Source organism: Dermochelys coriacea, chromosome 3 (genome assembly GCF_009764565.3).
Source record: "Dermochelys coriacea isolate rDerCor1 chromosome 3, rDerCor1.pri.v4, whole genome shotgun sequence".
NCBI classification, from domain to species: Eukaryota; Metazoa; Chordata; order Testudines; family Dermochelyidae; genus Dermochelys; species Dermochelys coriacea.
In genome coordinates, this window is record NC_050070.1 from 153,261,929 (window position 1) to 153,406,107 (window position 144,179).

The 144,179-nt window shown below is 44.4% G+C and overlaps 1 protein-coding gene across 1 annotated transcript; it reads right to left on the reverse strand.

Annotated features, from left to right (window-relative positions):
• Window positions 1-7,911: 7,911 nt before the first annotated feature.
• KCNK5 (potassium two pore domain channel subfamily K member 5) lies at window positions 7,912-67,957 on the reverse strand. Its single transcript, XM_038397499.2, has 5 exons — window positions 67,093-67,957; window positions 15,424-15,535; window positions 13,956-14,122; window positions 12,727-12,895; window positions 7,912-11,552 (listed from the first exon to the last, which is right to left on the reverse strand). The coding sequence occupies exons 1-5, from the start codon at window positions 67,669-67,671 to the stop codon at window positions 10,732-10,734; spliced, it is 1,848 nt and encodes a 615-aa protein (XP_038253427.1). The 5' UTR covers window positions 67,672-67,957; the 3' UTR covers window positions 7,912-10,731.
• Window positions 67,958-144,179: the final 76,222 nt, after the last annotated feature.

A 144,179-nucleotide genomic window follows, 5' to 3' on the forward strand; every position in this document is an offset into this window, starting at 1 on the left:
GCAACATTGAACACCCACGGCTGTAGGATGGGTCTCCGCAGGTCCCAGGTGCTCTCCTTCCTTCGGGAGGGGAGGTACTCTGTGGTTTTCCTGCAGGAGAACCATACGGATCTGACCGCCGAAGACAGCTGGCGGCTGGACTGGGGGGACAGGGTCTACTTTAGCCACCTCACAGTTCGTACGGCTGGAGTGGCGACCCTGTTCTCCCCCGACCTACGGCCCGAGGTGCTGGGGGTCGCCGAGGCTGTGCCGGGCCGCCTGCTGCACCTCCGGGTCCGCATGGAGGGGCTCGTAGTCAACCTCATCAACATCTACGCCCCAGCAGCGAGCCCGGAGCGGCTGCAATTCTATCAGCAGGCATCCGCCTTCCTCGGCACCTTGGATCCTCATGAGTGCCTGGTCCTGGGAGGGGACTTTAACATCACCCTTGAGGAGCGGGACCGCTTGGGGATCGAGCAGAGCCCGGCCGCCGTCGCCGTCCTCCAGGAGATAGTCAAACACCACTCCCTGGTGGACGTCTGGCGTGACCACCACCCGGATGACACTTCCATGTTCACCTTTGTCCAGGTGGAGGCCCATCGGTCACGCCACTCCCGGTTGGACCGCATTTATTTATCACGCTTTCATTTTTCACGAGCCCACTCCTCCAGCATCCGGCCGGCCCCATTTTCTGACCATCATATAGCCACCGTGACAGCCTCCCTCTATGCGGAGAGACCGGGGCCGGCCTATTGGCATTTTAACAACAGCTTGCTGGAGGATGCGGGCTTCATGGCGTCCTTCCGGGAGTTCTGGCTGGCCTGGCGAAGGCAGCGGCATGCCTCTCCCTTGGCGCGACGGTGGTAGGACCTAGGGAAGGTGCGTGCCCGGCTCTTCTGCCGTGACTACACCCGGGGCGCCAGCCGACGGAGGGATGCGGCGATAGAGCTGTTGGAACGGGAGGTCTTAGAGCTTGAGAGGCCTCTGGCCACCAGCCCCGAAGATCCGCCCCTCTGTGGAGCGTGCCGGGAGAAGCGGGAGGAGCTCCGGACCCTCGAGGACCATCGGGCCCAGGGTGCCTTTGTTCGATCCCGCATCCGTCTCCTTCGGGAGATGGATCGTGGCTCCCGCTTCTTCTATGCCCTGGAGAAAAAGAGGGGGGGCTAAAAAACATGTCATCTGCCTACTGGCAGAAGATGGCACCCCCCTCACGGATCCGGTGGAGATGTGCGGGAGGGTGAGAGCCTTCTACGCAAGCTTTTTCTCCCCGGATCCAACCAATCCTAATGCTTGCAGAGTGCTGTGGGAGGAGCTCCCGACAGTCAGTGCGGGCGACCGAGACCGGCTAGAGCTGCCTCTCACTCTGGCCGAGTTCTTGGAAGCCCTCCGTCGCATGCCCACCAATAAATCTCCGGGCATGGACGGGCTGACTGTGGAGTTCTACCGCGTGTTCTGGGATGTCCTGGGCCCAGACCTAGTCACAGTCTGGGCCGAGTCTTTGCAGAGCGGGGTCCTCCCTCTTTCGTGCAGGTGAGCCGTGCTCGCCTTATTGCCGAAGAAGGGGGACCTCCGCGATTTACAAAATTGGCGTCCCGTCTCGCTCCTCAGCACGGACTACAAAGTCGTGGCAAAAGCCATCTCGCTGCGGCTAGGGTCCGTGCTGGCGGACGTGGTCCACCCAGACCAGACCTACACCGTCCCGGGCCGCAGCATCTTCGAAAACCTATATCTGGTCCGGGACCTATTGGAACTTGGGTGTAGGGATGGTCTGTTGTTCGCCCTCCTGTCCTTAGATCAGGAGAAGGCGTTCGACAGGGTGGATCACGGGTATCTCCTGAGCACTCTGCAAGCGTTTGGCTTCGGACCCCAGTTTAAGGGTTTTCTCCAGGTGCTGTACGCCTCCGCAGAGTGTTTGGTCAGGCTCAACTGGACCCTGACTGAACCGGTCAGCTTCGGGCGAGGAGTACGGCAGGGGTGCCCCCTCTCGGGCCAGCTGTACGCTCTGACAATCGAGCCCTTCCTCTGTCTCCTCCGAAGGAGGTTGACAGGGTTGGTGCTGCGGCTGGACCTGTCGGCGTACGTTGATGACGTGCTCCTCGTGGTCCAGGACCTGGGCGACTTGGCGCGGGTGGAGGCTTGCCAGGCCATCTATTCGGCAGGGAGATGGTCTCTTTCTGAACTCTTTCTGCTCCCATTCTTCCTTTTGGGATTATCTTTTACCCCTTTTATCTGGAATTGTTAATTTCTATTGGCACTGAGCCCAGTTTTTGTATACATTTATAGCTGAAGTTTGTATTAGGCACAATACTATACCCTGAAGACAGGATTTGTTTTTTGTCTAGTTTTTGTCTAGTGAAACAAGGATATCCCAATCCTGGTGCTGATTATATGATGGAACTTTTAATATCTGCTCCATCCCGCCCGCTTTGGTGGATTTCTACTCCTCCCTCCCCAATGGTGGCCAAAGAAGCTTCTTTCAGTTTGAGTTTCTTGAGAGTTGAAGGCAAGGGTGGGAGGAATGAATGCCTAATTGAGCAATGTTACAAAGGCAAACTCTGTTCTGCTGGGAGTGTGCCTGCCCATGCGTCAGCAGAAACGGTGCCAGATGCCATGGGCAGGCTGGCGTCTGCCAACATGGAAACTAAACAACATTCCCCCAAATACTTTAAATATCACAGGCTGTGCAAAGTCTACAGGTAATAATTGAATCTAGACACCACAGAGTAAACAGCCAAAAGGACTCTAGGGAAAAGGAGGGGCTGAAAGCCTAATATCAATATCAAGGGATGTACACTAGGAAGGGGTAGTGCAGACCTCCCAGGAGTCCCAGGTTTCATGGGACGGTCCTGCTTTGACCCACAAAATTCCCCATCTCGGTTGAAGTGGTTCTTGTCCCTGGGGATTGGCTAAGCTCAGCTGCCCTTTGCGGCCAGGCCAAATCTGTATGTGCTGTGTTCCCATATATCGCGTCGCAATGCCTTGAACAGGGAGCTAAGCCCAGCCAGTCCTGCAGGATTAAAGCTGCTGTAGTGTGGGGTGATTTGCTTTGCAACTCTCCTCCCCCCAACCCCCTGCCAGGCCTCCCAGCCCCAGATGGCAGGATCCCTGCTGCCTTACCAACTTGAAATGTTGAGAGTAATGATAGGGTCTATAGACTCTTCCTCCCTTCCTGCCTATATTCATGGCTGTCAGGGGTAAGACAGCTCTACAAGTTACACATCACAGGAGCAAGTGTGTCGGGGGATGCTCCCCTCATTTACAGTGTCACCAACTCTCAGAATACCTTTGCAAGTCATGAGATTTCAGCCAGAGCTGAATGGAGCCAGTCCAGTGAGGACACCAGAAGCTCCAGCCCTGTGGAACACTACAGCACTGGTCAGGAAGATGGGGGAACCCCTCTGACTGGCTGGCTTCTCCACAGCCCCTGCCTCCCCCTCCTCCGCTCTCAGGAGCCAACACCATTCTTACAGAGGCCAAGAGGGGAGAGGACTGGGACACTGTGGGAGGGAGGGGGAGTTAGGGACCTGCAGCAGGGGTGGAGGGCAGTGTCGCTCCCTGCCCAGGACGCAGTGAGAGCTGTCAGTTAGAGCCACCCAAGGGCTGGAAGCTGGGCAGGATCCAGCAGCTGTGGTTGCAGAGAAATGGACTTGATGCTGATGCAGGACAGGGACCAATTGGGAAGCGGACCAATGGGGGCTCGCTCTTAGGTGCAGCCTCTGCTCTGCAAAAACACTGAACGTTTCATGTTATTAGAAAAATTCCCCTGGATAGAGGCTCAAAAAAGAGGCTATATCCTGGAAAACCCAGATGTATAGTAACCCTAAGAGGGAACAGAAAGAGCCATCCTCCCTGTCCTGTGAGTAACGGGGACAGCGCCTCTCCCCTCCCTCCCTGCAACACCCACCCTGAGAAGCGGCAGAGGGGTCCTCGCTGCAGCCCCCCTGCCCCTCCCCTGACCTGGGAAAGGTGGGGGGGGGGTTAAGCAACCCTGGAGCTGCAGGAGGAGAGAGGAGGCGGAGAAGTGGGGAAACGGGCAGGATTGATTTGGGGGTGAGAGCTTCTTCCCTGGGAAATCAACATCACCTTGCCTCAATACCTCTGGGGGAGCTGGCAACACGGATTGACACAGACTGGGGATGGGCCGCTGGAGTTCAGAAACTAAAAAGACAGACCCAAAGCCATTTTTTTTTTAAAAGTCTCATGATTTAAGATCTGGCTCATGATTTTTGAATGGCTGGGGTAGGCAATACCACATCCTCTTTTCTTTCATTGTGCCCCCTCCTCTAGCCTGCCCTCAGCCAGACACGCTGCAGCAGGCACCTCCTCTTCCTCCCAGCCAAGCAGGAGCAGGAGACAGGAAAAGGAGGCAGCCTGGACACCTGTTCCTCATCACAAACCCAAGAACCCCAACTACTCTCCCAGGTGCCTAGCAGCTTGTGATGGGAGGTCCTGGGGAGCGGAGGGAGCCTGGAGTCAGTACTGGGCTCCTCACCTTGGGCCACCGCTACGCCACCACCTCCTCCCAGCTGTTCCCTCCTGGCTGCCGCAGGAGCTGAGGCACAAAGCGCTGATGGGTATCTGCACAATGTCCCCACGTGGCCAGGAGGCACAGCCACAAGTCTGGTGCCTGCCCAAAGCTCAGCTGGATGGATGTGTGCCAGAGAACCCAGCTGAAATGCAGGCAGTTATGAGAAGGCTGTCCAAGATGTGAGTTTGACAGGCCATACAGGATACCTGCCAGCCCTGTGTATTATGGGCAGAGTTAAATTTTCCTCCCGTCTCCCTCTTTTCATCACATATGTAACCAAAATAAAACCACATTCCTCAGTAGTTACACAGAGTCCAGGCATGGTATGTAGGATCGGCTCCCTCATTCACACACTGACTCAGAGTGTAATTCTACCCATTTGCAAGAGAGAGGGGCAAAGTCTAATAAATATTGCACTTGCCTGGTAACCTTTCATTCAAGGGGTTTTATAGCACTATGTATCATCCATGTTTTACAGGAATGTAAACACTGAGGCAAAGAGGTGAAGTGACTTGTTCAAAGATATATGATGAGTAGGCAGCAATCAAATAGAAACGAGACCCATGGCCCCGCTCTAGCCACTCGACACCACTACTTCATAGCAGCAGGGATGCCACCACATAAAAACTGGCAGGAGCACATCCCCAAACTTTCAGGCTCAAGGCTGTTAGGGCCTTCTGGGGAGATCACTCAAAGGAAATCACCGGGTGTTACAGGCAGTTGTGTCTGAGATCCCAAAAAGTAAAACTTATCCCCATGAGTCAGCACTGTCCCAGTCTGGCATTTCCCACCATCAACTGCTAGGTGTTAAATAGCTGGAGTGTGCCATTGGGTATGGTACATATCATACACATACCTATTAGGCCATGTTCAGACTTGGGTGCCTAAAGTTAGGCATGTGCAGTAAGTGGCCTGATTTGTCTCAAGTGTTGGTCACCCCATCTCCCACTGATTTCTATGGGAGCTGCTGGTGCTCAGTAAATTAAACTGCTGGAGACAGAAGTGCTGGTAGGTCTTCTAGCCCATTCAATGGCCACTGGAGGATTGTTCCTACAGTTTTAATACATTTTTTTGTCATCTACCTCCCATTCAGACATTGTGGAGTGAAGGATTTGGAGAGCGGTTGTGGGTACACAAGTATATCCATATGACCTTTTGGCTAGTCTTCCAAATGCTGACCTCTGTTCCAACATGCCTGTCCTTTTGACAGACTTTGCTCCCTCAAAGTACAGTGTGTTAACTTACAACTTGCTGTATCAGGGCTGTAGCTTTTTGGAACAAGACCAGTCTTGTCTGTGAATTGCAATACAAATGTCTGGTATCATAGAAATAAGACTCAGTTCCTTGATACCTCTCCATTTCCCTCAATTATGACTGGAGAAAACAACTTGTACAATTCACGTTTTATTGCAAAATATTAAAATAAATTACATTTGACGCAAAGTTATCCAATATTTACATACATTGTGATTCCAGTGACCATCACCAAACAAAGAAAGAACAAACAGATTTAATTTGTTCATGTGACGGAGTGACAGAAATGAGATCACCAGGACTGTATAGACTTTAAAAATGAGGGGCTCTTTTTCTTATATATAAGTTAAATGCATCACAATTAGTAGACTGAAGCCTAGAAAGCAAGAAGAGTATAGAAAAGATAGAGCTCTCAGGCTCCTATTAAGGTCAACAGGCTTCTGCATTACTTTTTTGTTCCTATTTTACTGAGAACGTAGATATATTTTTTATTTGTACCACTCAAATCAAATATAGAAAAAAAATCATATCTTATGCAGGATGACAAGGTGTTTGTCAGTAAGCACTGGTTTTGGTTTTATGGCATCCATTAAGTTTTGTGGCGTCCATTGGCAGCAATGGATTCACATAAACCCCCAGCACTGAAAGAACACGGCTCTTATTGTCTATTACTCAGCAGTTTCGTACCAATGCATCAGATTTGTTAGTCTGCGTGCAACAAAACACACACCCCACTGAAGCCCACTTAGTCACCCTCAAACCAGCCTAATTAGCGTGAGACAGAGGGGAGAGCTAAGTGGAAGATGAGGCCGCTTTGTCTTTTTAATTTGGATGTAGGAACAAAATTTTAAACATAACTAAGACCTGGCTGCAACTGCCAATGCCTTTGACAGCATTAGATCATCTTGGCAAATGGAAATCAGGCATGAAAGGGGAAACCATGCTCAGATTTAATGGCCCAGAGGTGGCTGGAAATAGGTTAGCAGCCATTAGTCAACTGGAAGGATGTCCTCCCCTCCCTACGTCTATATCTACCATAAATTTGTTTTTTTTATTAAAGTTAGCCGCTGACCACATAATCCCACCTATAAAACTGAAATTACTGAAGAACAAAACCGCAACCTCAGTTCACAAACCCCAGTGAAATTCTAAATGGTGGCAAACAGTAAAGTTATGTTTCCTTGAACTACTTCACATTATACAAAATTTTCCCAAGCAGCATCTGGGAATTGAAACTAGCTATAGGCACTTTTATGTTGAAGAACTAAAACACACACTTTTGGTTCGCTATATGAGAATCAAAGGGCAAGAAGATGATGTTAGTTAAGGCCCCAGGATGTTGCTTTTCTTAAAATGTGGAAGACAGGTGGACAAAAGAGGGCTGGCTGGCTTAGAACTCAAGCAATTTTGAGATGGCACCAGATCTGAAAAATACTTGGGGGTGGAGGAAAATCACCTCTTTGCTTTTGTGCTGGCCCTCTGCAATGTACCAATTAAATCCCAATTAGTCTTCAGATGCAAAGCAGGATTTAATTGGTGCATAGCCCTTGTGCTGGCCCACTGCATAGAGGCAAATTTTGCCCAGTAGTGTTACAGTAAGGCACATGGGCGGGTTGTCTTGAGTGAGGTGTGTTTATGTCTCCAAAAAAGAATTCTGCACTTAGTTCCATGGAAAATTAATCAGCACCTGAAAATCCATAGTGTTTATAATGTTAGCTTTTATATTCTATGTCAGGAAAGTCCAAATGAGGGCCACGTCAGCAGCTTGGCAGAAGGCAGAGAGCTGCACCTAACTTGATAATATGGAACAGATCACATCCCTCCACACCTTTAAAGATATAGCTGCAGTTTGATATGGAGATTGTGCAACATTCCATCTCAGTCAGAGCAGCCAAGAGAAGTGTCTGGGTCATGTAATTTCTGTACTAAAGAGAAGCCACATTCTAAAGCTCCATGGACCACACTTCAGCTGCTCCTCTTCTCTACTTAACACGGAATACTGAGATGGACTTGGTTCCTCCATCTTTTTCAGTGTGCCCTTCTCCCCAACCCTAACCCTGCAGTTAACTGTCACTAAAACTTTGCTCTTTGTGTCAACAATGGAAGACAAGCTGGAGAACAAGAAGAGTTTTTTTGGAGTGGTGTTTTTTTTTTTCTTTTAAGCGATATGCATTTCTTTAATGAGAATATTAGACCTGCCACAGTAAAAACCATACCTCTATAAATGGAGCCCTGCCTCCCATTTCTTACGGTTGAAAAAAAACAACAACAAACAATAACAACAACACAGTGGCATCAAGATACAGTTATCACCCAAAACCTTCTACACAAGGAGGCATACCTGAGGGGCTTGGAGTCATGATGAAAGGCTGTAAAAAGAAAACCTATTAGAACTCATCAAAACCTTCCTAGTACAGACACTCAATCATTCCAGACTGTTGCAAATCTGATCATCTAGTCATCAAGACTCCAAAAAGCAGTAAAAGTATGAAATTACACCTTGAGTTAGTTTCTCTCTTCAGCTATATTATAAAGGTGGAATAACTGCTGAAACCAATTAAGTTAATTTCACATTTTTGACAACATTTTTAACAGAATAGGATCTTGCCCTTGTTACAATTAGGTTGCACACCTTCATGAACATAATACAATTATCCAAAGAGCAATCAATACAGATGTTCCTTGTTTTACAGTAGGTGGCTTCAGAACTTGTCAACATGATATCTAACTGGAGTGCTGGGTTCCCACAGTTTCTCCTCCTAATGTGGAAGGAGACTCCCATGATTCAAGCAGCGGTGAATATTTACAGTTATTAGTAAATTTAATCATTCAAGATTAGTATTACAAAATTCCATACAAACCTTCTCACCGAGTTCTAGAGGCAGCAATATTTACCTCTCTCCTTCCCAAATCCATATATTTCAGTTTTAACTGTTCTCTGAACTTTCAAAATTTCTAGGGCATCTTGGAATGATTTAGATACTATAAAACAAAAACAAAAGCTTGCAATTTTAAGTCCAACGGTCTTGACAATTCTCTGTTCTAAAAATACTTTGGATACTGGGACACTGTCCTTTCCCCTCCCCCAGCATACCCTCCTCTGCAGTGTCCCAGTATCCAGAGTAGCAGAATCTCTTGCCAACATGTAATCAACAGCCTCATTTGAAAGAGTTTTACATGGTGTATGTGTGGATCTCTTTTTTAAGAAAAGGAAAAAAACATATTACTGTTTTCTTTTTTACTCAAAACATCTGGGGTTAACATTTTTAAAAAATAGCCCACATACCTCACAACCAACCGAAAGCTCTAATTCAGAGGCAAGAAGTAAAAATTTCAGATGTTTCCAAGTGACTTAGGAGCCTGAGTCACTTTTGAAAAAGGGACTAAGGGCTTGTCTACACAGAATTAGCATGCAGCAAGCTAGGGTATAAATCTACAGTGCACTCGCTTGGTGCACACTAATTGGTCAAGTGGACCCTGCTACAACACACTAGAAGTTCCACAATATGCTTTCATATGGGAATATGTCAAAGCACACTAAAGAGATTTTAGTGCATGGTAAAGGGTCCATATGGCCAGTTAGCATACAGCAAACTAGTACACTGCCGATTCACATTCTCATCTGTTACGCACTAATCCTCTGAGTAGACAATCCCTAAGTCACTGGCACTTCTGAAAATTTTACCCAAGGTCTACCATTACACAACCTTCTTGGAAGAGGGGTAGAACAACCACTGAATACCCAAGTGGGTCATGCTTTTAAAAATACCATAGTCAAAATGTGACTGTTTTTAAAACCATCTCAACTTCAAGTCTAATCTGAAGTACCAAGTTGGGAAGGTACAGCAAGAGTTTCTGAAACAGAGATAGTGATCATACTGTACAGGTTTCTGTAGCAGTTCTTCAGGTCCCTTTGACAGACATTGCAACATTCAGACAGGATTTGCTACTCAAAAGGTGACTTTACTCAAAAGGACAGTTTAACTAAAACTTTATCTGTACAGACAAAGTGTATTCAAGTATTTTCTCTAGAATACAGACAGTGGAAGGACACTTTCCATGTAAAAAGTCTGTCATATCCTTTGTGCTCCTCTTTACTTTGATCAAGGTGGCTTCCCTCCCACCTCCTTTTTGCACAGTTCTTGGCTGCTGGACACAGTGAACTTTAGCCACAAGTGCTTTTCATGTCCCTAAGGAAGATTTCATTCCAGGCAGGTTCTTGTTTTCTAAGCAGGCTCTCTTTAAGCCAGTTCCTTCAGTGTTTTTTAGTTTAATATTTTTGTTCATAAATTCACTGTTCACCATTTACTAATAGCACTGGCATATCCCAGACAAACACCATGGTAGCTTTGAAGCTTCTTTACTCACCTCTGCCAATGCACCTCAACTCTGACCTTAAGTACATCCTGTTATTCCAGTCCCAAGCTTCTCTTGGAGAGAGACTACCGGTTACCCACATCTAATGGTAGTAAGTTGGTGATGTGTGGCTAGGATAAGACCCCAAACTTATTTTCACTTGTGAGCTACGCAGAACTTGAATCCAGCTTTCCAGAGGTGAGAGGCTAGTGCAGTAATCTAACTTGTTCTATATGCCTAAACCAGTTTGTCTGCAACTGTATAGTTTTACACCCAAATGAATTCTCCCATGAAAAGTACAATAAAAAAAAATAGGTCCAGTGTAACAACTTTAGTCATTTCCTCCCACTTTCTTCAAGAACTACAGAGTCCCACGAGGAAGCAAGATGCCTCAAGCTTTAAATTGTCATCTTGCAACTGTTCTAACATAGACAAGCAAACCTGATTGGACTCCAAAAAACAAACAACTGTTGATAACGTTAAGACATAGGAGGTTTTTGGTTTGGGTGTTAGAGACAGGAGGTGCTAGTAATGAATCTGCCTTCCTCCTGCATAAATTTTGAATGACAGTATTAACCACCTTTAAAAAAAACATTGCCAAAATGCATGCTGCTTCACGTTGTAGCCGTTACATTGTTTACTGTGTTGTACACATTCATCAGTTGTTCATAAGGCACAGAAATCTCTGACTCTTTACTGGCAAAGGTAGATTCATCAGCGGATGGGAACTTCACCAGTTTTTTAGGAGTCTCAGGATCCTCTTCAAGATTGTCATCCATGGAGGACTTTGAAGTTTCCTCATCATCTGAAAGATCTTCCTCATTGTCTTCTTCCTCATTTGCAAAATTTATATTGGCACTCTCAAAGATTAAGGGTCGGTAATCCCTGGAGTCCCAAGCTTCCCCTTCTTCCTCACTGATCCGGTCCAGCTGGTTTACAAATATGGTGCCCTCAAAGGGGCTGTCTCCAGTGCATTTGTCATTTAGGTGCCTCATGATGTGACAGTTTTTGAGTCCTAGGGAAACCTTGTCATAATCGAATGATTTGCTCTTTGTGTATGTCACCAGGGCATCTTTGTGGGCATTCTGGATATTTGGTTTAGCATTTTCTGCTTTAATCATTTTGTCATTGCTTGTCTTCAGAGCCTTCTTCCCAATCTGCTTGATGAGATCATTGTAGGTCTCTTCCTTCTTGGAAAGGAAGCTGAAGATGTTCACATCCTTGGAGTTGCCCATCTGAAGGGCTTTTTTAGAGGGAGAGTGATTTTCAAAGGACTCTTTCCTTTTTTTCCTCCGTTTCTTGATTGCTTTGTGGACTTCCACAAACATGCTGACCTTCCAATTGACAAAGAGTGAAAGCCAAGCTAGGCCCAGGTAGATCCAGAACTCCACAAAATATCTGTAAAGGGCATGGTAGTTCACGTCTGGGTTTACACCTATAAAGAATTCAAAACAAGAAAGGTTATATAACAAGAGTATACAAACTTTAAGGAAGTTTTAGACTGGATATAACTTGAAATCCAATGAAGAATCTTCAAGAGTTTTCAGACCACCATTTTCACACCTGCCTTCCAAGAGCAAAGCTGAAACAGAAAACGTGTGGAGGTTTGCATTTAAACTCTCCTAGAATGAGCTACTGCATATGAATGATCTTTCTTTAAAAATTGGTTAGGGAGAAAGGACAATCTAGTTATCAAGCAGAAGTCAGTAATCAAGATTCTGGATTCTGTTTCAAACTCTCCTGGATGGTTTTGGACAAGCTATGCCCAAATTTTCAGGAGTGCCATCTAATTTAGGGCACTGAACTCTAGATATCTTGGGCTCAATATTCAGAGGTGCTGGTCACCCAGAGCTCCCACTGACTTTAGTTAAGTTATGAGTGCTTGGCACTTCTAGAGAACCAATACAAACTCACCAAAGGTGAGTCAGCCTAGATGGCTGAAGTTGGGCACCCAAGATTAAAGGTCACCCCTCAAAGATTAGGCCTCAACACCTCTGTGCCTAATTTTGTGCCTAATTTTCTCTCAGTTGAGAAAAAGGGACAATGCTTGCCCCAGTGATGCTATGAGGCTTGTTTCTAAAAGGTTTTGATTTCTCTAAAAGAGAGAGAGAGAGAGAGAGAGTCACCTATAAGTTAAGGGCTCCATGGTTTCCCAGCTCTTTGGCCTAACCCAAGACTTTTTCACTGATGGGGTTAGATCACAAGCTCTCTGGGTCACTCCCCACATGATGAGACACTAGCAAAATCCTGTAGTTGCTAGGACCAGTGGAAGTATGGGCAGGAATGGAGCAGTCTCTCCCACTCCACAATGCCAAGACAACTCTCTTTACCCCCCACGCCATCTGCTTCCCCCAACCTCTGCGGAGCACTGAGCTCAGGGTCTAGGAAGTGCCATTTTGAGAAGTTGCAGGGCCAGCTCCAGAGTCTCGTGTAGTAGTGCTGATCTTTTATAAATGCTTCAGTAATGCAAAATCCTCCAGATGCACTCAGACCTCAGGAAGTTGAACACCCCCTCCCTCCCCCTCACCTCCCCGAGACCATTGACATTTACACTGAAGACAGACACACCTCAGGCAATATACAAATAATAAAATAGGGAATTAACTGACCAGCAACAAAGTCTCCAAATCCTATGGTGGTGATTGTGATGAATGAGAAATAGAGACCTTCAATGTAGTCCCAGCCTTCAGTCACCATAAAGACAAAGGGAGGAATGACCAGATGGACTAAGACTCCCCAGACAATGAAAATTGCTGTGCATGTAATTTGTGCCATTCGCTGTGAAGGATGAAGAAAAAAAATAATAATTCAGACACACAAGTCAAGTTTTCTTCCACCCCAGTATATTTTACAGTGTCCATCAATGTTAGCCTGAATACTGCAGTCCATGAGCATATCACCAACCCTGCACAGGGGCTGCTGGAGCAAAAGATAAGGAGTGCTCTGGTAGTAAGGCAGGGGGTTGCAAAAGGCCAGTGGAGGTAGGGGCACAGTTGACAGAAGAGGAGCAAGTGATCAGTGAAGGAGCACTATGGGGTTGACAGGAGATAGCACTGGAGGATTCAAGAGAAAAAGGAGAGCCAGGGCATGTTATATGAATTAAACATGCAATATTCTGAATTCCTAGGCTTCAGTTCTATCAAAGGGTTTTGGGAACTACTCAAGTTGCACTAAGGTGTAGGTGACACCACTAACACCTTTGAGAGAACAACAGCCCTGTAATCCATATCAGCCTGTTAAATCTCTATAGGCACAACTTGGCCCCCACAGCACTTAAGCTCTGGGCTGGAGAGATGGGATGTTGTGACTGCAGTAACCGTAAGAGTGATCACCATACATACTGAAATTCATGGCAGGCGTGGAGAGAATTTTAGCACTTTCCTTCCCATTCTCCACCAACTCCTGCACAAAACCCATTTACCTGCCTGCATACATACATTTATTTCACCCTCAATAGTTTACTGTACCTGCTTGGTTTTACTGCATTAACACTCAGTTATATACACCAATTATACACATTTTTGTAACATTGTTTTGTAAATGTCTCCATATTGACTACAATATTATCAAATGTTCATATTACCATATAACCCAGAGGCCCAATCAGGGCCCCATTGTGCTACATGCTGTACAAACTCTAGTGGTCACGGATCCTGCTTCAGAGAGCTTATAAAAAGGGCTGAGTTCTTTTCTCCATTCAATCCATGTAATCCCATTGGAGAATATGGTCCTTAATAGCCAAGTACACTACCCAGATTAGCAGATAGCTGAAGAACTAGAAGTTCAAGTCACACACCAACCACACCCTGTAGGAGGAGAAAGATGCAGAAATCCATACCAGGCTTACTCCTCGCTTTGTTAGGAACTGGCCCAGCCTCTTGGCACGTCCACCGAAGAACTTCCCCAAAGCACTGATCCATGTCAAGCAGAGAGGAACTCCAAAGAGCCCATAAAATATGCAGAAGACACGTCCAGTGGGTGTCTTAGGAGCAACATTTCCATAGCCTGAAAGAGATAAAAGACCATTTACACAGATGCCAATTCAAGGCAGTTCAGCATATACATAGGGAGTTGTTCCCTGACATATGCTGTACGAGAAGCCTCAGGTAAGACGCCCCAGGTAAGACATGTCTTTTATGAGATCCATTATGAACATCTAAGCCTTGCCCTGGTATTTCTGCAGATAAAGGAAGCCTGGTAGCGAAGAGGTGGAGGAAAGGTTGTGATAGAACACATTGCATGGGTCAGGGCTTTGGCCCTCTGATGGCAACAGAGTTTAGCAGATATTCTGAGCACAGCCCCAGTAAGGACAACTAGTCCCATTTCTAACCCTCTGCCAGAATTTTCTTAACTTCTAGTAAAAAGTTCAAGAAAGCAAAAACTGGTTTAAAGAACAATGAAGTAAGGCTTTTTTCAAAAGGTTTTTAATAATAGTAACAAGCAGAACATGGTGCTGTATTTGGTTTCACAGTAAGGTTTCCATCTCCACTGGTCAATTTGTATTTGCAGACTCTGTGTGGTCCTTGTCAGAACAAACAACAAACAGTGCCCCTGATGTTTTCCTGCATCTTGCAGAGCTCTCTGGACATATCAGCAAAGACCTTCTGCAAAAGCAAAGGCAGATTTTTGCAAGAGGGCAGCAGCTTATTTTGCAAGTTTTGCAGCACAGTCTGTCTGCATATCTGAGATGAGGAATATGCCTTACGGTGCAATAGGGTTCCACATGAGCAAATCAGCAGTGAGATTAAGGAGAGTGCATCAATTCTGCCCCAGCTTTCTCCAAGAAATACAAGAGACACACAGGAAGGCCTTCAGATCTCTCTCTTTCTCTAATGGCAATGCATTTATCAACAGCTTGTTTGGGAACGTGTGGGACTGTACAGGATAGGAGAGTTTCACAAAAAATCTCATGCATGTGTGGATGTGCCAAGCTCCAAGAATATTCCTTTAAGTTAAAGGCAACAATCTATGCTAAATTTATATCTCACAGATTTGCAAGTAAAAAACTTGATTGGAACTAAGAAGACATTAATCCCACCTTGTCAGCACACAGGATTGTATCTACTCAGCAAGGGAAACATTTCTATTATGTAGTTCAAGGATTTGACTGCTGTGGACACAGAAACTGAAAAACTGTCATCACCTCACCAAATGTGCCTAAAAGATAAATTTTCTAAGGTTTTTATTGATTTGTATACACTTCCTATAAGCCTTTATCTTCCTTTCAGTGGACAGCCAGTTTGACAAGAGATGATACCAGTCCACTGGACTTAAAGGCCAGGAGACTTTACATGCTAAATACCCACCGATTGTTGTGATTACTGTAGCAGCAAAGATGACAGCATTAGGCCAATTCCAGTTGTTGAAGGTTTTGTTCCCAGTGATTGCAACCCCTTGCCCAGCAGCATCTGACACCACCTACAAGAAAACAATTTATAGATCAAATCATCTGGATGTAATGCCCAACATGAAGCTTAAAGTAGAAAGTTATACTCATCAAGTCTTCCCCTTAGTTCAACCTTGAAAAATGGTAATGAAATTTTACTGGACACCAGGCACAAAGTTTACTCTCCCATCCTTGCTAAGACTGGGGGGAAGGGGGAGAGAAGGAGATACAACCAACCATATGAATGGCCATAGTGGGTCAGACCAATGGTCCATCTAGCCTAGTATCTCGTCTTCCGACAGTGGCCAATGCTAGGTGTTTCAGAGGGAATAAACAGAACACGTAATCACCAAGTGATCCATCCCGTCGCCCAATCCCATCTTCTGGAAAATAGAGGCTAGGACACCTCAGAGCATGGTTTTGCATCCCTGCCCATCCTGGCTAATAGCCATTGATAGATCTATCCTCCGTGAACTTATCTAGTTCTTTTTTGAGCCCTGTTATAATCTAGGCTTTCACAACATCCTCTGGCAAAGAGTTTCACAGGTTGACTGTGTTTTGTGTGAAGAAATACTTCCTTTTGTTTAAGTCTGATGCCTATTAATTTCATTGGGTGACCCCTAGTTCTTCTGTTATGCGGAGTAAATAACACTGCCTTATTCACTTTCTCTACACCCGTCATGTTTTTTTTAAGACCTCGATCCTATCCCCCCTTAGTTGTCTCTTTTCCAAACTGAAGAGTCCCAGTCTTATTAATCTTTCCTCAGATGGAAGCTGTTCTTTACCCCTAATCATTTTTGTTGCCCTTTTCTATACCGTCTCCAATTCCAATACATCTTTTTTGAGAAGGGACGATCAGAACTGCACAAAGTATTCAAGGTGTGGGCGTACCATGGATTTATATGGAGGGAATATAATACTTTCTGTATCATCATCTATCCCTTTCCTAATTCCCAACATTCTGTTCGCTTTTTTGACTGCCGCTGCACATTGAGTGGATGTTTTCAGAGAACTATTTACAATGACTCCAAGATCTTTCTTGAGTGGTAACAGTTAATTTAGACCCCATCATTTTATATGTATAGTTGGGATTATGTTTTCCAATGTGCATTACTTTGCACTGGGAGACACCACTATTTCTCTCTCCCCATTTTGAAAACTGACCATTTATTCCAACCTTTTGTTTCCTGTCTTTTATCCAGTTACTGATCCATGAGAGGACCTTCTCTCTTATCCCATGACAGCTTACTTTGCTTAAGAGTTTTTGGTGAGAGATCTTGCCAAATGCTTTCTGAAAATCTAAGTACACTATATCCACTTGATTATCCTTGTGCACATGCTTGTTGACCCCTCAACAAATTCTAGTAGATTGGTGAGGCATGATTTCCCTTTACAAAAACCATGTTGACTTGAAAAAGTTTTCAACTTTTTCAACCAACAAACTATGTTCATCTATGTATCTGATAAGTCTGTTCTTTACTATAGTTTCAACCAATTTGCCTGGTAATGAAGTTAGGTGTACTGGACTGTAATTACTGGGATCGCCTCTGGAGCCTTTTTTAATAATTGGCATCACATTAGCTATCCTCCAGTCATCTGGTACAAAATCCGTTTTAAATGACAGGTTACATACCACAGTTAGTAGTTCTGCATTTTCACATTTGAGTTCCTTCAGAACTCGTGGTGAATACCACCTGGTCCTGGTGATTTATTACTGTTAAATTTATCAATTTATTCCAAAATCTCCTCTAATGACACCTCAATCTGGGACAGTTCCTCAGATTTCCTCAATCTATTAATGAAAATGTTCTTGCCTATTAAAACTTTTCTCCCCACAAGAAGAGTTTTGCAAAACTGCAGCAGTGTTTAAACAAGTTTACTTGAGAATAAGCTATGGCTAGAGTTACATGATTCCTCACAGCCCATGTGCTAACTCCCACATTATATTGGTGAAGTCATAGTCAGCTGGTGTCTAGCACAGCTACTGAATATGGTTTAGTGGGGACATATTCTGCAAAACAGTCAATCAAATTTTAAAATTTTCAAACATTGTTACAAGACCTACAATAGCTTGGACATGAACAGGGCCTAATGGAATCCTTTGGCCAAGCTACACAAATGCAAACACAAAAAAGCACAGGCAAGTGAACTAGCACTTGTCCCTGGCAAAGGCTGACGAGCCAGCACAAAACTGGGCTCCTTTTGGTTTGTTTTCCTTTGCTTAACTTTTTCAAGTTATTTCGTGCTATCCGGCCTCTAGTTTCTTGAATCAGCCCTGCTTCTCATTCAGCTTTCTTTCTCATAACATGTCTTTGTATTAACTGAGCTCATTTGAATGCTAATTTTTTTTTTAAACAACATTTTGCGGTGGGAAGGGTCAATATTTTTGCTTTTCAGAGCTAGCAAATCAAAATCCTAGCAAATCATCAGCTCAGGCCTAGAGGGCACTGAAGACTCATGAAGAATCCTCACATTTGTGGGAATGATCTTTGGAGGTATTTTAGCCTAGACCAGCGTTTCCCAAACTGAATCACAGGGAGGTTGCACTAGAAACACCACCTAAGCCTAGTGGCCACAGATAATGTGTATAGAGGTTTACAAGGTTTTAAATAAAATAAATAAATAAATAATGATGCATCTGACCACAGTTGTGATATATACTTGAACCTTCCTCACTAGAAATGGTTGGTTACCCAGTTCACTCTTCTGCCCTGTCTATACTAGCAAGCTTACAGGAGCATAGCTGTACCAGTGTAGCTGCGCTGCCATAAGATCACTTGTGTAGCCACTCTATGCCGATGGGAGAGAGCTCTCCTGTCGACACAGTGCTCTCCACACCGGCACTTCTGTTGGTGCAACTTATGTCACTCAGGGGTGTGTTTTTTCACACTCCCTGAGCAACATAAATTATACCGACAAAAGTGGTAGTGTGGATATGGCCTTAGGATAGGTCTTCACTAGACTTTTGATTGCAATTAATTCGAGGTAGTTAACACATTTGTAAAAGCTGGCATGCGTACTCCCCACACATTTGATTCTGGCTATAAATGTTTGTTCTTTATCTTTTAATTGCCAATCAATTATCTCAGTTAATTCAAAAGTCTAGTGAAGACAAGCCCTTAATAGAAATCCATAACTGATTAGTTAGTCCTTAGTCTGCAATTCAAAATGCAATTTAGGACTTCTCTGGTTGCACTCCGGGCACTTTTAAATGTAGGCTAGTCTAATCTAAGCATAGAGAAATGATCTCTTCTAGGGTCAGAGACAATACATTGTATGCTGTGTGTTCTTCTTACAGTGGCCAACACCATGCAGGTCGGTAGGTAGGGGTGGGGGTGTGTATGTGTGTGTGTCACTCGTGGGGATCAGATACTGTACTTAGCACAGAGACCCAAACCCAATTAATAAACAAGCAGAACTAATTAAATGAATATAATAAAACCCAGGTTATTTAATTTTGAGCCCTAATATACAACTACCCTTCCTGCAACAACATTGTCCTCAACGTGCATTTATTGGGTATGTGGTGGAGAAACACAATTTAAAAAAAAATTAAAATGCCTTTCACTATTGGAGCCCATTTAGAGATAAAAAGACCCAGGGAGCTTTGGAGTCTGGATGAAGGAATAGGACTACAGATCTCTCTACTGGGGAAGTCTGACAAGCGTGCAAGATTGTGTACAATATTTGTTGTAGGCTAAAGGCTATAGCTAGAGGCGCAGGTAGAAAACAGGGCTGGCCTTCTTATCAGTTGATAGAAACCACAAAGATGGGTGCTGTTGTGGGCAGATTTGTTGAAGCCACAAGTGCCCCTAGAAGGGGCAGGTGTTCTAGACACAGCAAGATTGACTGAAGAATGCTTCCATTAACCTAGTTACTGAGGCTGGAGTTCAACAAGTGTGCTTTCTCTGTGTAGACAAAACCTTGGTGAAATCCCAAAGTGAGGAAACTCTTGGAACGGATGAACAATTGCTTACACAACCCTCTGATCTCTCTTTTTTTGGGGGCGGGGTGGGAGGGAGGAAATGAATGGAGCCATTCCAAAATGGACTTCATCAACTTTTGCTAGGGACTGCAGACGGCTTCAAAACCTCACAAATCAGTGGTGTCCAAGGCAGCTGATACGGGGAACTCTGCATGGATGCCTGAACATCATCCATCACCTGGAGAAGGAGATTTATATTAAAACTGCTCTAGATGTTGGTCTAATACCATTCACTCTCCAATTACATCCCATTCTCCAAAACATACTTGATTAGTTTAATTCCTCACAAGACAACTGACCTCAAAATACAAACTAAATCCTACACGTGGAAATTTCAGTCTTCATTGACATTGGGCCATTATATCATACCACATTAGTGCACCCCCAACTTGATCTAAGGAGCTCTGTTTACCAGTGTGTGAAAGCAGTTAAGAGCACTATCTGCAAGTGGCAGTGTTTTTAGTCATGTGAGGGAGACACAGCTCAAGAGGAAGAAGGCAGCTAGAATGGAAGAGAAGCCCACACCTGGCTTAGTGCCCTTCACAATGATTCAATTAATGTCCTAAGACAGACACAGGGCCAACAATCTTCTCAATGCTGTGTAAACACTTCAAAATTTAGATTAATAGACTTCCCCCCTGCCAAAGCTACAATTCCCTCTTGTCCACAACGACATGAAATTATCTATGAGCTGCAGTCTTGCCTGACGGTTTCCGCTTTCGTTCTTGTCTTAGTACCTTTTGGCTGTAATAAGCCTGTGTGTGGATGTGAGGCCACAAGGCACATTCAACATATACAACCCAGCTATAGGAGCAGAAGATAAAACATGCCTTTCTTCCCTCCCCCACTTCATATAGAAGTAACATCCCTTAAACAGCACAATGTGAAAGTTTCTTGGTAGGGACCAAAACTATTACTATTGATAGGGATCAAAACTATTACTTGGTTACGGTTCCTCTGTAGAAAAAACGTGCAGCCTTGAATCACAGGCCATATGTTTGATCATACCAGCATGAAATAAAAACACAAGAGACAAAAAATAAGTTAATTTTGGTGCAGAGAGAAATATATGTAGCAGTCTTATAAGCAGAGTGCAACTTCTTGACCTTTTTGAAACAATTATGTCTTTTTGACATCAGCAGATAATTCAAGCTGACAGTAATAGCATTAAACAGCAAATACACTTTTTGTGCAGAAGTTTGTTAGGCTGCTAAAATCTTTTTGAATTCAAATAGATTGTGTCAAAGACATCGCCAACTTTGCCATTCCCCACTCAAGTATATAATTTCCTAGACTCTTGGAGTTATTACTGAACATAAACAGGGATTCTAGAAATGGAATCCAAGAAAGGGAAGAAACTAATACATCTTTCAAGGATATCAACTGGAATACAAACTAGAAGGCAAAAGATCATTCCAACGTAATCAAGGTGACAAAGTTCTCTCTCTTTCCAAGGTACTTCCCCAAGATAAAATAATACTCCAATGCAACCTCAGGTTTCCTTCAGTGACATCTTAACTATTAATGACCAACTTGACTGAGGATTTACCTCAAAGGTCAAAGTGCCAGTCCAATAACTTTCTTCCCTCTGCCCAAGGCTGCATATACACGAGGTTATCCATGCTAATGTGCCACTTAGATTGTCCATCAAAATAAGGATATGATTGCAAACAAGAACAAAAACATACATATTTTTAAAAAGACAAATTAGTTTTCAGGAAGATAAAAGGGTGAGAAAAAAAGAAAAAAAAAGGATAGATGGATCTCTCTCCTGACCTCTTCCTTTTCTGCTAGTATGGAAAGGAGGGGGAAAGAAAACTCAAGAGAACAAAACAAGAATGTTTGGAAAGGCTCAGCCTTCTTACACAACCAAACCATACACACATATACTTTGGCTGTGTCTACACCAGCATTTTCCCTTCACATTTACTGCTACTGCAATATCAGCACAGCTCCAGTGCTAGCAAAGATGAGAGCATCACCGAAGGCAAGCCACCTACATTTCAACTTTCAGGCTGCCAGATTATGCTCAGAGCAGGTCTTTAAGGCGGGTCTATCTTAACTATTGCCAGATCTGCTCTTAGTGCAGTGGTCAGAAATTTGAATAAAAATGGTATTGTAGAGAAGACCTCTGGGTCAGTGAAAAGGGGACAAAGGAGAGCATGCACCCAGCCCTCTGAGAAAAGAGCAAGAGAATGGTGGGGGCTTGGATGAAGAATACAACCGTAGAATGACAAGCAAACTTGGCCACAGAAACACCCCCTCTATGCTATTAATTAAAAGCACCCAACCATGTTAAATTACAACTATTAAACAGTTGGGCCCTGCCTGTGTGAATAGGAGTGAGCCATACTATAGCCAGATATACAAAAGGCATGCCGCTTTAGCCCCAGTTTTTAAACTTTAAAAAAACAGACTTTTACATTTTGTCTATGCAAATAAACCTGTACAAGGTCCGTGGCTTTTTTTTTTTCCTTCTTTTTAAACAAACCAAACATGTAACATAGTTATGGTCACATCCACAGCAATAAGATGCATCTTTGTTAAACAAATGTAGTCAATTTTGCAACACAGTGGGCCTGTACAACCACAGAATACCATTCAGGAGTAAATGGACACTTTATTTTATGAAAGTCTGATTGCACATACATTAGGGAAAAAAATCCACAATACATCTCTCCTCACAAGGGAGAAAAAAAATTGACATTGGTTTCACACAGAGTCTCCTTGTTTAAACACCTGCAGTGATTTTCTGGCTCGTCTCCCATCCAGGTAAGTTCTTTAATTGGCATGTTATGGCTGTAACTAGCATAGTATTATCTGAAGATAAGTCAGTGCATTCAAAATTTTAATCTGCCCAGATAAGGCAGAAGAATGAGATGTACATTATGATGTACAGGAGATTTCCTGAGCATTAGCTAGGTGGGAGAGCTGAACATGGTAGGTAACTACAGGGATGCTACAAGCCAGAATAGTTCACCCTGCCCAACAGGCACTTTATTTCTGCCGATAAAGGACAGCAAGAAACCACTTGGCCCAAAGACTAGGTCCCCCTTTAGATTAGCTGCATTTCATCTCTTCCCATAAACCCCATCAAGTCATTATCCAAGTCTTGCTGGGCAGATGTGATCACACAAGCCAGTGGCAGTTGCATAGAGAATCTCTGCACATCCTTTCCTACATTTACCCATTAGATTCAGTGGCTCTTAACTTGCAATTTGTTTTATGTTGCGCTCATTGTACAAAACAGTTCTCCAAGTTTCCCAGTTTCTCACTTTCATGGCATTTTAAAACCCCGCAGTGTGAACAATGATCTTGTCCTAATATGAAATAATTCTCTTTAGTCAGAGAGGGTCAGACTAACCGAATCCTTTAAGCCTAGAATCAGCGCAGTCAGCTTTCATTATACTCTCACCATGGCAGCACCATATTTATTCTATATGCAACAGTGGTCAGTACTGAATCCTGCATTTGAGAGCATACTCTACTGGTTAAACCAGTAGTTGATGTTCCCTGTCAGTAGCCCTTTGCTCTGTCCTCTGCTCTGACCCCAACTCTGAATAACCATAGATACGTTAGGCTTTGTCGATACCGGAACTTAGTCGGCAAAACTTTCGTTGTTCAGGGGTGTTAAAACACACACACACACACACACACACACACACACACACACACACACACACACACACACACGAATGAGAAAAGTTTTACCGATGAAAAGCGCCGGTGTGAACAGTGCTTTGTTGGCAGGAGCGCTCTCCTGCCAACAAAGCTGCTGCTGCTCGTTGGGGGTGGAAGTTTTTTTGTTGGCAGAAGACCTCTCTAGTAGCTACACTGTGTGCCTTTTAGCGGCATGGCTGTAGAAACACAGTTGTGTCGCCAAAAGGTACATAATATAGACAAAGCCTTACTTCACTTCTCAGTATCTCACATATTCCTCATCTGTAAAATGAGGACAACTCACAGAGGTGTTCCAAGAGGTTACAGGTTTTCAAAGTGCTTTAGAGACCCTCTAGTAAAATACGCTAGATAAATGCAAAGCATAAGGTAAATGGAAAAAAAGAAAAAAGGAGTACGTGTGGCACCTTAGGGACTAACAAATTTATTTGAGCATAAGCTTTCGTGAGCTCACGAAAGTTTATGCTCAAATAAATTTGTTAGTCTCTAAGGTGCCACAAGTACTCCTTTTTCTTTTTTTGCGAATACAGACTAACACGGCTGCTACTCTGAAACCTGGTAAATGGAAACTAACTGATAATGTGTACAGTAACAGTATTGCTTCTTGGGATTGCATTCTATTCCTCAGCTGAATTAGACTGTTTACCTCACAAACACTCTGAAACATATGCTAAGCAGGCATCTAAAGATATGTTTATGCAATCCTCAAATCCTTTTCCTGATCAACTACCTTCTACATAATACATACTTAGTATTTGGCTCCTTTACAGCAGACTCAGTTAATATTTACTGGCCCACGTCACCAAAAAGCTCTGAATTCCCATAACCTGCTCATGGTTTCTTTTCATTACTTGCTGTACCTCAGATTTTAACTGAGATCTCATTTTTCATGCCGACATCCAGAGACTTGAACGTAAATTTAAAAATAGAAAAAACACTATGGATCAGTTATCTAATCACAGGTACATGCAACATCAACAATTTAGCCAATCACAATAAAATGTCCAGAAGCATAGGGTTTGCATTTATAATCAGATGAAACTTCACACTGCTATTCCTCTTTCAGCAGCTTTTATTTTAACGGAATCCAGCAGCAACAGAGTGAAATAGCAGAAGACAACTAATGCTCAGGCAATCGGCACCACAGTCACATCTTTGATTTTACTACATCCCATTTCAAGAAGGAAAGAGAGATCAAGTCAACAAACGTGAAAGGAAGGAGTCCCAGGGCTAGATAAGCTTGTACGTATGCATCCATAGGGTAGCAATGGCTCAGTCCAAGGGGAGAGAAGTCTCCACCTGTACCTACTGAAAGAAAACTTCCATCCCTCTTTTTTGTCCCTGGTTGTCAGGAAGGTCTCTATAGTAAAAGCATTCATGTAGAAAGAACCTGAAGTGGGCTGCAATGGTAATGATGGAGTAGACTATGGTGGAGGGAGTTATATTCAGAGGGGGAAAAATAAAATAAACTTACTTGGAAAGCGCTCACTCAGACACCTCTAGAAAGTCCTATATTAATGCAGGTGAGCATATGCACATTCCCAAGAAAATAAGAGACTCAATCCCAACATGTAGAGCAAAGGAGGTGAAAGCAATTCATGTTGCATTATCTCCATATTCAGCCACCTAGAGACAGAGGCCTAGTCTATATTCAGAGTTGCATCAGTTTAACTCTAGGCGTTATTTATGGAATTGAGTTAAAATAAAATCTATACAGATCAGATTATTAACCTAAATTAAACAGAATTAAAAGTGTTGGCACAGGATTTTTCACAATTTGAACTACATTGGTTTGAAGTCACACCTCGTATTAAAAATGTGCAGTTATTGAACATGGGTAAGCCCAGAAACCAAGAGACAATATTAGAAGAACGCAAAGCCCTTTGTATGCTAGTAAAGAAATAAGTGTTTGGCCCTGAAAATAATCAGAGTTTATACATTCAGTAGCTTGAATATAATAATATGTTGACCTTTGCAATATTAAAGAAGAAACTGACTCACAGGTTCAGTTATTCACTAAGGCAAACTTCTTCTGGGAGATTCACAATTGGTGTGAATGAGTTTAGGCACATTACATATGATGGAGTTAAAGTCTGAAGATTTCAACAAAGCCATGAGTGTATCAGTACTAGCGGACAGTATTCCCCACTTGTCTGTAGTAGACAGAGATTGTTGTGTTAATTTTTAGCAATGAAAGTTTCATTTTATGAACTCTCACAATCTAGCCTTTGCAATGTGACCTACAGTACTACAAAAAAGGATTTAAAGCCAACAGAGCCCTTTTATGTACTGTGACCTGATACAGTATACAGGGTAAAATAAATATTCTCATCTGTAAACACTCTTGGGCCAGGGGTGGAAGAGAAGGTGATTATCTGATTAGTAACCTTATCAAAGTGTAAACTTGGACATTAAACCGTTTTCTGCATTTTTCCTCTTGATAAAAATTTATTTCTACACAAGTTTTCCCCTCTCATGTCTGCCTAAAGGGGCTCAATTTTATACTTTTCCCCTTATTTCTGAAAATAACCACTCTACTTTGCTTGCCACCATCCTTGCTGCTGCTGCTAGCCAAAAAACCAAAGTGGCATGGGACCAGTAATATGGTCAAGAAATGGAGAGAATACGAAAGGTTACATCAGAAGGCCTGTGTAGCAAAAATACAAGAATGGTGGTCAAGGGGGAGGTTATAGCTCATGACTTCAGGGACAGCTGAAAAAACTGCAAAGGAAGGAACCAAAGCACATGTAGCAGTGTACAAAACAGCTGCATCCTTTTAAGTCTCTCCTTCTACTTTTGTATATTTCTCCCAGTCATTTGGTATGAGGCAAGTTGTTCATGGTATGTGTGTAATGTACGAATTCTCATGAACACAGGACAACGGCTCCTTCCAAATGGATCTAAAATCAGCAGGAAAGCACACACTTTTGGTTATTGCCTATCCCAGTTTTCTGTCTCAGACATAACGACAGCATCATCATGATTGTTCACTTGGCCCCTCAATCCTCAGCTGCTTGAAACACGCTGGCACATGACCAGGGTCAGTGTGCACAGCCAAGCAAGTGAGCCGTTCAGGAAGCCTCAGGCACTTGATAAAGTATCTATGGGACTCTGGAAATCAACTGGTTGACCTTTCATTTCCCTTCTCTCTCAGCATTATCTGGGGCTGGAATATGATTTTGATGTTCATCAGGATAACAGCCATGCTGGATGAGAAAAAAAATTTTTTTTTTTTAGGAGAGTCCTGGGTTTCCTAGTTTGCTTTTGTGGGAATAGTGTGTGACCTTTTTTTGTAGAAAGAAAAATAAGACAGGTTAATCACATTGTCTCAAGCTAACAGGCAACACTGTGTGCCTTACAAACCTGTGAGAGCTTAGCTGTCTTTTATGATCTATGTAGAATGTAGTTGATAGGAGGTGTATGGGGCAAAGCCTCCAGGATATGAGTCAGCAGCAGCATTCATTTGCACCTGCACGAGGGAAGGATGGCAAGTGATAAAGCAAGTGAGAAATAAATTCCAGATTTTAAATAAAAGACAGCTGTTGGCTGCACAAATTCAATTCCCGCTCAACTGAGCGTGTTGTAAACAGACCCTCAGTTAGAGAAGATGCTTTGAAAGGTGTATCCTCCCAGGCATCTAATCCCAGCACTTCAGATTTCAAGGTTCTACAGAAATTCTAGGATATGCAGAGTAGTTTGATTCTTCCCAAGCAGAACATTAGCAGAATCCCATCTAGCAACACAATACGATAATCGCTTTGAATAGTTTATGACACAAGGGGGCCAAAACCAGTAACAAACTGTTGAAATTTGCATGCAGAGGCTGCAATGTATTTCAATTAATCAGATGTCATCAAGGTATAGGAATTAGGTGTTGAAAAACTGCAAATAAGAATAAGCCTAATAAGACCATAGTCAACAATACCTGAATAACTAATTAGTAACACAAATTTAACATCACTGGAGATAGTTCCTCCTCCCTCACTATGGGGAAAAAAATTGCAAAGAACAGCTGTTAGCTACACTGTTTACATTCCCAGATAACACATTTACACACAAAAAAAAAAGTGTATGGTTTCTTTTGTAGTCATATACTGCCTTTAATAAAAGGCTGATTAAATAGTATCAGCTAGCAACAATCATTTCAACAATTGTTTTAACTGATTCTTTTATCTTAGATTCCCACAGCAGGCCAAAAGAAAAGTTAACTAAGTTTCAACTGCTCTTTTCACAGTCTTATTCAATGTATAGCTTCGTGTACTACAGTGGAACACTAATAGGCTTTTACTTTGGGGTACATCAAAAATAATCTAGGCATGGGTGTGTCAACATTTTAATGTACAATTCTGAAGTGTGCACATGTGACTTGCTCAGTTTTCCTCAATCCTCAGAAGAAGGGGAATGTCTTCTCTAAACAGGGGTCAAGTCAACATGACGTGACAAGTTTTAACAAGATGAGCGCCAACTCCTGCTACCTACACTAGCAATTCTTTTAAACAAACCAGAGTTATCTTTACAGGCAGAACATGAAGCTTTAATGAGCCCTTAGACAAGTCATATGCAATTTAGTCATCAAATAAGATTAAAAAATAAAAACAAAGAACTTTGGCTCCACGGTACCTAACACCGGTAAGTGGTTAAGCTAAAAAGCTACTCCTTTTCCATTTGCCCAGTCAGTTTCTCAGCTTTTTAGGCTAATTATGCAACAGTGCCGCTCTGCACATAGATATTTGGAAGATCCAAGTTACACTACTTATACTTATTGCTCCTAACTTTTCTCTGTCAACAACCAAGACTTAAATCTGAGCAAATTTCTCCTTACCTCATAGAGAGCCTCCAGCACATATAAAGCCTCCTGCTTCATATAGAGATGTCCCTGCCTCTGAGCCTGATATTTAAAGCATACAAGTAAATAATGCATGCCAGGCTGCTGCTTTGCATATTGATTTTGAAAAAGGACAACAAGATATGATTTGGGAGATGGCAGGACAGACTATTTTGCTGCTGTTTTTACAGCCTAAGTCTACTAATTAATTGCTCGGTATCTTCAGAATTCCCTTTGGGTTTTTAGAAACCACTAATGGGGATTTTTTGTTCCTTTCCTTTGCCATTTCTACTCCTTGCAATACTGCTTTATCAGCAGACTGGCTAATTTTGAAGAAGGAAGAGAACACCTAATCAGCTTGCACTGCACAGGACTTTAGAACCAGTTAGGTTCCAAAGAAAGCAATAAAGCATAGATTAGGAAGGGAGGCTAAGGATCAGTGCTGGAGGTTCTTCCAAATTCACTGATTAGCCATAAAAGAAAACACAGAACAGATTGTTCTAACATAAATACATGAAGACCAAAGATGACAAACATAGCAAAGCACGTAAAATACTAAGAAACCTAATATGATATGGAAAAAATATTCTTGCCTCAATGACTGTACCACCCACTCCTTGCCTTGAGGAAGGCCATGTTTAGTTCCAAAACAAAAAACAGCATCATTATCTAGAACAGGGAATTAAAAGAAAAAAAAAAAAGCAATGCTTTTGCAACACAAAACATTAACGTTATTGTGGCCTGGGGAAGTTAGTTTCAGGTCTTTGTACAGGTATGAAGAACAACTAAGGGAGATGAGCAACAACTGACAAGGCTTTGATTTTCAAGAGCATCTATTCTGGGTGCCCAAAACCACTATGATACATATCATAACTGGGCTAAGGGAGACACAGATGTGAGTCAGTTGTCCAGGATTCCATCCTGCAGCCTCTGACTACATGAGCACTAGCCCCAGTAAAGTTATTGAAAGAGGTTCAGCATCAACCTCATACAGACACTGCTATTTGCATCTCCACTGAACTTTAGACCTTACTGCGTGGTCTATAGACAACAAGCAGAAAACATGGGAAAGGAACCTCCTTTCATTTCTACATCATTGTATTTGAAGAAAACTTTTGTTACTTCTTTGACTCTGACCAATACTAGTCATTTCTGGTTAATAAGTTACAGGTCATCCTTGAAGAGGCTCAGGGATGCAGGCTCCGAGTGGCACTTACCTCAAGCGGCTCCCAGAAGCAGTGGCATGTCCTTTCTCCAGCTCCTATGCAGAGGCGCCGCCAGGTGGCTCTGCATACTGCCCCATCCGCTGGCACCACCCTTGCAGCTCCCATTGGAGCACGTAGGAGCCAGAGTGGGTCCATGCTGCAGCTTCTGGGAAGCCGCGTGGTGTGGCCCCCGACCCTGAGCCCTGGCTGGAACGCCGGAATGGGGCCAAGCCGCATGGTGCAGCCCCTGACCCAGGCCGGGGCGCCAGAGCTGGGTAAGCCCTAGACTCCGCTTCCCAGCGGGAGCTTGTGGGCCGGCTTAAAACGGCCCGCGGGCCATAGTTTGCCCACCCCTGATCTAAAGAGAAAAATATTGTCAACAGCACCTAGGAGGAGGAAAATAAGACCTATTTAAGAAATTCTGGAAACAGAATGGTAGCAAATCAGAGTAGATAAAACGACTAGATAAGTAAATCTTTCCCTTCTGCACCTCTGCAAAGGTAGGATAGATTTCTAGGCTCTTACAGAGAGATAACATTTTCAAAAAGCTCCTAGATTCCATTGACTTTATGGGATTTAGGAACAGAAGTGCTTTTGAAATTTTTACCATGAGCACATTTACATGGGGACACTCAGGGTAGGTCTACATTACAAGCGCTACAGTGACACAGCTGCTTTGCTGCTGTTATAGTGTAGACACTTAATACAGTGACAGAAAACATGGTTACTAACCTTTCATAACTGTTGTTCTTCGAGATGTGTTGCTCATGTCCATTTCATTGTAGGTGCGTGTGCTCGCCATATGCACCAGTGCTAGAATTTTTTTTCTCAGTGGTATCTGTAGGGGACTGGCTTTGGCGACCTCCGGAGTGGCACGCGTATGCGCTGGTGTAAGGAGTGCCGCTGGCTCCCACCCCAGCTCCTTCTTGACAGAACTCTGACAGAGGGGAATGAGGGTGGGTCATGGAATGGACATGACAACACATCTCAAAGAACAGCAGTTACAAAAGGTTAATAATCATTTTTTCTTCTTTGAGTGATCGCTCATGTCCATTCCATTGTAGATGACTCCCAAGGAGTACCTCTGGAGGCGGGCAGGAGTTCATGGACGTGTCAATTGCAACACAGCTCTGCCAAATCCAGCATCATCTCTGGCCTGCTGGATAATGGCGTAATGTGTGGTGAACATGTGTACTGAAGACCACATTGTGGCCCAGCAGATGTCCTGGATAGGGACATGCGCCAGGAAGATAGCCGAAAACGCCTGAGCCCTAGTAGAGTGAGCTTTCACAATTGGTGGAGGCACAGCCCGTGCCAACTCGTAACAAGTGCAGATGCAGGTGCTGATCCCGTTTGAAATCCTTGGAGGACACCGGAAGGCCCTGCAGTGCAATCATCCTGCAGTGATTGCAATAAAGAGCTGAATTAATCTGTGGAAGGGCTTGGCGCTCCAAGTAGAAAGCCAGGACACGTCTGACATCTAGAGTGTGCAGGCGTCTCACCTTTTTGGTTGTGTGAGGCTTTGGACAGAACACTGGGAGGAAGATATCCTGGTTGACAAGGAAATGCGACACCACCTTTGGCAGGAAGGCCGTACGGGACCGCAGCTGACCTTGTCCTTGTAAAACACCGTATACGGGGGCTCCGAAGTGAGGGCTTTAATCTCGGAGACTCACCTGACCTCAATAATGGCTACAAGGAATGCAACCTTCCGTGACAGGTGGGAGAGGGAACAAGAAGCCATAGGACCAAAGGGTGGACCTGTGAGCCCAGAGAGGACTAGGTTATGGTCCCACTGGGGAACCGGGCCCCGGATGGGCGGAAAGAGTCTTTTAAGGCCTTCCAGGACCCTGATCATCTCATGTGAGAATACAGATCTACCCTGGACGCAGGGATGGAAGGCAGATACGGTTGCCAGGTGCACCTTGATCGAGGAAAAGGTGAGGCCCTAGTGCTTCAAGTGAAGCAGGTAATCCAGAATGGACTGCAAGTCTGGGTCGGGGAAATATTCCACTCTGACACCCAGCAAGAGAAAATGCTTCCACTTTTCCAGGTAAGTCACTCTGGTGGAGGGCTTTCTGCTCTCCAAGACAACCTGCTGGACCTGACTAGCGCAGGCTTGTTCTTCTAGGTTCAACCACGCAGCATCCAAGCTGTGAGGTGGAGAGAGGCAAGCTTCGGGTGCAATAGCTGACCATGATCCTGCAAGAGTAGGTCTGGGTAGCTAGGGAAGTGGCCATGGGTCCGCTATGGCCAGGTCCATGAGCATGCTGACCAATCCTGGTGCGATTATAATGACCCAAACCTTGTCCCTCTTGATCTTCAAGAGAACCTTGCTGATGAGCGGAGTTGGTGGGAAGGCGTATATCAGGTCTTCCAACTACAATAGGAGAAAGGCATCAGAAAGCGAGCCTCTGCTTAGACCTTGTAAAGAGCAGAACCGATGACATTTTCTGTTCTGTCTGGTGGCGAACAGGTCCACTCGGGGAGCTCCCCACTTCTGAAAGGGCATCCCAATGACCTCCCAATAAAGGGACCACTCATGGTGAGAAAAGAAGGACCCGCTAAAGCTTGTTCCGGATGCTGGGGAGGTGCGAGGCTACCAGGTAGATTGCATGCTGAATGCAGAAGTCCCATAGATGGAAGGCTTCTTGACACAGAGCCAACGAACGAACTCCCCCCTGCCTGTTGACACAGAACATGGAGACTGTGTTATCTGTCAACACCTGCACCACCCAACTGGACAGTTGGGGAAGGAAGACTCTGCAAACCAGGCGGATGGCTCTTAGTTCTCTGACACTTATATGTAACATGAGCTCCTCCCATGACTATAATCCCCGAGTCTGCAGTACACTGAGATGGACTCCCCAGCCGAGGTCGGACGCATCTGAAATCAGGGAGACAATGGGTCGTGGGTTCACGAACAGCACACCTTCCATTACCAGAGTTGGATCAGATCTCCACTACAGGGAGATGGGAAGATCCTGGATGGATTGCTGGACCTCTGCTGACAAGCCTGGCGACTGCAACCAGGATGCCCGCCTCATTGAAATGGCTGAAGCCATAGACCGGGCCACAGAGTCCACCGCATCTGAGCTGCTTGGAGGGCTGCCCTGGCTACTGCTCTGCCCTCCTCCAGAATAGCCAGGAATTCCTTCTTGGGCTCCTCAGGCAGCGACTCTGCGAACTTGACCATGGATTGCCAGATGTTAAAATCATAGTGGCCAAATAGGACCTGATGGTTGGCCATAGAATAATTCTTTCTACCAAAAAGATCGAACCTCTTTGCCTCCTTATTCTTAGGGGTCGATCCTGGTTGGCCTTGTCTACCACCAGTGAGCTTAGGGCAGGGTGTGTGTGCAGGTATTCAACCCCCTTAGTGGGGACATAATACTTCAGCTGCATCCCCTTAGAGATGGGTGGTAGGGAGGAGGAGATTTGCCAAAGGGCTTTGATCAGTGTCACAACTCCCTTGCGGACTGGTAATGCCACCTTCAAGGGGGCTGCTGCATTCAGTACATTAAACAGGGAGTCCAAGGGCTCTGCCAGCTCCTCGGCTTCCAGCCTGAGATTCGATGCCACCCTCTTCAAAAGCTTCTGGTGGGCTTTTGCATCATCCTGGGGGACCGTGCAAGAGGGCCTCACTATTGCCTTGTTGGGCGAAGAGGAGGAGGAGGCAGGTATAGATGGGCCTGGTAACTCAACTGCCTCTGCCTGGGGAGCTTCTATTGGAGCTGGCTGTCCCTGGGGAGCTTTATCTGACTCTGCTTCAAGTCAGGGGGCAGGCGGGAGACTGTGGCTGACCATCTTTCTGATGCCCCTGAGACTGACCAATGCCCCTGCAAAGGTTGGGGAAATGCCCAGGTGTTCCCCAGGTGCCAGGGTGTTGGCCATTGGCCCTGCGGCCATGCAGCCCCTGGGGGACCAGAAGGAAATGCCGATGCCCTCAGTGGGTGGCCTTGCCCATGGGCAGTTCTTCCTCCTCACTTTCAGAGCCTAAGGAGGGGGAGGCTTGTCTGGGGGACCAGGACGGGACTGATGTCACCTGTCTACCCCATTCCCATCGGCTTTCTCTGCGAACCTCTGCTGGGGAGCTGCGATGTCTCTCGGTGCTGCGATTCCGGTGATCGGTGGCTGCATTCGTCAGATTGGAGACGGTACCCTGGAGATTGATGCCTCATGCTATGAGAGCGGTGACACTCCGTGTACCAGGAGCGAGAAGATTAACATTTCGGAGACCGTCTACGCACCCGTGGGGATCCGTACCAACAAACCTGAGACAGGACTCCAGGGACTGGCATACCAACCCTCCGGAATGGTGCCACAAGCCTGGAGACAGATTTGGACGCTCCAGGTGCTAGGGCTCTGGGGACATGCCTGCAAGGGTCTGCACCAGGCCGCCGGCAATTGACATCGGGATCCCAGTGAACACTACTAGAGAGCAGGGAACAACACTGGGAACTCTGGCAGGTATGCCGACCCACATCTGAGGGGTGGTGGCACTGTTCAGGTGAGAGCTGGCAGGGCACCCGCTGTGGTGGGAGAGCAGTGCCGCACTGATGGATATGGCTGGAAGGATCCCAAGATTTTCCCGTTGAATGAGGCACCTTATTAGCTGGTGTGGGCAGCACTGGACGGAACAATATGTCCTTAGTAGCCTGAAAGTCCTCCGGCATGGATGGCATTGTCAGGTGCCGAGTACCTCTGCCGCTTTCCGGAATGGTGGGCAGGTCTCGAAGGGAGCTTGACAGCTCAGTAGGTGCTGGAGCCCGGCCACCATCTGCAGAGAAAGCTGCCCCTTGGGGTCTTTGCCGTCCTCTGGCTTTCTCCTTCCCTTTGTGGGATGCAGGTGAATGCACTCTCCCAGCCTTTCTTTACTTTTCAGCTGGTACCGGGGATAGGGATCAGTGCCAGTCTGAAGTCAGTGCCGGCAGCGTGCTCCGCAATGAGGCTGCAGTTCTCGGAGCAAAGTCCAATCTAGTCGGCCCCGATGCTGGTACGAGGGCCGACTCCATAAGGAATGCTTGGAGACGAATGTCCTGCTTCTTGTTCGTTCGTGGCCTGAAGCTCTTACAGATGTGACACTTGTCGCTCACGTGGCTTTCCCCCAAGCACTTTAGACAGCTTTTATGGGGATTACGGACTGGCATAGGTATCTTGCAGCAGTCCCAAGGCTTTAAGACCAGGGACCGTGGCATGTCCTGTCCCTAGGATAAGTCCCATATGGGACTAACCAACTATTACTATCTAACACTAAGGGAACTATAAAAGTTTTTGACAACTATATATAAAAATTTCACGATTAGACACAGTTGAGAGAAGTAAGCTTGCCGAGGCAAGGAGACGTTCTAGAACCGACACTGGCGGTAAGAAGGAATTGATGGAGGAGGGGCTGGCAGTGCCCCTTATACTGGCACATGTGTATGCCACTCCAGAGGGCGCCAGAGCCAGTCCCCTACGGATACCACTGAGGGAAAAGCTTCTGGAACCGGTGCATGTGGCGAGCACACACACCTACAATGAATGGACATCAGCAATCACTCGAAGAAGAAGGAGGTTTTCTGTTGCTGTAGTAAATCCACCCCTCGAGAAGTGGTAGCTAGGTCAATGGAAGAATTCGTCTGTCAGCTTAGCAGTGTCTACACCAGGGCTTAGGTCAGTTTAACTGTCTCTCAAGGATGTGAATTCTTCACACTCTTGAGCAGCATATCTAGGTCAACCTGACTTTTAGGTGTAGACCAGGCCTCATGAAAGTTATACTGAACTAGCTGAAAGGTATGAATTTAAAGTACATTAAACCCCACGTGCAGATGCTCTCATTCAGAAGTAAAGTGGCCTTTGATCCAACTATATACTAGAAGTGTTCTGCTGGTATAGTTTATTCCCATCCCCCGAGCAAAATAATCGATACTAGCATAACTGCATCTATACTAGGGGCTTTTGCTAGCACAGCTCTGTCGGTCAGAGATCAAACCTCATTACACCCCGACCAAGATAGCTATGCTGGCAAAAGTTTGTATTGTAGACCTGACCTAAGCCTACTTTACTTATGAACGACAGCATCCACATAGGGGTTAAATGCACTTTAGATTCAGACCCTTAGTTAATTTGTCTTAAATTTCCCTGAGTTTTCCTGGATAGACATACCCATAGTTTCTAACAGCATGTCTACACTATGAAATTAGGTCGATTTTATAAAAGTCGATTTTTAGAATTCGGTTTTATACAGTCGATTGGGTATGTCCACACTAAGCGTATTAAATCGGCGGAGTGTGTCCTCACTACCATGCCTAGCATCAACTTTTGGAGCGTTGCACTGTGAGTAGCTATCCCACAGTTCAGGCAGTCTCCGCCGCCCATTGGAATTCTGGGTTAAGCTCCCAATGCCTGATGGGGCAAAAACATTGTCGCAGATGGTTTTGCGTACATGTAGTCAGTCGCCCCTCCCTCCATGAAAGCAATGGCAGACAATAGTTTCACACCTTTTTTCCTAGGTTACCCGTGCAGATGCCATACCATGGCAAGCATGGAGCCCGCTCAGCTCATGGTCACCGCTGCTGTTGTGGGCAAGTCTACTGTGGGGGGCTGCTGTGATCCAAGTAGCCAATGCAATCATTTATGTTCTGTTATCAAGGGTAGTGACTCTGAGAAATGTGCGGGCCTTTTTAGATTTTAGATGCATCATAGTCCTGTCCTTTGTCGCTGGTGAAGAAGTCTTGCAGCTGTACATTCCAGTCAGGTCGGCGCTGTAACACCCCATAGCACTTCTGTGGTTGACACATGTAACAGCTCCAGGGCTCTTGCTCTTTTGCCTTGACACCTTGCCTACCAGGACCTCCAAGCATTCGACACAGAAGCACCTGGCATTGCTACACAGCAGCAGCTCCTGGGTGCCTTTGTAGCAGACGGTGCAGTAGGACTGCTAGCCGTCCTCGTCCATGGTGTACGACTCCACCGATTCCGCTGCAACTCTGCTCTCCTGCGAGCTAGAGGCTTCTGCCTCAGGCTGCTCTCCCAGCTCACAGCACCGCGTGGTTGTACCTACCCCAGCTTACCCCTTGCTCCCATGGCTCATGAAGCCTAGACAGTAGTAAGGAGCAGTTCAACTACAGGCTGAGCAAGTGCAGAATGGTGGTAGAATGTGCCTTTGGACATTTAAAAGCTCGCTGGCGCTGTTGGGCAGACCTCAGCACAACCAACATTCCTATTGTTATTACTGCTTGCTGTGTGCTCCATAATATCTATGAGAGTAAGGGGGAAGACGTTTATGGTGGGGTGGGAGGTTGAGGCAAATTGCTTGGCATCCAATTTTGAGCAGCCAGACACCAGGGCGATTAGAAGAGCACAGCAAGGCGCACTGCGCATCAGAGAGGCTTTGAAAACCAGTTTCATGACTGGCCAGGCTTCGGTGTGACAGTTGTGTGTGTTTCTCCTTGATGCAAACCCGCCCCCTTTGTTGATTTTAATTACCTGTAAGCCAACCACCCTCCCCCCTTCAAAATGAAGTAACTATTGTTTTGAAACCATGCATTCTTTCTTTATTAAATTTAAAAAAAAAAAAAAAGAGAGAGATAACGGACAAGGTAGCCCGGGTGGGGTGGGGGAGAAGGGAAGGACAAGGCCACATTGCTTACTGTAGCCAAACTAAAAATCAAACTTTGAATGACAACCTTCTGTTGCTTTGGCCATCCTCTGGAGTGGAGTGGCTGGGTGCCCAGAGCCTCCTCCCCACGCTCTTGGGTGTCTGGATGAGGAGGCTATGGAACATGGGGAGGAGGGTAGGCGATTATACAGTGAATGCAGCGGGGGTCTGTGCTCTTGTTGGCTTTCCTGCAGCTCCAACAGATGCTTCATCATGTCCGTTTGCTCCCCCATTAGCCTCAGCATCGCCTCCTGCCTCTGCTCTTCGCGCTCACTCAATTCTTTCTTGGCCTCTGCCACTGAATGCCTTCATGCTTTAAGCTGTGCTCTATCAGTGCCTGAGGACTGCATGAGTTCAGAAAGCATGTCATCGCAAGTGCTTTTTTTTTTGGCCTTCTAATCTGCGATAACCTCAGGGATGGAGATGATAGGGGGAGCGTAGAAACATTCTATGCTCTATGATTCTGGGGGGACTGCATGGTCACCTGTGCTGCCGAGTTTGCCACGCTGACCAAAGAGGATATGAAATTCAAAAGGTCCCGGGGCTGTTCCTGTGTACCTGGCTAGTGCATCGGAGTTCAAAGTGCTATCCAGAGCGGTCACAATGGTGCACTATGGGATAGCTCCCGGAGGCCAATACCGTCAATTTGCATCCGCATTACCCCAAATTCGATCCAGCAAGGTCGATTTTAGCACTACTCCCCTCGTCGGGGAGGAGTACAAAAGTCCATTTTAAGAGCCCTTTAGGTCAACGGAATGGGTTGGTTGTGTGGACACAGTCATTTTAAAATCGACCCAATGCAGCTAAATTCGACCTAACCCCATAGTGTAGACCAGGGCTTAGTCTTGTCTACACAAGAAAGATATTCCACAATAAGGCACAGGGTGAATTTAAAGCAGAATAGCTATTTTGAAATAGCTCCATGTGTGTTCTTATTCCAGAATAAGAGTGCCTTTTTCAGGTTTAGTTTAATTCATTTTCAAAGTGGATTAAACCAAATCAGAAAAGGGATGCAGTATGGCCTAGTGGATAGAGCACTGAAAGGGACATAGAATAGCTGGGCTCTATTCCTAGCTATGCCACTGACCTGCTGGGTGACCTGGCACAAGTCAGTTCCCTTTTCTGTGCCTCAATTTCCCCATCTGTAAAAAGGGGAGACTACTGACCTCCTGTGTAAAGTGTTTTGATATTTACTGAGCTAGGTATCATCATTATTCTGGAATAAGAATATCCAGAAAGAGTTATTTTGGAACATCTATTATTCCAGAATAACTCCATGTTTAGACAAGCCCTTAGTGGTTGATTCTTAAAGTGTCATCAGAGGCGACTTGAAGAGCTAGTTTGTATTTGACCTTTTAAAGACATTATTTCTGCAGCACCATGCATGCATACAGACACCGCTTTATACATAAACTTCCTGCCTTGGAGAGCTTACAATCAAAGTTAGCCACAGGATAGCAAGGGAAAGTGCATGAACTACGGAAGAGATGAGCAATATAATCTTGGGAATTTCTAGTGCGCCCATTCTCTGCATACTTTTAAAAATTATGTAGTCTAAATAAAAAAAAAGCAAAGTATACCCCATCCATATCAGACAGTTATGTGCTAATTCCCTTAATAGTTCATGTTACCAGATGCTCCTTAAAATAAAATACGTACTTGGATACAATGAATTCTAAGGGATCTATATCTCTTCAGAGGGACAGTGTCCTTCAGTGCCACTGTCAAGTAGTTTAAACTATTTGTTCAAACAGCGTTAGGTAGCATCTCCAATAAAAATACTCTGGCACCACCAGTTCTGATTGATGCTGGTATTGTTCCCAGAGTGTGTGTGGGGGCGGGGGGAGGACGGTGAACAGAAGTTTTGGGGAATTCTGTGACATTTCCAACTATCACACGGAAAATTACAGCTGAACAAGAAGCACTAATGCAGTGAATCTGGCTAAGGACAGGATTCTTCCTGAGACATAAATGCCCTCTCTCTTTTTTGTTTTAATTTTTGTCCCTTGGCAAAGAGAACAAGGGCTGAGAATTTTAAAGGAAATGGAAAATATCTTAGGAAATAATGATCATTGACCTGACAAGAAAACACTCTCCTGTGGGACATTATCTTATTACAAACAAACAGGCAGAGAGTAAGCGAATCTCCCCTCACTTAACCCTCCCAACCCCCCTCTTCATTACACTTCAAACACTGCAGAAGTCACAAATTGAGAAACAGGAGTCCCAGGAGGGGATTTTAACTGCACTTACACAGACACATTACTAAGTGATGGATGTTACACACACGCGCGCGTGCGTGCGTGTGCACGCATAACAGTATCTGCCAATGGAAATGTGCCTGTCCAGGTAGATTAACATACAGAAAGACAAAAACAGACCCACTGGGAATCCAACTGACTTGGCTTAATTCTGTCCTTTCATAGAAGGAAGCAGGCTCAGGCAAGATGAGACTTACAGAGTAGACAAATGGGTACAACTTTTCTCTTGCTGGTCAGAGACAGAATCAAAGTAGAGAAGGAGATGTCAAAAACTCCATCACTGTTTTGGGCTTTGAAGCCACTGGGAGTTTTGCCATCAACTTCAATGGGAAAAAATAATCTCCTTAATTTGTAGCATACTATTTTGAGATAAGCCATTGCAGTCCTTCTGTAAGCATAGAGGTAATGACAGAAGCAGACAGCAGGCATGTTGGATTTACCTTTCCACAGCCTCCTCGGCCCGTGCCACTTCCCACAGCCCCCATTGGCCTGGAGCGGCGAACTGCAGCCAGTAGGAGGTGCGATCGGCAAAACCTGCAGATGCGGCAGGTAAAGAAACTAGCCGGGCCCGTCAAGGAGCTTACCCTGGTGGGCCGCGGGCCAAAGTTTGCCGATCCCTGGTAGAGAGCATACAAGGAACATCCACCAGCACGTTTCAAAGATATGCAGGAATTCTCCCTCAAGGGCTGCCAAAATATTACAAAGGTGTGTCAGAACAAAGGAAGGCCAAAGGGTGAAAATCACCTGGACACCTCACTGTGGAGATAATGCAGCTAATAAAAAACAAAAACAAACAAACAAACACAGCATGCAGTAGAAACGTGCTCATTTGCATTTCTGCCTGGGAGACTCATTACAAGATGCTAACTCTTTGGGCAAATTTAAAAAAAAAAAAAAAAAGCAAGGAGCATGAATCACAAGATATATTTTCTTCCCTTGACGTGTGCTTCAGTGGTGTTCCAAAAGTGATACATGATATTTTATGAAGTCTTGATAGTTCAGTATAAACCTCTGCTATTAAAAAATAGAACCAAACTACAGATTTTTTTGCAATAATCTGCACGATTCTTTACTTGTACAAAGTGCTGCATTATCAAAAGTTTGGACACATCTGAGGACAGCTTTGTATTTTGTATCAGATTAAGAAAAGTTTGCAGTCAAATTTTTTGACTTGTTAATGAAGACAGGATCAAAATCAAGGTGTATAGTGCAACTATAAAAAAGAAATAAAAATTAAAAAAAAAATCAAGATATCCCCAAGTTACACATTAAACAAGAGCAGGGTGTTGTCTACATAGTTGTTGTGGCAAGAAAGACACCAATTTCATTACTTCCACTTTAAGAGATTCATTTATAAACACATTATATTTTGAGTTTATAAGGAACAGTTTAAGAGATGTTTAGTCAACATGTAAATGCTTAAAAAATATCCCCACTTTGTAAACAATAAACCTGAGTTGCACTCTACTGAGTTCCAGCTTGGATTTCTGCCTAGGATTTTAGTATTCCTTCTTCAGATTCACTTTAAATTTTCAGCAATTATAAAGCAGCCTTTCTTGCCACACAGCCCCAAAAAGAGATTTAACTTTCACAACAGTGAATTCCAGAATGATTTTTTATAATCTTCCTCATAGCATTGCTCAGAATTAGAGCCAGGGTTAGTTTTTGTTCCCTCTCTCCCTTTTAAAAAGGGAAGCAGAGACCAGACCACTGCTCTTAGGCCATATCTACACTACCAGGACTATGCGGGCTTAGCTATGGTGCTGTCGCGATGCCGGCATAAACCCGCAGACACAGCCTACACTGATGAAACGCCATTTCCCCAGCCAATGATAGCTAGATTAATTAAAGCATTCTTCCACTGACTTAGCTGCATGTTCACTGGGGGTTAGATTGGCACAGCTGTGTCATTCAGGATCATGGATTTTTCACACTCCTGTAAAATGTAATTTAAAAGTGTAGACCAGGCCTTAGTCTCTCACTTTTGCTTTCTAAAAGCACGAGTTAGCGTTTTTGTTTCTTGTTTAATGTACTAATAAACAAGACATGTGAAAAACCATTATCATATGGGATGACCATAAAAAAAAAAAAACAAAAAAAGAGGTGTATTTGGGTTCCTAGATAAAGGAAGTTGCCACTTTCGTCTTTTTTCATTTTACTTCACATCATGTAACTACTGTGTCCCTGCTAGAAGGTACAGCAGGACTGAAAGAGGCACCTTTACTTCTAGAAAACAGTTTCAAAGCTGTTGTAAGGCAAGTCTTAGGGTCAAACTAACCAATTTTTTAACAAGACAAGACCAAGGATCACATTCTCTACTCTACCAAAAGAGACAGGATGGTAAGAGAAGGCAGGAAATTCTGCATGTTTCAGCCCAGCCAGGTGTCCTCACACTGTAAACTATCTGGGGCTGACACCATTGTTCTTGTAAAGCACGATGGGGTCCTGATCCAAGACTAGGGTTCTTAAGTGCTATGGTAATACAAATAATACATAATAATACCAGCCCCACGGAACAGGCAAAAGATTCAGTCTCCTAAAGCAGAAGACAGCCTGCAGGGTCTCCAGTGCCTCAGCACAACCTGCTCTGCTGCCCACCTTTCCCTGTAGTATTATAGCTCCTTAAGAAGTCATGCTATTGTTGGTCCCAAAATCTACGCAGTAGCAGCCATGAAAGGGATATAATGATTAATACTTCTTGGAACAACAGAGAAGTAAATTCTACCTCTAAAAATAAAAACAGTAAAGTTTAGAGTATTTGCCATTTGTAAGATGAAGTGTGAACATGACAGTAAAAATCTTGTAAGTACTTAGGAAGCCAGAGAGCACTGCCAGGAGAAAGAAAAATGAAATGTGAAGGGGAGGTTAAAACTTGGAGCTCTACTTTCTTTCTGCATTCAGCACAAATAACTGGATATGTTACTATCCTCTCTGGGCAAGAATTCTGATATGTTTGTGCATTTATCTCTTGGAGGCACGTCAATATTTTCACAGAAAGTACTGTTTAAGATCTGCTTGTGTCTGAAGAATACCAGACAGTTTAGTTTTCCTATAAAGCCATAAATCATAGGACAGACAAAAAAAAGTGAGGGGTATTAATGGGAAGAGAGCAAAGAGGTGATTTCCTCTTGTACTTTTCTGCAGAGTTAAACAATAACTTGCTGAATTATGAGTTTTAGTTCGATGGAACAATTATGAGTTTTAGTTGGATGGAACTGTTCTGTCATTGCAGTAGTGAAAACTGGAAATTACCACTCCCGGCACTCACAAATCCCATGTGTAGATATATATATCAGCCAGTCAAATTCTACTTCACTTCATACAGAATTTCCCTCATTTGCTCGTGAAGTACTTTAAAAGGGCTGTACCCTCTATATAAGCCATTGGCGTCTTGGTCAGAAGACACAGACTATACAGTCTAAGGGCCGACATCGACTATTAAAAACAGACACACTCACTCTCACCTAAAGATGCAAGAAGGCTAGGCTTTTTCATTTGGGCCTGGTCAACACCAAAAAGCTAGTTTGACCTAACTATGTTGCTGAAGGATGTGAAAATGTACACTCCCAAAAGCTGTAGTTAGGTTGACCTAACCCCTAGTGTAGATGCAGCTAAAGTGGATGGAAGAATTCTTCCGTTGACCTTACTACTGCAATGGAAAAAAACCCTTCCATTGCTGCAGGAAGAGTCTACACTACGGTGCTACAGTGGCACAGCAGCAGTGCTGTATCTGTGCCATTATAGCGTCTGCAGAGTAAACAAGCCCTAGATCAGAACCCAGTATCAGAAATTAATGCTTTGAATTGCCATTTAGTGCCTCACACTCACTCTGTTTTTGTGATTAAGAAGCAGAGGAAACTAAGGCTGCATCTACACTAGAAAGGGTTTTCCGGTAAACTTATACTGGCAAATCCTCCTAGCGTAGATGCAGCTTATGCGGGCAAGAGTGCAGTTTTGCTAGTATATAGTTTCCTGAACGAAATAAGCTAGACCAGCAAAATAGAGTCAGAGTCTATTTGCTAGTCTTGCTGTCAGCTAAGGGTGTGATTTTTCAGAGCTAAAACTTAAGTGTTGACCAGACCTAGTTTTCATTAACAGAGTTGGCTGACCCATGACAGCAGGAGACATGAATACAGAACCCTAAAAGGGCTTTTCATTCTTCTCTTCTGTACGGAGTGCTTCAGACTCCTTTTCCTTAGTCAGTACGTGGGACCTTTACTTAGGCCAACTCTATACTAGGATTCAGAGTAGCAGCCGTGTTAGTCTGTATTCGCAAAAAGAAAAGGAGTACCGGTGGCACCTTAGAGACTAACAAATTTATTAGAACATAAGCTTTCGTGAGCTACAGCTCACCAAATGCATCCGATGAAGTGAGCTGTAGCTCACGAAAGCTTATGCTGTAATAAATTTGTTAGTCTCTAAGGTGCCACCGGTACTCCTTTTCTATACTAGGAGTGCTTTGTCATTTCATTATACTGATATAGTACCAGCACAATGCTTTTAGTCAGGACACTACTTATATCAGAAAAATTTCATTTTTGCCAGCATAGCTTATCTAGTTCACCTGAATGAAATAGCAAAACTATGCTTTTGCCAATATAGGTTAGTATAACTGTCTACACTAATGATTTTTGCCAGTACAGATATGTCAGTCACAAATCTCATCTCATCGTATCCCTGACTGACACAGCTGTTCCACAAAAGGTTGCAGTGTAGACTTACCTTAGTCATGATCAGGACATGAAAAGATGAGGCATAATTGTGTGTATCAATACCTCTTAAGGCATGTACACTCTGGAAAATTAAACTGAATTAACTGTATGTGTAAATTTAAAGGTTTCAGAGTAGCAGCCAAGTTAGTCTGTATCCACAAAAAGAACAGGAGTACTTGTGGCATCTTAGAAACTAACAAATTTATTTGAGCATAAGCTTTCGTGCATCCGATGAAGTGGGCTGTAGCACTCACTAAAGGTGTGTTTTTAAATTGATTTTTGTTAAACAGGTGCAAACCAGTATAGAGACTTATTTCAGTTTAAGAGTGGCTTATTTTAATTTGGCTTAAGTCTATTAAAAATCAGTTTAAACTAAACTAATAAATGACTCATTTAATCCAAAACTAAATTGGTTTAAAAAAAAAAAAAAAAAAAAAAAGCAGCACACCTTTTGTTCAAGCAGCACAACTTTCTAAAGCAGACATGGACTCATGAGCTCTTCTTGACTAGCACCCCAGTTAGTTTTACTGTACCACTTTACCCATTTGCAAAATGCAGCTACACAAGTGTCTGTAGGAGAGGAAGTAAAATTGAAGAATAAGTTTCCCCTTGTAATTTCAATTGGATACAATTAAGCAAAATGAGAAAAAGTTCAGATGAACCATCAAGCTATCTGGCAACTTAACCTACAGAATTCTAAAGACCCCTTACGTCACTGAATATGTTGTGGTATAAGCTACTGAACACGTTGATGTTTATATTTGTCAACCTCTCACTTTACTATAGTAACTAATATATTATACATAGAGCATACCTTAGTGAAGGCTACTAGAGTTTATTTGAAAGAGAAAGATGATTTAACTTTTATGTGAAAGATCTAACACAGCTAAAAGTAAAAAGGTTAAAGATTTTAATTGTCTCAAGTTAGTTTTGAAGGTTAGCAAGTTTAGCCATTATTGTCAAGGTCTTGCTTCGGTAAGGAAGAAATCTGGAAGATACTGTCCAGATATTTTAATAAAATAAGGATTGATTAACATTAGTCATCCCACTTTAAAACTACCAAGATATGGCACAGTTAGAAAGTTAACAGACACAACAACTTACATTAAGAATTTGTTCAGTTTACAAATCCAAATATGATGTTTTCCTAATGTGTGGCAACCTGAAACCTATAGCACGATGAGACAGAACATTATCAAGGATTTGAAAGTCAAGCGAGTGTTGTTGGTTTTTGTTGGTCTGTGGATGGGGGACTGATATCTCCAGTAACTGTGTCTGGAGAACAAAAATATTGGCCTAACAACTGTGGAAGAATAAAATCCTGCTCTTCTTCTACAGCTGCATGGGTGCTACAAGGCTAACAGCAGTAAGATGAGCAGATATGATTCAAACACACACGGAGAGCACAGGTGCTGAGTAAGGTGTGGCATTTTTACTGGGTGACTTTTTGGACTACAAAACAGAGGCAGATATTGCATTGTAAGCTATACAGGTGTCCCGATGCAGTACCTTTACTAATTTTCAACTAGTTAACTACCATGGAAATACTTTTGCTGAAAACCCAAGCAAAAGTCTTAAACACATTAGTTTCTCTTCGGCTCTGTAACATTTCAACAAATAAGAGAGGGAAGCAGGGCAAGTTTCCAATGTCAACAATGACAGGATGCATTTTAAGAGCAGCGAGGTGATAGTTTTATTTTAACAGGAGTAGTGGGAAAGTAATTCCACAGAAAAACTATGGCTACATCTATACTACAAACACTACAGCCGCACAGCAGCATTGACGGAAGGGGTTTTTCTGTCTCTGTCGTTAATCCACCCCTCCAAGAGATGGTAGCTAAATCAACAGAAGAATTTTTCTGGCGACCAAGCCGTATGCTCAAGTCAGCTTAACTACATCTCTCAGGGGTGTAAATTTTTCACATCCCTAAGCAACATAGATGGGTCAACTCAAGTTTTTGGTGTAGACTAGGCTAACTTTTCTTTGAGACTTCAGTTACTATGCATTCAGTTTAATGCATATCCTGACCACCACACTATGATGACCCCAGTTTTCCCAATTGTTAGGACAAAACATTGGCCAATATCCACCACAGTCCCATCTGTCGTGTCATGATTCCCTCCAACACAAGTTCCGCACTCAGCTCTGGACTCTTTCAGAATGAAAGAGGTATTGTGTATCTTGGATGAATGTCTGTGAACAAGTAAAAAAACAAAAACAAACACAACACACAAAACGTACACTCTCCCGCTGCTCTCTTACTATGTCCAGCACAATTGTGCTCTGTGGTGTTCAGTACACAAGAATAAAGACATTCCCTGCCCCCAAAGAGCATCCAATCTAAAAGCCAGATGCATATACACAAAGAAAGGATGCACAGGAAAATAAGTTTGTTTTTCTAAGCAGTTTCTTGTCAGTTTTGCATCACATTCAGTCCTTGGGCAAGAACCCATTGTAAACAAGTTGTCACATTTAACTGGGATATATCCTGTGGAAAATATCTTGAATAAATAAATAAAAATCCATTTTGTTTGACTGACAGCTTTAGCAAACTTACTTTCACAGCTTGAGTTCAGCTTTAAAGTTTGGCCTACAATTGTTTTTACTGCTTTATTAACAGTTCTCAGTGGTTAACTTGATTATATCTTCATGTTGAGCCTTAGAAATACAAAGTTCCCACATGCTGGTTTTAACATGCACTCCTACCCTCAAAGACAAGACTAGATTTGTTCGGGTTTCAGCATGGCAGTATCATGCAAGATATTTCAAAGTTGTGCCATCATGCAAAGCTGCAGCGTTATGTCCCCAGATGTGGTGATGATATTAACACATTTCACAATAAGGGCAATTTTCTAGTGTACATTAAGTGAGACAGTCAGCTTCTAGACTGAAAAAAAAAAAAATCTGCAGGGGAGGGAGATAGAGAATCCCTAAGGGACGGGGGAAATCATGACCCTTCCTTGCCTGAATCAAGAGCTTAGAGCACAGGTGGCCAAACTTGCTGGCCCTCAGAACAGCAATATGGCAATCTTCTGAAGTTCAAGAGATGAGGTGCAGCTGTCGGGGCTCAGGGCTTCAGTCCCGCAGTAGGCAGCTGCCGGGGCTCAGGGCTTCAGCTCTGCAGGAGGCACATGCCGGGGCTCGGGGCTTCAGCCCTGCTCCTGCTGAAGCCCCGAGCCCCAGCAGGCACACTCCGCAGGGCTGAAGCCCCGAGACTCCCCTCCCTGCTGGACAGAAGAGGTCCCTATCCCCACCACAGGGCAGAAACCCCGAGCTTCCCCCCGTTGAGTCTGGTAGGTGGAGAATAGGAGAGGGAGCATGGTGGGCTCTGTGAGCCGCAACTTTAACTGTAAAAGAGCCGCATGTGGCTCATGAGCCGCGGTTTGGCCCCCCCTTAGAATGTACAGTAGTCAAAATCCCAGCTTCAGTTCATTCAAGCCACATAAGGCAAATGGTACACAAACAGGGGGGGAACGTGTCTCTCACTGTGATTTTGCAGTGAATGAGAACCATCTCACTCTGGCCTAGCATACCCTTCTGCTATTCCTTGGCAGAATTGTTTGACAACATATGTATATTAGGAGCTCTAAATATTCTTGAAAGACAAATATTTAAAATCCATTGGCTCTTTGTTGGAAGCTTTCTGAACATCAAGAATGCAAGCCACTATCCCCCTACGACTCTAGAATTCTTGGGCCTTGATTCCAGTCTCTCCGACACTGGTGTCACTTAATGGAATTACATCAGAGAGCATGTGACCAGATCCACTCCTTTAGTGTTTGTTTTATTAAAGAATCCACAGCTTGTGGTGTAATTGTGTAGGTAGGAACGAAGAAGTCTCAGTGGCGTCTTTCATATCTATACTTGCAAATATTCCTCAGCAGGAGGTTAAACATCACACCCGTCTTCCCCCCCCCTCCACCTCAGAAATAAGCTAATTTCTATAGTTGCTTTTTGTGCTTGAAATTGGTTAGGTTGAGGATATCATTTTGCTCCAATTTCTGTTTAAAGAGCAGAAACACCACTACAGAAGGTTGGTGTTTTCCATGCTACATAGCCAAAGCTGACTGTTCTATGTACAGTCGAAACAACTTAAGAACTTCACACGTGTTTTAAAAAAATATCATAGAACATTGCCAAAGGCATGGAGGTGGAGTCCTTGGGCTGCTAGAAGGAGCTGAGATGAAGTCGCTCATCATACTACTCAAGTTGTAAAAGGAAGTCATGCTGCACCTCTCTATAATGAAAGCTCCAATTTAATTTTTAATCTCACTGAGAAGCTGGGACATATGTGTTAAGGTTATTTTGATCTATAGCCTCCCAACACTACAAAAGAAAGAACTATGTTTACTTCCTTGAGAAAAAGAGGGAACAATTAAGTGAAGATAACTTTGTTCGTTTCCTCATTTCCGCCGTGGACTTGTGAAGTACACAGTACCTCAAGGCTTTGCAAAGCTTTTCACACTACAGACCTCAGCTTAACAAACTGTAGCTCATGAAAGCTTATGCTCAAATAAATTTGTTAGTCTCTAAGGTGCCACAAGTACTCCTTTTCTTTTTGCGAATACAGACTAACACGGCTGCTACTCTGAAACCTGCCTCATGAACACTTCCTTTCCCAATTGCTATCTCACAGACCACCTCCACAACCCTTCACAATTGCATAAGATCCCTGTAGAAACTACTGGAATTTGTAAGTTTTATACATGAAGTAAATATAATTTTTAAATAACTCTCCATCTACAATTCCTGATTTCTCCTCTCAAGAGGAGTCAGCAGGTACATACAAAAAAGTAAGAAATCCAAGGAGCTAACTGGAAATTAACCCACAAACATTTTAAATAAATTTCCATATGTCTCATATAACATCACAAATAGTCAAACCATTTGCAAAGAAGTACTAAGTATCAAGAACATTTGAGTTCACACACAAATCAACAGTCAAAACCCACACAAATTCACAGGTCTAAGATTTCACTAATGACTCCACTTCAGCTAGTGGATTTTACAATGCAGTAAAGTAAACTGTGGGGCAGTAATCAGTTAATTTCAAGAGCACCACTTAGCATAGAACAGTTTCAGTTTATTTGGAACAAATCCAAAAAGTCACATGAGAGTTATTGCCTGTTGAACTGTGTGCACTTCTACACCAACAAGATAGTTTCTATGTATTTGTAGCATATTCTTACATATCCAACAGATTGCTATTGGAAGCAAAAGGCAATATTGACATTTAGGAGCAAGCAGCACAGAAAAAACCGGAGGATATGGAAAGCTGAGCCACATTTGAATCTGCTAACTGAAGAAATGATCAACTAGCTAGCACAATTACTGTGAAGTTCCAGGCTTCCGTTTACTATCCTTTCTCTCCTTCCTGTGTTCCTGTAACAAGACTCAGCAAGTGTCTCTATTTACTCCTCCTTACATGCCACAGGATAAAGGAAGTCATCGCTCAATCAAATTTCCCTCTTTGCTATGCAGAAACATCTTTAGCTTAAGAGCTGCTCATCTTCAGGGCACTTTGAAGATCATCAGAACCCTAGAAAAATTATAATCAGATGAACTACACACCCTTCCTCTCAAACACATACAAGTTCAGTAAAAAGAAAAGGAGTACTCTTGGCACCTTAGAGACTAACAAATTTATTTGAGCATAAGCTGCGATGAACTGAGCTGTAGCTCACGAAAAATTTATTTGAGCATAAGCTTTCGTGAGCTACAGCTCACTTCATCGCAGCTTATGTTCAAATAAATTTGTTAGTCTCTAAGGTGCCACAAGTACTCCTTTTCTTTTTACGGATACAGGCTAACACAGCTGCTACTCTGAAACAAGTTCAGCGGTAAGTTTCTTTCTAGCATCTAGTCTGAAACTGCATTACAAAAAACATTCTTCAGCCGGAAAAGAGAAAGCAGCTGTTGTGATATCGGTCCAACTGACCAGCTGGTCATATCACCACAAAGCTGAGTATGCATTCTTAAGTGTGTGCCAATAAAGCCAGGATGCTCCAAAAATATAATCTAAATCTTACATTTAACGGAAGTCAAATTAAGAAGTGTATCTACACTAGTTTTACTGAGTAAGATGTAAGGTCTAGGACCTTCCAAACAGATACTGTAAAGCAAAGTTATCACAAATGGACCAAATATACAACACACAGGTAATGGGTGTAGTATATTTATTATTTATATTATTGTAGTACCTAGGAGCCTCAGTAATAGACCAGGACCCACATTGTGGTAAGCACTGTACAAACACAGAACAAGAGGATAGTCCTTGTCCCAAAGACCCAATGGTCTTCTCTTACGATCATGCCTTGAAAATCTAAACCTGCTTTACAATTTACCTACAAAGGGATAGAGTGAACTTGATTGTGGCATTTTTTGCTGCTTTAAGGTGAAGACAGGCAGTCAAGAAAGATCCCGCATTAAAAAAAAAATTTAAAAGCAAAACCCACACACAGCTAGGCTCTGTCCTGTGGCCAAAGAAGTGTCGCTATCAATCATGTTCACCTATCTTAAGAGACCTTTCCAATTATGTTATGTCTGCACTAAGAAACTATCATATTTTAAAAATGCACCTTTTTTTAACGTCTTTTAGGGCAAGCAGTAGTTGTGTTAGAACTCTCAACCTTCAAAACTTGTCCGCTTGCCACACAAGCCATCAGAAGGGGACAAAATGACAGAAGCATGCAAATGCAACTCCACATTTGACAAATTAAAATGGCTTCACCGTTAAACCTGTTTTTAACAATGGATAAAAAACCAATCAGATTTGCATTCCGTTACAGATGTGTTTTTGTGTGCCGAGGCAGGAGTTGTTGGGGAAAGGTTCCTGGCTAGGCTGCTGCATAAGGGGGTTCATGGAGGGAGAAGTCAGACCTGTCCAGTTAGTTTAGGCTTGACTCTACCTCTCTGCATGGCTCCTTTGCTGCCCCTGTCCCCAATGCCCTCCTGAGGTGGGATTCACAAGGGGGACTTGGGTGCTGCAATGTTCAGCCAAGCTTTTAGGTGCCCAGCCACTTAGTGAAATTCACAGGCCCGAGTCAGGTGCCCAGCCTCCCTATACAATGCTTGGGGAGAATTAGGCACTTAGAAAACACATTCACAAAAGCCAGCAAGCTGAATGGGGAGGTGCCTAAACTAGCCAACAGGAAATACTGAGAAGAGCGGAGTGGCCTAAGCCTGCCCCTCAAAGGGAGTTAAGCACCTAACTCTGGGCAGGAGGGAGGCCCCTCCATCTACTCGGGATTCATAGCTGTCAACTCTCTTCTGGAGTTTTGAGTCTGAGTCAGGGCAACCCTTTCTCAAAGGTGCAGAGAGAAGCCTCTGAGGACCATGGCAGATTCACACCCTGGCTTGACCCAGTAAGATGAGCCCTGCATTGGCAGTACTGGGACCCTGAGTTGGCTACAACTTGTAACTTATCACAAAATGTTGTACATTTGAGAACTCTGTTCTAGTTTCCTCCCATCTTACCTCACTGGGGTGTCAGGAGGCTACATTAACTACTAGTAGTTTGCACAGGCACCAGCTTCCTCCGGGCCCAGGGGGTGCTCAAACTCCCGTTCCGCCCAGGCCCGACTCCCACCCAACCTCTTCCCCAAGCACTCACCCCTGCTCCACCCCAGGTCACAACCTGTAAAGTATAGAGACTGTCAGATGAAAGCTGCCTTGGGAATCCAAAGTTAGCATTAAACAACAGATAGAGCCTTGTTGTTACAGACAGCCAAGATTCATATTTCTAAGATAGCAGAAGAAGTTTCCCTTGATGGAGCCAATTCAGACATATCCATTATCTAATTTTATTAGAGTATTGCACCTGCTGCGACTTCAAAAACAAGCTGGTTTATATATACATCATGCAGACACACAAGTCTGAAAGGCTTGGATTTTATTTCTGAGCAGCTGGAAACGGGTTACACATACTCGTGGGAGGATACATTCATAAAACACGAACAGAATCCCTTCAGTGTTTGCCGGTTTGTGCAAACATGCCCAGCTCTTATCTCTCTTCTAAGAAGGCAACACGATCCCCAGAGCAGGGGTTCTCAACCTCTTTCTTTCTGAGGCCCCCGCAACATGCTACAAAAATTCCACAGTCCATCTATGCCACAACATCTGGTTTTCTGCATATAAAAGCCAGGACCAGCATTAGGGGGTAGCAATCAGGGCAACTGCCTGGTGCCCCCCACCACAGGGGGCCCCAGGCAATTTTCTTAGGGAAAAGGAAGAAACACCCAAAACTTAGTTGCTCAGGCTTCAGTGTCAGTGAGGGCCCCATGCAGTGGGGCTTCATCTTTCTGCCTGGGCCCCAGCGAGTCTAATGCCAGCCCTGTTTGGCAGATGTCCTGAAACTAGCTCACGCCCCTTCCTCCCCAGTGGGCCCTGGAACCCTGGTTGAGAACCACTGCCCCAGAGCACAAGTTACTGTAACATCAACCCCACAGCAAGAGCTAAGGCCAAGTGAATATGGAGAAAACACTACAGACCTGCATGGTGATGGAACAGGAGCTTTTGAAATATCTCATGGTGTGATAGATTCAGCCCCTTCTGAAAGACTATGGTCCACAATTTGTTTATATTGCTTCCATGCCCCTTCCCTCTTTATGCTGTTTTCTTAGGGAAAAGGAAGAAACACTGAAGGTCTTTGAATAAGCAACAGTTTTCAGAAGCTAACGGACAATCAATTGCTCCTTGGGTCACAGGAATTCAGGGTGGATAAAAATCAATGATTAAAAAAAAAATAATAATCAGATTTTGATAAAATGCTTTTTGAGGGAAAAACCAATCTAAATATAGTTTTAATTAAGATACATTATAGCTCAAAGATATCTTATCCTGGAATAGGGATTATAAATTCTATAGTATGAGACAATACATTCATGTAATGTTTAAGAAAAGGTTTTGTAAATGAGTTCCAATAGTTCAATTTGATTTAAATCAAATCCACCCTGCAGGAACTTATGCACCCGACTGTGAGAATCAAATAGGGACAGATGTGAAAACAGAGTTCCTCGGGCAGAGTGCTAAGGAATAGCTTATCCTGCTGTTAACTCAGATTTTTAAAATTTTATTTAAATAATCATTTATGCAAATATATCCAGGGCTACAGTTATGCCACATCGTAAGAAAATATTGCCAAAATGTATGGAGCACAACTCTTCAGAACGCAACTCTTTGGAAACTGCAATATGTACCCCAACTACTTGTTAATCAAAGAGGAATACCAATACCAAGCTAACCCACCAGGGTTCTGCCATGTCCTTGCTTAAGAAACCTGAACCCAAAGTAGAATGGAGACTACAGAAGACCAAATTCTGCCCTCAGACCACCAACTTTAATGAATTTAAGGGCAGAATTTCAGGGTATTTAAATAACTCTGTGATAAATGCTCACCATTCTCCTTATTTCTGCTACGTGACAGATCAAACCAATGAAACTGAAGTGAAATTCACACATGCAGGTTTGTAGGGATGTGAATAGATAAGGGCACTTGCATCCAGATTCAGCAAATCATATGCTTAAGTCCTGTAGAAGGTCAGTAGAATTTAAGTATGTGTTCAAGTGGTTTTATGGATTGGAGCCTTTTTGCTTAAAATGACGTGCACAACTTTTTAAAAAAAAAAATTAGTCATTAATCAAGGTCTTAAGCCAATGTAGCTGGGAAAAAATTCAGATATAGTTAGTCATATGTAGGACACGTGCCAAAAAAGTTAGTAGCGAGATACTAAAAGATAGGTAATGAGCATTCAAGAATTTCCCATTTTGCATTTGACAAAATTACATTTTGAAATTCCAGTTTCTTTTTGATGAACATAAAATCCCCTATAAATATTATCATTACATTAAAAAAACCAAACCACTGCCACCCAAATCAATTCTCCTAATATATACTCCACTTAATAGTCAAAATTAACAGTCTTAGAACATGAGCTACATCCTTTAGAAACCAAGACACCTGGATTTTCAGTTGGGTTAGTATTTTTAAAGAAAATTTGCTGCACAAGGAGATCCCTCTAAGACAGTAGTTCTCAACCAGAGACACACCTATCCCTGGGGGTAGACAGAGGTCTTTCATGGGGTACATCAATTCATCTAGATATTTGCCTAGTTTTATAACAGGCTACATAAAAAGCACCAGCAAAGTCAGTACAAACTAAAATTTCATACAGACGATGACTTGTTTATACTGCTCTACATACTAGAGCTGACCGTATTTCCCAAAGTAAAAACAGGACACTGCATGGGGCTGGCCCGAGTCCCTCCCCTCCCCCTCACCACCACCCCTGCAAGAGGTTGGCCCGAGCCACCTGGAGTCTCTGCTCACACTGTGCTGCCCATATCTGGGGCTGACTGCCCAAAGCCCACACCGCCCAGGGCTAACAGCCTAAGGCCCGGTGTGTCTTGTCTCTGCTCGTCATGCCCCGAACGTTCCTCCATGCCCTCATAGGGGGGCACACCCCACTTTTTTGGCAAAAATGGGTATTTGTCCCATTCGCTCTTGTCAACTGATCATCAGTTGACAAGAGCAAATGGGACAAATACCCATTTTTGCCAAAAATGTGGGGAGGTCCAGGACAGGGCTTAAAATGGGGACTGTGGTGGATAAAATGGGATGTATGGTCACTCTAATGTAAGTACAATATTTATATTCCAGTTGGTTAATTTTATAATTATATGGTAAAAATGAGAAAGTAAGCATTTTTTCAGTGCTGTGACACTTTTGTATTTTTATGTCTGATTTTATAAGCAAGCAGTTTTTAAGTGAGATGAAACTTGGGGGAACGTAAGACAAATCAGACTCCTGAAAGGGGTACAGTAGTCTAGAAAGGTTGAGAGCCACTACTAAGAAACTACTATAGCTGTAACTACTAGCCCCCCAGGAAGGCTACCACATGATTCAGTAAAAGGAGGGCCAGCCTTACAGAAAATAGCACCCTGGACAAACTTGTATTTTGGATCCCTTTCTTTATGGTGTATTTGTACTTAAAACACACAGTCACACACCTTGAGTTTACTGGAGAAGCTTTTAAGTTACGGTAGGGACAGCGTGCACCTACAACAGAGACCACTGCAAAAGGCACTGGCAGTGCCTGGTACTAGCAGGCAGAATGCCAAGCTGGTGACAGTGTGACGTGATGGGAGGATGGGGGGGTGGCAGCTCTGCGAGGCACTAACTGAAGCTCAGCACAGCACATGTCCAACACAGGATCTGCTTCCCTGAACTACCATGAACCAACCCCCAGGGAGCCCCGCTGCCTCTGCTCCTCAGTGCCACTCAACTTCAGGCACTGCTGTGTGCTCCCAGGAGCACTCGCCACTAGCCCGGTGCACGCCAGCCACCCCTGCTCCACGGGCATTTGGGGGCGGGTGAGGAGCTACCCTGTCTAGCAGACTGCGCCAGGCAGCCCAGTGTGAGTGCCAGAGACACTAGAAAAAAGTAGCTCTCCCGGCACCCGGAGTCTAGCGCATGGCACAGCCCCAGGGGCAAGGCTAGCCCTGGCTCCAGCCTGCCCTGCAGGGCACTTCCCTGGGCCCACCAGGGCTCCCCTAGCTCGTCCCTGGGGCAGACTCTCGTCAGGGGTAAGTTGCAACAACCTCCACACCGCAACTTCAGCTCCCTCCCCCATCTGGAGGCTGGCCCGACCCACCCACTCACTCTGCTGAGCCAGGACACCGCACGGGCCAATGAAGCCACCGACAAGGGGCAGGGGTTACCCTACCCGGGTGCTGGCACTCTTTTGACCACTGCACCCCACCCTTCCCAACAATGGTCTCCTAGGCAGTCACTCATGTCACCCACCCGTAAGCCCAGACCTGAGTAAAATCATTTTTAAAGACAGCACTATGTTAAGAACTCTGTGAGAGGGCTACAAATGCAGTACTTTGTTTAAAGAGGGACTAAATATGAACTTTCTGCCACGTTTCCCAACTATGTCTATTTTGTTTGGTTTGGGGCTTGTTGCTATTAAAAAAACCCAACAAATGTTTTAGTTATTTTCTAAAGAGACTGCACAGTTGTTTGACTGCTAATGTCAGTTGCAACGTAGTTTGTTTCTGGTTGTCTCTCTACTTTGTTAGTATGTTTGTTCTAAGGATTTAACAGCATTGTGGGAAAATAAATCTAATTGAAAACAAACTGAACTCTTATTTACGGTGAAAGTAACATTTTGTTCCAAAAAGGAGATCAGTGAAAAATAGAATGCAATCCTGATTTTTTTACAAGCTACAGAAGCAAGGGGGGTGATGCAATAGCCGTATGGGGGCATGATGTGATGTATTATTTCCTAAAATAACCAGGGGGAGACTACATTAGCCACACCTAAGGCTGAGTCCCTCCTAGGAAAACTAGGACTCATAGTTCTCCACTGACAGTGGCAATAGGGGAGGCTGTAGCATTGATAGGGTTCAGGCATTTTTCCACCTTGCCATTTAACCCTGCTCCAAATAGGTTTAGACAATAAAGCAACTAAAAAACAAACCACAACAAAAAACCCCACAAGACACCCAACCCTTCACCACCCTCCACCTACCCATTCTGAAGTTATCTGAACTACAGAGTATTGCAGTGCTGTCCTCTACTGGTGAATTGTGGGTCTCAGTTTTCCTAGTATAGATATTGCCTATTAAGCAGTGTAATCTAGTAGTTAGAGCAGGAAGACTAGGATTGCCAGTTTTAGTTGGATGCATTCTTGGCAGTTTCATCACATGACAATCTTTAATTAAAGATTAATCTTTAATTCCTGGAGACTCCAGGACAATCCTGGAGGGTTGGCAATCCCAAAGAAGACAGGAGTCGAAGGTTCCATTCCCACTTCCACAACTGGTTGCTAAGCAACCTCAAACAAGTCAATTAAGGCCCAAGTTCCTCAGTTCCCCTATTTCTAAAAATGCGTAAAACAATATTTACCTTTCAGGGATATGACTTAATTTGTGCTTTAAAAATTCTTGGGTTCTAGATATTAACAATGATTATATTTTCCCTGAAGAATTTTGTATTAGCAATCTCCTGTCCCATTCCTGTGGAGGCGGCTCGATTTTATATTTTTTAACCATGTAAAATTTGGAAATATTCCATGGATTTAAACTATGTTGCATTTTGCTTTGGGACAATCAGACAGCCTGGTACAAACTACGAAGTTCAGATTACTATTAAATTCTGCCCCCCCCCCCAATTCTTTAGCGGGTAGCAAATCAGGAAATCAGGGCAGCTGTGTGGTTTGTGACACTATGTGCCCTATTTACATGCAACACAATTCTTATGAAAATATGCCAATGGCACCTTTCAATGAAGAGCAAATCAAATTTGATGATTACTTGGAGGGGAATGAATCACCACTAAAAATCGCTACTCCCTTTACTGAGTGTTGAGCAAGTGGAGTTAAATCTTAATTGCCTTTCAAGTTTTGGAAAAGTAGTTTACAGATGCTCTCAAACCTGACAAACATTGTATGCAAAATTAAACTTTAGGATGTTAACTTTGAAGTAATGAACCCTGGATATAGAGCATTCAAAGAAAGTATTTTATTTCTTTTATAAGAAGTGTGAATGAGAGGGAAACAAAACAATCCAATCACATATACAAGTCTGGTATTGAGACAAAATCCTTAAATCCTGACAGAAGTTGTCAACTTCTATATCTTCCTGTTTGCATACTCTCTGAACTCCCTTGCAGGTATTTTTCTTCAGGAAAAAACAAACAAACAAACAAAAAAAACCTCTCACACACACACACAAATCCCATGCACACTAACATGAGTTCTCCTTGAGGTTCTCTAAGCACTTCTTCATAGCACTGGGCTCTGGTCCAAATAGTCAAGCTATCTGGTTACTTTAGCTATATTTTAGGCCTTCTGTTTATAGTGGTGTAAGATTTTTTAATAAAGACCTTAATTATTTGTTCAAATACCTAAAGGAAGCAAACTTCAAGAGCTGGAACAGGAAGTTTTTCTCTTCCTTTTGTATGTTTTTCTCCCAAAATAAAAGTTTCCTACACATAGCTCTGAATTCTTTCTTTCACTGCCACCAGCAAAACTTTTTGCAAAAAGAAAAGGAGTACTTGTTGCACCTTAGAGACTAACAAATTTATTTGAGCATAAGCTTTTGTGAGCTACAGCTCACTTTGGCATATCAAAGAGAAGTATTTTGACTGCCCCAACCACCACCAAAAATAAAAAGTTCCCAATAAATAAGGTCAGTAAGACTCACCGCATGAGTATAGCTCCCAACCGTTACCTTAGTGTTTCACAAGCTGGGTGGGGCAATAAAGAGCAGAAGAAAGAAATTGGAGTGAAGGGGAAGACTACATAGCCTCATATCTACCCCTACTCTGAAAATTCACTCCCACAACAGAGGAAGAAAAACAGTAGGCAGGTCTTCAGAAGTCACCACCTGGCCTCATTGCTCTATCAGAGGCTTCCTGATGCAATTGGCTGCAATAGCAGGTTGTATGTACAAGTTTGCAGATTTCATTGTCTGCACACAAAAAGTTGTACCCCACTAGTGTGGATGCAGATTTATACTGGTATAAAAGGGTCCATTACTGTATAGCTATTTCCATACAAGAACAGGAATAAGCTATACTGGTATAAGGCACCTTGATACCAGAATAATGCCATCCACAATAGTGGGGTTATACCATACTAGTTAACCACCTCCCAACATAGTTATACCAGTACAAAAACTGTGTTTTAGATCAAGCCTTATGCTACTATCCCAGCAGTTCTCAAACTCGGTCATGACCCCGTTTTAATGGGGTCGCCAAGGCTGACGTAAGACTTGGTGGGGCCTGGGACTGAAGCCGACGCCCGAGGGCTTCAGCCCTGTGCAGTGGGGCTCAGACTTTGGTTTAGCCTCCCGCTGTTTGGAGTGGCAGGACTTGGGCTTTGCCCCCCTCCCCGCCCAGGGCAGTGTGACTTGGGCTTTGGCCCTGCCCCAGGGTGATGGGGCTTGGGCGGGCTCAGACTTCAGTCTCCCCTCCTGGGCTCATGTAGTCATTTTTGTTGTCAGAAGGGGGTCACTCTGCAATAAAGTTTGAGAATGGCTGTAAACTATCCCAAGCTTCTCTTCTACTGCTCCTGTGGTGGCCAGCTCAGCTGTAAAATCATGCTGCCTGGCCCTGTGAAGCTAAATGACAACCTTCCTCACCGGAAACAACATGCAGCTTTCTGTTGAGCTAGTCCTGGAAGATTTAGAAAGCAAAAGACTTTTTTTTTTTTTTAATATAAAGTTTCTCATGGGCATTTGGGGCCCTCTACTTTGTTTGTGCGCATCATTTGTTGGTAATTTAGTTAACTGTAAATTATAGTTATTCCAGATAAATAACTAATTAACGTGTGCACTGTTTTGAAATTGCTCAGAATCTTCTTGGATTTGGAAAGTTACACAAGGCATTTCAAGAAGTCTTGGGAGTGGACCCTGAGACACCAATTTCCACCTCTGAGTACATGGGTGCCTCCCCACCAATCCCCAACATTGCCTTGCAGGCGTGTGTAAAGTTGTCAAAATAAAGACACACAGGGTTTGATCAGAGGAAAACTGAAACATGGCTTAACGGCTTTATCTAGAAGCATAGTGTCACCTGACTGAAAGCAGCCATTTACACAACCTAGAGACTCACTGTGCACATTGGTATAATTCTACATGCCTCAGTGAGACACTTCAAAAATAGCATTTGTGAATCCTTAATAGGGAACAAGTGTCCTTACCTTTATTACAAACACTACATAAGGTTATTAGAAGAGTAGTTTATTTTTCACTGTATGATTTACTTTTTTGCATTTCTCTCAGTGCAGGTGGTGAAAACAGACTGGTTGGATTCATTTGCAAGTTTTCATGCTCTAGCATATGCTGCAGGGTGTCATTTGTAAATTCTGTAGGAAAACTTTGTTACCCTGTTTCCATGAGAATGTATTTTAATTTGGTGCATTTCTATTATTAAGTGTAGCAAAACCTCTTTTTCCAGAATCTAAATTTTAGGCCAAATTGACCCGATACTGTCCCCCTTAAAAGCACTTTTAGTCTGTTAATAATCAACCAAAATCAATCAATCTAGAAATACTAGCCTAAATGGGACTTGACAAGCAAATAAATTGATAAGGTCCCTGGCTCCTTGGAGCTTAAGATCATAGGACCAGATTCTGCAAGCCATTCCACAAAAAGAATTTCCATTGTTCCTGAGCCCAGTGTGTCTACTTAATTGGACACTAAATCAGAACACAGCGTGCTGGGTATGAGACAAGACAGCATGCAGCCCTGTTCTTGGGACAAAGTCATTTCTTGTTATTTTTGTTTTCTTTCCCACCATCCTGTTACATAAAGCAGGTCAGCAGAGCTAACTTTTTTCTGCATGTTTCTTGTGGTTTTCTTGGAGTTGATTATTAGAAGGCAAGCTAAGTTTGGTGGACATTTGTTGAAAGGCTTCACAGAGAAGTGGGGTTTTAGAAGGGATATTGGAACAAGGGAGGACAGTCGACTGACACACACAAGATCAAGAAGGCTATTCAAAGCCTCATGGGGCTGCATTGCAGAAGGCAAGTACTGAGGGGAAAGGATACAAAATGAGCAACCAAGCAGAAGGCTTAAGAGGAGTACAGGGAGAGAAGGGAAAAGACAAAAGTAAAGGTGTGTATCTGGAGTCATGCAGGACCTTGAAGACAAGTTCAGGGAAGCAAATGAAGGTACTCAAACAGGGGCATGGCAGTTTGAGCAGTAGGAGAGGAAGATAATTTTGCCAGTCTAGTAGTTTTGGATGTGCTGGGGGGCGAGTACATTGACAGGTGGTTCTGGTAGTTAAGATAGGATGACCAGGGACAGACGGAAAAAGGATGGATTTTAGAGATGTTATAAGAACCAGCAGGAATCAACAAAAGCATGGATACTGGTTGGGGGAAAGAAAATTTAAATATGACCCAGACTGTAAGTGATGCAGGTACCATGGGTGAAATCCTGGGCCTCAATGAAATTAATAGCATTTTTGCCACTGACTTCAACGGGGCTGGATGTTACTCCACGTTTTCATTCTCTGTGAGAAATGCCACGCACACGATGACATTATATACCATAGTTTAACAATAGTGACAGCAATATTGTAAGCCTAGATGACATGGAGAATAGCAACATTATCATCAACTGCTACCAAGAGGACTGAGAGAAGGGAAAATCAGCGTCACATTTTAGCCATGTTGAGTTTGAGCTTGCAACGGAACACCCAGGAAGAGTCATCAGAGAGGTGGGACTAGATATTGAAAAGTGTGATTATTTTCGAAGTAGTCAGCATGGAGATGGTGAATGAAGCCATAAGAACTTGGAGGTCTAACAAGGATAAGGGTGTAGAGCAGTGGTGGGCAACCTGCGGCCCGCAAGCTGCATGCAGCCCGTTAGGGTAATCCACTGGCGGGCTGTGACACAGTTTGTTTACACTGACCTTCTGGCAGGCACAGCTGCCCGCAGCTCCCAGTGGCATTGGTTCGTCGTTCCCAGCCAACGGGAGCTGCGGGAAGCGGCGTGGGCTGCAGGGACGTGCTGGCTACTGCTTCCCGCAGCTCACATTGGCTGGGAATGGCGAACCACAGTCACTGGGAGCTGCGGACAATCAATGTAAACAAACTGTCTTTCCCACCAGCAGATTACCCTGACAGGCTGCAGGTGTAGAGAAATAAAGGCATAGAGGGGGATAAAGGACAGAATCCTGAGGGGCAATAGAAAGAAGAAGCGTGACTGGGTATTGTCTTCACTGCACAGCTGGCCAAGGTGACAGGCACCTTAATGAGGCTAACCTGGGTGTGAACATTCCCACAGCAAAGCCTACCCTTGTTACTGTGTCCTCACTGTTTCTGCATTCACCCATGTGTGTCTGGAGATGTATCCCATAGTTCTTTTTGCCAAGACACTCTAGAATTCACACCCAGTCAGTCATGGGAGAACTTGTCTGTCCTTTGAGGCAGTGTCATTAGTTTGGAGGTGCTGGGGGAGCTAATGCTCCCCACAAGGTTTTTGCACTTGCTTAAAGTTCCACAGGCTACAGAGCCGGCAGGGGCCCTGGCCCAGCCACTTTTAAACAGTGGTCCTGTCCTAAATCAGCACAGCTGCTGCCAGAGAGTTGGTTAGTGGTCACAATGCCACTAAAATTTGATCCAGCCAGGCCAAACTTCAGGAAGTGGCATTGCGACTTGGTGCACAGGGTCACAACACTGTTCAAATTTGCCCTGCCACCCCTCTGTCCAGACAGAAGGCCAGCCGGGCCAATGGTGTTGCAACCTGGTGCATAAAAAGTCTGTTCCTGTATGTTGAAACACAGGGGAGTCCAACGAGAACCCAACTTGTGGCAGCACAGGCTCATGTACCATGTGGATAAGAGATGGGAGACTCCCCAACTGGGGGAGACCTGGAGTCCCTACGGGAGGAGAGTGGGGAGGACAAACGGGGTTCTTGCTGGCTAAGTGGAGGGGGTGGGCAGAAGGGAGGGAAGGATCAGAATTCCCCCCCTTCCCCACTTCCTAAATATCTGAATTGACACTACTGCTTTGAGGGGAATTGTGGAAGGGCACTGGAGTGATTTTGCCTCAATCCCCATTGCAACGTGGGTGGGTTCGAGCCTGAGTTAAAGAGCAGTTTAGTCTGTAAGCTACAACCCAGCCATATAAACTAGTCCAGGGTTTAAACACCTCTAAACTCAGGTCAACGGTTTTTCTGCATGGACGGTAAGGATGGTTGGGCTAAAATGAAGGCAAGAGTCCGAGTTAACTGTGCAGAGAAGACATGCTCCTTCAGCATCTGCCTCTGTGGGTATTACAGAAATGGAATAAGAAAAGGAATACTTGTGGCACCTTAGAGACTAACAAATTTATTTGAGCATAAGCTTTCGTGAGCTACAGCTCACTTCATCGGATGTTGCATCCGATGAAGTGAGCTGTAGCTCATGAAAGCTTATGCTCTAATAAATTTGTTAGTCTCTAAGGTGCCACAAGTACTCCTTTTCTTTTTGCGAATACAGACTAACACGGCTGCTACTCTGAAACCAGAAATGGAATGAGATCTCAGTAAGCACAGAATCATAAAAGCACAAGGAGGAGAGGCTGATCAACTGTGATAGAAGTAGCAGGCTCTTGTTTTCTTTGTCTCTGCATCTTTACACATACCCACACGCATACTTAACTTTCATTGATCACTTAACACTCCTGAGCCTTCATCAGTCCTCTCCACTATATCCTACAAGAATATGCTTCATAGGTAGAGCCCTACCAAATTCACAGTCCATTTTGGTCAATTTTAAAATCCTGTGACTGTGAAAATCATAAATTTCATGATTTCAGCTATTTAAACCTGAAATTTCATGATGGTGTAATTGTAGTGGTCCTGACCCAAAAAAGGAGTTGGGGGGAGGGGGAAGTTGCAAGGTTATTGTAGGGGGGTTGCAGTACTACTCCCCTTACTTCTGCACTGCTGCAGAGCTGAGCAGCAGCAGCTGGCCAGGAGCCCAGCTCTGAAGGCAGAGCCTCCACCAGCGGCAGCCCAGAAGTGAGGATGGCATGGTAAGGTATTGCGACCCTTACCTCTGCGCTGCTGCCTGCAGAGCTGGGCCCTCAGTCAGTAGCTGCCACTCTCTGGCTGCCCATCTCTGAAGGCAGCCGCGCAGAAATAAGGGTGGCCTGGTATGGTATTGCCACCTTACTTCTGTGCCGCTGCTGGTGAGACGCACCTCTGGCTCCAGACAGTCTCTGCTTCCCACCACCTGTGGGGCCCCACCTGTCTCCCTGGAGCCGAGCTGCCTGAGACTGGTGCAGAAACCTGGCCAGTCTCTAGCAATCGGGGTGGGGGGAGACAACACACGACTGTGTGGGGGGCTTGGTTGGGCCCCTCCAGGCAAGAGGGTCCGGAGGGAGCCTGGCCAGGGCAGGACCTGGCCTGGATGATCGCGCCACTCCTGAGAGGCCGGAGTGATTCCCCAGCCCAGGACCAGCCCTGGCAGCTCAGCCTGGCAGACACAGTCACTTCCCAGAAGGGCTGGTGAGTGTGGCCAGGAAGCAGGGCATGGGGGAGTGGATCTCTGGGAGGCCTGGGGGGCGGGGTTTGTCCTGGACTGGGAGGGGGCAGGGAAGATCTCTGTGTGTTGGGGCTCTAGGGAGTAGAGATTCTGTGTTGGGTGCTGGGCAGTTGTGATGGGCTGTGGTGGTGGTGTGCAGGGCACTGTACATTTGTAGCAGAGTCTGGGGTGGGGGTGCTGGGCACAGTGGGTCCAGGGGGCTCTGGCCGTAGGGAATTGGAGGGAGAGGGGGGCATTCCAGTGTTGGGCGGGGAAGGGAAAATGTGTGGCGTGGCATGGGCCCACCCCCGAGGGGAAGCTGGCAGCACAGGGCTGGGCGGGCCATTGTGCATCTGGCAACTGCTGGTTTGTGAATAGCGCTCTCTCACTGGGCTGGGCAGACATGCCAGGCCCCTGGTCAGCCCCTTACTCCGGGGACCTACCCCCAATGCGCCATGCTCCATTGCCCCCATGGGGGCCCACAAATATGTTTGGCACCAGGGCCGTAAAAGGTTAATCTGGCCCTGCTAGGACCAAACATATGGCCAACCCCATTTTCTTATTTCTCTATTCCTCACAGCTCACTTCCATATACGGCTGCCCTGAGCGTATAGTAACTCCTCAAGTTGTCCCGGTTAAGGTGGTTACGTTGCTGATCAATTAGGGAACATGCTTGGGGGAAAAGGGGGGCTGATGTCTGGGTGTCCCCCTCCCCCCTGCTCCTGCACCCTGCTTACCCCATCTTCCATAGAGCAGGGGACACACACGACAGGGCTCAGGACTGGGATGGAGGGAGCTTCCTGGCAGCAGCTGCCCTCTCAGCTTGCTTATCTACTTAAAAAGGCAGTGTACTTAAGAGTGGGGTCAGCGTACTTAAAGGAGCAATGTACATTTCTCTCTCACACAGGGTGTGTCTCTCTCTGTCTGCCATGCTGTCTCCATTCGTGCTGCCTTGTAGAGTGTGAGGCTGCATTAACAACAATGAGTTAACCCTTGAGGGCTCAGCCAATTGCTAGTTCATCATTTAGCAGTAAGGCATTCCCTGGGAAATATCCCACCCTCAGATTTCACCACCTCAACCAAGCTTCACAATCATCATCGCTGTGTACCAATATTAAATTGTTTGTTTAAAACTTATACTCTGTGTGTGTGTAGATTATATATATTAGTCTTTTGTCTGGTGAAAAAAATTTCCCTAACCCCCCTATTTACATTAATTCTTATGGGGAAATTGGATTCGCTTAATATTGTTTCACTTAAAGGTGCATTTTTCAGGAACATAACTACAAAGTTAAGTGAAGAGTTACTGTACGTGTTTTTTACATATAAAACTATTGCATAGGCCCCAAAGAGACAAACTACATGCTAATTAATGCGCACACTAGATGCATAGCAAGGCACTAACAGTTTAGTATTACTGTGTGATCTGTTGAGTCTTATTAAGTAGCTGTAAAGAGGAGTTATACATACAAGGAACACGTCTCCCCTCCACCACCAACCACTCCTTATGGTTAGGAAGCGGTCCAGTGCTATGGATGTAACAAATCATGGAAGTTAAGTGAGATGCAAAGAATAGACTTGCTATATATTACAAAGATTAAACTATACACTGCATTTACTTACCATATTATAAAGTGGTTCTTTAGTAATTGATGTATTAAAATATCTAGTATTTACCCCTTCACATATCCTAAGCTTCATACAAATGAAGCTCAAATTGTAACCCTTCCCACCCAAGCAAACCATACAATTTTGATTGGGAAAAACTTGGGTTAAGGGGAAACCAGACCAAGTTACCAGAGCTAAACACAGATCCCAGGCAAACTTTTCAAAGTAGAACTTACTAAGCACATAGAAAAAACAAACACAGACCAAACAAAGAAGAGGATCAAGTGCACCAATTTCTTGGCTTCATCTTTTGTTTCCCTGATTCTCATGCCACCACCTAGGCTCCATTCAGATATCCAAAAGTATCCACACAGAGATAAAAAAAAAAGAAGAAGGGGGAATCTGTTAATCTTATTTGTTAAAAAGTTGCTACAGTAATGCATCAGCAAACAGTTCAGTAGGGTAATTCCACAGAGTAGTACCTTATTGAGGCAGCCTAAGGAGGAGTCAATACATTTTTGAAACCTAGGGAAATTAACACACACACACACACACATATATAGTTAAATTGGTAGTTGAAAATGAAATTTTTGCACCGTTCTGGTTAAAGGTTGAAAAGCAATTTTAGAAAACGGATTTAATTAGACTCTAACCACTGTTCCACAGACAGTAAAGACAAATTACACTTACAGTAAACCAACTGCATTTTAAAATTTAGCATCTCTCCCTTTGGTGGAAAATCTCACGTTTTTATTGTAAACTCAACTATTCCTTTCAGTTAGATGTGTTTTAAAATTATACAAGATACTACATTGTCTTAAAAGGAAAAAAGAAAAGAAAAAAAAAACCCTACAAAGCACATCACCTGTTGATATAAACCCAGTCTGCAGGCCTGTGCCCCAGGGAAGCCATATGCCCTGCCTGCAACTGGCAAAAAAACCTGAATGCTCAGCACTGACTTTTGCAATATGGGAAATTTATAGAAAGTTGATTCAAACTCAGTACACCAATCAAGAAAAAGTATTTGTCAAACTCTCTTTTCTCATGTTAAAAATAAAATTCTTCATAAAACCTCAAATGTTAAAGACACCCCCCATAGGTATGAATGAAAATACTTTGTTAGAAAACCAAAGCTATTCCCCTCCCCCTTCCTTAAAGACAGGCATAAACCTCTTTTAACTGCACCCTACTTTCAAATGGGATTTGCTCTCCAAAACACACATCCCCAGAAGACTGGCCCTCCCCTGTTAGAGATCTCCCCCAGAGGTAAACTTTGAGATACTTAGGACGCAGGTTTTGCATGGCAAGTGCCCAGCTAAGCCAGGAACCTGCTTGGGGCAGGGACTTCTAAAGAGGCTCGTAAGACATTTACGGGAACACACAGCACTATCCCGATACCCCTTTCATTCAAAGTTTTGGCGCGGGGGGGGGCGGGCAATCGCATGGCACGCACACGTGTCTTGTTTTTGGGAGGATGTTGGTTAAGGAGACATCAGCCTTAGCTCTCCCTGTCTCAGCGGCGGGTTACTAACGCTGTCTTGCCTCACAGGGAGGATTTGTGAAGCTCTCTTAACCGCGCTTCGAGATCCTCACGTTCAAAGGGTCACACCGGCCAGAGCAGCCGAGAGGAGGCAGCTCCCCGCACTTACCTGCAGGATCTTCTCCAGCCCTTCCTGGCCCAGGCAAGGAAACTCCTTGAGCAGCTTAGTTTTCTTGTCCTTGTAATCTTCCGTCGCTGCTTGCCAGTTGGGCTCCTCCAGGACCTCAAAGATAGCTGCCCCAATGGACAGGTAGAAGATGATGGCAGAAGTCAGCAAGGGGCCCCTGTCTACCATGGTGCTGGAGGGGGCGGCTCGGGGACAGTGACAAGCAGGGCGCTGACAATGCCTTGGCGGGGCGCAGGGAAGGGAACAGCAGCCTTGGGCTCCCTCTGGAGAGCGACTGAGAGACGCTGCTGCTGCTGCTGCTGCTGCTCCTCCTCCTCCTCCTCTTCTTCTTCTTCCTCCTCCTTCTGCCTTGCCTTGCTCGCCCTCCCCCCACACCTTTCTGCTCTCCCTCCCTTTTTGTCTGTGTGGCTCCCTCTCCCTCCCGCTGGCCTCTCGCTCTCTCTCCTCCCACCGTCTCCTCCCTCTGGCTGCCTCCGTCCCCTCTTCCTCCCGCCTCGCTCCTTCGGCGGCTGTTTGAATTGGGTGCCCCGACTCTCCTCCTGCCCTTCCCGGGGGGCGCATGCGGGGCGGCTGGAGGGGAAAGTTCTTCGCCTCGGCTGAGCAGCTCTGGGCAGGTTTCCACCCCGGAGACCCGGCACGGGGAGACCAGGGGGACCCGCGTTCAGCCGCGCTCTGCCCGCTCCATGTGCCTCTGCGAGCCAGCTCCGCGGGGCTGCCTCCCCCGCCCCGGCAGCCACGTGTGTGAGCTCCGCGCGCAGCCCCGGCCCCGGCCCCGAGAAGGGCGACCAGAGCCCCGGGAGAGAGAGTCTAACCTCCGCCTCTGCCCTGTGTGTGGGAGAGAGAGAGACACCCCTCCGCCTGTGCTGTGTGTGGGAGAGAGAGACACCCCTCCGCCTGTACTGTGTGTGTGTGTGTGTGGGAGAGAGAGAGAGAGACACCCCTCCGCCTGTACTCTGTGTGTGTGTGGGGGGGGGGGGAGAGAGAGAGACACCCCTCCGCCTGTACTGTGTGTGGGAGAGAGAGACACCCCTCCGCCTGTACTGTGTGTGTGTGTGTGTGTGTGTGTGGGAGAGAGAGAGAGAGACACCCCTCCGCCTGTACTCTGTGTGTGGGGGGGGGGGGGAGAGAGAGAGACACCCCTCCGCCTGTACTGTGTGTGGGAGAGAGAGACACCCCTCCGCCTGTACTGTGTGTGGGGGGGGGGGGAGAGAGAGAGACACCCCTCCGCCTGTACTGTGTGTGTGTGTGTGGGAGAGAGAGAGAGAGACACCCCTCCGCCTGTACTCTGTGTGTGTGGGGGGGGGGGAGAGAGACACCCCTCCGCCTGTACTCTGTGTGTGTGTGTGTGTGTGTGTGTGGGAGAGAGAGAGACACCCCTCCGCCTGTGCTGTGTGTGGGAGAGAGAGACACCCCTCCGCCTGTGCTATGTGTGTGTGTGTGTGTGTGGGAGAGAGAGACACCCCTCCGCCTGTACTGTGTGTGGGAGAGAGAGAGAGACACCCCTCCGCCTGTGCCCTGTGTGTGGGAGAGAGAGAGAGACACCCCTCCGCCTGTACTGTGTGTGTGTGGGAGAGAGAGAGAGAGACACCCCTCCGCCTGTGCCCTGTGTGTGGGAGAGAGAGAGAGACACCCCTCCGCCTGTACTGTGTGTGTGTGGGAGAGAGAGAGAGAGACACCCCTCCGCCTGTACTGTGTGTGTGTGGGAGAGAGAGAGAGAGACACCCCTCCGCCTGTGCCCTGTGTGTGTGTGGGAGAGAGAGAGAGAGACACCCCTCCGCCTGTACTGTGTGTGTGTGGGAGAGAGAGAGAGAGACACCCCTCCGCCTGTGCCCTGTGTGTGTGTGGGGGAGAGAGATAGACACCCCTCCGCCTGTACTGTGTGTGTGTGGGGGAGAGAGAGACACCCCTCCGCCTGTGCCCTGTGTGTGTGGGAGAGAGACCCCTCTGCCTGTGCCCTCTGTGTGGGTGAGAGAGACCCCTCTGCCTGTGCCCTTTGTGTGTGAGAGAGACACCCCTCTGCCTGTACTGGGGGGGCAGGTTGTCAACCCTCTGCCTGTACTGTGGGTGTGGGTGAGAGAGACAGACACCCCTCTGCCTATACTGGGGGGGTCAACCCTCTGCCTGTACAGTGGGTGTGGGTGTGAGAGAGAGAGAGAGAGTCCCCTCCACCTGTACTGGGGGGCGGGGAGGGGTCAACCCTCTGCCTGTACTGTGGGGGTGTGTGTGAGGGAGAGAGACTGTCACCCCTCCATGTGTACTGTGGGGGGGGGTGAGAGAGAGAGAGAGATTCCTCCACCTGTACTATGTGTGGGTGAGTGAGTCACCCCTCTGACTGTACTGTGGAGGTGTGAGACATCCCTCTGCCTGTACTCTGTGTGTGTGTGTGTGTGTGTGTGTGTGACACCTCTCCACCTGTACTGTTTGGGGGTTGAGAGACACCTCTCCACCTGTACTTTGTGGGGGAGGTTAACCCTTTGCCAGTACTATGTGTGTGTGAGAGAGAGACATCCCTTGCCTGTACTGTGGGGGGAGGGTCAAACCTCTGCCTGTACTGGGGGGGTGAGAGAGTCCCCTCCACCTGTACTGGGGGGCGGGGAGGGGTTACCCTTCTGCCTGAACTGTGTGAGAGAGTCACTCCTCTGCCTGTAGAGTGTGTGTGTGTGTGAGAGAGAGAGACACCCCTCTGACTGCACTGTGGGGGGAGTGAGACATCCCTCTGCCTGTACTCTGTGTGTGTGTGTGTGTGTGTGTGTGTGAGAGAGAGAGAGCCCTCTGCCTGTACTGTGTGGGTGTGAGACACCCCTGTACTTGTGTGTGTGTGTGTGAGTGAGAGAGAGAGAGAGAGAGAGAGAGTGTCACCCCTCTGCCTGTACTGTGGGGATGAGATTCCTGTACCCTGTGTTTGTGTGTCTGAGAGAGACCTCTGCCTACCCTCTCTCTGTGGATGTTAGACACCTCTGCCTGTACTCTGTGTGTGTATTGTCATCATCTGTGACAGGTAAATGGGGATTGGAGCACGAACCCCTATTTAAAACTAGTAGTGTCAGGGGAAGAAGGGTGACCCATGTTACTGGAGATTGGGTGAATCTAGAAGATAACTGACATTTTTGGTGCCTGGGGGCTCTATACACCTCTCCCCATATATGTGAGTGACCATCCATGTTAAAGGGGTGTGAGATCTGATCCTTTTTTCTCCTGGAGCTGAGCAGGGGTAAAAGGATGCAGTTCTCCTCATTTCTCCTGAGGAGGGGATAGACTGTCACTAGACAAGTTTTTGGAACATGCCTCTAGTTTTCATCTGAGCTGGCCAAAGTGGCGAGGACCAATAAAATGGGCCAGGGGCCAAAAAACGGGGAAAGGAGCCATGCGCAGCTTCTCTTTCACCCATTTCCTTTGTCTGTGTAGATTTTAAGATCTTCAGGGAAGGAACCATCTTGTCCTCTGTGGTGTATCCTAGTATATTTCGTGCCTTTAATAAATAATGCATATGAGAGAGAGACCCCTGCCAGTGTTTTTTCATAAGACATTCAAAAACTCCCAGCTTGAGATAGGCCAGTGTGGCTTGTTCATAAAGCCTTGCCCAGGAATTGAATTGACCTTTACTTTTAAAGAAGGGGTTAAAGAGAGAGGAAAAGCTGCAGCACTGTGTTGGATGAGAGGAGTTGGAAATGTGAGACAGTGGGAGGGTGAAATGTACTGAGAAAAAGGGTGGAGGGGAGAGAAGGGAAGGGAAGCTGGAAAGAAGAGACAGTGCAGGAAGGAAGAAGAACGGAGCAAAATGAGAAGAAAAAAGTGGAATAAGATAAAAATGAGAGAAATGTGGGGGGAAATCCTGCCTTAGGTGTGGATGTTCAGTTAGTGGTGTGTAAAACACAAAGTGACGTCAAAGCAGTACTCTCATGAGACTGCTTAAAGAAAACTAAATTGCTCCCTACATAAACAGCCTACTCCAACAATGAATACATTCATCACAGACAACTATAACCTATAGTAGGTTTTCTTTTTTTCAAGCTCAGCAGTTTAGTAGCAGGGTGAGAGAAACTACTAATGAGGGATAGGATAGAGGTCTATAAAATCATTAATACTGTGGAGAAAGTGAATAAGGAAGTGTTGTTTACTCCTTCACATAACACAAGAACTAGGAGTCAACCTAGTGAAATTAATGGTCAGCAGGTTTAAAACAAACATAAGGAAGTACTTCTTTGCACAATGTACAGTCAGCCTGTTGAAATCATTGCCAGAGGGTGTTGTGAAAGCCAAAAGTATAACTCAAAAAAGAATTAGATAAATTCATGGAGGATAGGTCCATCTCTGGCTATTAGGCAAGATGGTCAGGGATGCACCCCATGCTCTGAGTGTCCCTAAATCTCTGACTGCCAGAAGCTAGGACTGGATGACAGGGGTGGATCACTCAATAAATTGCCCTGTTCTGTTCATTCCCTCTGAAGCATCTGGCACCAGCCATTGTCGGACAACAGGATACTGGCCTAGATGGACCATTGGATTGACCCAGTATAAGAATTCTTAGGTTCACTAAGAACATAAATCTGTCAATGTACTGATTGTTCAGTATCTGTCTTCTCTTGGGAATCCCCAATTATGTGCAGGCTTCTTCAAAAGGGGCCATAGAACCATGGAAAAACTTCCATATGAAGTGATATTAGAAATATTATGTTTGTTTAGATTAGAGATGAGACAAGAAGGGAGACGATAAACACAGTGGATGGGGTAGAGAAAGTAAATCAGGCAAGTTTATTTGTTTTCTCTCCTAAAGCAAGAACAAGAGTACGTTTAATGAAATTGGAAAGCAGCAAATTTAAATCTGATAAAAGGAAACACTTTTTTCATGATGCACATTTACCACGTGGAACTCTCTGCCACGTGTCCTTTGGACCAAAAGCTTAGTATAATTTTAAAAAAGCACTGGATGTTGATGGATACTGAAAACATCCACAGTTGCACTAGGGCTTGGCCCTGCTTTGAGCAGGTGGTTGGACTAGATGATCTCCTGAGGTCCCTTCCAACTCTGATATTCTATGATTCTATGATACACAGGATTTAAAAATAAAATTGAAAGGAAGGATCTGGGCAAGTTACTGTTTAATTGCCTATTTGGGGGTTTTGCAGCTTCCTCTGAATTATCTATGAGCCACTGAGCTAGATGGACCACTGCTTTGATCAAGTTTTAGCAGTTTTGTGTTCATATATTATAAAGCCAGAAGGTACCACTGTGATCATCTCATCTGACTTCCTGCATAACACAGGCCATAGAACTTCCCTGAATTAATTCCTATTTGAACCTGAGCATATCTTTTAGACAAACATCCAATCCTAAATTTAAAAGTGCCAATGACTGAAAATCCACCACATGTTCCTATTTTCTTGTTCTTGCACATCTGTGCCTCTTTACCTGGGGGTATTTGATATTTGACTGCATTTTTGAAATTGTACCTCTCTTGCTGACTACCTATAACTCTTTACATTGCTGAAATAACCATATTAAGGGAACAACATGAACATCCAGGAACATAGTGCAGATTTCCAGAACAAATAGAAATAAATAAAGTTTCAACACAGTTATGGAATATATGTTTAAGATTGGGTGGAATCTTTCTACTTTCCATCTCAAACTCTACCTCGACTATTCTGCTGAATCTTTCAGGAAATTGAGTCAGTTGATATTTTGAAATATTACTACACTTGTCAGACTGCTTCTTTGGGTTTTAGAGCGGTAACCCACACAAGAAAATAGTTAACCACAATTCAGTGGGAAGCAAATTCTACCCTCTAGAAGCAGAAGTGATCTTATGAGTCTGTCAGTTAGCTCCTGACTTCAATTTTCACTTCAATTTCTTTTGTCTGCAGCAGAACAAAATACAAGGCACATTTTCATACTGCACTGAAAGTGAGCGTAGCAAGAAAGAATGTGTCTAAGTCATGGATGGTTTTATTTGATACTTATTGTGCTGTGTTTTTTGTAAGTGGTTTTCCATAGCTGGCACCTCTCTTTGTTGCTTTTCTTGACCTCCTAAAAGATCCAATCTCCTTTTATCCATGGCCCTTTTTTACTCACTGTCTCCCTCAGATTAAACAGTGCCCCTATTGTTCACCCGCAGCACCTGTCACATGGGCCCCACAGCTTCCCAGGCCAGTTGAGATAATGAAAAGGCTGGGATGGCTTACTCAAAAGCTGAAAAATTTCAGGGCTGAAACAGCAGATAGTACTACTGTGAGTGAAACCACAAGTATCAACCGTTTGCACTTTTTGCAAAAGTCATCATCATTTCAGGCTTTCCAGTCCAAAAAGGAAGTCCCTTTCAGCCAAGCTGTATGTCTAAGACACATTTACTGTACAGATGTTTCCTAGAACAACCCTGAAATGAATGAATAAATGTTAGAAAATGTTTTAGATTGAGCACATGAAACTACTGTATGGCAAAGGAAACCTGTTGCATAGGGACAAGTGCTGCAGATTTTTTTGAGTATGAACTGTGAAAGGTGCAATTAACTTCAGGCATCTATCTTCTCAGGCTGCATCACTTCTCACCTGGAAGTCCTTACTTTCCAATTGGCTCATGATCTCAGTCCAGGTGATGTCCATCTTTGATCCACCTAGATTTGCTTCTCCGCTCTTGTTGCAAATCTTGTCTTACTTTTTTGTATCTAGAGAGGTGGAAGGGATTGTAATTTGTTGCTTTGCTGCCTAAATACTCGGTTGCAGTTTCTTTTTTTCAGTGGGGTAGTTTTTAATCTTCATGAGCAACTTTCTCATGAGGGAACCCAGATATCTTATTTTATTATCTGTGCATGTCATTGACTGTCTTACTCCTCACCTATCTACAATAGCAATCTGATCTTCAACGTTGGACAGTGTAGTCCTGTTTCTCTCAAACTATTGCATGAAGAAACTCTAAACTTCTTCCATCTCACTTCAACTCTTGCAGACAAACATTGATAATACCAAAGGAGTACTTGTGGCACCTTAGAGACTAACAAATTTATTTGAATGTAAGCTTTCGTGAGCTATAGCTCACTTTTTTGCGAATACAGACTAACATGGCTGCTACTCTGAAAATTGATAATACCAATTTCTTATTATAACTCTTGCATACCATGCATATCAATCTGGAAAAATCTAAATCCTGGCTATAAAAATCAATCAATTGCAGTATTTTCAGTCCTTGTATTCACTTTCTTTTATTAGTTCACCATCATAATACACACAAAACTTTGGCAGTCAGGCCTCATAATCAGGTTTAGTGGGACATTGTGGGAGAAAAATGGTGAAAATTGCCAAATATTCTGCTATTGTTTGTAATATAAAACATCTAACCTCCCAGTTGCAGATAAGGGCCCAGATAGGGATATGTATTCTGGAGATGAATGCATGACTGCACAGATGGTATCAAAAGGAGGACTTTGGCTTCCTTGTCTATGGGAAGCTGTTCCAGGAAGGTGGACTGCTGGGAAGAGATGAAGTTAACCTGACCAAGAAGTGGAAGAGCATCTTCACACACTGACTTAACAATCTAGGGAGAAAGGCTTTAAACTAGGTTCACAACGGGTAGGTGGAAAAGGCCCACAGGTAGGTATACAAAAAAGTGACCTTAACAGAGAGCTTAGTGTTGTGGGGGAAATGGAAAATTACGCTAGGGTTACAGAAGCAATGAGAGTGAGAACAGTGGGCGAAACTGCTCAACATCTTAGATGTCACAAATGCAAGGAGTCTGGGTATGGGGAATACACAGGATAAGTTGGAAGTCTTAATACACAAGCTAAATTATGCCTTTATCATCATCATTGAGCCTTGGTAAGATAACTCTCATGACTGAAATACTGGTACAGGTGTATAGCTTGTTCAGGAAGGACAGACATGGAAAAAAGGGAGGAGGTGTTACATTATACATCAAGAATATATACACTTGTTCAGAAGTCCAGAAGGAGGTGACAGGCAGGCCAGTTGAAAGTCTGTGGGTGAAGATAAGGCGGGGAAACAGGTGAAGTCATGGTAGGGTCTACTGCAGACCACTAAATCAGGAGGAGATGGTGAATGAGTCATTTCAAGAAAGTAGACTTTAACAAACTCAGTGAACTTGTAGGTAAACTCCCAAGGGAAGAAAAATCTAAGGGAAAAAGGAGTTCAGGAAAGCTGGCAGTTCCTCAAAGACAATATTAAAAGCACAACAGCAAACTATCATGATGCAAAGGAAAGGTATGAAGAATAATAAGTTATAGCACACAATGAGTACACCTAAGAAGGGATGTAAAAGTAATAAGATGAGATTCTAGAAATACATTAGGAGCAAGAGAAAGACAAAGGAAAGTGTAGGTCCTCTACTTAGAAGGGAAGAATAGCTAGTAACGGGACGACATCAAGAAGGCTGAGGTGTGTAATGCCTGTTTTGCCTCAGTTTTCACTAAAAAAGGTTAATGGTAATCAGATACTTAATTAATAACAACAACAAGGAGGAGGAAGGCATGCAAGCCAAAATAGGGAACGAACAGGTTAAAGAATATTTAGATAAGTTGGATATCTTCAAGACAGCAGGGTCTGATGAAATTCACCCTAGGGTACTTAAGGAACTAGCTAAAGCAATCTTGGAACCATTAACAATTATCCTTGAGAACTCCTGGAGGACAGGTGAGGTACCAGAGGACTGGAGATGGGCAAATATAATACCTATTTTCAAAAAAGGGGAACAAAGAGGACCTGAGGACCTATAGACCAGTCAGCCTAACTTTGATACCTGAATGATACTGGAACAAATTATTAAACAATCAGTTCATAAGCTCCTAGAGGATAATAGAGTTATAAGTAATAGACAATATGGATTTGTCAAGAACAAATCATACTAAACCAACCTAATCTCCTTCTTTCATAGGGTTGCTGGCCTAGTGGATAGTGGGGAAACTGCAGATGTGATATGTCTTGATTTTTTTAAAGGATTTTGAAACAGTTCCAAATGATATTCTTATAAGCAAATTAGGGAAATGTCGACTAGATGAACTTACTATAAACTGCATGCAAAACTGGTTGAAAGACCATATGAAAAAGTAGTTATCTATGGTTTATTGTCAAATTGGAGGGACATAACTAGTGGGATCTTGCAGGGGTCAGTCCTGGGCCCCATACTATTCAATAATTTCATTAATAATGGATAATGGAGTGTGGAATATGCCTTATAAAATTTGCAGTTGGCACCAAGCTGGGAGGGGGTTGGAGGATAGGATTAGAATTCAAAACAACTTTGATTAATTGGAGAATTGGTCTGAAATCAACAAGATGAAATTCAATAAGGACAAGTGCAAAGTACTACACTGAGGAAGAAAAAAATCAAATGATCAGACACAAAATAGGGAATAGCTGGCTAGGCACTAGTACTACAGAAAAGGATCTGGGGGTTATAGTGGATCACAAATTGAATATGAGTCAACAATGTGATGCAATTACAGAAAAGGTTATTAATATATTAACTGCAGTGTAGTATGTAAGTCATAGGAGGTAATTGTTCAACTCTGCTTGCCACTGAGGCCTTAGCTGAAGTCCTGTGTCCAGTACTGGGCACCACACTTTAAGAAAGATGTGGATAAACTGGAGAAAGTCTAGAGGAGAGTAACAAAAATGAAAAACGATTTAGAGCATGGGCGGTGGGTGAACATGCCCTTGGGGGAGGCTAGCCCTTCTCCCTCTGCCCAAGGCCCTCCCCTTCTGCCCCCCCCCCCGCTGGAGCACAGAGCACAACCAGCCCCAGTGCCTGGCAGGCAGGTGGGCAACACGGCCGGAGCATCCCCAGCCCCGGAGCACTGGGTGGGCAGCGCGGTCCCAGCGCCAGGCAGATGGGCAGCATAGAGTGGCCCCAGCTTCAGGGTCTTGTGCACACCACGGCCCCAGCCTGCTGGCCCCAACCTCTCGGCCCAGGAAGCAGCAGGCAGGAGAGGGTCTAGGGTGAAGCGTGGGGGGGGCCACTCCAGGCTGTTCGGGGAGGCATAGCCTTCCCCTGCCTATGCTACCCGCTGCCCATGATTTAGAGAAACTGACCTATAATGGAAGACTACACTAACTGGACATGTTTAGACTTGTGAAAAGAAGACTGAGGGGGGACCTCATTGTAGTTTTCAAATGTGTTAAGGTCTCTTATAAAAAAATATGGTGATCAATTTGTTCTCTATGTCCACTGCAGGTAGAAGAAGAAGTAAGCAGCCTAATTTGCAGCAAAGGAGATTTAAGTCAGATATTAGGAAATTTTTTCTAATTATAAGAATAATTAATCTCTGGAAGGGCTTGCAAAGAAGTTGAAAATCTCCATCATTTCTAAGAACAGGTAAGACAAACGCCTGTCAGAAACAGTCTAGGTATACTTGGTTCTTCTTCAGTGCAGGGGGCTTGATTAGATGACCTCTCGAGATCCCTTCCAGCCCTACATTTATATGATTCTATGATCGAGGAGTCTGTGTAATTAGTTTCCTAAGAAATTGTTAATTTCTGTTTGTTTCTAATAAACGGTATTACTGTAGTAAATATATAAATCTGCAAAAACTGTCAAATTCCATTGAGATTTTAATCCTCAACACTGCATAATTCTTCAGTTTGTTAACCTTATTTTACAAGCATTTAAAAGGCTTGTCCAGTGCCAAAATGTCTGTTGAGCATTGTGTGCAGATTTTGGCTGCCCATAGGATTCCTTGCTATTGTAATAGCTCCCGTTCTCCTCATAGAAGCAAATGCATCAGACTAATTACTGCAGAAGAAAATGAGACAAATTTGGTAGCTTTTCCTCTTTACTGTTTCAGGTTAATTAAATCACTTTTATCTGGCCTTCTAAGGATGGTCACCCATCCTGGGAAGAAGAAGAACCCCCCAAAACAAACTAACAACAAAATCAGGTTTTCATCATCTCCTATTCCTTTGTCCCAAATCCTGCAGCAACATCTTGTGGTCTTATATGAAAATGGAGTTACCTCCGTACAGTTTAGTAGGGCATAGTGTTTTACACCCTGATGATTTGTCATGATGTTGGACATACAGTGAGATGAAGCAGCATCAATTTGTCATGATACAACACGAGTTGTAATGCAAACATCAAGGAGTTGTGGCAAAATAAGGGTAACGGGCATTGAGGATGCTTAGCACCTTGCAGAATAGAATCCTATAATAGAGGATAGCAATTAGAAGGAGCAGGCTCTGTGTTAAGACAGCCAGGCCTAATAAAGCTTGCCTCCCCCAAAGTTCTCTCAGTTGCCTATAGAAATGTCATCCTCAGGAATTTATTGGAAAAAAAGGAGTTGATACTATAAGCAGGAGGAATATTAAGAGGGTTTGAGTGTACTTAGATTTCAACGTTCATTGTGTCACACTGCTTCCTTCAATTGCATACCAAGATCAGATGCAGAGGTAGCAAGCAAAGTTCATTAATTAACATGACTCTAGGGAAGCAACTTGCTGTATAACTGGCTAACGTGCTGACAAGTTGGAAGACTGGAAAGAATCCATAAGAACCATTGCTTCAATTAAAGATAGGCTTTTGCCACCACTATAAAGATCAAAGCTGCCTGGAAATTTTAGTTGACCATCGGACCAAATTTGCAGGGTGCTGAATGCTTTTGACTCCCATTGACTTTGGAAGAAGTTAAGGGGACTCTATAAATTACAGCATATTCAATTGTGCACCCTAGACCTGTTTGGAGGGGACTCTCACTAGTGGTTTCTCCCCTTCTGCATAGAAGTTGTCAGCTGCTTCTTTAGCACCATCTCCCACACATTCTCCAGACCTTGCAGAGGCCTATCTGTGCCAGAAAAGGGAACAAAGACTGGGTGGGTTGGAGGTGACTGGGTCTGGGCTGGGGCACATATCAATGTTACTGCATAGCCTACAAGGAATCCCTGGTTATAGAGTTCCAAGATAGCCACAATGCCAGGGATGTGGTTGGGGAGAGGCCTGCCAGCCAGGAGCCAAAGCCAGGGCAGAGACATCTGCATGGATAGCACTAGTCTCCCACAAATACCTGGAGATCTGCCAGATTTGGGATGGTCCTGGGGCTTTTTCTATGTGTGGGGAGTCCTCTCCCCAATAGGATGATGTAGCAGGATTCTCAGTAAGGGAATCTTAACAAGAGATTTCTTCCCTCAGGGTCCCCTTCCATCCAAGGTGTATTATTAGGACCAGGATCAGGTCTGATGTATATATCATGCTAGCAACAAGGGTTATGAAAACTAATGATTACCAGACTGTCAGCTATATCCAATAGAGATTTCATAACTTATTTCCTTTTAGTGTTAGACTTTTCTGTTGCCAAATAGGAAAAAGAGAAAATAAAGCTATGCAAGGTATTTCACCTGTTTCAAGTGTCTGATCCAGTTGAGGACACCAATGAATTCAGTCTTGAAGATGGCACTGCTATTAGAACTGAAAATTAAATGTTTTCCCTAAATGTGACTAAAATTCATTTGGTACAAAGACTCCTGTAAAGATTATAGGTCCAGTTTGTAAACTGTTGTTTGTGTGAGTAGCCTTACTCATATATGCAGTCCCATTGACTTCAGTGGGATACTTACAACAATAAAAACTCTTCACATGAATGATGTTTTGAAGGATCTGTCTTTATATCTTTTTTTCTGACTTTTGCAACTGGGTAACAATCAGAATTAGTAAAGGGTATGTCTGTGGGTCTGTAGTTCACTTTGCAACATCAGCCTTGGTGATGCAGTTTAAAGGAGAGCGAGGGGTGCAAGATTTCATTTTACCCAAATGAGAGCTGCATTGGCAACATACCAAGAGCCTGAGAGTTGCACTCATCTTTCATAAAAGGAAATCAGTTGCAGGTAGCAGCCTGTATCTGAATATGGAAGTGTGTCCCGCAGATACTCCAGAATTCAGCATGCACTGTTTCATCTTGCTTTAAAGAGAGCTCTAAATTGCAGGCAGAGTGCTATAATCTTGCATTGCTGCCATTGTTTTTATTTATGGGTTGCCTTGAGCTGTGTTGTAAAGCTTTCTGGGATGCACGGAACATGCATCACCCACCCCTGCAATGGAGAAAATATCATCTCACTAATTTGAAACATGAAAATACTGATCTCATTAAGCAGAAACTTGACAGATAGATTTACTGTGTTTTAAATTATTTAAATTTGTGCCTATATAAACAGATGACAATGAAACTTGCACTTTGACTGAAGGAGCTGATAATTGTTTTTATAGCTCTAGATCAGTTAACAAATGAGTAATGACAGGTTTCAGAGTAGCAGCCGTGTTAGTCTGTATTCGCAAAAAGAAAAGGAGTATTTGTGGCACCTTAGAGACTAACAAATTTATTTGAGCATAAGCTTTCGTGAGCTACAGCTCACTTCATCGGATGCATTGTTTGCCAGTACAATAAAAGAACTAAGACGTGTACCTTTCACCTATTGCACTGTCTTGCTCAAGTAAAGCAACCTTTTCTTTGTAATATAAACCTAATTTAGGCTATGTCTACACTTAAAATGCTACAGCACTGCAGCTATGCTGGGATAGTACTTCAGCGTAGACACTCACTACAGCAATGGGAAGGGTTCTCCCACCGCTTTAGTTGATCCACCTCCCCAAGAGGTGATGGGTAGGGTGATGGAAGAATTCTTACATCAATCTAGTGCTGTCTACACTATGGGTTAGGTCAGCATAGCTATGTCTCTCAGGTCTGGTCTACATGGGGTGGGAGGGGGGGAATTGATCTAAGTTATGCAACTTCAGCTATGTGAATAACATAGCTGAAGTTGACGTACTTAAAGCTACTCACTGCGGTGTCTTCGCTACGGTGAGTCGACTGATGCTCCTCCGTCAACTCCGCTTGCGCCTCTCACTCCGATGGAGTACCAGAGTCAACTGGAGAGTGCTCAGCGGTCGATTTATCGCGTCTATACTAGAATGATTTATCTATACTAGACGAGATAAATCGACCCCCGCTGGATTGATCGCTTCAGCCCTCAGGGTTCTGAGAGACATAGCTATGCTGATGTAAATTTTCAGTGTAGAGCAGCCCTTAGATGTATAATCATCTCTATGCTAGTCTCTTGTAGACACACAGGGCCAGATCACTACACTAATGTACATCAGCGAAATATCTGACCCTCAAATTTCAGAGAAGCACAGTCCTTCCACCTAATGATGGGAAAGATCCTAGCTACACAATTATAGATTAATTAGTAATACATATTTATTAATTCTCTACAGTGGGTGGTAATCTCTTTAGGAGTTTAATAGGACGGACTCAGATACTTTGGTGATAGATAGGCAATCTTATGAAAACCAAGATATATCAAATTACTTTGCCCTCCTTTTCAAGATTTACCATTAGCAGAGTATGCAGGAGTGCTGGCATTGGAATCCACTTGGAGAACAGCTTGGAAAGCTTAACACTGGAATATCTATTTTCAGGGTAATGTGTGGAAGGTTGGCAGGAGGGATTTTACTGGAACACACTGGTAAGGTAGGGTGGAGAGCCTGGCACTTAAGACCATTGACAAGACAGTGTAGGAAAGATGACACTAAAGCCCATTCTCTAAACCAGTGATCTGCAAATTGTGGGGTGTGCCCTCAGGGAGGTGTGGAGGAATGTTCCAGGGGGGCTACACAAGCCTAGGCCAGCCACCACAGGGGGCAGGGAGGGAATACCACCCAGCCCCGCTCTGGCCCCAGGCCCCCCTCCCCCAGCCACTGCTCTGGCCCTAGCCGCAGACCCCAGCCGCAGCTCCAAGTCTGCAGGTCCTGGCCCCCGGCTCCAGCTCCAGCTCCCAGGGGGGCATGGACAGATTCTATAATGAGTAAAGGCGGGACGTGACAGAAAAAGTTTGGGGACCACTGGTCTAAACAGTGTGGGAGAGTGGATATTGAAGTTCATTGACAGGGCAATGTTGGAAAACTGGCATTGGAGTCAAGTGGCTGGACATCAAGAAAGGGATGGCATTGGACCTTACTAGTAGCGCTGTGTAGGCCAGTTGCAAGTCATGTATAGCAAACCAAAGCATGTCTGATGAATAGATAAATATTGCCTCTGTATTCCTTGCCAAAAACCTTTCTTTTCTATTTGGAGTGGATCAGCAAATCTGACTTTCCTTAGTTTTATCTAAATGAAAATTCCCATCTGGCTCTGGATAGAATCCCCAACATTTATGTATCCATCTAAATTCAAACCTCCTCCTGTCTTTTGCTCAGTTGCCCACTGAATGGAAAACACCTGTGAATAAGTTAAGTGTGGGTGACAGACTGTTAGCTTGGAAGTTTCTTGTGATATCTAACCAACAATTTTCCAGATCCTGGCATTCTGGTGTGATCATGGCATAGATTATATTTAAAAAAAAAAGCCATTCCTGCTTATACAACAGAATCTAACACTTTCACACAGTAACATAGTCAAAGTCCTTCCAAGCCAATGGCACATCAGGGTGATAGGGTTAAGGCATATCAGTTTCATAGTTAACAGAACACAAGACAGTGATGTGGCCAGCAATCTGTCCGACTGCCTTTGATAACAGGTCAGATAACCGTTATGCAGCTGGGTGAACTGTGGGAAATGAAGTAAGACTCCAACCCCATAACCATCAGGATTGTAGTCAAGGGCCTTAACCGCTTGGCCACCATACCTCATGGTACTATGCCCTTAGAACACTACATAGTAGTGTAGAAAGAGAGAAAATAAAAAACACTGGAATATGTACTACATAGGGTACAGACTGTCATTGGCAGGGAGCTGGACTAGATGATCAACAGGTCTTTTCCATTTATGACTTCTGTTCTTCCAAGCCATGTTTTCACAGTGGCTCAGTTTTCTAATCAAAGCCCTTATGCAGGGATAAAGAATAGCTCATGGCCATTCCTTAAAACATGCCAAAGGATGCATCCCTCAGAGAGTCATTGGACTGACTTATGGTTTCACTTTCTACCCAATAAAGTGAACAGCAAATAATTCCAGACTAAATAATTCCCTCCCTCCCACACACCTTCCCTTCAAAAGAATATACTGTACCATGCTGTTTAATGAGAGCATTTAAGTGTTTTAATAACAATGGAAAGAATGATCAGAGAATCAATCCGTGCTGAGCTAACCGCAAAGTGCATATCCAGCTCTCTGCCTTTTTTGGTCAGTATCTTTACACCATTTATCCCTATTTTTGAAATAGAGTAGCTGGGACAATTGGAGAACCCTGCACATCTGACCCAGTTTGTTTGTTTTTCACACTGAGATGCACAGAAAGAAAGGCATTATGGGGTTCTTTCTATTTTCTGCTATAGCAAGGAGCTGTGGCATTTCCACTCCTCTCCATGCATTGAAATTAAGTCTGTCCAAATGTGATCACAGTGTGAATGCAGGTTCAAATGAAAGTGGAAGCTTAGAAATTAACTGGAGTGCTGGATGCAGGGGGTCAGACCCACCAGCTATGATATGCATTGTCTTTGGACACTGGAGGCTACTTATCATTTGTTAGAGAACTTATTCCTTCACTCTCCCACTTCTCTGGTCCTTCTCGCATGAACAGAGAGCAACAATACCCAAAGTCCGAAGGTGCAAACAATTCAATGTTTATTGGGGTGAACTTCCAGCAAGCTTAAATCCAAGTTCCTTTTCCTTATTTTTGAATCCCAACTTACTTCCTGTTTGCCCCTAATTTATATAGTAATATTCCTAGCTATACCTTAACCAATCATTCTACTGAAATTTACCCAACCAATCCTAACATATTGTAACATGATTAGCTAACCAATTATATCCCACCACCTTAATTAGTTTACACCCAGCAACATTAATTATACAGCAGACAGAAACAATCACAGAACCAGACAGAGACCATGTAAATAAACAATAACAAAGTGGGAACTATAATGACAAAACAATACAGAAGTGAGGATTTCACAACTACATCTATAAAGACATAAGAGTTTCTCAGCTGTGTTTATTGATAAGTGAGTTCTTACCAGACAGAAAACTATCAAACTAAATTTCCTTTTACATCTTCTAGGCTCTTCCCTTTCTCTGGAGGTGATAGATCGGATCACCTTCCTAACAGCCCCAGATTGACTAGTTTGGAATGTGAGAATGTGACCGGTCGCTTCCCAGCTCATGGCTGCCTCTGCTGCTTAGCCAAAGGCCTTGGTCTAAGAACAGGGTCTCAGACTGTCACAGTGAGAGATGGCCCTTACACAGATTCTTTCTTGTATATCTCTAGTACTAGCTAAATGATAAACATATACCTAAATTCTTAAAGTATAGGCCTTTACAGGCAGGCCTGAATATCTATATCCTAACACATGATCAAGGGGGGGCACAACCCCCTAGAGAACAGCCACTAATTATAACCTATAAGTAATGTAGTAAGCTCCTCCCCCATGTACTAGACAACACAGACCCAACCTCGTTGGGCCCACTATAATGGGAAGTCTGGAACACTAATTGGAGTAGGTGTAGTATGCCCATACGAGAGAAGGTGCAGGGCATGGTACTACACAAGGGGCAGTGGGACAAATGGAGCATCGACACCTTCCACCTTGATGCCTGGCCCTATCAGGAAGTGTGTCGCCATATGTCCTAACCTTTTCCAGGCATACCTGGGCAGGAGGATCCCAAAAGAAAAAAAAAGGGGGGGGGGAGGTTAGGATATAGATATTCAGGCCTGCCTGTAAAGGCCTATACTTTAAGAATTTAGGTATATGTTTATCATTTAGCTAGTACTAGAGATATACAAGAAAGAATCTGTGTAAGGGCCATCTCTCACTGTGACAGTCTGAGGCCCTGTTCTTAGGCCAAGGCCTTTGGCTAAGCAGCAGAGGCAGCCATGAGCTGGGAAGCGACCGGTCACATCCTCACATTCCAAACTAGTCAATCTGGGGCTGTTAGGAAGGTGATCCGATCTATCATCTCCAGAGAAAGGGAAGAGCCTAGAAGATGTAAAAGGAAATTTAGTTTGATAGTTTTCTGTCTGGTAAGAACTCACTTATCAATAGACACAGCTGAGAAACTCTTATGTCTTTATAGATGTAGTTGTGAAATCCTCACTTCTGTACTGTTTTGTCATTATAGTTCCCACTTTGTTATTGTTTATTTGCATGGTCTCTGTCTTGTTCTGTGATTGTTTCTGTCTGCTGTATAATTAATGTTGCTGGGTGTAAACTAATTAAGGTGGTGGGATATAATTGGTTAGCTAATCATGTTACAATATGTTAGGATTGGTTAGATAAATTTCAGTAGAATGATTGGTTAAGGTATAGCTAGGAATATTACTATATAAATTAGGGGCAAACAGGAAGTAAGTTGGGATTCAAAAATAATGAAAAGGAACTTGGATTTAAGCTTGCTGGAAGTTCACCCCAATAAACATTGAATTGTTTGCACCTTCAGACTTTGGGTATTGTTGCTCTCTGTTCATGCGAGAAGGACCAGGGAAGTGGGGGAGAGTGAAGGAATAAGCTCTCTAACAACATTCCCCAGGCACCGAATCAGAGAACACAAATGCACTTGGAAGTGCTGTCAAAAGTACACTGATACTGAAAGATAAAATCCAATTCAGAATATTTGCATAAACCTGGTAGTAATCTGTAAAGTGCATTATCAGGTTTACAGATTACTACCAGGTTTATGCAAATATTCTGAAGGTTAAATGCTCACGTTCATATAGTGGAACTACAAAGGCCCCAGTATTATTGTTCTTTCTTGGGTGGAAATGGGGCAACATCTCACTCCCATGGAGCTCTGAAAAACTCCCATTCCCCAAAAAGAACAGGAGTACTTGTGGTACCTTAGAGACTAACAAATTTATTAGAGATAAGCTTTTGTGAGCTACGGCCCACTTCATCGGATGCATAGAATGGACCATATAGTAAGATGCACACACACACAAAACTTATCTGTATGTGTATATATATATATATATACACACATACAGATAACTTCTGACTTATCACACAAACTGTAAGAGGCTAATTAGTTAAGATGAGCTATTATCAGCAGGAGAAAAAAAACTTTTGTAGTGATAATCAAGATGGCCCATTTAGACAGTTGACAAGAAGGTGTGAGGAAACTTAACTTAAGGAAATAGATTCAATATGTTTCAGAGTAGCAGCCATGTTAGTCTGTATTCGCAAAAAGAAAAGGAGTACTTGTGGCACCTTAGAGACTTACAAATTTATTAGAGCATAAGCTTTCGTGAGCTACAGCTCACTTCATCGGATGCATTTGGTGGAAAAAACAGAGGAGAGATTTATATACACACACACAGAGAACATGAAACAATGGGTTTATCATACACACTGTAAGGAGAGTGATCACTTAAGATAAACCATCACCAGCAGCGGGGGGGGGGGGGGGGGGGAGGAGGAGGAAAACCTTTCATGGTGACAAGCAAGGTAGGCTAATTCCAGCAGTTAACAAGAATATCAGAGGAACAGTGGGGGGTGGGCTGGGAGGGAGAAATACCATGGGGAAATAGTTTTACTTTGTGTAATGACTCATCCATTCCCAGTCTCTATTCAAGCCTAAGTTAATTGTATCCAGTTTGCAAATTAATTCCAATTCAGCAGTCTCTCGTTGGAGTCTGTTTTTGAAGCTTTTTTGTTGAAGGATAGCCACTCTTAGGTCTGTGATTGAGTGACCAGAGAGATTGAAGTGTTCTCCGACGGGTTTTTGAATGTTATAATTCTTGACGTCTGATTTGTGTCCATTCATTCTTTTACGTAGAGACTGTCCAGTTTGGCCAATGTACATGGCAGAGGGGCATTGCTGGCACATGATGGCATATATCACATTGGTAGATGCGCAGGTGAACGAGCCTCTGATAGTGTGGCTGATGTGATTAGGCCCTATGATGGTATCCCCTGAATAGATATGTGGACAGAGTTGGCAACAGGCTTTGTTGCAAGGATAGGTTCCTGGGTTAGTGGTTCTGTTGTGTGGTGTGTGGTTGCTGGTGAGTATTTGCTTCAGATTGGGGGGCTGTCTGTAAGCAAGGACTGGTCTGTCTCCCAAGATCTGAGAGAGCGATGGCTCGTCCTTCAGGATAGGTTGTAGATCCTTGATGATGCGTTGGAGAGGTTTTAGTTGGGGGCGGAAGGTGATGGCTAGTGGCGTTCTGTTGTTTTCTTTGTTGGGCCTGTCCTGTAGTAGGTGACTTCTGGGTACTCTTCTGGTTCTGTCAATCTGTTTCTTCACTTCAGCAGGTGGGTATTGTAGTTGTAGGAATGCATGATAGAGATCTTGTAGGTGTTTGTAGACAGCCCCCCAATCTGAATGCATCCGATGAAGTGAGCTGTAGCTCACGAAAGCTTATGCTCTAATAAATTTGTTAGTCTCTAAGGTGCCACAAGTACTCCTTTTCTTTTTGCGAATACAGACTAACACGGCTGCTACTCTGAAACCTATGATAAACCCATTGTTTCATGTTCTCTGTGTGTGTGTATATAAATCTCTCCTCTGTTTTTTCCACCAAATGCATCCGATGAAGTGAGCTGTAGCTCACGAAAGCTTATGCTCTAATAAATTTGTTAGTCTCTAAGATTCAATATGTGTAATGACCCAGCCACTCCCAGTCCCTATTCGAATAGGGACTGGGAATGGCTGAGTCATTACACATATTGAATCTATTTCCTTAAATTAAGTTTCCTCACAGCTTCTTGTCAACTGTCTAAATGGGCCATCTTGATTATCACTACAAAAGTTTTTTTTCTCCTGCTGATAATAGCTCATCTTAACTAATTAGCCTCTCACAGTTTGTATGAAGAAAGAAAAGGAGTACTTGTGGCACCTTAGAGACTAACAAATTTAGTTTTTTTTTCCACCAAATGCATCCGATGAAGTGAGCTGTAGCTCACGAAAGCTTATGCTCTAATAAATTTGTTAGTCTCTAAGGTGCCACAAGTACTCCTTTTCTTTTTGCGAATACAGACTAACACGGCTGCTACTCTGAAAACAGTTTGTATGGTAACTTCCGACTTATCTGTATGTATATATCTATCTATCTATATATATCTTACTGTATGTTCCATTCTATGCATCCAATGAAGTGGGCTGTAGCCCACGAAAGCTTATGCTCAAGTAAATTTGTTAGTGTCTAAGGTGCCACAAGTACTCCTGTTCTTTTTGCGGATACAGACTAACATGGCTGCTACTCTGAAACCTCCCATTCCCCACATTCTCATAAGGCCAATCTTGCAGCCACTAGCTTGCATAGTGGTCCCAACACTTGCTAGACCAAGTGGGGAGCTGATGGAACTGAGGATCTAGGACAGAGCATTAGCACTAGAGCACTGGGCTGGGCTGTCCCTTTTTCCATTTACCATTCTCTCTGAGTATTTTGTAGCGGGTGAAATTTACCCTATGCAGAGGGCCAGCACAAGGCCTGTGCAACACTTAAATCCTACTTAAGCCTCAAGAGGGACTAAGTAATGCATAGCTCTTGTGTTAACCTTCTGCACAGGACAGGAGTGAATTTCATCCTGACAGAAATTGCAGGTTTGTTCCTTGTGGCAGGGTCTTTACTTTTGTGGCTGTAAACCACACAAGCCCTTGGGTCTGTAGAAAAATATACATAAAGAATAAAAGTTGCAAAAGAATAAAGCAGTGAGAACCCCTCACACCCCATTTAGTTGATTATCTGCATGCTTTGCTAATGGTTGGAGTGTTAAACCAAAAAAATAAAAACCAACAGGATCTTATTAAAGGGAATAAGGCAAAATGCCACATTTATCGTGAATCCAGAAAGAATCATAGTAAGCAGTTAGTTATAGCTATAACATTCCGTTCAATTTCATATTTATTCACACATTCATTCATACACACACACACAGAGGTTCTGCAAGGTTGTTATCATAGTTACAAGCCTTAGAGTTGCTCATGCCAAGCCACTGGCCAGGTGGCCTGGACACGAGGAGGGAGCGGGGCCTTGTCAGATGCTCATCTGATGCTCCTGGAAGTTGGTTTGCAGAATCGGACTCCAAAGTTCTCAGTTTCTAGAGTCCATTTTTATAGGAATTTATTCCTAAACTAGTCTATGGGAGGGATAGCTCAGTGGTTTGAGCATTGGCCTGCTAAACCCAGGGTTGTGAGTTCAATCCTTGAGGGGCCATTTAGGGATCTGGGGCAAAAATTGGGGATTGGTCCTGCTTTGAGCAGGGGGTTGGACTAGATTACCTCCTGAGGTCCCTTCCAACCCTGATATTCTATGCTGTTGCTGAATCAATCAGCAGATGGCACATTCCTGATGGCTCTGTGCTGCCAGATGTTATCTTGTTCTTCGGTTCTCCCATCCTTGAGGCTGTTGGGTGGATTCCAGTCTGCCCTCCAGGGGTCCTCTGGTTGTTTCCACTTGACGCCTTCTTCGGCGGATAGACACTAGATTCTTAGGCTGGCACCTCTCTGATCATTCATTTATTATCCACGCCAAACATCCATCCACATACATCCTCTATCTCTATTTTAATCACAATTGTTAACAAAGCGAGATAAATACAACAAAAGGGCGGGGAGTCTCTGTGTGCTGTTTCTGTTGTTACAAAGTATCACTTTGAGTCTCTCTCTGTGTGAGTAGTTGTTGTTACAAAGTATTGCTTTGAGAACAGACTCTGTCTTAGGATGTACTAACACAATTAGCAGCCAACAACCAAGAGACCTCCCTCTTAATTAGTAATACCCTGGAATTTAAACTATGGGGAATCAAACTCATTTGTGATTTTAATACAGAACTTCTTTAATATGATTCAACAGCAGTCCACTTTCTATTCAGAAACATTCCTGTTTGAGTGTCTGCGCCATAACATGCTTGATGATGATTAATAAAACATTGAGTCAGATTCTTTGCTGTGTACAGTACATTGTTTTCCCTCCCCAACCTACTATGCAAGAGCTCAGAATGCCATTAAAGACAGCGGTTGTGCTATCACAGTTCAAGGCTCCCAACTGCACTTGCTGAGGCAGGGACATGCCTGGTTTCTCCAAAAATAACGCCCCAGAATAGAACAGAAAGCCAAGCGGAAAACAACAAGAGTTTCAATGTAAAAAAACAAAACAGAAACTCAGTGACCCATGTTTTTCAGAAATCTCCTCTCCTGTTAGATAGCTCCACACAAGAACCTGCTGCTTAATCCCTGAGGGTGAAATTCACTCTGTGCAGCCAATCAGTATGAGTCCTATGTACCACTTAAGCCCTGAGGGACTTCAGTGGTGGACAGGCCTCCTGCTAGTCCTCTTCACAGGGGTGAATTTTACCCTTAATCCCAAACCAATTCAGCACACCCCACCCCAGGCAGTCCGTGTCACTGTCCTCATATCCACATCAATAATGCATCAGGCTGAATGTTTCCCTTGTTTTCTTATGTAGGAATCTCATTTCATAACAAAAAGTAATTCCAGGCAGCATGTTTCTTGGGTATTATTTCACTTCCCACATGGTCAGAGTCACTTAGTTTCACAGCTTCAGCCCAAGGCCCTTGGTAATCCTTCCAAAATTGTTCTGCCTTGTGTCTTATTTCTTAAATATTACTTTCTGTATGCTATGTTGGAAAAGAACCATGGGGACCTGTTATCAAAATATTCGCTAAGTCCCTGGTAACTTTCTTGTACAGCAGAATACCGTTCTCATTTCCCTATGGAGTCCTATCCTGAAAACCTTTGCAAGTGCCAAGGGATAGGTATCTTTAAAACAAACAAACAAATTAATTAATATTCTGCTGTGCAGCTCAGAGGATACACAATTTCCCTGGTTCCTGTATTCAGGCTGACACCCTGGAAATGGCTCTAAAAACTGTGTTAGATTCCAATACACAAATGAGAAGGCTTTCAGCACCACCAGTGGCTAAAGTAGAGTGAAACATCAGTGGGAACTCTCATTGACCAGCCAAGAAGGTGTTGGGAAGCCATGGGAGGAAAGCTGCTTCCCTAAGTCAAGGAGACATCCCCTCTGTTTTTAGCAGAATGAGAGAAGCTGTGCACCTTCTTGATCCCTCCTTATTTTAACCTCTGCATGCCACAGAAAATAGGTGTCAAAGGGCCCAGGTGATGGTGGTGGAGGGTTATTTTCAACCTTCTTAACCTCCATAGTCATGGAAAGTTCATTAAGGTGCAAGTTCATTGAGAGCAAGCTATCACTCAAGGTAAAAATGCAGAAAAACAAGTTGTGAATGTAATAACCATAAGTATTTCATTGTTTAAAACCCTTTATAACTCATTTGGTTTTGAAAGCCAGGGAAAAACGTCAGTAAAGAGTTTTTATTTAATGTGGTGAACTTTACCATTGTAAGTTTGCACAGGCTGTAATACACAAATCCACATCACAAATACACCATAAACCAAACAAAATATTCTAAACCTTGCAGAAAAGTGAAAAGAGAAAATCCCAAGTGAAAAGTTATCATATTAGAAATTCTTTAAAGCCCTTGTTCAAAGTTGGCTCCAAAATGTATGTAGGTGGCATAAAGCCAGATGCTGATTGAACAGTCACTATAGCAATACTTTGCATTTACATTGCACCTTTCATCCAAGGGTCTCAAATTGCTTTATAGACATTATTTAATCCTCACTACATCCCTGTGAGGTAGACAAGTATTTTCACAGGTGGAGATGTTTAAGTGACTTGTCCAAGGCCACAAAGAAAATCAATGGCAGAGCCAGGAATAAAACCCAGAAATTTTGACTCCCAATACTCCCTCCAACCAAAACCATTCATATCAACCATCTCATCACCAAATATTTGGCTATACATTATCATAAATCCTACTGGTATATGGTATTTTTGAGATGTATTGTTTTAGTTCTTGAATACTGTGGGACATATTACTTACCAGGAAAGATCAGAGTTAAATCATAGGGGGTCTAAATCTTTCCACACAGGCAGGAGGACCACACTGTTATAAACACACATGGTTCACAAATATGTTACAGAACAATTCTTTAACATGGTTTGATATTGTAGACAATCCCTTAGAAAAGTCTGGGTGGCCATATATCTTAAGTATCCTAAGCACTGGGCAGCTGTGTAATCTTTTAAATATATGTAACTATTGTAGCATATGGTTGAAATATAGCTGTAATACATGTTAAGAGACAAGTGCAGTGTAGAAGGGTGGTTTTATTTTAAATTGCTGGACTGTGGCTCAGGAAGCTGGGTTTAATTTGTGACTAGGCTGTAGATTTTGTGTGTGATCTTGAACAAGTCTCCTTCTCTCTATGTACCTGAGTTTCCTATCTTTCTAATGGGAATGCTAATTCCCTAATTCATACGGGTGTTGTGAGGATAAATACCTTCAAGATTGTGGGATGCGGAGATATGACGGTGAGGGGGCCCTGCAAGTAGATAGAGAGTTCTATGGGAAATATATGATATAAAAATAAAAAATAACAGCTATTTAGCAATGAGAATTTGGAGAGCTCTGCAAGTGAGAAAGGCTTTGGCCATATGAGCCTGGAGAACCAGTTCTTGTGAAAAAGATGCTTATACAGTTTCCCCACCCAGTGTGGCCGGGCCAAAGTATTTGCAGTTAGTTGGTAGAGAACCTGTTTCTTGACATAAGCAGGCACTGAAGTCAGGTTTCAGTTGCTAATGCTGATCTTGCCAGCATTTCTAGTTAATGTGTTAGTACTGCAGATACACCGATATGAACAAACTTAAGTCAATGTTTAACTCTACTGTTAAAAGAAGGAGAACGGGACGGGGGAGTTGATGGCTTAAAGGGGGCTTGATAGCCAAAGACTACTGTCCTTGCAAAATTGATAAATAACAGACAGTCCAAATTTTTGTAAGAGCTCCAAGGTTTCCTGTGGGATTTCTTTAGATAAGAATTTGAAGGGCGCTGGTCATTTCTGAAGGTACATTCCCCGCTCAAGGTCCAGCATACGAGAAGAAACAAAGTTTTTTTTAAAAAAAAAAAGCCAATAAAACAAACTATTTGTCCCTTGCTCTCAGAGGGATGGACTGTTTACAGGTTCTCCATGGAAGCCTGTTGCTGATAGGTCATGCAATAGGAGAAAATTGTGATGGGGAGTGAAAACATAAAGAGCAGAACTTTAAAAACAATTCCCCCCCCCAAAAAAAAAACAAATAAAAAGCTTACCATATATTGCTCTTTAGATTAGCATCATGCCCTAAACATACAGTACTGCCTGAAAGAAGTGGGGCACATAATATTTATATTTCTAAATACCTGTTTAGCCCATACTTGTGAAATATTTTCCCATTATGATGTAATATCCCTGCACTTGTACAGTATGTTACTTTGATGGTGAACTATGGGCCAATCCCTCAAGATACTGAGATCATCACCTTTCAGGAGGTGCCGAGATCCCACCAGGCTCAGGTCAATGAGTGCTGCAATGCTTATTCTCAAATCAACCAAGTTCAGAGCAGTCTTGATGGATTATTTTCTAACTTTGTTTTGAGATTTAGGGCTTTTCTACACTACAGATGCTACAGCTGCGGGACTATAGTATAGACACTTGCTATAGTGACGGAAGAGTCCATCACTGTAGTTAATCCACCCCCACGAGAGGTGGTAGCTAGGCTGATGGAAGAATTATTCTGTAGACTGAGTGGTGTCTATTCTGGGGTTTAGGGTGGCTTACCTATGTCTCTCATGGGTTTGAATCTTTCACATTCCTGAGCAACATAGGATCATATTTTCAGTAGGGTTCCTTAACTGTGCCCACGCTGCCTGAAGGTGTATTTGAAAATAATCTCACATCCCATCATGCAAGTCTGGTAACTGCACTCAACTAATGCAATTTGACTGTGGAAATGAGTTTTGCATTCACAAATTGATCCAGGTATGTATTGTGGGCAATTAAGGGAGATATCTGAAAACCTGCTCTGTACCAAAGTGGTTTTCTCCTCCTCCCACCCCTGCATTTGCTTTATAAAAGTTGAAGTACAAGCAGCCACTTAGTTGTTTTAAATTAACTTCTGGATCTGTAATAGTACTAAAACTACACAGAACGGTACTGTGGAATATTGTATATTGATACCCTGTGGTTGTCTCAGAGCTTGGGAAAACGAGGGAGAACCCAGCATTGCCAACTGGCGCTGGTTGTATTGGAGAGTCAAAATAGCTGATTTATTGCATTGGATGTTTGTATTTTAATTTGCACATCACTGCAACTTTTACTAATATTTTAAATGGAAATTTTCAGTTTACATGACAAATTTAAAATAATATTTAATCACTGCTGAAATTCTTTGAAAACTTAAAAGGGAAATGTATTTCCTTACTAGTCCCATTCCCTCTGACCACTCACATTTGCTGACTTGGTGGTGGAGAGTTGCCCATGAGTGCTGGGTTACTGGCACTGAATTTTTATTTTCTTTAGAAAATACAAATACGGGACAAAATTATAAACAGATATAAAGACCTATGAAGTCTCTGTCTCTTTACTGCCACTTTCAAGTGTAGTGCTTCCCCTTCAACAGTGTAGACACAGAAGCAAGTTCTTTTATGCACATAGGCCAGAAGGAAAGCTGGAGGAGCGGCATCACCAGCACTTTCTTTGGACATGGAGAATTTAGCTTTCACAAGTTTCCGGGGAACTCTAGTCACCTTCTAAACCCAGAGCTAGCTCTCAGTTACAAATAGGCACCAACTCCAGAGGTGTTGTGGGGCTTGAGCACACATGGGGGGAAAATGGTGGGTGCTCAGCATCGGCAGCCCCCCGATCGGCTCCTCCTTCTCCCCCCAGTGCCTCCCACCCGCTGGCGGCCCCACCAATCAGCCCTCCCCCTCCCTCCCAGTGCCTCCCACCTGCCTCAATCAGCTGTTCTGCGGCATGCAGGAGGCATGGGGGGAGGGGGAGGAACAAGGGCGAGGCACAATCAGGGGAGGGACAGAACGGGGTAGGAAGAGGTGTGGCAGGGATGCAGAGGGGCAGAGTGGGGACAGAAAGAGGCAGGGCGGGATCGGAAGAGGCATGGTGGGGTGGGGCCTTGGGGGAAGGGGTGGAAGGGAGCGGGGCCAGGGGAGAGCAGCGGTCGAGCACCCCCCAGCACAATAGAAAGTCAGCATTTCTGCTTACAATACGCCCACCCCCCATATATGTTCTTGTTTCCAGAGCAGCTATCCACTGTTTTGTAGCTTTTATTAGGCTATGTGAGAATATATGACATCTCCCTGGAAAGGTCTTTCAACAGGACATCCTAAACCTTGATTTTAAAGAGCAGACCAAAGCTCAGATAGTAGTCTCAGAGGCACTGTTCACCTATTCTTTTGCTAGTGGCTGCAGATTACATTCTGGATAGTAGCTATGAAACAGACTGGCTGGGCCTGGATGCTTGTGGGTAAGGTTGTCAATATTCTACTTTTATTTTTTTATATACATTTTTTTTTTAGATTTTTATTTTCACAGGTTCCAGAAATTATGGGGGAGAGGGGTCAGACAATTATATAATGACAGTAGATGTTAAGATTCAAAAAGTTAAAGCTTTATAAACTGTTAAGCACAAAACTGTGAACATCACATGTCAAAATACACAAAGCAAATACCCATAAATCAACCAATCATATCTGTTTTATTATTCATTTGCTAGTCCATTTGTAACAAGCTGAATTCAAAAGTCTAAATCACTTAATTTTGACTCTAATAAGTCCAAGCAGCATTTTTTCTACTTTGCCCATCTGTAAATTTTTATTATCGTTCCTGAAAATATTTTTTCATTGGTTTGTGTGTGTCCAGTGAAATCAGGATTCACTGGTATTTACTGAGAAGAATCTACTCCTTCCAAGCGTACTTATGGGTAACAAGATTTGAAAACTCCCCATAAAACAGAAAAAACACCGTGAAGTATTCTTCTTCTTTCATATGGCTTGGGTAGGTAGCAACAGCTACTAATTTATATCCGCAAAAAGAAAAGGAGTATTTGTGGCACCTTAGAGACTAACAAATTTATTAGAGCATAAGCTTTTGTGAGCTACAGCTCACTTCATCGGATGCATAAATTTGTTAGTCTCTAAGGTGCCACAAGTACTCCTTTTCTTTTTGCAAATACAGACTAACACGGCTGCTACTCTGAAACCTGTCATTAATTTATATCTAAGTTTGATAGCCAGCACATTGCTGCAGCAGTGAGCTGGTAAATGTCCTTCAGGCTCCTGGCGAAAGAACAAAGGGGACATTCAGATATGATGTGCTCTATTGTTTGTGCCTGGTAACCACAGTCACATAGAGGTGTTTGCCTCATTTTACATTTAGAGAGGGTTTGTCCACTTCTCCCAGGAGATGTCCTATTGCGACTCAATCTGCACCAGTCTTCCTGACATAAATCAAAACCTGATGGTTCCTCCACAGGATCAACAACGAGCTGTTTGTTTTGAGCAGTCAAAGTGCTCCATGTGACTCTCCATTGAACCTCAATATCAAAGTTGGGTGTAAGGATCTTGATATGGTTCCATAGAGGGTTGCGGGATTTTAATCTTGTCTTTGGTGAGTTCTGCAAGTCATGGTACAGTGGGATCCACGTATTTGCATTGACATGATTAAGAAAGCAAGATGTCTGAGCAGCTCTTCTAATCTGTGGAGGATGGATGTGTGATAGGACTGGGAGTCAGTAAACTGGAGTAGATTTGAGCGTGCCTGACACTATGTGCATATTATTGAGTTGAGTGTCAAGGAGTTTAGTGTGACTGCTATGAGACCACACTGGTGCACAAATATTCAGCTGCAGAATATACCAAGGCAATTGTTGCAGTTCGTAAGGTCTGTGGACTGGAGCCCCTCCAGAGACCCCCTCCCCAACCACCGCTCCCAACCCCCCCCCCATCTAAGCCCCCCTGCTCCTTGTCCTCTGACTGCCACCTCCAGAGACCCCCCCATCCCTAATCACCCCCAAAACCCCACCCCCTACCCAACCCCCCTTCTCCCTGTCCTCTGACTGCCCTGACTCCTATCCACATCCCTGCCCCCTGACAGGCCCCCCGGGACTCTCATGCCCTATCCAACGCCCCCGTTCCCCATCCCGACTGCCCCACCTCCAGAACCTCCGAACCATCCAACCCCCCCGCTTCCTGTCCCCTGACCGCCCCCCGAGACCCTCTGCCCCTTATCCAACCCCTCGGCCCCGGCCCGGCACCCTTAACACGCCGCTCAGGACAGCATGTTGGAGCCAGACATGCTGACGCTCTGATCCACCACAGCGCGCAGCCCCACCCCTCAGAGCGCTGCTTTACCGCGCTATATCCATATTTGCGTTATATCAGGGTAGAGGTGTACCAGAGAAACACTTTAGGAGAAAATTAGTCTTTTTAAACAAAGACTCAACATCACCGCCCTCATCTCTTCAATGAAAGGCTGATAAAGCTCACAATCCAAATCCGAATCCTTACCCTCCAAGGAGTCTACCAGCAATATCAGAGAAGACCAGACTTGACATTCCTGATCAAAGTTAAAAAAACAACAAAACAAAACACACACACTTTAAAAAACCACTGCCTTTCTGGACATCACAAAGGAAAAAGAGGGCACAAACTATTGTTTTCTCTCTGCAGATCACTTTAAGGTTGGGACAAATTCCATTGAAACTTTCATCTTTAAATAAAGAAGATGTCAAAAAGATTGCTAATCTCATCAACTGATTATTCCAGAATACCTGCTGTTATGGTACTCACTGTCCCTTTCTGTTACTTAGTTGTTGCCAGCTGCCCTTGCCCTTACCTACTGTTGAAATACAGTCTTTATTTTATCATCTTACAGTGTTATACTGTAGTTTCGTACTTGTGTACTCTTTTTTTCAGCTCTTCACCAACTGCCTACAATTTGATTAGACCAGTATAGTTACAGGAGTACAACTTTTGTGTGTAGATAAGTCCTACATGCTGCTTCTTCACATTTCCTTTTAAAAAACCTGAACACTTTAGCTAGTGTGTAATAGAAGCTATGAGCATATAAACACTTGCTCTCTGCGCTAACTCTCAATTCTGAGTACAATTCACCGTATTTGTTACTATGTGTGAAGGCCTGAATGGTCTTTTCTTGATAGCTTGCCTCTGCCCTACTGTCTTGTCAATGCACATTCGGTTTTTCTTGTCATTACTATGATATTATTTATTACTGGTATTATCATAATGCCTAGGTTAGTTCTTATAACATTCGGGGACAGGTTGAAGGGCACTCTTAATTAACAGCCTTCATCCCAGAAACTAGCTCCCTCTGACTAAGTATCCTCATGCACCAGAAACAGGGAAAGTTGAAAAGGGAAGAATATCTTCTGACAACATTGCTTAATACACTGATCAAGAGTGGACTGAACATGGTGCTCCTATGCAGTGTTGCTGTAGCTGTGTCAGTGTTAAAGACATTTCCTCACCCTCTTTGTCTCTCTAATAATGCTCCTATGATGAGATAAATCAATTAACAGCAGGATACCAAGGGAGGAGAAATAACCTTTGAAGTGATAAGAGAGTGGTATTACAGACAGTTGACAAGAAGGTATGAGTAACAGTAGGAAGAAATTAGTATTGGGGAAATTAAGTTTAGGTTTTGTAATGACCCAACCACTCCCAGTCTTTATTCAGGCCTAATCTGATGGTATCTAGTTTGCAAATTAATTCCAGTTCTGCAGCTTCACATTGGAGTCTGTTTTTTGAAGTTTTTTTGTTGAAGAATTGCCACTTTGAGGTCTGTTATTGAATGACCAGAGAGATTGAAGTGTTCTCCTACTGGTTTTTGAATGTTATGATTCCTGATGTCAGATTTGTGTCCATTTATTCTTTTGCGTAGAGACTGTCCGGTTTGGCCAAAGTACATGGCAGAGGGGCATTGCTGGCACATGATGGCATATATCACATTGGTAGATGTGCAGGTGAACGAGCTCCAGATGGTGTGGCTGATGTGGTTAGGTCCTATGATGGTGTCCCTTGAATAAATATGTGGATAGAGTTGGCACTGGGATTTGTACCAGGGTTTGGTCCCTGGGTTGGTGTTTTTGTGTGTGGTGTGTAGTTGCTGGTGAGTATTTGCTTCAGGTTGAGGAGCTGTCTGTAAGCGAGGACTGGCCTGTCTCCCAAGGTCTGTGAGAGTGAGGGGTCGTCCTTCAGGATAGGTTGTAGATCCTTGATGATGCACTGCAGAGGTTTTAGTTGGGGGCTGTAGGTGACAGCTAGTGGCATTTTGTTACTTTCTTTGTTGGGCCTGTCTTGAAGTAGGTGACTTCTCAGTACCCTTCTGGCTCTGTCAATCTGTTTCTTCACTTCACCAGGTGGGTATTGCAGTTTTAAGAACACTTGATAGAGATCCTATAGGTGTTTGTCTGAGAGATCGGAGCAAAGGCAAATGCGGTTGTATCTTAGAGCTTGGCTGTAGAGAATGGATCATGTGGTGTGGTCTGGATGAAAGCTGGAGGCATGTAGGTAAGTATAGCAGTCAGTAGGTTTCCGGTATAGGGTGGTATTTATGTGACCATCGCTTATTAGCACTGTAGTGTCTAGGAAGTGGACCTCTTGTGTGGACTGGTCCAGGCTGAGGTTGATGGGAGGGTGGAAATCATTGAAATCTTGGTGGAATTCCGCAAGGGCCTCCTTCCCATGGGTCCAGATGATGAAGATGTCATCAATGTAGCGCAAGTAGAGTAGGGGCATAAGGGAATGAGAGCTGAGGAAGCGTTGTTCTAAGTCAGCCATAAAAATGTTGGCATACTCTGGGGCCATGCGGGTACCCATAGCAGTGCCACTGACTTGAAGGTATAAATTGTGCCCAAATCTGAAATAGCTGTGGGTGAGGACAAAGTCACAAAGTTCTGCCACCAGGTTAGCCGTGACAGTATCGGGGATACTGTTCCTGACGGCTTGTAGTCCATCTTTGTGTGGAATGTTGGTGTAGAGGGCTTCTACATCCATAGTGGCCAGGATGGTGTTTTCTGGAAGATCAAAGGATTGTAGTTGCCTCAGGAAGTCAGTGGTGTCTCGAAGATAGCTGGGAGTGCTGGTAGCGTAGGGCCTGAGGAGGGAGTCTACATAGCCAGATAATCCTGCTGTCAGGGTACCAATGCCTGAGCTGATGGGGCATCCAGGATTCCCAGGTTTATGGATTTTGGGTGGCAGGTAGAATACTGGAAGTGGTTGGGTCATTACAAAACCTAAACTTAATTTCCCCAATACTAATTTCTCCCTACTGTTAGTCACACCTTCTTGTCAACTGTCTGTAATGGGCCACTCTCTTACCGCTTCAAAAGTTATTTCTCCTCCCTTTGTATCCTGTTATTAATTTATTTATCTCGTTAGACTGACCTAACACTTGGTAAAGCAATCCACATCCTTTCATGTATTTATACCTGTTCCTGTATCTTTTACTTCATACATCTGATGAAGTGGGTTCTAGCCCACGAAAGCTTATGCCCAAATAAATTTGTTAGTCTCTAAGGTGCCACAAGGACTCCTCGTTTTTTTTTTGCTGACACAGACTAACACCGCTACCACTGAAAAGAGAGGATGATGACAAGGAATTTCTCTTGAGGTAGTTTCCAGATGGATCCAGTATATCAACTACATTCCTGAATCCACCTTCAGCAGATGAAAGCCTGACGTTTGTGATTCATAGGACACCTGGTACTTATCCAGGTGTGATTAGTGGTGCTGACAGCAACCAGGGAATTGCACAGCTCCAGTGATAATGCCTTGTGGGCTAGCCATGCAAATCATCTACTCGCTTTGCTGATTGCTATGATTAAACCCATTGATTTCTTCATCTATTTAAAAGACAACAAAACAAAGACTCTCAGGACAATCCTGGTCTGACTTCCAGGAGGCCTGAGCTGGTTCAGGCAGGTTATGGTAATTTGTCTGTTGACGTTCTTCTGAGGGACAAAAGTGTCTGGTTTATTGCCTCTTTTGCTTTAGTGGCTGCTAGCCAAGAGGGCGCTTTGAGATTCTGGCTGTAAAAGTATGCGCTGCAGCTCCAGAGCTTCACTACTTTACAGAAAGAAAAGGAGTACTTGTGGCACCTTAGAGACTAACAAATTTATTAGAGCATAAGCTTTCGTGAGCTACAGCTCACTTCATCGGATGCATCCGATGAAGTGAGCTGTAGCTCACGAAAGCTTATGCTCTAATAAATTTGTTAGTCTCTAAGGTGCCACAAGTACTCCTTTTCTTTTTGCGAATACAGACTAACACGGCTGCTACTCTGAAACTACTTTACAGAGCAGCTCCAAAGAGCTTGACAGAAAACTAATTGAACAACCAGCATATAGAATAGTACATGTTAGGGAGAGAAGTCACCAAAACAATCCTGAGAATCAGTTGGGGAAAGGAAGGGGAGCAGGGGTCAACACACCTTGGAATAAATTCACCCCTCTGTAAAAGGGCAACACAAGGTCTGTGCAGCATTTAATACCACATAAACCTGAATGGGATTTATTTGGTCCGTAGGCTCTGTGTTGATCTGCTACAGAGGGGTGAATTTCAGCTCTTGAGCATTTTTGAGGCCTCCCCCTTATCTAATTGGAGACCAGACAGTAAGGAGATTGTGACTACTCGTTGTCTTGGTCTGCCTGCAATGTTAATAACTATCACACAGTTGCAGTGCCCATTTCATCTCAAAGGATCCCAAGATACAGACAGAGGAATCATGCTGTCCACCACCAAGGCCCTAACTAACTATGAATGTAGTTAGAATGGAACTGGATCAGAACATAGGGGTGAACACTTAACTCTGATAAAAAGGGCATTGGACATGGTCAGAACTTTTAGCACTTGGCTTTGGGTTGCATCCGCAAGACCCCAAAAACCATGCTTGGGCTTTTAATTTGTAGTGACTCAAACTGAATGACGGCCTACCCACCAACACCAATATCTCTTCCTGCAGCACATTGTATTTTGTGTTTTCCCTGGAGGCCTCTCATCCAAGCACTGGTCAGGTTCATGTCTGTTTAGCTTGTATGAGCCAACAGCATCTCAGGCTAAAATGGCGTCTCTGAGAAAGGGTACCCTACTTTATGCTATTTGGATTGTACAGACATATACTAGACTAATATTGTATGACTGTTGTCCCACTTTGTAAAAGGGAAATGTTACTTATGAGGCTATCCTAGTGAGCAACATTTTAAACCAATTGTTCCAAAATAGTCCATGGGAGCACCTGATGGGAATAGGAGCCAAGGCTGATTCTCTCTAGAGAGGCCTCCCATGATCAGCTGTAAGTAGAACCAGTGACAGCTGGTGCTCCAACACCCTAGAAGGATTGGGAGCAGGCAGAGCCCAAACAGAGCCCAGTAGGCCAAATAAAAAGGGCTGTCTCCTTCTACTAGGGCTGGGGTCAGTTCTGGGTGAAGCCTCTCCCTGACCTAATCCTAGTAACCTGGCCCAGTAGGGAGCTTCACATTGCCAACATTGGCCTTGCTTCTCTGTGAAGGAATAATGTTTATATTATAGACTTTAACACCTAGGTGGCTATTTTGAGTTGAGATTTAATTTGTCTTCTGTTACCTCTGGAAGAGAACTGGACTGAAAGCTGCCCAGCTGGTGGACTGGGCCATGAAAGTGGCAGACTGTAGTGGAACCAAGACACAAGGGGGGGGCCCCAACAGAGAAAGAACCCCTGCAACACTGTGTCCTGACATAAAGCATTGCTCTGGCAATAAGTGCACACTGTGACAGTCCCATATAAGGAATGCTTCTGCATCTCTTCCATGAAAGTAATACAATCTGCCTCTAGGCCTCTCTCACCATTACCACAAAGCACTTGGCTCACACCCAGGATGTTATTTACTTTTTCAGTAAATAACATAACAATGAAACTTAGCACTTCAATAGCGCTTAACAAATATTATCTACTGAACCCAGTGCCCTGATGTTAGTCCAGCCAAAGCATGAGACTAACTAGCAGGAAAAGACAGAGCGAGTCTATAAAAATTTCTCCCCACTTCTGGCTGAAATTTGGAAGCAGCTGCCCAGAAGAACTGTTTTCTGTCTAGGAATTTATTCACACATCAGCTTTTTAAAATCTATATTGAAGACTTACAGAACTAACATTTTACTATGGTTTATGTTTGGGAAGCACCATGATGTTTGTGAATGTTCTATCTAATAATAAACAATCATTTTGTGAGAATCAGTAGGTATAACAAAGAAGGCACTTCCGCATCTAAAATGTTCCCAAGGAAATAGATCTTCCATCCTTTACTCCATTGTGGGGCTCTCACTTCTACAGTATACATGGGTACCTGACTACAATGGTCATGTCTACATTAGTCTTTAAACCACATTAACATAGGCTGCTGTAACTTAGAGAGGTCCCAGGACTGTCTAAATTATGCCAGCAGCCTCTCAGCCCTTGAAGCAGCCCAGAATCCGTAGGAGGTAATGGTGACTTAAAACCACTTTAACCCCACCTCCGTCTGGGCTGGGAGATCTATGTAGCTCCTCTCAGAGTTTTCTTCACTGCAGGTATAGCTCAAGCATTGCCCCGAACCTGACTCCCATCCACATAAAAATCTCTAGCTCAAGTTAGGTGGTGCTGCGAACTTGAGCTAACTTGCCTGTCGGGGGCATGGATTGAAGTTTGAGTGCTACTGACTCTTGAGTTAGTAAGTGCTGTGGGGACACCACTTAAGACCCTCCCCTCCCATGCATAGAGTATGGCAGCTATTCTCCCCCCCCCCCATATTACTGCAACCTGTTACACAGAAGAGACACACTGTGCTCTACCATGGAGTCTTCTTTTGTTCTTTCTTTTGTTTTCCTTTATTTAAAACAAAAGGAAATTCAGTCTGAAAGCATATACTTTGCTCTTTGTGTATGAGGACACATATAAGCCCTTGATTTTCATTTACCTTAGGCCCTTTTACAGCCACATTTAGACCAAGTTTTAGGCATCTTTACATTGCCAGAGTCATGTAAAGGGGTGTTAGTGTAACTGAGAAGCAGGTCCATAAGAATGTATAGGTTTGTCTGAAGAAATGAATTCCTATGTTTATTCTTGATTCTGGTAGGTATATGAATTAGGTATAAATCATCTTCCTGGACCAGGAAAGACAAGAAGGCAAACTTGGAGTTCCATAAGGATATGAATTGATTAGGACACTGTTAAATTGAGGGCCACAAGCAGTACTAAAAGCATCTACATTTCAGCTGTGCAGAGCAGTAAAACTGAAAGTTCTCTCCTGCCAGAAGTATGCAGGCATAGAAACTGTGAATGCACTGGTACCAGCCTCTAGGACAGGGGTCAGCAACCTTTCAGAAATGGTGTGCCGAGTCTTCATTTATTCACTCTAATTTAAGGTTTTTCATGCCAGTAATACATTTTAACATTTTTAGAAGGTCTCTTTCAATAAGTCTATAATATATAACTAAACTATTATTGTATGTAAAGTAAATAAGGTTTTTAAAATGTTTAAGCTTAATTTAAAATTAAATTAAAATACAGATCTTATCAGTTTAGTGTGATCCCTGCCCTTGCTTTTCTGAGTTTTCCAATGTCTTGCACGTATTTGGATACTTTAAGCTGCACACAGGCTTCTGAGTGATCAGTTGTTAACCGGCTCCGAGAGGGACAGAGGACAGATTTCATGTGTGAAAATACCTGTTCACACAGGTATGTGGATCCAAATGCTGAAAGCATTGCAAAAGCAATTTTCTTCAAACATTTAAATTTCACTGGCAGGGACTTCCAGCAGGTCAGAATAGAGGCCCCATGATCTCTCTCAGTAGCTTCAAGTGAACTCAGCAGGTCTCCAAACTTTGATGCCCACAATTCTGAGCTTTTTAACTGAATGAGCTGCATTTTGAAATCTTCAGCACCCATCCACTGAAATACAGACAAATCCAAGTCGCTTTCGTTGAACTTTTCAGGTTTAATTAGAAAAGAAAGCATTGGGCCAAATCGCTGGAAATCTTGAAATTCTGATTCCAGTTCTTGCATGTACATTCTAATCTCAATGTCAAACGCAGTGTGCTGTTCTACGTGGCGTGATAGTGATGTAAGCAGCAAATCAGGACTTGAAAATATCCCAGTACAGTGGCGCTGGAACAATTTTTAAGGTGGGGGTGCTAAGCTGTGCCTCCTCTTGCCCCTGTCTGCACCCCTCACTGCCCCAGGCTGAGGCCAGTGGGCCACAGCAGGGGGCAGCTGCAGAGTCCCGGGCCAGTGAACAGGACCCCAGGCTGGCAGCAGAGCCCCCTGGACTGATGGCCAGGACCCGGGGCCATCAGAGGGCTGAGCGGGGCCGGCGGCCGGAACTCCGGCTGGCAGGGAGCCAGTGACCGGTACCCCAGGCCGGCAGCGGAGCCCCCGAGATTGGTGGCCAGGACCCAGGCAGTGTGAGTGCCACTGAAAATCAGCTCACATGCCGCCTTTGGCACGTGTACCATAGTTGCCTACCCCTCCTCTAGGAAATGACATTTCCCACTTCAAAGATCCACAACTAAGGGACTTGTTAAGTCAAGTTTAAATTGAAGAAATTGCACACAGAGTTTTGCCTGACCTAACTGTGTCTCCAGGCCTAAGAGAAATAAAAAAGACCCAGCCAACAAACAGAACTTGTTAGTCACTAAAATCAGCAGATGTGCCTCTGAATACATACAGGGAGCAGATGTAATAAATAACATTTTTAAGAAGTCATCTCTCAGAGTAGAAACATACTTTAAGGCACTATATAGGGGAAAAATAAATAGCTCAGAGACCAATGATATATTAGATGTTAGAACTGAAACTGTGTATTGATTATCCAACAGATACCTTATTGTATCATTGAAGGTGACTATGAGCTTGATAGTGCTATGAAATCCCCAGTGAGCACAAGAGCAGCGTTGCCTTCCCTTGGTGAGCTCTTGATGTTACAGCTGGCTCTCATGGAAGCATACTCAGGCTGAAACTTTTGTGCCTGGGAAGGGGTGTGTTCTTTGATGCTGGGCCTGAGGTGTTCTGGGAAATGTAGTTTAAGAGTCAGGTGATCATTTTTAGAATCATAGACTATCAGGTTGGAAGGGACCTCAGGAGGTCATCTAGACCAATCCCCAATTTTTGCTCCAGATCCCTAAATGGCCCCCTCAAGGATTGAACTCACAACCCTGGGTTTAGCAGGCCAATGTTCAAACCACTGAGCTCTTTGTTCCTGATGTGCCTGTTTGCAGTTGATTACATTAAAAAAAATAGTTTTTTAAATGTGTGCATTCAAATGAGGTGATGAGTCACTTGGCTGGTTTGCACCCCACTGGAGTAGATGGGATAGGAGTGGTTTTAATGAGCAGCCAGCTATTAATGCCTTTAGGTGGGAGAATATGAGTAAGATACTCCTGTAAAAGGCAGTAACCTTCCTCACTTATTCTGGAGGGAACATAGGAGCAGGTAGAAGTCTGGCTCTGTCTGGGAGCTCTAGGCCTGTGGATCTCAAACAAGGGTATGTGTATCCCTAGAGTTACTCAGAGGTTTTCTAGGGAATACATCAACTCATTTAGATACTTGTCTAGTTTTACAACAGGCTACATGAAAAGCACTAGCAAAGTCAGTACAAATTAAAATTTCACAGACAATGATTTATTTATACTGCTCTGTATACCATACATTGAAATGTAAGTACAATATTTACATTCCAGTTGATTATTTTATAATAATATGATAAAAATGAGAAAGTAAGCAATTTTTCAGTAATAGTGTGCTGTGACACTTCTGTATTTTTACATCTGATTTTGTAAGTTTTTAAGTGAGGTGAAACTTGGGGGTACACAAGACAAATCAGACTCCTGAAAGGGGTACAGTAATCTGGAAAAGTTGAGAGCCACTGCTCTAGCTTATACGCTTTTATATTGATTTTTATATAACTGATAGAGAACTGACATTGGGTTGGCATTGTTTGGGTTTTTTGTATTTGAAAAGTTTCTCTTTATATTCTTTATTTAAACAAAGAAGTTTTACAGAAGCTATCCCTGCTTCTTCACTGACAGACCTATCATAGTGCCTTAAGTTCGCTTTCAGGAAGCCTTTCCTGATACCGTGGATTTCCTGTTCTTCATTTCACTCCAGGAGTCCTACTTGTACCTCCTTGTACCAACCCTAAATAATTCTCTCCTTCCTGGATTTGGACATCCTGCAGATAGTTATAGATCATCATGGTTCCAGTCCTTTTAGTTATCATTTATCCAGGCTATACATGTTTAGCCTCTTAATAAATCAGCCTTTTCAGCCCTAGATCACTTTCCAAAAGCCCTCCAATTTGTCAATATCATATCATGATGCTTAGGCTGGAACACAATGTTCAGGGATGATTACTTCAGAGAATCATAATATGGTTATTATATATAATATATATATAATATAATATGGATAATATGGTGAGGGGTACAGTACAGCAACCTGAATAGACTAGAACAGAATGTTACCATTCTATCTTCAGACATGGTGCCTCTGAACAAATGCTGCCCAAAGCTGCTTTGGTCCTTTTTTTGCATCCACATTACATTGCAAATACCTTTCTAATTTGTGGCTTTATTATTTTCAGACCTTCTAGTCACTGTTTGGTGTGAAAGACACAAAGGCATAGAAGCAAAAACATTTGAGGAGGGGGAAAGCTAACTGAGCATTTCAGACCTTCCAAAAGGTTTGGGATTTGATCTGAAAATGGGCAAAGTTGCAAACTTTTTTATTTTTTCTGAACTCATCATAAAGCATTGTGAGATCTTCCCATGGAAATGGCTAGAGAAGAATAAGTACAGTCAGCCTAAGAAAAAATTACTTAGGCAAGTTTGCCATTTCTACTGTGTTTATCTCTAGACGTATCAATACTGCTCCAAGCATCATGGCATGCAGGAATAATGTATAGCTTTTACTGATTTGCTGGAGTATATCAGGGACATGTGACCTGTTACAAGATGGAGAGGAATTATTTGATGGGTTCTGTCTTCCCTCCTAACCCAATAAATATGTTGTTTACCTATTCAGTTTTGTCATTACCACATGGAGAACTATTCACAGCTCAAACCTTCCCAGAACCTTCCACAAATGGCCTATGATGTTGGTGATCTTTGGAAAAAAATTAAATATAGGCCCTGATTTTTCTGTTTTGTGAGAGACACCCCAGGTCTCATTCTAAACTTGTGGGCACCCATTCGGCTGTAATTAGGCCTCAGGATTCTTAGAACTATAATGCATTGTTCCTTCATTTAGAACCCAGTCCCAAGTGGCTACATGAGGCTAAACCCTGGCATACGTAATTTATTCACACTGTGGGTCTGTTCTGACTAGGATTTAAAGGTATGCTGTTGAAGAGTAGACAAGGCAGTGTGATGTAGACTAACATGCTAGATTGGTTAAATTGAAGCCTAGGCATTTGCATGAGGTTCTCTGGACCGTATTATGTAGGATGTAAGACTAGAGGATCAGAACTATCCCTTTTGGCCTTAAAATCTATGAAACCATGTTAGTTAAAATACGTGAGATTGTGTTAACCAACAACCCACCTTGAAATCCTATTCAAGACAAACTCTTTTATGGGCTGGGAAGGGTTCAGGAAGCAGAAAGGCCATACATGGGGACAATACTCTACTCTAGCCTGAATACTGTGGCACAGAGCTCCAGGACAGCTCTGTGAACTGGCACGGAAGTTAGTAGGGACATAGAGGATGGGGCAGAGGTGCCCAGATCTATAAAGTCACAACCCCATGAATGGGAGGGGAAGGAAGAGGAGGGATGAGTTTGGTGTTCCCCCATATCCTGTAGTAGCTGCCACAGCCTGGCTGGGTGCGGGTTACTGCATGTTGGTATCAGTGACACTGTTCTGCAGCCCAGGGCCTTTGTGTGCATTCTCCTGTTTTCACAGTTTACTTGGGCTACATGCCTGTTTCCAGGATTTGGTCCATTACATATAAAATATCAACCATCATAATCCTTTGGGAGGATTATCAGCCACATCTCAAGTTATATTTATTTCCCTGGGAGCACAGGAAAAGAGACACACCTAAAAAAAAAATGGGTGCACATAGTAGGGAGGGAGGTCTGATGCATGTTTTCAGTTACAAAAAAAGTCATTTTTGATCAAAAATCATAAAGCATTGAGTTTGACCTCCATTCACTCCCCATAAATTCAAGTCCAATGGTGTCCTTCAGGAGCACTAGAAGTGTTTGCACGGCTGCCTTGGGTTCTGCAGGCGATTCTCTCTATCCCTTGCTTCATGGATCCACCAAGTTTTATCTAACCAATGAATTTATCTCATTGCAGTGTATGCAGCAGTGTCTCATGACAGCATGGATAACCTTCAGAGCCTGCATGTTGAAAGGAGCGGGAGATGGGCACCTGCTCCTTGGATGATACTTAGCAGGTGATTGCAGGCTGTTACCGTCTTGCCTCCTGTAGATGCAAGATATGAGCATACAGCGAGCCAGCAAGCCACATGTTGAAGGGCAGGGAGAGTAAAGGGGCCAGATCTCTGTCCCTCACCAAAGACAACCAAGGTATAAGCCTATAATTTGGAAAAAACTGTCTGAGTGGGGGCATCATATGGATTTCCCAATTAGTGAGAAGGGCTTTGTCCCTTTTCTAATACTAAAGCAGCGTTAGGATGTGCCACCCTCAGTGCAGTAGCTGTACTTACAGCTAAGGCACTTGCTAGCATAACAATTTGGTCCCCCCAACCTTAGGACGGTCAGAGGCTTTAGAGCTTTAGAAATGCTTCGTAAATTCCCCACGCCCAGTCCTCTATGTATGTATGTTAATGAAGAGGCACTCCATCACCTGCAGTTTTTTGTGAAAATCTGGGAGGAGGATTAATCATATTAAAAGAATTCCAATGGCAGAGCATATTATGTTATGGTAAAAGTACTTTTGTGGATCTTAGGCTGCACTTGATCCAAAAGAGTTGATTCAGCATGTATTGGACACCACAGAAGTTAAACACGATGGCGGCTTTATCCTCTGGTGTGTGTTGGTACTGGATGGAACAAAGGAAAAGGGACTCTGGTACACATGCTATGGGACTGTCCAACAGTCAGGCAGCTGTGGAAAGGAATGGCCACAAGAGTTAAAACAGGGCTCAGCTGCAGCAATCAAAACGTGCTGGCCGCCTTTCCCGCAGCACCCATTGGCCTGGAGTGGCGAACCGTGGCCAGTGGGAACCGCGATCGGCTGAACCTGCAGATGCGGCAGGTAAACAAACTGGTCTGGCCCGCCAGGGGCTTTCCCTGAACAAGTGGCGGACCGGCTTTGAGAACCACTGTCCTAGAGTATCTACCGGCTAAACTGGGTTTAACTCCACCACAAAGACTCAAGAACTGAAGTGATCATCACATGCATGAATTTTACAAAAACGGAGGAGGACGTGGCTTCTTCCCAGAATAGAGCAGTAGTATTTGGACCTGTCTGAGTTAGCAGCCAAAGAAATATTATCTTATTGCCAGAGGGAGTAATTATACAAATCGTAAGAACTTTTACACCCCATTTTTAGATACATTTGGATAAAAATGTTGAGAAGACTCCAAGAATGCCAGACCTCCATTCCACCTAACCCCTCCTCTTCTACCCCATCCTCCCCACCGGTCTCCTTTCTCTCCTCCCCCATTCATGAATGTCTTCTATTTTATCATATCCCCCCCCCCCCCCGCATCCCAGCATGCTGTGTCTATGTAGTGTTGTCTGATTTTCTATTGCCTGGGTCGTGCAGCTTTGACAAGTTGTAAAATAGCATAATTCTATTGAAGATCCCATGAAGCGTGCAGTATTTGGAAACATACAAGCTGTAAGTCATTTACCTTTTTGTACATTTCATTGTTTGTGTCTGTATGAAAATCAGTAAAAAGCAATCACAAAGACAACCAAGGTGATTGCTGGGCAAGGCGGGGGTTAAGATGCCGCCTCTATTTAAGATGGTGTTTGTGCTGGAGGAACTTGGGGGCTGTTGGAGGAAGGGAATAACTTCCCTTTCCCAATGTAGAAAGGTCCAGTTATGGATCCCCAAATAGAAATACCATCCATACCTGAATTCTGGTATATTTAATCCATCACAGTTCCAAATCCTTGTACATTTTTGGTTTCCCTTTATTTAGGATGGGTAGGAGTAATACTTCCCCATCTTCACACCACAGACTTGTGGTTCTGACACGGATCATGCTGGGATTTACAGACCTACTTCACGCAAGAAAAGGAGTACTTGTGGCACCTTAGAGACTGCAAATTTATTTGAGCATAAGCTTTCGTGAGCTACAGCTCACTTCATCCAATGAAGTGAGCTGTAGCTCACGAAAGCTTATGCTCAAATAAATTTGTTAGTCTCTTCACACAAGTAGGATCTTGAGCCAATCAAATGTCTGGCAACAATAATTCGCTTTCATATTCCCATTTTCCTAATATATTTCACATTCTGTACATTGAATTGCTTTGGTCTTCTCATTAAGTTTCTTCCAGCAAACAAAAACAAAGATATTTTCCATATGTCAAATGTCAAGTTCAAACTTTATGATTTGTTACCAGCCACATCTTGGGAATATTCAAAGAAATTTCTATTTCTGTTCCAACTAAGCTAAAATTGAAACATTCTGTTCATTATTTCAAGGATTAATTAATGTCTAATCACTCCCATCAATCTTTATATAACTCTCTTTACTGAATCAATACATTATTGTAAATACCATATTTAACAATTTGTCTTTCTGTTTGAGAACTATCCATGAACAGATTGGTATTCCCATTTATTCATTATTCAAAATTTGCCAAATAATTGTGGGGAATAATTCTTGGTCTGAATCCCCTACTCCAGGTGTTTGTGGCAAGTATTTAACACTCAGTTCTCAAACTGATTTGACTGGAGATGTGGGACACCTGATATGTTTTTTCATTCCCTGATTGGACAACCATAACTCAGTTGTGTGAGATGGGTTTTGCATTTTCAATTTAATTTCCCCTTAATATTCTCCTATATTTGCTGGAAATTCAAAATGTTTGAACTTGCTCATGAGACTATTCAAGGAAAGCAAACACCAAAAAGGTACAGAGTAAATTAGTTTAAACATCCACATGAATATTTGTGGAACATTTTTTTGGCTCTCTTTTTCCAGCCCTGGTCTTTGATGCAAAATATGCTATCCAGCTAAAGAAACCAAATCTATTTCAGTTCATAACAAGTGATATAAATCTTTGTAGGACATCTTTTTAAAGAATGGACATTTTCTAATTGCAATGGTCCCTATATTAGCTAAGACGCATTAAATACTTTCCTCATATGCATCCGATGAAGTGAGCTGTAGCTCATGAAAGCTTATGCTCAAATAAATGTGTTAGTCTCTAAGGTGCCACAAGTCCTCCTTTTCTTTTTTGCGGATACAGACTAACATGGCTGCTACTCTGAAACCTGTTATTACACATAGAGGAAGGCAGTCTGTGACATTCTTTCTCTGAATGTCTTGTGGACATGTTGCTCTTAATCTCTGTTAAGAAGTAGTCCACACCATGGAAAACTGAAGATCCCCGAGATTAGACAGATAAAACTTCAGTGAGAGATGAGAGTTCACAGCACCTCTTGTCCTTGTCTTCAGCGCCACAAACAGCTCTCATCACAGTACCTTATCTTTTTGCGAATACAGACTAACACGGCTGCTACTCTGAAACTTATCTAGAATTGCAACCTACAACAAAAGAAACTAATCAAACCTCCCAACCTCTCTTGGGTGTTATGAGTTAAGTTATTAGTGTTTGCAAAGTGCTTTGAGAGCTGGAGATACAAAAAGGCCCTCACAGAAGTAGAAAACAGAATCACCCTGTAAATAAGGCCAGCAGTTCAAGAATAAGATTAGATGAAAAGGACGGTATAGTGGGGGGGATTTGGATTTATAATGTGTGGTAGGAAACAAAGAGGAAGAAAGAGAGGTTGGTTTCTCATTACTAAATACCATAGCAATGAATAGGAATGGCCCTTTCCATTTCTATGCTCTTAGTACTAGTTCTCATTTGACTTTACTTTATTGTTTGTTTCTTTTGATCATTACTGGAGGAATGACCCGGCTGCCAACAAAGTCAAAAAGATTATTCCTTAAGGAATAATGGTCTAGATCCTCAGCTCCTATCAATTGGTGAAGCTTTATGGATTTCTAAAAAGCTACACTGATCTACACCAGTGAGGATTTAGCCAAACGTTCAGAACAGAAATCCAAACTGCACAGTTTGGAGTTTAACCCAGTCTTGGAAGCCCAACCTTTCTAATGGCAATCTCCCGCCTCCTTTCCCAAAAACATTAGAGAAATTTGCACCATTGTAATTGTATAAGTATAGTTATATCTGAACCAATCCCCAACTTGGATATGCTGCAGCAGTGTAAAATGGGATTGACACCTATACGATTTACTCTAGTAATTTACTGGGTTAAATGCTACTCAATTAGGACTTTGCTAGAAAAGTTACACACTAGAAACATTGGGTAGGAGCGTGTATGATTTTTAACTGAGCTAGGGTGAGGGAGGGGGCTCAGAGTTGGGGCAGGAGGTTGGGGTGTGGAGTACTTACCTGGGGCAGCTCCTGTTTGGTGCAAGGGGTGCAGGAGCTCCTGTTTGGTGCTCAGGATAGGGGTGGGGATATGGGGGGGTGCAGGGGTCAGGGCAGAGGCCTGGGTGGCATGAGGGGAGTGCAGGGGTCAGGGTGGGCAGAGGGCTGAAGGTGTGGGCTGGGGTCGTGGGGGTGCTCACAGCAGGGGGCTGGAGGGGTATGCCCCGATTCAGCCCCTTCCCCAAGGTCCTCCCTGAAAAGCAAGCGTGCCGAGGCTCCGCACTTCCCCCCCTCCCTCCTGCCAGCAAACAGCTGATTGGCGGCAGGGAGAGGAGGAGGGGAGGGAACGTAGCATGCTGGGGAAGAGGTTGGGGAGGAGCTTGGCTGGCAGCAGGAGCCGGCAGCATCAAGCTTCTACCCTCACAGGAAAGAGCGGGGGGTGGGATGGAGAAGAGAGGGCCAGGCCAGGGCCCCTTTGGACCGTGGGCCTGGTGCCATTGCGCCATGGTAAATCCGGTACTGGTCCACACTTAAAAGTTAGATAGATTTAGCATCCATAGTGTAGACATGTCCTCTGATACTAACTTAATTTATTAGCAGCTACTTACAGCCATCAAAATTGGGGAGAAAAAATAGATCTCTGTCTACTATTCCAGCAGCAACAAGCAAAGACAAGGAATGCTGTTTGTTTGGTACAATGGGAAAGAATGAAGATGACCACCTTCTTTTATCCCTTTCTGGAATCCATCCCATTGTTAGATAACAGGAAAACGATGCTAATAATTTTCCACCTAAGTGGGCAAGCATTTCAGTGCTACCATTCCAACTCAGGGCGAGCAGGGCAGCCAGCCAGGGTGCAAAGCCGGGCGGGCGGGCGGGGCGGAAGGGAATGATGCTTGCTTGCTCCTAGTGTTAAAATGCTTAGTTACGTCTCTGTTCTGACTGGCTTATTTCATGCAGCCAAACTGCACAGGTGGAGGATGCAGCCTGTTTAGTGATCTTAGTCTCTACCATGGCTAAGGCTTTGTTTACACTAGAGACCTGCCAGCAGCATAGCTGTACTGATGCAACTGTGCCACTGTAAGATCTCTCGTGTAGCCGCTCTATGCCAACAGAAGAGAGCTCTCCTCTCGACATAATTAAATCACCCCCAATGAGTGTTGGTAGCTGTCAGTGGGAGAAGCTCTCCTGCTGACACAGCGCTTGCACTACCATCGTTTATGCCAAAGAAATTTACTCAGGGGGGTGTTTTTTCCACACCCCTAAGCAACATAAATTTTGCTGACATAAGTGGTAGTGTAGACATAGCCTTAGTTTCTGTACAAATGCCAGTGTTCCAAAGAGAATTCAGGCAGCCTTCAGAGTTAGGACAAAGATGTTCTGTTGTTGGGTCATTGTGGAGAGCTTTACACTACATATTTACACATCATAGTGCAAAAAGAGCAGTAACCAGCGAAATACACTGATGAAGGATTTTCCTCTTGGTTGGCAGACCCAGGAGCTACTCATGTGGGAGTGTGGTGGGCCTAGGTGAGCCCTTTAAATTTACTGGCACCAAATCCATCTGGCCTGGCTACCAAAGTCTTTCAAAATTACTTTAAATTCAAACCTTGATAACCAAAGACCTTCCTCTAGGGTTCCTTCCGAGTTGAGTGGTTTCTCGCTCCGCTCCTCTCCTCAGATGAAAACTTAGGCCTGGTCTACACTTAAAACACAAGTCAACATAACTACGCTCCTGAGCACTGTAGCTATGTTGTCTTAAATTTCCGTACAGATGCAGGTAGGTCAATGAAAAAAAATGCATCCATTGACCTACCATCACTCAGGGAAGCAGAGTTCCTACAGCGACAGAAAACCCCTTTCACGCTGTAGTCTACGTCTACACTTTGGCCAGGTCTACACTACAAAGTTAGATTGACATAAGTTGCCTTGCATTGGATTTTTCAGATCCCACAGTGACTTAGCTGGCTTGACCAAACATTTCAATATAGACCGGCCCAGAGCAATGTGCTCTACGAGGTAATGGTGAGTCTACACCATTAGCTAATTAGGTTGGGGAGCTTGGCCTAGTGGTCACAACTACAACCCCTGACTGCCAGGCCCTCCCTCTCCACCAGGGTCTGACCCAGGGCCCTTTGGGCTACCAGTGGTCTGGCAACCAAGGTTGCTTAAGTCTGTCCTCTCAGGGTCACTTCCTATTGTTCTCCATCCCAAGTCAGCTTAGTCCAAGACTTTCCCTTGCTGGGGAAGTCCATACCAAATAAGTAAGCGGGGTTTACCAATGTCCAGGGTCCACAGGTAGGGGAGAGGGGGATACTTCCCTCTCTGATTGTCTCTGGGGTGAGTCCTCCCTTCCCTCAGGGAGGGTCCCTTTAGGCAACTATCTCAGAGCCTTTAAGCTTCCCTCTACTCTGCGCTGCTGTAGCTGTGAGCTACAGGTCTGCTCACCTCCAGCACTGCCACCCCCATAAGCTAATTCCCTATCTTTTAATTCCTTCAGCAGATGGAGCATTTGCAGCAGGTGTGGTGGGGTGGGGCTGGCTGAGCCCAAAATAATTGCTTAACCTCTTATTGCCCAGTGTGGGGTTTGTACACCCCATCACAATGAGGATCTGCAAACCATGCTCTGTGGAGCACTTGCTGGTGGTCTGCAGGGAACTTCCTGATCAAATGGTGCTTCTCATTTTCAGCCATTAAATCATGTTAAAAGCAGGTGAAAATACACATACTTTCCTAATATTACTTTTTCATTTGAACAGGTACAGTAGCTGGCAAGCACAGTGACCTTCTGTGATTGTGAATGGGAGGGGAGCTGGTATGGGTAAACTCAAATAGGGGGGACCCACAAGCCAGTCTCTTATGTTGGCCACTTGATTTTAAAAAAAGAGTCTGAAAACCCCAGTTGCAGAATAATGACTTTTTCTTTACACATTCAACAATTTCTCAAATTCATTCAAATTCATTTTGGTTTGCCAGAAAAAGAAGTTAGTGTGGGTTGCTGAGAGCCAGGAGTCCAGGATTCTATTACCAGCTCTGTCTTTGTCTGACTTGGGGCAAGCAAAGGATTTAACCATTCTGTGACTCAGTTTCCCCATCTGTCCCCATTCTAACACGTTCTCTTTATACTGTACACCACGGCTAGCCAGAACTTAATACTAATGGAACTCAGTTCCTCCTATTCCAAAAAAAATCATCAGTGCTAGCCAATTCTTCATTGCTGACCAGCCATCCCTCTCATTTGCTATGGACTGGGGCATGGGTTCATCATTGCTACCTGGTTAGCTTGCTCCTGCCTTTGCTAAATAAAAGGGAAAGAGGAAGGAGGCAATTATCTCCAAAGCATTTAACACCTACTGAAGATAAGAGGCCAGACAAAGAGGTGCTAAATCCTGTTAATTACTTAGCCCCTGGCTATAATTACCTTCATTGTAATCTGAGTGCTGCATCATTAAAAACAGAATGAAACACCATTAACAGTTTGGAGATTGCATTCCACTTCATTGCAGGTGGAGTTTCACTCTGAGGCTATGTCTAATCTAAACCAACTGCCGCACAGGTATAGCATTTCAGTATGCAGACACTTATTACAGCATTGTAGCTATGCCAGCATAACCCTAAAGTGTAGGCACAGACTAGAGCAATGGAAGGAGGTTTTCCTTCATTGTAGGAACACCACTTGGTCAAGCAACAGTAGCTAGGTTGACAGAACCATTCTTTCTTCAACCTATCTGCGTTTATACTATGAGCTAGGTCTGCAGAGCTATGGCACTCGTGAGTGTAGATTTTTTACACCCTGGGTGCAATAGCAATGCCGATCTATGTTTTAAATGTAGACCAGCCGTAAGATGCACCTTCTTAATGGTGTAATGTTGCACTGATTAAGTTAAACTGGTGGAATATTGTGTGTGGACACTTACATTTGTTCAAACAAGGTTTACGTTGAGTTTACACCATATAAACCAGATTTAAACTAATGTTTAGTGTCAACACATACAGTTGGCCTGGTTTAATTCAGGGCATGGCTACACTTCCAGATGTAGAGCACTTTGAGTTAAACCAGCCTTCAGAGAATGCAGTAGGGAAAGCGCTGCCGTCTGTCCACACTGACAGCTGACAGTGCACTGGCATGGCCACATTTGTGGCACTTTCATAGATTCATAGACACTAAGGTAAGAAGGGACCATTCTGATCATCTAGTCTGACCTCCTGCACAGCGTAGGCCACAGAATCTCACCCACCCACTCCTACGAAAAACCTCACCTATGTCTGAGCTATTGAAGTCCTCAAATCATGGTTTAAAGACTTCAAGGAGCAGAGAAGCCTCCCTCAAGTCACCCATGCTACAGAGGAAGGCAAAAAACCTCCAGGGCCTCTCCAATTTGCCCTGGAGGAAAATTCCTTCCCAACCCCAAATATGGCAATCAGCTAAACCCTGAGCATATGGGCAAGATTCACCAGCCAGATACTACAGAAAATTATTTCCTGGGTAACTCAGATCCCATCCATCTAATATCCCATCTCAGGGGATTAGTCCTATTTACCCTGAATATTTAAAGATCAATTACTTACCAAAATCCCATTATCCCATCATACCATCCCCTCCATAAACATATCAAGCTTAGTCTTGAAGCCAGATATGTCTTTTGCCCCCACTGCTTCCCTTGGAAGGCTATTCCAAAACTTCACTCCTCTGACGGTTAGAAACCTTCGTCTAATTTCAAGTCTAAACTTTCTGGTGGCCAGTTTATACCCATTTGTTCTTGTGTCCACATTGGTGCTGATCTTAAATAATTCCTCTCCTGTATTTATCCCGCTGATATATTTATAGAGAGCAATCATATCTCCCCTCAATCTTCTTTTAGTTAGGCTAAACAAGCCAACCTCCTTAAGTCTCCTTTCATAAGACAAGTTTTCCATTCCTCGGATCATCCTAGTAGCCCTTCTCTGTACCTGCTCCAGTTTGAATTCATCCTTTTTAAACATGGGAGACCAGAACTGCACACAGTATTCTAGGTGAGGTCTCACCAGTGCACTTGCAGCGGCATTGGAAGTGGTGCATGATGGGCAGCTATCCCACAGAGCACCTCTTCCCATTCTGGCGCTGTGGCTTGTGGGAAGGGAATGGGGAGTGCAGGGCATTCTGGGTCCTGTCCCAACGCCCCGTGATGCATCAGTTCACATCCCAGCGATCCCAGTGCTTCTGTCCACATTTGGCGCCATCTTTCAACATTTTTTGTACTGCGCGCTCTGCCTTCCCTTTCGGTCTGCGGGAATGGAGCCTGAACTGCTGAGGAATGTGCTGACGAGTCTCGCCAGCACATCACGTTTGGCAGTCAAGTTATTCCTTAGGATCCAAACTGACAGTGAGGACTCCAACAATGATATCGATGCAAGTAACGCATACAACACGAGATTGCTTGTGGCATTCATGGACATGCTCACCACTGTGGAATGCCGCTTTTGGGCTTGGGAAACAAGCACTGAGTGTGGGATCACATCGTTATGCAAGTCTGGGATGACAAGCAGTGGCTGCAGAATTTTTGGATGAGAAAAGCCACTTTCATGGGACTGTGTGATGAGCTCGCCTCCACCCTGCGGCGCAAGGACACAAGATTGAGAGCTGCCCTGACAGTGGAGAAGTGGGTGGCTATTGCAATCTGGAAGCTGGCAACTCAAGACAGCTACCAATTGGTTGCTAACCAGTTTGGAGTGGGAAAATTGACTGTTGGAATCGTTTCAGAGTAGCAGCCGTGTTAGTCTGTATCCGCAAAAAGAAAAGGCGGTCTTGTGGCACCTTAGAGTCGAACGAATTTATTTGAGCATAAGCTTTCGTGAGCTACAACTCAGTGCAGGGCCATTAATCGCATCCTGCTCAGAAGAACTATGACTTAGGGTAATGTGCATGAAAAATGGGTTTCTCTAACTGCAGAGGAGCGAGAGATGGGACACATATTCCAATTCTGGCACCAGCCCACCTAGCCTCTGAGTACGTTACTTGGAAGGGGTATTTCTCTATGGTTCTCCAGGCGCTTGTGGATCACCATGGGCATTTCATTGACATTAACGCAGGCTGGCCCAGAAAGGTGCATGACTCACGCATCTTTCGGAACACTGACCTGTTCAGGAAGCTGCAAGCTGGGACTTTATTCCCAGACCAGAAGTTCACCGTAGGTGAAGTCAAAATGCCCATTGTGATCTTTGGAGACCCCGCTTACCCTTTAATGCCGTGGCTCATGAAACCCTACACAAGGAGACTTGACAGCAGCAAGGAGCAGTTCAACAACAGGCTGAGCCGGTGCAGAATGACTGTGGAGTGTGCTTTTGACCATTTAAAGGGCCATTGGCACTCTTTGTATGGAAAGCTGGACCTGACCAATGACAACATCCCTGCAGTTATATCCGCATGCTGTACCCTCCATAACATTTGTGAAGGGAAGGGTGAAAGATTCACTGAGGCATGGAACTCGCAGTTCAACACCTGGAGCTGAATTTGAACAGCCACAGAGCAGGGATATTAGAGGGGCCTGGCACAGGGCTGCAAGGATTAGGGATGCCTCAAGGGAGCAATTTGAGGCTGAAAGCCACCAGTAACGTTTGATGCCCTGCACGGGAGTGAAGTGCAGTGGTTCCAATGTTAGTAGGAATCTGTGATTGCTATGCTGACTTGCAGTGATTGTTGCTTTCCTGGGCTAAGTTATCTTTTACTTCATGCAATAATAAAGAATGTTTTCAAAGCCAAAAAATCCATTTATTGAAAAGAAAATGCATTTATTAAAAAGAAACACAACTGCTTGGGAAACAGAAAGGGCAAGGGGATGGGGTGGGGTGGGGAACGGTACAATCACAGATTTGCGTATGTCCTGTTATCATACTCCTGTCTGGAGTGCTGTGCAATGAGTACTGCACTTCAGGATGGCTACACTGCATTGTGATGGAGGTTGAGTGCAGTGGGTAAGGGTCGCAGTTTTCAGGGCTGGGTGGTGAAGCTACAGATGTAGGAGGCAGCTGGTGGTGATAAGAACTCGGATGTTGGGGAAAGTGGGTTGGAGATGACATGGGGCCACAAGGGAAAGAGTTTTGGGACAAGGGCTGCAGGGAGGGGGGCGTGGCAGTGCTCTGCCTGCATGGCTATGAGTGCCTGGATTGAGTCCGCTTGGCGCTCCATGATGCTTATCAGCCAATCCGTGCTTTGCTGCCGGAGCTCCATGCTTTTATGCCAGTGCTCCTCATTCTGCTGGCGGATCCTCCTTTCACTGTCCCTCCACTCCTGCGCTTTTAGATTCTCGTTAAGGGACTGCTGCGTGACTGCAAGCAGCATGTCTTCTTTGCTTCTACATGGCCTCTTCCTAATTCGTTGGAGTCTTTCGGCCGGTGATAACACGGAAGGCTGAGATCTCAAGGTTGCATCTGTAAAGGCAAAATGAACACTTAACAGAGGCAACATTGTTCACACCAGACAGAGCAATGATTCCCCCATACTTAAGGGCAAGCACAGTCTACACAATAGCATAACTTGCCCGTCCCAAAGCGAGCACACATAACCCAAGGGAGCCCCAAAATGGTGAGTAAGCTGGGGTCAAGGTGGACTGTTGTTTCACGGCTGTACTGTCCTCTGGGTTTCTGTGCCTTGGGAAGAGCCAACAGCTACAGGGGGCCCCTTTACTGAACACTGTGCCCACATTTTCCACAGGAGTTCGTCCTGGAAGATATCTCACTGCTGAGGTTGACCTGAGAAGCAAGATAGGGTCTTCTACTACAATGCGGCTTCTGCCCTTGCCCATATGCAGCTTGCCTGTGTGCAGCAATGGTCCCTCCACTCCTCACGGCACAGTGGCACGGACATATTAGCCTGACTGGGACAAGGACCACAGTGGTTCTCCCATGAAACTTGTGCAAGCGTATTGCCCAACTCCTGGATGAGACCTTTAAGAGATCACTGAGGCCGATTATCGTGATGTGAGAGAGCACATCAATGCCCTAACCCTCCTTGCCCCAGGAGCCCGCACCGAAAAACTTTCTTCCCAAAATAAAAGCCACTTACCGGGAACCTCCTCTGGTGTTTGTCCTTCCCCAAGCACCATCCGCCGCGACTGGCTACCTTCCTCCTGGCTTGAGAACAGCTCCTGGCTGCATGCATCTAGGGATTCCGGGGTGTCTTCCTCCACCTCAGCACTCTCGCTCCCGCTTTGCTGCTCCTCCTCCTCCTGCCTTGTTGAACTGGGCTCTGAAGTGTCCATGGTGGTCCTTGGAGTGGAGGTGAGGTCCCCCCCAAGTATTGTGTCCAGCTCTTTGTAGAAATGGCAGGTCGTGGGGGCACCACTGGAGCGGCAGTTTGCCTTGCGGGCTTTGCGGTAGGTATTCCGCAGCTCCTTCACTTTAACACTGCATTGCACGACATCCTGGTCATGGCCCCTTTCCATCATGTCCCTTGATATCTTGATGTCCCTTGATATCTGCCCTGAGGTATCATAATTCCTATGGCTGAAGCGCAACTGGGACTGGACAGCTTCCTCCCCCCAAACACTGATGAGGTCCAGCACTTCACCATTGCTCCATACTGGGGATCGCCTGGCACATGGAGGCGAAAGATTTGCTGAGAGCACTCCACGCCTGGCTGAGCAAACAGGAAGTGGATTTTCAAAATTCCCAGAGAATTTAAAGGTGGAGTCTGACAGTTGGTCACCTGAGGGCAGGGCTATAGAGTTCAAAGTGATGACCAGAGTGGCTAGAACAGGCATTTTGGGACACTTGAGGCCAATCAGAGCGCATTAACAGACCAGGGCGTCCACACTGGTGCTGCGGCACTCCAGCGGGGGCACAGCAAACATTATTCCACTCGCCGAGGTGGAGTACCAGGAGTGCTCTAGCTGCGGAGTCTGGGCTCTCTACATGCCTTGCCAGTGTGGACGCGTCGTGAGTTAGGGCATCCGGGGCTGCTTTAATGCACTCTAACTTGCAAGCGTAGCCATGCCCTTAGTCAGTTCAACCTCATACCTTTAGTTAAAGCACTACAACTTTAGATGTGGAGACAAGCTCTACTGACAGACATATATTTTGGCTTCCATCTACACTATTGGAACCTACCATATTGTGGGATCCGGCTAGGTCTTCATAGGATTTGGTCTTGCAGCATGGGTGAGTCGGAAGCCTGTGTCCCTACATCTTGGTACCACCTTGGCAAAAGCCATATCTGTAGCACAATTTAGGGACATAAAACATAGTTCAGGACCATCTATATTGCAAGTCTGAAATTGTGTTGTAATCTCATCAGGTGCAGTTGTGTGATAAGTGGGTAATATTATATGGTAGATTTCTATGGCCTTTAATAAAACTCAAGAGAAGTGGGTGAGCAAACACTAGAAAGCATGGGAAGGAAGCAAGATGGTGTTTTGCTTGGTGGTCAAATACAGACCAGAAGCTTTAGGGAAAATCCACAGGACCATGCAGAAACTTCAGGCCTAATGAGATGAAGTAATTAGGAGATGTCATCCAAATCTCCAGACACCTTTTAGGATCCATGAGGGGTCCTGGATCCTCTGAGATAGGCTTAGTGACAAAGAGGGTCTGTAGAAGAGAAACTCTGATACAGCACAGGTAGAAGTATGAGAAAACAGGAGAGAAAGCTGCAAAATTATTCTGCTTGGATGATGGCCCTGAGCTCAGAAGAGCTGGGTGGTCTCTGTCCACTTTACAGTCCTTCTCTGTATCCTGACACAGGTGGACCCAGACCAGCTGTTGGAATGCTAGAAACCCCTGGAATATGCAATATAGGAAGCTTACTTTGATTGAAAATACTTGTCATCAATACTTGTCAAGCATTCAGCATGTAATTGCAGTGTCTCTAGAGCTAAATTTGTTGATAGTGGAATTCAGTGTAACTGGGAACCAAACCCTGCTGGCTGTCTATCAAAGGCAGCCTCATGACAAGCCTTTCCCATGATGTGGCTTTTCTCTGTGGAACTGCTGATCGTCAGCCCCTATTACATCGTCATTTGGGGATAAATCAGCATCTGCTTGGAGGCAAAAGAGAAAAAGCTGCCGTCAGAGCAAGAGAAGGGATTGCTTATTTAAATGATGAAAGTGCTACTGAAGTTAATAAAACATAATTATAATTAACTATATTTATAAAGAGGCCCTTCTAGTCCCACACTCCTGGCACTGGGCAATGAAAAGTAAAATAAAATTACCATTTTAAATGCAAACAAGCAATGAAGAAAGGAGAAATGGGAGTATTTATGGAGCCATATTCCAACACATCTTGGGAAGCAAGCAATGCCTTGAGACAAATCCCTGAGAAGAATGAGTGCTATATGCCAGGACGCACAACTTCAGATAGAATAGTGATATCCCTGCATAGCAGGTGGTGTTTGGGTGCAGATACCAGTCAGCACAAGGTTCTTGGACCAGGTCGAGAAGAAAACAAGGGGCTGCTCCATTAACAGAATCAATCTGCAACTTTGTAGGGAGCCAATATAGAGTTTGCAGGGTAGGTGTAAAAACTGTCATGATCCCACAAGCTGGTGAGCAAACATGCTGCTGCATTCTGAACTTGTAGCAAGAGATGACAGTCCTTTGAAGGAGAAGTGACAATAACTAAACCTCGTGCTCACTAGCACTTCTGTTGCTCACAGATAGTTATGAGATAGAGAATGATGCAGCAGGTGCAAATTTCCAACAAGTGAGAGCTTTTTATGTTGTTAAAAGTGCACCAACAATTCTTAACCTGACTCCCTCTTTCTGAACAAATCCTCTCAACAAATGGAGACATGAAGGCAGAGCAACCCTGATTGAGTCAATGATGTCTGTTCAACATGGCAAGACTTCTGTTTTCTCAGGGTTGAGGCTGGGATGGCTCCGGCACATGCAGCCAAGCCTTCAACCAGAGCAAAGAGGAAACATGTCGCGTTCCTAGGCAAAGAGATACACAGTGGTGTGCCATTCACATAGTGAATACTGTGGCAGAGAGAGCAGTTCCTTGAGGCATTCAATTTAGATCCTGAAAGGATGCCCCTCATAAATCCTAATGATGACACAAAGTTGTCCATCAGCACTGACTAACTCATCTTTTATGTCTGACAGGAAACATAGGAGGGCAGCTCCTGGCACACTAGCAACAATTACTAAAACCAACAACCTATGTCACTTAAATTAAGTCCACTGAGAGGTCGGAGGTAGACATTGATTTAAAATCAGCAGGGGATCAGTCATCTTTACGCTGTGGACTCACCAATCTATGTCTCCCCTCCTGAACAGTCCTCTGCCAATCAAATTAAAATTTATGCCAGTCATTCTAATATCTTCTGGCATATGTCCAACTGCCAATTTAAGTGCAGCAGGGCCTGAATTTATCTCTCAGTCCTTTCGCCCAATCTCTCCACACTGTCTCACCACACCATCCTCTCTGTCACTCACACCTGTAATCTGGGTATTATATTTGACTTGATCCTTTATCATGGGCAGCATGTGAACCATGCATTGAAGGAGGCTAGCCCCCAGCCTTGCCCCTCCTGCCAAGACCCTGCCAGAGTGCCAGGCAGTGTGGCCCCACACCAGAGTGCCGGGCAGGCAGCTCAAGCACTGGCTCCAGCTGCCCTGAGTCCCAGACCAGAGCTGGCCCACACTAGCTCTAGCCTTAGCCTTGGCCACGGCCATGGGGGGAAGAGCGGGAAGCAGGAAGGTGCTTGGGGCAGAGTGTGGCTGAGGGCCACGCCTGGCTGTTTGCAGAGGCTCAGCCTCCCCTGGCTTGTGATACCCACTGCCCATGCCCTTTGTAGACCCATGTATCCAGGATGTGACTAAAGCTTGTTGATTCTTCCCACAAAGCACCTCAACAATCTGGCCTTTTGTTTCCATTCATACAGCTAAAAGTCTCGACCAGGCCTTCATCATCTCACATGTTGACTTTCACAACCTCCACCTTTCTGGTCTTATCAAATGCCACCTTGCCCTCTCCCTCAAATCTCTTCAAAATGCTGCTCTCAGGACCCACTTCCTGGCCTGTTGCTTCAGCCATGACAGTCCCCTCTTTGCTTCCCTCCACAGGCGCTTCCTTTTCCTCCACATCAAATACAACTTCTCTTTTAAGACCTTCCGTGGCTTGGCCTCACTACACCTCTCATCTCTGATATGCTATTGTGCCATCCCAAACCTCTGCCTCTGCTCTGCTAATACGGCCAGCCTGTGGCTATGTCTGCACCTCAAACTAGGGGTGTGATTCCACGGCTCATGTACATCTACTAGCGCTAGTGCTCATTGAGCTAACAGAAGTACACATAGCTGTGTCGCCTCTGTAGCCCAGGTAGCAGCAGTGGAGGCCTGGCTGAGTACCTACCCATGGGTTTCAGGCAGAATCTCACCCCTAGCTCATAGCGATAGTCTATATCTGTTACCAGATGTGACTGTTACTTTGGAGTGTGCTCATTTGTTAGGTTACTCTTCGGGGGGGGGGAAGGTTTCTGTAATTCTATCAATGTAGTGGTTGTGTCACTTGTGTGTTCATATGGAGCTCTACGTCTCCTTTCTGCAAGTCCCCTCCCAATGGAGCTATCCTGCAGGACCTAGGTTCCCCAGAGCTGGGTTCCTCCAGCCCCAGAATCAGATGAACATACATACACATGCTCACTAACAGAGCAAATCTGAGTGGACCGGGTCAATCAGCACTCTCAAGCTGATCCCCTTATATGCCCTTGTACTCAATGGGCTGGGTCAAACAGCACTTTCAAGATGTCACCCTTATATGCCCCTGGTTTCAATAGGCTGTACCAAGCAGCACTTTCAGCTGCCATCCTTATATGCCACAGGTTTAACATGTCTCTATCCCACTTTCACGTCACAATTGTACTGGCAGTAACCTTCTTGATTAGCAAACCCCACAGTATTTTTGGGCGATACAGGGATCTTTAGGTTAGATAAAAGAAGCGTTGCTGCAGAGTAAATGGGGAAGCTAAAAACACAAAAGAGTAAAGTTCAGAGAGAGGGAGAGAAACAACCAGCTTAACCATAAAAGTTATTTATTGAATAATAGTGATAACTACACAAGGAGGGCTAAACAAACATAACAGTTACATGATTAAAGGTTAATACCTGAGCTAGAAAAGAAAACAGATAGAGAGAGAGAGGGAGGCTTGAACTGGTTGGGGTTCCCAGGTGATGGTGGTAGCTCAGGGTCCTGTATGCTGGAGACAGACAGAGCTCCCAGCACGATCAGTCAGGAGATGGAGTCCCAGTGGAACTGATGCAGAGGTTGGGTCCATGCATCAGAACACTTACTTGGGCATAGGTAGGGGTTTTTGTAGAGAAAATACAATGGTTCAAGGGAGAACACTAGATTTGTTTATTGATAAACTAGATGACTCAAGGGTTTTCTTTAGGCTAGACAATAGGAGCTGATCACTCTTGGCTGTGGGTGGTGTTTTCTTCCAGGGAGCTCACAATGCAATTAGGCTGCTTCGGTATTTTGGATATCAATCAAGGATTCATTACTAGAATTGGTCTGATAACTGCTGAGCTGGGTGTGTGCAGGCATAGGTTCATTAACATCTGGAGCAGAGATCCCCCATGATGCAGTGCTTCCCTGCTTTTCTGGTCCCCGAGTTCAGTGCAGTTCTCTGTTCTCCATTCTGTATACTAATGGAGATGTCTCCCTAACCCATCTTTCATACAGATGAGGCTAGGGGAGTTGTCTCTGTTCTCCATTCTGTATGCTAATGGTGATGCCTTAATCTTGTCACCGTTGTCAGGAGGGGTTTAGGTGTGTCTCCCAACTCCCTTCACTACTCTCTGCAAGTCTTTTCTTTGATCGGATTTGGTTCAAGCAGAGACTGTTTGGGGCGGATGTGTTTCATGAGTCGGACTGGCTAGACTGCGCCCTGGTTCCCCAAGAACACAGAGCTGACTGGTATAATATGACCCAGTCATTTTCCTTCAAATAACTTCAAATTCTTTCCCAGGTCAACCCTTATTCATGGGAGAAGCTGCCCATGCATATCTGCAAAGACACTGCATTATGCATGTCTTTCTAAATATCACCACCTTCGCAACGCTGACAAAACATTTGACTGAGGCTAGACAGTCTCGTGATGAGATGGCTGGTTATGATGACAGTCATCACTGGTACCTCGTGCTTTCCATTTGTTGTGTCCGCTAAATGTCCAGTCAATAAAAAACCCATAGTCTGAGTTCAACTGAGTATGAGGGATTATTGTGCCATATTCAATGCTTGCTTTTATTCATACCTCTGAATGCTCAATGCTTGGTTTTTAAATGGCTTTGTACACATATATTCTATACTGCAGTGGTTTTCAAACTTTTTTTCTGGGGACTCAGTTGAAGAAAATTGTTGATGCCCGCAACCCAACGGAGCTGGGGATGAGGGTTTTGGGGTATGGGAGGGGCTCAGGGATGGGGGAGAGGGTTGGGGTGCAGGGGTGAGGGCTGCAGGGTGGAGCTGGGAATGAGGGGTTCAGAGTGTGGGAGGGGGCTCTGGGCTGGGGCAGAGTGTTGGAGTGCAGGAGGCAGTCAGGGCTCTGGGCTGGGGGTGCAGACTCTGGGGGGCATCCAAGGATTAGGGGTTTGGGGTTCAGGAAGGGATTCTGGGTTTGAGGGTGCTCAGACTGGGGCAGGGGATTGGGGTGCAGTGTTGGGACAAGGACTTACCTCTGGCAGCTCCCGGTCAGCAGCTCAGCCAGGGTGCAGAGATAGACTTCCTGCCTGTCCTGGCACCATGGTCCTGAAGCAGCCAGCAGCAGGTTCGGCTCCTAGGCGGAGGTATGCAAGCGGCTCCACGCGGCTCTCGCCTGCAGGCACCCCCCTGCTCCCAGTACTTGGACAGTGCATGGAGCCCTGTGGCCCCCTGCCTAGAAGCCAGGCCTGCTGCTGGCCGCTTCCGGGGTGCAGCGCCATGTCGGAACTGGTAGGCACTAGCCTGCCTTAGTTGGGCAGCACTGCCGATGGGACTTTTAGCAGTGCTGACCAGAGCGACCCAGTGCCTGACATGGACATGCCATGACCCAGTACTGGGTCACGACCCGAACTTTGAAAAACGCTGCTGTACTTTACATGTTGATGCCCTATTGTTTTATGAAACGCTGTGAAGTGGCCTGACAGACAGATCACACGAAAGACACTGAACAAATCAACACTGTACGCTGTTGTATTTTGTTAAAGGCCTCTGTGGTTTAGATTGTTCCATAAAGTGACTTAGTCCTTGATAGTTGTTCATTTCTGGGAGGCTGTGTAACAAACGAGGATGCATCCGATGAAGTGAGCTGTAGCTCACGAAAGCTTATGCTCAAATAAATTTGTTAGTCTCTAAGGTGCCACAAGTACTCCTTTTCTTTTTTGCGAATACAGACTAACACGGCTGCTACTCTGAAGCGAGGATGAAGGACTTTATACCAACTAAGGTCCTGATCTGCAACGCATTGTGCATGGGCCAAGCTGGCTCTGCAGGGAGCACTACTGAAACCATGAAGGCTCCTCTGTCTGGGTGCAGGTTCCACCTGTGTGAAAGGCAGTGCAGGATCTTCAGGGGCTAAATTATAAATAAATCACTAGAGTGTGCATGTCCCTGCCTTCACCTCCCAAGTAACAAAGCAGTAGCCTCGCAATGCATGCCCTGGTATGGCTTTGATGTTGTTATGGCTTTAATATTAAAGGATGGTTAGAAAACTACAAGAGAGAGCCTGGAGCATTAAGAATCTTTTTAGGAGTGGGCAGTGTGGGGGAAATTCCCATGAAATTTTCCATGGAGCATCAGGACAAAAAATGTTGCTTGTGAACAATGGGAATTTATAAGACAATGGCAGTTTCCAATAGGAGGAATCCACACCATGATCAGAGGTGCTAATAACGTTACACGTGGACTGTTAACTCTTCTTTGTGGTACTAAGTGACACTACCACCGACCATCGCTTATTAGCACCATAGTGTCCAGGAAGTGGATCTCTTGTGTGGACTGGTCCAGGCTGAGGTTGATGGTGGGATGGAAATTGTTGAAAACAATTGTTGAAAACAATTGCTGACAGCTTGTGCCACACACTCTCAAAGAAATTGCGGAACCACCTGATCAACATCCTCTATAGCAAACAGGGAAAGATTAAGAATGAGCTCTCAAAACTGGATACTCTCATAAACAAACAACCTTCCACACAAACTTCGTCGTGGCTGGACTTTACAAAAACTAGGCAAGCCATTTACAACACACACTTTGCTTCTCTACAAAAGAAAAAGGACACTAAGCTATCTAAACTACTACATGCCACAAGAGGACACAACAGTGGTTCCTGTAACCCACCCAGCAATATTGTTAATCTATCCAACTATACTCTTAACCCAGCAGAAGAATCTGTCCTATCTCGGGGCCTCTCCTTTTGCCCCTCCAACCCCACAAACATGATACAGTTCTGTGGTGACCTAGAATCCTATTTTCGACATCTCCGATTCAAGGAATATTTCCAACACACCTCTGACCAACATATTAACCCAACACTACAAAAAGAAGGATTCCTACCAACACTACAAAAAGAAGGATTCTGGATGGACTCCTCCTGAAGGTCGAAACAGCAGACTGGACTTCTACATAGAGTGCTTCCGCCGACGTGCACGAGCTGAAATTGTGGAAAAGCAGCATCCCTTGCCCCATAACCTCAGCCGTGCAGAACACAATGCCATCCACAGCCTCAGAAACAACTCTGACATCATAATCAAAAAGGCTGACAAAGGAGGTGCTGTCGTCATCATGAATAGGTCGGAGTATGAACAAGAGGCTACTAGGCAGTTCTCCAACACCACTTTCTACAAGCCATTACCCTCTGATCCCACAGAGAGTTACCAAAAGAAACTACAGCATTTGCTCAAGAAACTCCCTGAAAAAGCACAAGAACAAATCTGCACAGACACACCCCTAGAACTCCAACCTGGGGTATTCTATCTGCTACCCAAGATCCATAAACCTGGAAATCCTGGACGCTCCATCATCTCAGGCATTGGCACCCTGACAGCAGGATTGTCTGGCTATGTAGACTCCCTCCTCAGGCCCTACGTTACCAGCACTCCTAGCTATCTTCGAGACACCACTGACTTCCTGAGGAAACTACAATCCATCGGCGATCTTCCTAAAAACACCATCCTAGCCACTATGGATGTAGAAGCCCTCTACACCAACATTCCACACAAAGATGGACTACAAGCCATCAGGAACACTATCCCCGATAATGTCACGGCTAACCTGGTGGCTGAACTTTGTGACTTTGTCCTCACCCATAACTATTTCACATTTGGGGACAATGTATACCTTCAAATCAGCGGCACTGCGATGGGTACCCGCATGACCCCACAGTATACCAACATTTTTATGGCTGACTTAGAACAACGCTTCCTCAGCTCTCGTCCCCTAATGCCCCTACTCTACTTGCGCTACATTGATGACATCTTCATCATCTGGACCCATGGAAAAGAAGCCCTTGAGGAATTCCACCATGATTTCAACAATTTCCATCCCACCATCAACCTCAGCCTGGACCAGTCCACACAAGAGATCCACTTCCTGGACACTACGGTGCTAATAAGCGATGGTCACATAAACACCACCCTATATCGGAAACCTACTGACCGCTATTCCTACCTACATGCCTCTAGCTTTCATCCAGATCATACCACACGATCCATTATCTACAGCCAAGCTCTACAATATAACCGCATTTGCTCCAACCCCTCAGACAGAGACAAACACCTACAAGATCTCTATCATGCATTCCTACAACTACAATACCCACCTGCTGAAGTGAAGAAACAGATTCACAGAGCCAGAAGAGTACCCAGAAGACACCTACTACAGGAGAGGCCCAACAAAGAAAATAACAGAACGCCACTAGCCATCACCTTCCGCCCCCAACTAAAACCTCTCCAACGCATCATCAAGGATCTACAACCCATCCTGAAGGACGACCCATCACTCTCACAGATCTTGGGAGACAGGCCAGTCCTTGCTTACAGACAGCCCCCCAATCTGAAGCAAATACTCACTAGCAACCACACACCACACAACAGAACCACTAACCCAGGAACTTATCCTTGCAACAAAGCCCATTGCCAACTCTGTCCACATATCTATTCAGGGGACACCATTGTAGGGCCTAATCACATCAGCCACACTATCAGAGGCTCGTTCACCTGCGCATCTACCAATGTGATATATGCCATCATGTGCCAGCAATGCCCCTCTGCCATGTACATTGGTCAAACTGGACAGTCTCTATGTAAAAGAATGAATGGACACAAATCAGACGTCAAGAATTATAACATTCAAAAACCCGTCGGAGAACACTTCAATCTCTCCGGTCACTCGATTACAGACCTGAGGGTGGCTATTTTTCAACAAAAAAACTTCAAAAACAGACTCCAATGAGAGACTGCTGAATTGGAATTAATTTGCAAACTGGATACAATTAACTTAGGCTTGAATAGAGACTGGGAATGGATGAGTCATTACACAAAGTAAAACTATTACCCCATGTTATTTCTCTCCCCCACTCCACCCCCCACTGTTCCTCAGATGTTCTTGTTAACTGCTGGAAATAGCCTACCTTGCTTGTCACCATGAAAGGTTTTCCTCCTCCCCCCCCCGCCCCCGCTGGTGATAGCTTATCTTAAGTGACCACTCTCCTTACAGTGTGTATGATAAAACCCATTGTTTCATGTTCTCTGCGTGTGTATATAAATCTCCCCTCTGTATTTTCCACCAAATGCATCCGATGAAGTGAGCTGTAGCTCATGAAAGCTTATGCTCAAATAAATTTGTTAGTCTCTAAGGTGCCACAAGTACTCCTTTTCTTTTTGCGAATACAGACTAACATGGCTGCTACTCTGAAAAGTGTCTTCACAGTGGCACACATGATACCACCAAAATCTATACTTCCCCTACCCACCATTAAATCCAGAATGCTCTCCTATCCCATTTCACTACTGACAGTACCCATAGCAAGAAGACCCCAATGTCCTGCTACTAACACAGCCTACACAATCCTGTATTGAAATCATGCAGACTGGATCCTCAAGGTACATATACACCGCTTTTCTCGGATAACACACATGGTGGGGAGGGTGGTGATTGAGATCCAGATTGCCTCATATCACAATGATAGTTCTTCCAAACTGCTTCAATTTACTCCTTTGCCATTCAGTATAGCTACACCTAACACAGTGAATAAAGTTGGAGTGCATGCAGATAATTTCCAGGCCTGGTCTACACTTAAAATTTAGGTTTCAGAGTAGCAGCCGTGTTAGTCTGTATTCGCAAAAAGAAAAGGAGTACTTGTGGCACCTTAGAGACTAACAAATTTATTAGAGCATAAGCTTTCGTGAGCTACAGCTCACTTCATCGGATGCATTTGGTGGAAAAAACAGAGGGGAGATTGATATACACACAGAGAGCACATGAAACAATGGGTTTATCATACACACTGTAAGGAGAGTGATCACTTAAGATAAGCCATCACCAGCAGCGGGGGGGCGGGGGAAGGAGGAAAACCTTTTATGGTGACAAGCAAGGTAGGCTATTTCCAGCATCTGATGAAGTGAGCTGTAGCTCACGAAAACTTAAAATTTAGGTTGCCTTAGCTATGTCTCTGAGGGGTGTGAAAAATTCACACACCTAAGTAATGTAGTTAAAATGGCAATCTCCTGGGAAATAATTCTTCTGTTGACCCTATCTCCTGCCTCTTGGAGAGGTGGGTTAAGTGCAGTGACAGAAAAACTCCATCTGTTGCTGTAGGAAGTGTCTACAGTGATACAACTGCTGTGTTTTCATAGCACCTTTAGACTAGACATAGCCCCAGTGGGGATAGAGTTAAGTTGTGAGGGCATTTGCCTTAACTCTGTATTTCCTGGTTTTCAGAAGTTTGAGATTTGCTGAATTTGACATTCTAGAAGGGCATGAGTTGTCACTGGGCAACATTCACTCTGTGTAAATGAAGTCTTTTGCCATTTAATATATCCTTTCCGTGACAAGGTCCCACCTAAGCACAGCTTCAGTGTGGGGGGATGGAATAGATGACTGCTTGAGATCTCATCTAGCCCTATATTTCTGTGATTATGTGACAACGACCAGCCAATGAGCGCAAGGACTGAACATTGTGATCTGAGATGTCACAAGTCCTGTGATTTGTATAATCCAAGATGAGCAGCAGCCAGATGGGGAGGAAACTGGGCTCTATTCTCATACTGTGTTGCCAGCCAGAGACGGACAAAGTCCAGAGCAGCTGCTGTTGTGCAAGACGTCTGTCTGGGATTTTGCAGCTTTATGTGCAGAAAATGTTTGTAGCAGTTTATGGGCCAAGCGATAAAGTGAACAACAGAACGCAGGATTAACCTTTTATTAGAGAGAGAAATCATTATGAAGACAGGAGCTTGGTAGAGGGGTGTTCCTGGATCCCAAAATTGTGTATTATAGGGTGGAATAAGAAGGGTCATATCAGCCCCACTTCATTTTAGCAGGAAGAAATGAGGGATGGTGTGTGTGCGCACCCCACATATATATGTGTGCTGGGGAGGGAGGAGGCCTGGTCTACACTTAAAATTTAGGTTGGCATAGCTACATTAGTCATGGATGTGAAAATCCACACCCCTAACCAATGTAGTTATGCCAACCTAAATTTTGGCCATGTCTACACTATGGGGCTACAGCTGCATAGCTATAGCACCATAGCTTTGCCGGCATAACCCTGTTGTGTAGACACAGCCTACTCCACAGAATGGGTTTTCCCATTACTGCAGGAACACCAGCTCCCTGAGTGACGGGAGCTAGGTTGACAAAAGCATTCTTCCTTTGACCTAGCTGCATCTACACTGGGGGTTAGGGCGGCATAGCAATGGTTCTAAGGGCTGTGGATTTGTCACACCCCATAATGCCGTAGCTATGTTGACCTAAGTTTTAAGTGTAACCCAAGCTGAAGCTACGGGGATAGAAGAATGCATCTGTTGACCTAGCTAACGTTGTGCAGGGTGGTGGTTCTCCTTCTGTCGGCATAGGCTGCAACTGTACTTCAGGGTTATGCCAGCATAGCTGTGGTGATGTAGCTAGGGCACTATAAACCCTGTACTGTAGACACGCCTGGAGCCTGTCGCTGGGAGTTGCACAGAGCCCCACACCCTTTAAATGAGTGAGAATTTTTAAGAGAGTGACTTATTAACATTATAGGAAGCCCTCAGGAATGCTCATATGATGGAGTGAGGTTTCTGGTGCTGGACAGCCAGCAATGAATGCAGATCTGGCCAGCCAGAAGGGTGTGAGAGATGGGGGGAGGTGGGTGGGCCCAGACTAATGAAGTTAGAGAGGAACTCAGCTGGGCTGCTAGCTCAGAGTACTTCAAGTGAGCTACAGCTCAGTGTCCAAGGGAAGGGCCTGGGTGCCCTTTGCATATCTGGTCACCTGTGAGATCTGCCTCTCCCAATAAGATCGTGTTACCAGAGTGCCCGTTACTTTGGGGTATGCTCATTTATTAGGGTTAGTCTTCGCCGGGGATGGTTCTGTAATTCTATTAATGTACTGCTTATGTCACTTGTGTGTTCATATGGAGCTCTACTCCTTCCTTCTGCAAGTTCCCTCCCAATGGAGCTATCCTGCAGGACCTAGGTTCCCCAGGACTGGGTTCCTCCAGCCCTAGAACCAGATGACATGCACACACACACTAACAGAGCAAGTCTGAGCGGACTGGGTCAATCAGCACTCTCAAGCTGATCCCCTTATATGTCCCTGTACACAGTGGGCAGGTTCAAGCAGCACTTTCGAGATGTCACCCTTATATGCCCCTGGTCTCAATAGGCTGGGCCAAGCAGCACTTTCAGCTGCCCCTCCTTATATGTCACAGGTTTAACATGTCCCTATCCCACTTTCACGTTACAATTGTACTGGTAGTAACCCACTTGATGAGCAAACCCCACAGTATTTTTGGGCGCTACAGGGATCTTTAGCTTAGGTAAAAGAAGCATTGCTGCAGAGTAAATGTGGGAAGCTGAAAACACAAAAGAGTATAGTTCAGAGAATGAGAGAAGCAACCAGCTTAACCATAAAAGTTATTTATTGAATAATAGTGATAACTACACAAGGAGACCCTAAACCAACATAACATACATTATTGAAGGTTAATACCTGAGGTAGAAAGGAAAACAGAGAGAGAGAGGAAAAAAGGATCTCACCACTGCCTGAAGCATGAACTGGTTGGGATTCCCAGGTGATGGTGGTAGCTCAGGGTCCTGAGTGCAGGAGACAGGCAGAGCCCCCAGGACGATCAGTCAGGAGATGGAGTCCCAGTGGAACTGATGCAGAGGTTGGGTCCATGCACCAGGACAGTGACTGGAGGGTGAGCAGGATTTTTGTAGAGAAAATACAATGGTTCAAGAGAGAACACTAGATTTGTTTATAGATAAACTAGATGACTCAAGGGTTTTCTTTAGGCTAGACAATAGGAGCTGATCACTCTTGGCTGTGGGTTGTGTTTTCTTCCAGGGAGCTCACAATGCAACTAGGCTGCTTCAATATTTTGGATATCAATCAAGGATTTATTACTAGAACTGGTCTGATAATTGCTGAGCTGGGTGTGTACAAGTGTAGGTTCATTAACATCTGGAGCAGAGATCCCCCATGATGCAGTGCTTCCCTCCTTTTCTGGTCCCAGAGTTCAGTGCAGCTCTCTGTTCTCCATTCTGTAGGCAAATTGAGATATCTCTCTGTCCCATCTTTAATGCAGATGAGGCTAAGGGAGTTGTCTCTGTTCTTCATTCTGTATGCTAATGGAGATGTCTTAATCTTGTCCCCCTTGTCAGGAGGGGTCTAGGTGTGTCTCCCAACTCCCTTCACTGCTCTCTGCAAGCCTTTTCTCTGATCAGTTTTGGTTCAAGCAGAGACTGGTGTGTGTGTGGGGGGGATGTCTTTCATGAGTCAGACAGGCTAGATACTGCGCCCTGGTTCCCAAGAACACAGATCTGACTGGTATCAAACGGCCATACTGGGTCAGACCAAAGGTTCATCTAGCCCGGTATCCTGTCTTCTGGCACCTTAGAGACTATCAAATTTATTTGAGCATAAGCTTTCGTGAGCTACAGCTCACGTCATTGGATGCATTCAGTGGAAATTTTCCACTAAATGCATCCGATTAAGTGAGCTGTAGCTCACAAAAGCTTATGCTCAAATAAATTTGGTAGTCTCTAAGGTGCCACAAGTACTCCTTTTTTTTTTTGCGATTACAGACTAACATGGCTGCTACTCTGAAACCTGTCTTCTGACAGTGGCCAAGAAGCACTAGCCCATCAGTGCTCTACAGGGTGTTGGCCAAAGGTGACCCAAGGCATCTCTCCCCCCACATCCCCTCAGATACTGTACATTGTACCCCTGCAGATCTCCCAGCTCCTGCTGGGCTGCAGCAGGAGCTCAAACTCATTAGCTAGGCAAAATCTCCCTTTCCAAGTCAAATATGTTTCCCCCTCAGTCAGATATTCAAGAGGCAATATGGAATGGGGTTAGGCTCCAGACACTTGGGCTGTATCTGAGACTTTGGGGACATACTCCCATTTTTGCATTAACACTGGTGCAAGCCTCAGCCTTGGACACCAGCACCCATGCTTGGAAGCACATTATACTGTCACTGCACTGGCTAGTCCAACCATCCTGACTGGTGAAGTTGATACTGTTATAGAAATGCTGTCACCCCAATCATCCTAAATAGAACATTTTACTCTATGGGTTATAGATATAGGAATGAGTAGCTACAAGAATTACAGGATGCTTCTGGAGCTCCTTGCAGAAGGGAAATTTGAAAGTGGTTTAATTACTCCACTATGCATGAAATTAATGGAAATATTTTACAACCAGAAGGTTTTCCTTAAACATTTGCAATACATTAGCATTGTTTTCACTGAATTAACATGACTGTTTTGCTGGCAAATGTCATTACCCAATTGATGCTGTAGAGTTTTTAATAAATAAAAGCAGCCTTTATGCCTTCCTGCCACAAGCCTGCGACCACACAATCAGACACTTTCACAGTGGAAAGATCAAAGCATCAAAGGAGGACGTCAGAAGAATTATTTTATGCGGATTCTTGGGTTTTAGAGATACTTGCTAAGTTTTGGAGTTAAAAGAGAACAGCTCAGCTTAATGATGCAGTGAAATGTTGGAACGGCATGATCAAGGAGCCCAGGAGAAGGACAGTGCACAGATATATGTCAGAGGATATTACATTCCACATATTAGAAATCATTACCTCCTCACTGGACCAGCAGCAGCAACATTCCGGATATCCCTACATTTGGAAGCACTCAGACATACTTGGGATAAATTCAAGCCATTGGAATTATCACAAGGATAAATTTAGCCTGCTGTTAAAAAGCCACTGGATGCCTCATGGAGAACAATCTATTTTATAATAATGATACTTAGCACTTATTTAACATTCATATTTGTAAACATCAACCAATCTTCGCAATGGCCCAGTGAGGGAGTTAAGAATTATTATTTCCTTTCCATAGGTGGAGAAAGTGTCAGAGAGGTGAGGGGCCCAAGATCACATAACAAATCAATGGCAGAGGTAGGACTAGAACACAGGTCTCCCATCCCCCAGGTTTGTCTTCTTACCACTAGCCAGTGCTGCTCCAATTCAGAAACAAATGTGTTTGAATCACCATTATGTTCTGTATTTCCCTCATTTCTGACTGGTGAGGATATTTGTGAGGATGCAGCTCTTGTTCTCCCAGGAGTTTATCTTTTATTCTTGTAAGAGCTCACTTTACAACCCTCTGTGGGCTACCCAGGCTGTGAGTCTGTGGGGCTACTCCCCCATTTAATCCCTTTCCAGAGCAGGTGGGGAATGGGTGAAGCTTAGCCCCATTCTTTACTCTCTGACTGGGGTAGCTGAGCTAGTGCCTGCAAGGCTGGGAGGAAAAGGGGGGCAGGAGGAATTTACTGTTGGTATCAGTCAGCAGTAAATTACTACCTGCTTGGAGCAGAGAGAAAGCAGGAAGGGAAGTGCATCTCTGTCTGTGTCTATACTCAGGTTTCAGAGTAGCAGCCGTGTTAGTCTGTATTCGCAAAAAGAAAAGGAGTACTTGTGGCACCTTATGCTCTAATAAATTTGTTAGTCTCTAAGGTGCCACAAGTACTCCTTTTCTTTTTGTGTCTATACTGCAGCTGGAAGTGTCCCTCCCAGTCTGGGTAGACACACATTCTAGCTTTGCTTGAGCTAGTGTGCTAAAAACAGCCGTGTGTGAATGTTGTGGCAAGGGGGTCATGCCCAGGCTAGCCCCCAGAGTACGAACCCACAGGCTTAGGCAGCTAGCCCATGCTTCCACATGCACCACATTGTCCACACTGCCATTTTGAGTGTGCTCTCTTGAGCAGAGCTAGCATGTGTCTGTCTGGGATGGGCGGCATGCCCCCAGCTGCAGCGTAGCCATACCATCTGAGACACAATTTCTCCCCAGGCTACTCCTGGGGTGGCACAGCTTATAGATCACTCCTTGCTCGACACTGCCCCTAGTCACAGTCCACTCTTTCCGGTTAAGGTTAAGGATGCATCTCCCATCAATGCAATGAGTACAATCTAGGAAATCGCAACTCACAAGCCACCTGTCTTTACAAGCACGCATAACTACGCTGAGCCTCAGTCCCATCCCACAATAGACCTAAACCCACCCACAATGCATACATCCACGTACTCCCAAGCAAACAGGACACCTGGGTGCTGCAAGGCTGGTGAAGGCATAATTGCACTTTCCTGGAAACTAAAGGGACTGCAATCCCATTTTTTGGGGGGAGGAGGGCGAGGGGGGGAGGGAAGGTCAGTGCTCTTTGTGAGAGGCAAAAAAGTGAACACTAGAGTGGAATTACCTGGACCTGACCCTGGGAGATGTGGAGCACCCTCAGCTCCCATTCATTTCAGTGGAAGTTGCATGTGCTCAGTGTGTCACAGGAGCAGATCTATAGGATATTTCTCTGATATAGCAGTTCAGAGGCACTAATCAGATTAGCTGTTGGGTTACTGGGCAGTAAAATGGTTTACTCTGTGAAGAAATGAGAAAAATGAGCTGAAGTAGAGAAATTCCAGTAATTGGCAGGATCCCTGGAGGTTTCACTTTTCCTTCGTGGTTGCTTCAGTTTATCCAGGGAACCACATCACATCACTGCAATGCAATAAATGGTTTCCCTTTGAGACCAGGGAAATGGATCAGGCGTATCTCTTTTATGTGCTTTATCATGATTTGTTTTACGCACCAGCAAGGAGATATTTTCTAGCCTCTTTGGAGCTGCCAGTTCCACCACAGCACTTCTAGCACAGAATTTTCACTTGAGATTATATAGTCCTGGGGAGGCGGGGGAGTGGCAGGAAAACAACACAGTATTTTTAGGAACTCGGAAGTATTGCTCCACTGGGGGCACAGCTTGCAATCAAAGTGCCTGAGGTTTGTCCCAGAAAAGGAGCAGGAGATTGAGAGAGATAGGGATGAATAGATTTGGTTCAACCAAAAATGAGTAAGGTTCATTGCAAGTCCAGTTAGCCCTTTTCACCTCATGAAATGTATTGTGTTCTAATTTACCACTGAGAAGTTACCACGACAATGAGCATGACATTCGGGCCTAGGCAGACAAGTAGAAGAAGGGAGCCACTCCATAAAACACTGGGGAAGAATATTTATCTATGAGGAGGGAGGAAAATCAGCAAGGATGTTTACACTTTAAGCTCCATAATGCAAGCTATGCATAGGATGGGGGCAGTGGGGGAGGATGGTATTTAACTCAGGAGGCTCAGCTGAGCTGACTGAAGGTAGAACAGGCCTACATGTGAGAATGAGAAAGAAGATCTGGAAAAAGGGGATACTCCTATTAACAAACTGACCTCTTATCCTATGGGATCAGATATGGGGCAAGGAAGGGCTCACCTCTACCAGTAACCCTAATTCTGTGCCCCTCTTGCACACGTTGGTGAACTCTTACACCCCTCCCCAAGGAGACAGGTAGGAAAATAGTATCCCTTCCATTTTACAGGGGGGCGGGTAACTGCATCACGCAGGCTTAGGCCCAGAACTGTAAAGATATTTAGGCATTGTTCCACTCAGTGTTGCAAAGCCTAAGGGCCAGATATTGAAAGGGAGGCACTTAAAGATGCAGACAGGAGCATAAATGGTGCTTGATTTCAAATTAGGTACCTCGCCACTTTTGAAGACCCAACTAGGTGCCTATCTGCATCTTTAGGCAGGTACCTACCTTAAAAAATTTGGCCCCAGCTGCCTTAGATGCCTAAATCCCATTGAAAGCCAATGGGGCTGAGGCTCCTAAGGGTCAGAGTTTTAAAAGGTATTTAGATGCCTGAAGATGCAGACATGCATTTAACACCCATTGCCTGGGTGCTTTTGAAAACCCCAAGAAATGCCTTGAAAAAAATCTGGCTTTAAGAGTCTAATGCCCAGATAGTTAAAGGTATGTAGGCATTGCTGCACTCAGCTTATGCCTAGCTGATTTAGGAGCTTAAATCTCATTTTCAAAGGGGATTTAGGCACTTGGGATTTTTGCTCCAAAGTGCCTAAATTCCTTTTGAAACCGAGATTTAGTCTCCTTAGTCAGTCAGGGGTTGTGATGCTGAGCATAGTCATGCCTAAATACCTTTACATAGTGGGGCCTTAGGCCTTGAAAAGCTCAGTGGAGCACCTCCTAAATAGATTTAAAAGTCTGGGCCTAACTCTCCTGCTTTGCAGAACACCCACAGCTCCCCACTGATTTCAGCTGGTGTCGTAGTTGCTCAGCACTTCTGAAAAAAATCAGATCCTAATCATGACTTACTCAAGTCAAATGCGATAGGTGTGGTGGAGCCAGGAGGAAAACCCAGCCCTCTGTTGTAACAAATGCGGCCACCAGGGGCTTTTGTTGTCTCCACAGCCTCCTGGCGGGGACTGGGGGAGGGGGGGAAACAGTGGACCCTCTTTCAGGGCCACCAGCACGGGTTGGGCCCTGCCCCCCTCTGGAGCCACAAACACTGGAGGAGCTGGCAGCCAGTGAGTTCTCCAACTTCCCCGGGGCAGTGAGGCTCAGGCTTCAGCCCTGGAATGGTGGGCAGCAGGCTCTGGTCATGGGGCTTTGGGTTCTGGCTCTGGACCCCGACCGCTCGGCAGTGGGTGCTGGTCCTTGGCTCACCACCCCCTCCACACATTGCCACTGGTCCCCACTTCCTCCATGGGCCCCCAGAAATCCCCCAATTCCCCCCCCCCCAACACACACAATTACCCCTGCTGTCTCCCTACTCACCTCCCCATACAGGGCTTAATTTGTCCCCTGGCTTGGCAGGCCTGAATAAGGCTGCTGTGAAAATTGATATTTGTACGTTTGTTAATATCACTTTTCACAGCCTCCCAGCTTGCTAGTAAGTCTGCTGTGAAAAGTGATATTAACAAACATAAATATCAATTGTTGAGCAGCAGACTTATTAGCTAGCAAATCTTTTTAAAAAAGCAACCAAAAAGCAAAGGACACACCACCAACAAAAGACGAGAATGTGCAAAACACCTTATTTGTGTTTCTATCCTGTTTAGGTCCAGTAAAGAATGGAAACAACTGTACATTCTTTTAATGATTGAGTTTGCAAAAAAACCCAAACCCTCTACATACATAAATTACAATGATTTGGACACGTATATGCGCATATTTGTTTTTCCTAAAGTATTTTAGGTAAAATTGTCAGAGAAGCCAAAAGCGAGAGTTGATGGCCACACTCTGAGGTCACCAAAAAATTTGTTGAGAACCCCTGTACTAAAGTCTCATCCACTAGACCATAGCTCCTCAGAAAAAGCTGCTTCGTATCTATGAACTTAGTTATGCTACCTGTAAAATGGGGGCCCGCAGCTCTGCCAGGTACTTTAAGATCTAAAAGGAGTAAAAGTACTATACTATTACTAGCCCTCTTTTACAGCTTGGAAATCTTTACACATAGGAGGGCTGATTAGCTAGCACTGTGGGCTAGTAAGCTAAGCCTTTGCCCATGAGCCAATAGACCTGGCTCTGACACTTTAATTTCAGGGTCTATCACATAACTCTTGCGTGCCCAGTGTATTAATCCTGTTGAAAACCCAAAGGATAAATACTTTCCAGTTGTTGAATGGAACAAGGGCACCTACAAACAGATGCTTTGTTGTATAGTAATTGCATGTCTTTTAGAACTTGGACTACTGAGAAATAAAAGAGTTCAGTTAGACAGCAAGGGTTCCAAACTGGCATGGTTTTGCTAAACAAGAAAACAGCTTGATGCAGTTAACAGTATCTGCGAGTCGATCCTTCCTGAAGTTATTTTTAACATTTTGTTAAAAGGGGATAATGTGCAGCTAAGAATAAAGATTCTAGGGGTGGGAATGTTAATTATCACTAGCCCCCTACCAAGATAGCAAGCATGTTACAAATCTCCTTGTAATTAGCTTATAAAATTACTCAGCACTCATGGGTAGCTGACTATTACAAACCAGAAACCTTAATAGTCTCTTAACATCATTTCTTTGTATGGAACAAACACAAGTTTTGATCTGCATGTTGGTTTTCCTTATTATTTACATTACCATAATGCCTAGGAACCTCTATCAAGGATCAGGCCCTCACTATGCTATGCGCTATACACACAAATAAGAATGGTGACAGAGAGTCCCTGCCCCAGACAGTTTACACTGATCTACACTTAAAGTGTCCTGGTCTACACTTAAAGTTTAGGTCAACTGAGCTGCATCACTCAGGGTTGTGAAAAATTTCACGCCCTGAGCACCATAGTAAGTTTAACTCACCCGCAGGGTAGATGCGGAATCGGTCGACCTAGCTACTGCCCCTCAGAGGCAGATTATCTATACTGACAGAAAAACCCCTTCCGCTAATGTAAGAAGCGACTACAGAGACACAGCTGCAGGACCAAAGCTGTAGTGCAGACATATCCTTAATGTCCAATAGGATGCCAGAGGCAGAAATATTGCTTAAAGCTTTTCTGGCCTATTGGCTAATTTTATATCTAGGCGGGTACAAAAAGGGTTCTTTCAGTCTGCTAAAGTGAAAGAGCTTTACCTGGGTAGATAAGGGGTTCTGTTCATACATACAGTGCAGATGCTGGACAAGATGGTTTAAATTATTGATTAACTACAAGCTACATGTAGTTATCAAGTGCAGCCACCTTGCCACCTCCCTGCACCTCTCATAGTCTGAGGGGATTGTCTACACTACAAGCAGCACAGCTGCGGGCACTGAATTCTGAATTCTACAGGTGTGTTGCTGTAGGGTAGGCTCTTTCTACAGCGAGGGAAGGGGATTTTCCACTGCTGTAGTAAATCCATCTCCTCAAGAGTCAGTAGCTAGGTAGAATTTTTCTGTTGACCTAGCTGCATCCCCAGTGAGGGTTAGGTCAACCTAACTACATTGCATAGAGTGCAAATTTTTTTACAGCTCTGAGTGATGAATGGTTGTAGTGCTTCAGTGTAAACACTCACTCCAACGATAAGAGGGGTTCTCCCCTGGGTGTAGTTCATCCACCTCTCCGAGAGGTGGTAGCTAGTTAGGCAGAAGAATTCTTCCATTGACCTAGCGCTGTCTACACCGGGAGTTAGGCTTACCTGTGTCACTCAAAGGGGGTGGATTTAACTTTTGAGTGTAGACCTGGCTGTAACTAGGTCAATCTAAGAT

Bases quoted from the DNA above. Each gene is read 5' to 3' on its own strand.
- KCNK5 (XM_038397499.2), bottom strand. From the start codon at position 67,671: ATGCGCCCCCCGGGAAGGGCAGGAGGAGAGTCGGGGCACCCAATTCAA. The intron at 14,123-15,423 runs GTGGGTATTTAG...TATCTCTTTCAG, and splicing joins TACAGTAATCACAACAATCG to GCTATGGAAATGTTGCTCCT. The intron at 12,896-13,955 runs GTATGGATTTCT...CATCCTTCACAG, and splicing joins CAAAGCGAGGAGTAAGCCTG to CGAATGGCACAAATTACATG.